We start from the raw sequence: 105,545 nt of genomic DNA, 5'->3' as shown, positions 1-105,545 counted from the left end.
CATGTATTTTAGAACGAGGTGACCTTACTTTTGGGATGATAACTTTTTTTTTTTTTTTTTTTTGCTTGTCCCCCTTACCTTTTGGGAGAGATTTCCGTCCCTGCCTGCCACATTTGTTTTCTTTTCTTTTAATCCCAGGTATATACCATAAACAGAACACAGTGCGCTTAGAAACATCAGTAGTAAGCGACTTATAATGTTATGTATTATTATTATTATTAAAAAGACAATTTCATGTAGTAAAATACAAGGGAAAGGGTGGGAATACGACATCACCTTGCTCATTGCATATTGGAGCGTTGTGGCCCAGTGGATTAGTCTTCTGACTTTTGAAATAGAGGGTCGTGTGTTCGAATCCCAGCCATGGCATAATTTCCTTCAGCAAGAAACTCATCCACATTGTGCTGCACTCAACCCAGGTGAGGTGAATGGGTACCCGGTAGGAAGAAATTCCTTGAATGCTTGAGCGCCTAGGCAGCTCAGCTAAAGCCGGGGTAATAATAATAGCAGGGCCCGCTGGTAGAACAGTTTTCGAAACTGAAGTGGCTACCCTGGGTAAATATACCTATATCATTATTATTATATTCATCATCAGTGAAGACGTGCATAAATGTAAATGTCTCACCGAAATAATGCAAAACTTTAAAAATGTAACCTTGTTCAAATCATATTATTTTCAGCTTGGGGTGCCCCTTTGTGTCGGAAAGAGCGAGACACAGGCTGTTCATTTGTATGATGGTGTCTCATGATTTCTCATGCAAGTCAAAGCTCATCAGGAATTTATAGCGCATGTTTTGAGAATAATTCCTTTTCAAAAGAAAAGAAAAAGGAAGCAAAGGGGGAAGACATTACAAAAATTGTCTTAGGCTCAAAATGTTTGACAAACAAAATTATTTTTTATTGTTGTTTAGTCTGTAAACGGGCCGAGAAATGTACTTGAAAATTCCAGTAAATTCGTTTCGCTGAAGATCGTTAGAGACGTGCATGTAACGGGGCTATTAAAGAAATACGAGAGAAGTATTATGAGGATCGACATGGTATGGAACAATTGACAATGAGAACAAAGGGCATTGGAAGTATAACTACCTTGGGCTTTAATACCTTTTATGCCGTCTTTCATCGCCAGCGCCGAGGTATTTTGATGAAGGTATGGGGGGGGGGGGGGCTATAGCTGAATGTATCATGATTTCTACGCGAAATATATCAGGGTTACTATAAAGTTTCATGATCAACCCTCTTATTTTTATTTCTCCCTTTTCGTCATCTCTTTCCCTACTTTACATAAAAAATAAATAAAACCTATATAAAAAATAAAAAAAGAAAGAAACCCTTAAAGCCACGGGGGAGGGGCAATTTCCCTACCCCCCGGCACGGCTTCTGCATGGAAGTGATCAGTTTCTGAACCACACACACCCTCGCACACATATTAAACAACCGGCGACCTCAAAATGCATATCCTGATGTGGTGCATTATACAGGGTGTTCCAGAAAAAAAAGGAAAATGGGATAAACAAGAAACCCGTTTTCAGAGATAGATTTCACAATTATTAAATTAGTTTTTACTATAATTTTGATGCTCTTGGCAAGAGTGGAATCTCATCTCTCATTTAAAACCAACAGCTTACTCGTTCACGCATGACAGATTACAAACAATAAATAGTGAGGAATATCAGAAACGATTTGCGCAGAAACTTACGTGTCAATCTGAATCCACTCTCATTTCAGGGATGAGTGAGAGAAGCTTAACAAAGAATACAAAAGAAATGCTAATGCACCAATCGTCGAATGAGCACGGCCGTCGTATCACGAACAAATCTTGTGCATTTTTTTGCGCAACGTGGTTTTTACATCAAGATTTCAGACTCGTCTTGCTCATTAATGCGTGAAGTGTTCGTCTCATATTATTAATCAAAATAAAGAAGCATAATTGATTTATATGATTATGTAAATGAAATATCATTATTCCTTTTCCTTTGAATAAAAAAAAAACATGGGAATCCCGGTTTCTTTTTTTTCTGGGACACACTCTCTAGTTCCACGTTATGAAATTGAAAAAAAGTTTATATTTTGAATCATTACAAAATTCAATTTACTTCTTATTCTGAAACATCCTACAGTGCGTCCCATAAAGGAGGAATTATTTTCAATGACCAAAATCAAATATCTTTATTACAAATTTGTAAACCTGTCTTCAATTTAATTCAGATATTTAGCAAAAAGGGCATAGAATAACACAAAAATTCAAATGAGCGATCGCTTTAGAACACAATTTTGTTGCAGTACTGACATATTTTTTTCTACCAAAATAACTCTTCTTGTTCATATATCGAAGAGAAGAAAAATGTTATGATGGTTTAAGTAAGATATTGTATTCTTCCCAAATTAAAAATAAGAAGAAATTCCTACATCCCATTTCTTGGACACACTGTATAGTATATAGAGGAGAATCTTTATTCTCTGACGTGATGTACAGTTGTCGTGATGTGATTATTTCAGATTCGGTCAATTGTAATTGCAAAGCAATGCAAATTATCCTCTACTCAACATCCGGCGGGGGCCCGGGGGGGGGGGGCACTTCACGAGTGGATACCATGCGCCATAGCGCGACCAAAAAACAAAGGATGTTTTTTTTCAAGATAGGGCACGTTACGTACGCAACGTACTAAGGGTGTCAAAAACACTAAAATAATGGAAAAGGCTATATATTTCGCTATAAGAAAGCTACGTGTTTAGGAGCAAATTTGCGAGAGTATAAAAAAATGTTTTATAAAGGATGTATTCAACACTCCGTGTTTAGAGTACGATTTGCGCGAGGTGGGGCCGTACTAAACCCAATGATCATGGGCAGAAATCCCAGGGGGGACGTGTCCCCCCTACAAAAAAATAGTAGGGGGGACACAATATCAAATGTCCCCCTACTATTTGTGGTCTTTTATGATGAAATACATCATGATTTTCCAGCCCTTGTCCCCCCTACCTTTTGGGAGAGATTTCCGCCCCTGCCAATGATGTAGGTAAAACTGACGACCGTGACAGAACAATTAAAATATCCGCGCTGTACTTGTTTAGGGGTTCAATTCAGGGAATACTTGCCAAGAGTATCGTTTTATTTCCAATAGAATAAGGGTAGGGCCAATAATTGTTAAGGGGTGCATTTTCAGAATATGGAAAATAGTCGCGCGTGGTTTCCACTCGTCAATGGAAAAGGCCTCCGGGACTCAACAGCATATATTCTAAAGAAAAGGCAAAGAATTAAAAGTTGGAACATATGATAGGTTTTTGTTTTAAACTGAATTGAGGCATATAATAATGTACCTTGCCTACAACAATGGTTAAGAGAATGGTAGAAAACTACATAAATATACGAGAGTTTTACCAAGCCAGATATTGTTGGATCTGAAAAAAATTGGTCAAATAGAAATGATGACATACATTTGAGGCTAGAAGTTTACATACACCCAGGAAATTGAAAGAAAAGTTGACACTTGCCAAACATAAAATTTACTGTATCTTATCAAATATTTGTGCTATCATGACGAATTTTATATCAAACAAATGAGTTTGTCATGCCCCTTTATCACATTGCTTTTTCATCAGGAGCTGAAAAATATTTAGGTGTCATTTTCCCTCCCCAAATTTTCATGTTTTAGACAAATTAAAAATAAAAGCTTGACAAAAACATTTCAAATTTGTGCTAGTTACTTGTCAACACAAACATTTCAGAATAGACTTTATTGTTCAGTGGTGACATATCGTGATAGAAAATTATTATTTATTATTATTATAATTTATATATTTCCATGAAATGATGTTTGAAAATATAACAATAGAATACATTTGGCATGAATATAACTTTTTTTTCTTCAAAGAAAATTCCACCTGAAATATACTTTCATCCAACGTCATCCCAAAATTCCCAATCATGTGAAAGAGCTTAATACGCTCTTTCATTTGATACCAAATTTGTCATGGTATTTATATTTCTGAAGATATAATAAGTTTTACGATGTTTGGCAAGCGAACAAATTTCATCGAATTCCATGGGTGTATGTAAACTTTTGGCCTCAACTGTATATGGTTCCTCAGAGAGACCAGACAGCTAACAGTTACAATAATAATAATAATAGCCAATTTTTATAAAGCGCTTTTCCCAGAATGGCTCAAAGCGCGTTACAGCATATTATTACCCCGGTCATTGGATTCATTTCAATGACGCACGAAAAGTGTACAATTTCCACTCCCTGGGGAGCATTCATCGCAGCCTCATTATGGCGCTGGCAAAATCAAACATACAATAACTTTCGCATCCTACCGGGTACCCATTTAGCACCTGGGTCGAGAGTGGCAAAGTGTGGATTAACGCCTTGCCAAAGGATGCTAGACAAGTGTGTAGTGGTTTCACCGTGCACCATGTATTCTTTCGTGGGCATATGTTGCTTTATTACAACAATACACTCTTCTTCTTCACCATGGAAACCTTCAGAAGTTACGACAGTTTACAAGCCAAGTAATTATCTGTCAGTAATGATGATCAATAATATAACCACATAAGTGATTATGAATGGCTTGAGGGGCTAAGGGACTAAAGTCTCATAAAATCAGATTGAGGAAACAGGAAAATCTTAGTCTATTTTTGTCCAGTTTTATTACCTCCATTCCATTTTATTATCTCCATAATGTGGCAATGTACACATCTTATGACATTGCAATATCAATAAATTGCTGATACAGGACTATGACAATGCAGCAAATGTCTGAATCAAATATTTGTCACCAATGTTAAATGTTTCATCCAATTAAAGTTGAATATTAAATAAAAGTGAAGAGCAGTATACTGTTCTGAAGATATAAAATATTTTTTTTCTTCACAGAAGGTATGAAGTATTTGCGATGTGCATCATAGATTTTCAGCATCATAAAGTACATCAAATGGAAATAATGCTTCCAGACTATCCCTGCCATGTTTGTAATTAGGTCAAATGACTTGTGATTGAGCTAATTAATTCTGCTGATAAATGACTATAAAAACATCAGATTACAATTAAAACAAATTCATAGGAATTCCAATCTAACTTGAATGGTATAAAATGTATAACAATTCAGATTGTGACTAAGAATTTGGATATGTCCATAATTGAACAGATAAAAAACTAAAAATAGACAAACATAATATATAATGAACCCAACAATGTATTGATAATTTCATATGATGCAATGCAAGAAGCTTTTGACTAATTGCAAGTCTATACTAGGTCTTGAAGTATTGCTGCTCTGTATCTTGTAACAAGGAGCTTATCATATGCCATAGTTAAAATTGATCTATCTATTGCAAATTAGCAAGAAAATATTTGCAATTGATTGCAAATATTTTCTTGCAACAAACCCAAAGACTATGCTTGTATCAAGATTGGCAGAATTTGGGAAAAAAATAATTAAACAATTTCTTTTGGTCTGTGAAGGCTAAATATACATCAGTTTTTCAAGATCCAAGGATTAGTTCCTCTATTGTTTCGAAATATCTTATCATGCAACAATCAAAAGGGCCTTTTGATCAATTTTAAGAAAATCTGCACGCATTTGTTCATGACTGACATACAGCATTTTATACACCTGTAAAGTAATAGTTTTTTTTGTCTGTACAACAATATTCTCATTTTGACTAAAATATATGCATCTTATTCATAAACAAATATACCCACAATGGAGAGAACAGTACACAAAGTGTAAGTATCATTTCAAACATAATTCTTTTGTTTTGATATCACACTCATCAAGTGTCATCATGAAAAAATATTGCACATAGTAAACATATGTTCCTTCGAAATGAGATGAAACAGCAACAAAAAAAAGGCTCAACAAGGATTCAATATACTACATTATTGATTTTTGAATCGTTGACATAGTCGTATGTATTGTTGCTAGATGAGGATGATCTAATTATATCCTAACCATCTGGTACCAAACCATGGTTTATGCAGATCTCATGTATTATCATGCTTCAATACTGTACCCACTGCCAAAAAGCAAGCTTTTGTAATTGGACCTTTCTTAGTGTAAGCGATGAAATAAGCGTAATTATATACATGAGTCTGCTTAGTCCATGGTTTTGTACCATGGTATAGTTGAAACCTCTTAAGGCCCCCATTCCACAGAACGTTGAAAGACCTCTGAAAGACTTAAAATTGGCAAGGTCTTACAGCGGTCTTCAAGATCACTGAAATTTGTCATCTCTGTGGAATGGCTCAGAAAGACCCCTCAAAGAACTCTGAAAGACTGATGGATATTTCTTGTCTTACTGGTCTTAGACTAGTCCTATATAGATCTTTCAATGGTCTTTCAGAGATCTTTTATGCAACAAGTGATCTTTCAGAATTCTTTCCATGGACTTTGCCTGGTCTTTCAATGATCTCTCATGAGTCTTACAGTGATCTCCGCAAAAATCTTGAGAGACTGCCGAAAGATCATTGAAAGACTATGAAGACCTTTGAAAGTTCATCGAAAGACTGCTGAAAGACCGCTGAAAGACCACTGAAAGAAAATTTTCTTGTAAGACCGTTGTAAGACTGTTTTGAACCGTTTCAAAAAGTTTTGGAGCCCATGAAGACCATGAAGACCGCTGAAAGATTGGTCAGGACTCGTGTAAGACCTCAAAGACCATTGTAGGTTCATTGAGAGACCTCTGTAAGATCGACCAAAATTCATGGTCTTTGAAAGGTCTTTCAGCGGTCTTGCTCTCTGTTGAATGGCCCCTTAATGATCTGAATGCTAACTATACATTCATACTCCTTTAATAAAATATGGTTCGGAAACAGGGTTCCCAGCTTTTCAAGAAAACAAAATTCCCTGATTTATCCCTGGTGAAGTTTAAGAATTCCCTGATAATTATTTCAACCCATTCCCAGTTTTGCATGCTTTCTAAGTTGTTACAGTGAATTAGATGTATTTTCAGTATAAAAACAATAATGTAAAACTAATTAGTACCACCATAACCAGTCGTTCAATTGATGTTGTTTTGATATGCAACAAAATATAACAGAGTCTGACTGACTGCCGTGCTTTCAACTTTTGGGATCAACAAAATTCCCTGACTTTACCCTCATTTGAGACATTTTCCCCTGATTTGAGGTATTTTCTATCAAATTTCCTGATTTTTTTCCCTGACTAGAAAAAAGTAAAATAATTTTTCATGATTTCCCTGATGGGCTGGGAACCCTGGGAAATCAATTTTGTTCAATACCATTCACATAATATAGAATAAAAATCTTGAATGTTCAGAACAGACATTTAAAACATTTTTTGTGTTCAAATTTTACACATCCACCTACTAATACTGGTTCTTGGCCGGTAAGACACCATCAGAATACAAAAAAAAAAATCTGATGTGACTCGGGCCAACATTCAAGAAACATTTCAAGGCAATTTTTAAATATGTAATGTTCTTCTGATATAATCTTCCAATTGAAAATCTGAAGTTCAAATACTTCAGCAATGCATGAGGGAAGTGACCAAAGCAATAGAGGGTTTCCCAAAGACTTTTTAGGGGGAAAACATCCCACTAAAATCATCTTCTGCATGAAGAGGGCATTCTAAACTTTGGTGAGATGCAGGATATTCCGATAAGAGTGCAACCAAAGCGTATATGAAGAGGGCATTCCGAACCTTGATGAGATGCATGCTCTACCGGTAGGAGTAAATCTTTGGTTTCATCTTCTGAACGAAAAAGGGCATTCTAAGCCCTAGTGAGATGCAGGCGATACCAGTAGGAGTAAAACCAAGGGGTACATCTTTAGATTCATCTTCAGCATGAAGAGGGCGTTCTAAACCCTGGTGAGATGCACGCTCTACCAGTAGGAGTAAATCTTTGGTTTCATCTTCCTAACGAAGAGGGCGTTCTAAACCCTCTAGTGAGATGCAGGCGATACCAGTAGGAGCAAAACCAAGGGGTACATCTTTAGATTCATCTTCAGCATGAAAAGGGCATTCTAAACCCTGGTGAGATGCACGTTCTACCGGTAAGAGTAAATCTGTGGTTTCATCTTCCTAACGAAGAGGGCGTTCTAAACCCAGGTGAGATGCACGCTACGCTGGTAGGAGTAAGACCAAGGGGTATATCTTTGTCAATCGATTCATACTGCATGAACTCATCCTCGTCTTCAGAATCATCTGCCTGCATGGAGCAGAAGAAATAAAGTGAGAAGAGAGAAAGATAGAAAAAAAAGGGGGGATAAGGAGAGAAAGAGAGTGACAGAGAGAGAGAGAGAGAGGAGGGGGAGTAAAGGAGAGAGTTAGATGGAAAGAAGGTGAGAGAGAGGAGAGAGATAGAGAAGGGAGAGGAAGAAGAAGGGAAAATGATTCAAAAAATATCTCTTGACTAAAAAAAAACTTATCAAATCTTGAAAATACAAAAAAATTACAAAGGTATATAACCATATACATTATTCCTCAATTTAAATAAAATAACTTGTGATGTCTTTAAGAAAAAAAAAGTGGATTGCCTCTGGCAGTCTCACCTGCATTATGCAGGTGAGTGGTGCTGACTTTTAAAATGACTATATAATTATTCACAAAAACTTCATTCATATGATAATAAAATTCTTTTTTCATTGACCCTAAATGATATATGACCTTGATCATGTGACCTAAGACTAGTGCAAGATGACCAGAGATACTTGATTACCCCTCTGTCCACATTTCATGAACTACATCCATAAACTGTCAAAGTTATGATGAAAATTCAACAAATACCCCCAACATGGCCAAAGTTCATTGACCCTAAATGACCTTTGACCTAATCATGTGACCTGAAACTCACCCAGGATGTTCAGTAATACTTGATTACCCTTATTTCCAAGTTTTATGAACTCGTTCCATATACTTTATTATGATGATGTTTCAAAAACTTAACCTTTGGTTAAGATTTCAATGTTGACGCCATCGGAAAAGCGACGCCTATAATCTCACTCTGCTATGCAAGCGAGACAAAATCAATGTTATAAGACAAAATTATGTTGACAATCGCAATTCGTAAAAATAATTATCAAAACATACAAGAGGGACAAAAAAATCTTAATAACATTTATTCCAGATTGAGAATATAACCAAGTGTATGCAATATCACAATCATTTCTCTACGAGGAAAAGAAAGATTAAGTAGATATGTGCAGGTTGCTATCTGTGCCGTACACAAAGTGATAGTTGTGAGGTTCGCAACAGCTCACCAAATACCAGCACAAAAAATTCATGTGAAAATTACAAAACTGTTAAATGAATTCACAAGAAGTTGATGCACTTCATGCTAGAAGAATCGATAGAGTGATGACTGATGTCACCGACACCGTTCACTATCACATAAATACAAATTCATGATTGATGCAAACTTCACTTATAAAGAATAATTCAGAAAAGAAAATACTGATCAATATTGGATATTTTCATCTTGAATGTATCCACAGAATCAACATTAAAGGGATGGTCCAGGCTGGAGATATTTATATCTCAATAAGTAGAGTCAGATTCACAGAGCAAAATGCCGAAAATTTCATCAAAATCGGATGACAAATAATGAAGTGAGTGAATTTTAAAGATTTGCATTATTCTTGTAAAACAATTTTAGGCATGTCTTCATGAATATTCATTAGGTGGGCTGATGATGTAATATCCCCACTTGTTCATTTGTATTTAATTATATGAAATTAGGTTTATTCAAAAAAAATTTACCAAGAACTTAAATAATTGGATTGACAACTGATTAAGTGCATTAGTTTTTAATTGTGCAAATTATTTCATAATGGAGACACATCATTTAAACATGTATAAAAAAATAAAACAATTATGATTTCATGTAATAACATTGGAAAAAGGAAAGTGGGGATATGACATCATCAGCCCACCTAATGAATATTCATGATGATGTGCATATAACTATTTTCACAAAATATTGATATTCTTTAAATTCAAGAACTTCGTTATTTGTTATCCGATTTTGATGAAATTTTCAGCATTTTGCTTCGTGAATTTTACTCTATTTATTTAGATATAAATATTTTCAGCCCGGACCATTTACTTGTATTGTCTGATCAACTGCTTGCAGACAGATGCAACAATCAGGGGGGCGTTTCATGAAAGTACTTGTCGGACGTTTTATCCGACAAGTCCCATTTTATCCGACAGTTACCATAGGAACAGTGCCTCTCAGCCAATCAAAACCATGGAAAGATGTCAGATCTGACAACTTGTCGGATGAAAATATTGATGAAACGCTCCCCGGGGGAGCATTTTATGATACAAATGGTCAGTGATTGTCACTGACTATTGTTATAAGCTACTGAAATCCTTGCACCTGATTGGCTCAGAGCAAATTAGGCAGTGGAAATTACTGACTCTTTGCTTGATTAAACTCTCCCTTTCTGTGATACAAAGTGGTTCGCAAACCAGGAGTCTCATCTGATTTAGGGATCAAATTCAATAAAATGTGCAATATGATCTTTTGGCCCCTAGATGACCTTTGCGCGTATCGTCCTCGAGAACACACATGTGGTATTACCCAAGGGTCATTTGTATCAAGTGTAAACACAACTGATGCAGAAATAAAGAAATGGAAGCAAGTTGAACAAACACTTCAAAAAAGGATGGACATGACCTCATATCATTTGACCTTTCGACCTCTAGATGACCTTTGACCCTATTGTCCTCATGGGTACACATGTGGTATTTCTCAAGGATCATATGTTCCAAGTGTGAACATAATTGTTGGAGAAATAATGAAATAAGGGCGAGTTGAACAAAAAATTAAATATTTTGTAACAGACCAACAGGAAAAGTGATTACTACATGTAGGTCTCTGCTGAACTTTATTCAGGCGAGACAAAAATGAAAGATGTCACCACCAGCTATTTTGCACCACTTTGTTAGAACAAAGGTGATCAGTGAAGTGTGGTCAAAGATACCTAATTGGGGTAACATTTGAATACTACTTAAGGAGTAAGAGTTTTAAATAATGCTTTTATATACGCTTGGATATTATTGTTTCACAAACAATCAAAATAAGTTGAATGTCTGTCCATTATAATTACTAGCAGTATAGTCATGAATATTTGACCTTGATTATTATTGTAACAGAACTAAAACAATAAATTTAAAAGTATAAGAATCAGACATTTGAGTAACATCCCTACATGTAATATGAAGTGAATTGGTAGAATATCCATTGACCTTGTAAAGTAATACCATAGACGCAAAGATGCTGGCAGTTCAATTTATGAAACACAAGTCTCAAAAGGAAATTTTAAGTATTCTACCTTACCCGACAAGCAGATCAGGTTTTAATAAACTGGATCTCAAGTTCTGAGTCTTCACTCTTCTTGATGGCATTATTTGGGTCGAAACCCAGGTGCATGTTACCAGATTGTATTTTGAAAACATGTGCATGTTTTGATGCCAATAATCCATTTCCATTTATTTCAATGTTGGATAAAAGAGCAAATCTATTCTAAAAATCTGATAAAAAGCTGTGAAAATACATGAAATAGTGACAAAACCATTTTTTAATTAATGAATAATTGTATGCTAATTACATGTAACTAATGCATGTAATCAGAATTTGGCTGTAAATCATTACAAAAAGCTCCTTAACTTCTAAATTCTGGTCTGGACACTCTCTTGAGGATTTACATTGTATACATTAAATAGATAGCAGTATCACAATGTTTTCTTAAAGGACAACTCCACCCCCAAAAAAGTTGTTTTGAATAAAAGTAGAGAAATCTAACAAGCATAAACACTGACAAATTTTCATCAAAATCGGATGTAACTTAACTTAATGTAATAATCACAAATACAACAGACAAAAGACCTACCATTGTAAAGCTAAGAATCTCCTCTTTCACCTGAAATTACTAAAGATTATTCTGAATTTCAAAAAGAAAAATCACATGCCTAAAAAGTTTAATATCTGCTCTTTTGTTTGATACCTTAATCACAGAAAATGGTCAAGAAGTAAAAACGTTGTTCCTTCAAAACAATGCTTTTATTTCCATAATTTCATGAAACAACGTGTTTTCACCGGTTTCCTACAGAAGCTATCGCAAGGTTGACAAAAGCCTTAAAGCATGGCTGATCGTCAACAAAACAGAGTGTCGAGTGAGTCTGAACGATAGCCTGTAAAACTTCTTCATTTTACAAAATTATTGAAATTTAAGCCTTATTTCAAATAACCAGAACTTTTTTATTTCTTGACTATTTTCTGTAATTGAGGTATTAAATCAAAGAGCAGATGTTGAACTTTTTATAAATGTGGTTTTCTTTATGAAACCCAGATACAACCCGCCAAGTTACTTTTTGGTATACCTTCTTCAAATTGTTTTTGCTCACTCATGTATGAATGAGGAAAAATCTAAGTAATTTCAGATGAAAGAGGAGATTCTAAGCTTTACATTGGTAGGTCATTTGTCTATTGTATTTGTGATTAAGTTATGATAAATCCTCGCTTAAACTCGGTTTCGTTTTTTCTGGGACGCACTGTATAGTAAAAACGGTATCAAAATTGAAAAAAAATCTGAAAAAAGGTACATTTTTCATACACATAGAAAGGTATCATTTACATAGATTATGAATATTTCATACATTATTCAGGGTGGGGAAAGTATGAAAAACTACTTGTTCATGGTATTCTGCGATCGAAGCAAGATTCTGGGTCCTTTTCGAAAATCCATTGGCAAGCATGGTTTACACCTTGAAATGACAGTGCCCAGACCTCCCTCCCCCTCCCACGAATACACCCATACATTCAATATCACCAAAAGTAATAATTAATAATGAACAGCTGTAAATCTAAATGTTCAATTCAAATTGCAGCTGCTGTATGAGAAGATGTGGCCTCGATGTTATGGATAGGGTATGTTTACAATCTCCTCTTTTGCTTCTTAATAACATTTTTTTTCAAATACTTAAAAAGAGTTAAAATGTAATTCAATATTGATGTGAATTGGTAAAATATCCATTAACCTAGTAAAGCTATACCACAGACATAAAGATGCTGGCAGTTCCATTAGGAAACCCAAGTCTCAAAATGAAACTTTGAAGTGTACTACCTGACCTGACAGAGCAGATCAGGTTTTAACAAAGAGGATCTTCACTCTTCTTGATGGCCTTCCACAAAAACTCATCATGAATCATATAAAAAAGGAATTTATTGAATTATATCATGATGATATCTGGGAGAGCTGCTCGCATATGACGTCATACATTAAAAACGTTAAATATTCATAACTCTCTTATTCTCAGAGGGATCAAACCTTCTCCAATATTTTCCTCTTAAAAAAGAATTTGAATTATACTTACAGTTTGATCAATGCCTGAAAAGTCAGGTTTGCATCCTTCCCAGTGCCTGTACAGTTTTTCAATTTCAACACCAGATCTGATGAAGAAAAATTAAAGAGAAATGAGGCATAAATTTAGTAAAATGGAACATTACTGCATGTGACAAAGAGAAATATCATACAATTGAATACTTGATGATGTTGTGTGGCATATGCTCCTGCAACAATAACTATCATTAGGAAAGTTTTGCATGAAGCCAAGCATAAATTATTCTAACACCGGAGCCTTTTCTACATCTTTATCTTTATTCTCACAGCAAATGCAAGCAAGGCCCCTGAAAATGGCAGAGTGTATAAGGGAGGAGATTCCAATGAAAAAAAAAACTGAACCATTCTGAACCAGAGCGCAGTTATAATTCCAGCATTTCAGTGCAAGAGCAAGAACCACCAACATTTATTATCCAGTGAGAGGACTATTTTCCTTGTGGGTGGACAAATTCTAATCAAATAAAAGCACACACTGCGTGAGAGAACTGAAAAATCAAAGAAATATTTAACTGAACGATGGATCCCGAGTGCAAGGAAGAATAATAATGAATCAATAGAACAGTAAAAATCCCAGGAAAACTGTAGTGCTTAATCACCAAAGTTTACGGAATAGAAAAGAGGCAAGGTGAATGCAAGCTACTGATTAAACTGATGTCGACCAATTCCTCAGGATTACCACAGAGGAGTGATATCACCAAATGGCATAATTTGCGCAAAATGAATATTAAATGCACGAATTGTAGGAACAAATAGATTCATACTTTCAACATACATTGAATCACAGACATAATTCAACTCAATTTATGATTTGCAAGAAATAAACAATAGAGCAAAACCATAAAGCATTTACCTGAACATGCGACCCTACCCTCTGCAAGCTCCATCCCCCACCCCCCTATGTGGGAAATTCCTGAAATGACTCATCTTGGCTTGTACTTCATATGACAAGGTCTAATGCTCTTGAATTATCACGGATTAAGGAATTTATGAAGTGAAGTAAGAATTGAAAAAAAGAGGGCAAGATATACAAAATAAAGGTTTATTATTTTATGGCACTGCCCAATTAAAGAAAATAAAGAATGAAAATGGCGTTCGCACTCGCATTTAGTCTGAAGACTGTATCACTCTCTCTGAATCAAAGAAAAAGAAAGATTTTGAAAAATTTACAGTCATTGATTAAATTTTCAGAAGTCTTGTCAAAAAAGAAAATCCTGAACTTTGATCAGCTACACATGAGGTATATGACATAATATTTGGATAGTGTGTCTAGTCACTTTCATATATTTTCACATCTTGAAGCACTAAATAATGATTTTCAGGGCTTCATTTCGACAACATATCCCAGACAGAGGTAACCATACAGCTCAAAATGTAGGGAAAAAAAGACCTGAGGAGAGCTACACATTGTGGAGGATTGTTGCCCAGTGGATTAGTCTCCGGACTTTGAAACAGGAAATTGTGGGTACATCATGGCATAATTTACTCCAGCAAGAAATTGATCCACAATGTGCTTCACTCAACCCAGGTGAGGTAAATGCCATAGGGTACCTACAGGAAGGACTTCCTCAGATCATATTTTAACCTTGGTCGAGGTAGGTTATGTACACCTCCTCATGCGTGAGATATGTTGCTGATGTGTCTTAAATGTTGAGACAGGTGTGAAGAGGGCTTTAAAGATATTCAACACTAGCATTTTACAGGCTGGCAAATCCTAAAACCCTTCACATGACTGCCACACACGCCATGATTCAGCAACAAGGACCGGAATTACCAAGATATCCGTAAGTTTTGGTCTTAGCTTGGCTAAGAGACTAATTTCCGTGTAAAGAGATAGGAAACCGGCTCTGTGCCTGACCGTACTACCGAACTCCAATGTAATTGGGTCTTCGACGGACTTTGCCGTCAACGATGATGAGTAAATGGTAATGAGGAACTACGTTGTGTTCCTGATGATTTTCTCCACTTTCACCACAACCGTCGACTCGTTGGGAATATTGAAGTAAACAGTTGAATTACAAACTTCAAGTATTTACCTTTTCTTACATTATTGGAAGTAACCGCGTTATTCAAATCAATTATTAGTAAATTGTTCCAAAATCAAAAACAGGCAACAAGCAAGCGACATTTTATTGAGAGCACAGGAATTGGTAGACTAGATTAGCCGGGGTAATAGAGGAGCTCCTTGAGCACCTGACAAGGTGGACATGTGTGATGTAATATACAAATACCCTATATTATTATCATGACTTAAGGAGGAGAGGTCAAGCTTTACTTACTCTGGGAGAACGTATGGATCAAAAGGAAAGAAGGAATCGAGAGGGTTTCCAGGTGCGGCCATGGCCCCGGAACCAAACGTGTTCAGCTTGAAGATAGGCAGCTTGGAGCGGGCATTATGCTCCATCACGGTGTAACAAAAGGCAACTTGGAATTTACTGAAAGAAAATAAAGTATAAAGACAATGTACATTGTAATTATGCAGTGATAACAATGATGATGATGATGATGATAATAAAAGCAACAACAATAATTTGGACTGGCATCGTGCCAAATCAACTCTGTAGATTGCTCAAGGCGATTTTCAAGAAATTTTAGCCCTAACCAGACAGGGCTTTTTAGAGTGTTCTATGACCAGGGAGAGGGGGTTGAATCAACCCCCCCCCTGAGATCTCGGCTGCAGATCACGCGAACGTCTTGAAAGTTGGCATGATAATAGTGTGGGATGTAATCTACATGGCCGTATGGTTAATTTTTCCGAAATCATCATATTTTATTTTACATATTTATGTATTTCTTTGTTTTTCTATCTTTTCTTTGTTTTTTTGCCAAATTTATAGCAGAACCTTTTTAAAGCATAATTATGCTTAAATCAATAAATTTCAGCTGATGAAAGTAAAATATCTTTATCAATAAGGTGAGAAAACTCAATTTACATTTCGCGCAGAGGAATGGTTGCGGAAAATGTAGAGGGGGGGGGGTTGATTCAACCCCCCCCCCCTCCGGCTGGATAAGGGTTAAAGGAAATTAATAGAGAAGATTGAACAGAAATGTTTTAAGGGTCTTATGGGGGAATTTCAGATGGTTAACACTTTTTAATGTTTAATGTCTTCAGAATGTCCCATTACTTAGAGGATGAGTGGACAAATGACCTTTGCCTAAGGTTTTGGAAATTTTAGGGGTTGTGAGAGAACTGGAAAAGGAGGAATGTAAAGATCTTGAAGGGGTGTTTTTTAAATGCCTTTTTACACTGAACACAACTGGGAATTTAAGTGCAACTTTAAGTTACACTTAAATATTTTTGTCAAATACTTTCTGGAACATTCCCTGGAGTAAAAACTTACCGTGCAAGAGTTGCAAAAATGTTGACAACAGAGGGCAGGCAAACCTTGAGAGGGTTCAGACGACAGGTGACAACCCGTTCTAAGTTGAGGCTCATGACATAGTGCAGACCTTTGTTATTCTCTAACAGTTGCTTGTGACGATAAACAAAGATATAGAGAACAGCCTGTAATGCAAAAATCAACATGATGGGATTTAATTACTGGAGTAAGATTGTAATACATTTTGAAAAATTCCATAATGATGATAATAAATAAACATCCAATTTTTACAGAATGATCATGTTAGCCTATGAAATGAGAATCTTGACAAAATCATATTCATTTAGCCACTGGCCTAACTCTGAGCAGAGAATCCATTGTTCAGGGACAATGATTTATTGTTTCATCCCCCCCCCCCCCCCCACTTGAATAGAATGACATCACAAATTTACGCCTATGGGCAATTCCATAGGTTGGTGGACATGAGCTCAATGTGTCTTTGTACATATAGCCCATCTGAACCGTAACGTGAGTAACCACTTTATCTGCACCCCTAGTAAAAACCATGTGTTCTTTATTTTTTTAATTATTTATATACAAATTTGTCTCCCTAATATACTTCTTTGAAATGGATATAATCAACTTTCATAAAAGCCTTGCATGAGGACACTTTTCACTTATGTCCATTTTTCATTTTATGCATGTCCAAATCATGTAACATGAGTAACCGACACATTTCAAAGATTTGCCAGGAGCATAATGAAATTTCCCGACTGCATACTATGTTGTGATAAAGAGATGTTTAGTTCCTATCAATAATAATGGAGTTACAGCTCCAAGTATGAGTCAAGGTGTCTCCAAATGTAACGTGAGTAACCGTGGAATAGCCCCTATGTCATCAGACGAGGATGAGGTCAAGGTCAGGGTCGTATTGGCCGAGGACAAAATATTTTGGCTTTCAATTTATATTTTATGCTAATTACTTATTAGATTTATAGAAATATATATGAGGGTGAAAATATATCAAGTACAGGTAGAACAAGAATTAAGTAGACAGATTCTCAACTGCAAACAGTCAAAATTTATGCCTCTGCCATTTCAAGATCAGAACAATAATATTGCATGCTTTATTCTGATATTGTGAAAACCGTCAAATTAATCAAATTTTGGCTCTCAATTTATATATTATTTCAATTACTTATTACATTTATAGAAATATATATGAGGGTGAAAATATATCAAGTACAGGTACAACACTTTATAATAATAGACAGATTCTCAACTGCAGATATCCAAAACTATGCCTCTGCCATTTCAAGATCTGAACAATAATATTGCATGCTTTATTCTGATATTGTGAAAACCGTCAAATTAATCCAACATTGCTAAATCAAGAGATTGAATTATAACATGAGCAAACCATTCACCAAAAGTAGAGATCATTGACTTTCCAATATGCTTACATACATAAACCAGCTTTGAAGTCAGTTATTCAAACAGTTCTTGAATTACCACAAAATGATATATTTCGAGAAACTATACAGAAAATAACTTATTTGTTTATTACCCAATGTCTGCAAATAATGAGACTATTTCTTCATAAACAAAAGAAATAGAAAGTCACGTCTTTGCTTATTGCTATCTGTGCCGTACACAAAGTAAGAGTTGTGGGGTTATGCAACTGCTCACCAAATACCAGCACATTGGATATACCATACGTTATATGATAATCATTATAATATTTCAAAGAAATCATTTGCGCAAGTCACATAAAAAGATTTAAACAAGAAGGGGGTACAAAACTATGGACTATGCAGAATACATACAGTGTGTCCAACAAAAAAAAGGAAACCAATTTTAAAAGATAGATTTCACAATTATTAAAGGTCAAGTCCACTCCAGCAAAATGTTGATTTGAATAGAGAAAAATCAAAGTAGCATAACACTGAAAATTTCATCAAAATCGGATGTAAAATAAGAAAGTTATGGCATTTTAAAGTTTCTCTTATTTTTCACAAAACAGTGATATTCACAACTCAGTGACATGCAAATGAGTCAGTCGATGATGTCCATCACTCACTATTTCTTTTGTTTTATTGTTTGAATTATACAATATTTCATTTTTTACAGATTTGACCATATAGAGACCAACTTTACTGAATCATATAGTATTAAACAATGCTAATTCCACATGTTCAGGGAGGAATTAATCACTGTATCACTCGACAATGAGAAGATAATTAGAATATTTCATATAATAAAATAAAAAAGAAATAGTGAGTGGATGACGTCATCACTCTCCTCATTTGCATACCAAACAGGATGTGCATATAACTGTTTTGTGAAATTAAGCGAAAATTTAAAATGTAATAACTTTCTTATTTTACATCCGATTTTGATGAAATTTTCAGTGCTGTGCTTGTTGGATTTTTCTCTTTTTATTCAAATCAATTTTTTGTTGGGGTGGACTTGTCCTTTAAGTATGTTTTTACTATGAATTTGACATTTATGGTAAGAGTGCAATCTCTTCTTTAATTTGAAACCAAAATCTTAGCAAATCGTTCACGCATTGCAGATTACAAACAAATAATGAGGGATATCTGAAGCGATTTGAGCAGAAGCTCACATATGAATCTGAATCCACTCCCAGTTTAGAGACCAGTGACAGAAACTTAGAAACAAAGAATTAAAAAAAAAAATGCTAATGAGTCAATGGTCGAATAAGCATGGTCATCATATCATTGAACCAATCAAGTTTTTCTGTGCAACCCAACTTTGAAATTAAATTTAACTTGCCTTGCTCATTAATACTTGAAGTCTTTGTCTTATATCAGGTAAATCGCAGAATAACTGAATTTTATGGAGATGTAATGAAATATCATAATTCATTTGCATTTGAAGAAAAAAAGACATGGGAATTCTGATTCCTTTTTTCCCCAGGACGTCCTGTATAACACACACTGGAAAAGGTCCAATAATAAATACACGCTTTTTGCAAGCAGTGCTAAATCAAGCAGAATTACGCATAAGATCTACATAGTCCATACCCTCCCGGTTTTAATCTCTTTTGTAAGTCCTGGGTCCCGTAACACAAAGGTTAGCGATAGATCGTACACTTGATTTTTACGATTGATTGTACATTGTAGTCAATGGAATCAATCGTAGAAAAATGTTCTACGATCATTGCTAAGCTTTGTGTTACGGGCCCCGGCCATTCGATCAGAAAAATGCGTTACCTGACAGAGTGAGTAGAAAGGACCGTGAACCTTGATTTCTTGGCTGAATCGTGAAGCGCCCTCTTGGTTGTCGATGTAACAGTGTATCCAGCTGACCATGAGGTCAAGACAGGCAGTCACAGTGCTATTAAACAAAAGAGAAGACACCCAGCCATCACGTAAAGATAATATTGAAGAAGATAACAAACTCTGAGGGAGTTGCTGCGAACTTGTTACCCACGATGCTTGTGAAAAATCAATTAACTTGATAATTTCAAAGCTTTGAACGTGGCTCACTCCAAAAGATGATTCGTCTGATGTGGAAGACAATGAACAGTGACCACGAAGCATCCACCGTCTACACACTCCTGTCTTGCTTTAGTTGTTTTTCCCTTTATCAACCTAGAATTGGTGCAGGATTTTTGTTGGAAAAACGGACATCGGTCAGTGAAAAGATAACATCTTAGCAAGATGCGAGTGTATAGGTGGTGGATCCGTCGCAGCCACCGTTTGAGGGCTTCCGCGTCAGACATATCGCTTATGTTTTGTGAAACAGCATCAGACTCGTAAAAGGCAATAGCAGCCGCCTCCGCCTTGATTATGGGCTCTCCTTGTCTGGAAGCCATGTATGAGACAATACAACTAAAGTGATACCATATTTATACATTCTTCAGTCAATGAAGAATATTCACCTCTTTCCTGACTCTGATTTGAACTTACCTCGGTAAATATTGTAGTCCCACATGTAGACTTCCATGGTGTTGCCATGAAAATCTACATATGGGACTACATAAGACTGCAATATTGACCGAGTTTAAATTAAAATCAGAGTCGGAAAAGAGATGAATATTCTTCATTTTTCTGATAGTTTTCAACTAAATCAAAGTAATTTCAAGGAATTATGGAAAAAAAGAAGGCCATTTGATGGATTTATAGATGTGAAATGTGAAATTTTAGCAATTTTTTTTTTTTTCATTTTTTTTTTAGGAGCGTGATTTTTTGCTCTCCTTATTTTTTTTAAGGAGCGCGGTAGGAGCGCCGGCGCGATCGCGCTCCTCAAAAATGAAGGTCTGATTCTTGATATATTCTTCATAAAACACTCCCCCGGCATTCGTTTATCCAACAATGCCTGAATTTTCATACAACATGCTTCATATATTTACACAATTTACACCTATTAACCAAGTTAAAAGTCAGAGTTGTTAAATTAAAGATTTTTACCTTTGGGGAAGGTAGTTAGCCCTTGCGACGAAGGAAGCCACGTATGATGCTGTTGTCTGCCTCACCACCGCTGGGGTGTTGGGGTTAATGAACTTTCTCCACAAAGCATCTATGAAGCTGTCTACTAAACCCTATAAGATAAAATAATAATATCTCACTTAAATAGAGCACTTAATACATCAGAATGGCATCTCTAAATATTTTACAGATACATTATTTCCCCGGTCATTGGATCCTGGTTTGCCCACAGACAATGCGTGCTTTTCTCCACTCCCTGGGGAGCATTCTAAAAAAGACTCAATTGGTAGGCATACATCATAGGACGTATACATACAGTGTGCATTATTTGCTTTATACTTAATGACTTCACAATGGTCACTGGTAAGCATTTTGCTTACATTTGGCTTGCTAAAGTGAAAAACTTAGAAGTGATCTAAATACAAATTTATAAGCATGTTGCTTAGCCAAAAATAACTGCTATGCAATTTACCAAGTCAATCAGTGATCTGGTCATGTCTTTGGATGGTGATGTTATACATGTATGTAGGATGGTCCCAGATATAAAAAAATCATGTCTGATTAATACATGTTGGTACCAACTTAATTACACACACATATACCTGTACACACTCTAGAATGTCCACCTACCTGTCTGAAACTGCAGAAGTAGAAGAAAAGAAACTGCACATGACTGGACGCATGGGTGGGCAGGATCACCCTCTCAAAGACCTGAAGCAGGTAGCGATGCAACACTTTGGTATCTTCAAACAGAAATTCACCTGAACCACAAAAAACAAATTCGCAGTTAGCTCTTGTTCAACTTTCTCGGATGACTCTCCCATTTTCATTAGGATGAGCATTAACACTTTCAAATGAAAATGTTACCTCAGCATTCCTGACATAGCATCCTATGGTATTCAAATTTGGAAACTGTTTGCTTTATTTTCCGCTTTTGGCACACTGACGATATTTGGGCTACTGTCAAATACCAATGAATGCATGCATAAATAAATTCAAGTATAAATGAGTTCGTGTACATGTATATCATAAAATGAATGCAAGTAAAAAAATAAAATCAGTGTACTGACCATTTTTGAAGCATGATGCTTTGAGATAGACCATGAGGACGCCCATCAAAGTATCAATTTTGATTGCTTTCTCAGACAATTTCTGTTTATCCTCCTCGTCATCCTTGCTCGATTCTACTTTCTCATCATCTAGTCCATCCTAATGAAACAGAAGAAAAACGTATGTTGTGAATAATTGGTAGTTAACACAGAAAGTAGTCATCCTACCACCAAAACTACAGCAATTACAGTCATCATCATCATCTGATCATTATCATCATCTTGATCATCATCATCATCATCATCATCATCTTGATCATCATCATCATCATCATCATCATCATCAACATCATCAGCACCATCTCATTCATCAGTAGTGTCATCACTACCATCACCACAACCACCACCATGAATACCATCAAAATCATCATCACTACCACCATCATCATCACCACCACAACCACCATCACCATGCAGAGCTGCCAACATTGGGAAGATAGAATCCAGTAGATTTCGCGGAGGTACATGTACTATGGTTTTGTGAGGGAGCGGCGCGGCGGAACGCTGTCCCATGGATGGGAGTTGGATAGCAAAACACATTAAGAAACAACATTTTATATTTTCAATAATTCATAAAAGAATGCATTGAACATGAAAATACCTTTAATTGTCCAGAGGGGAAGGGGCTTCAGTAACTTTAGTGGTAAACATGGTACATGAGCTTGCCTGGCCCTGTAAAGACTTTATAGACTCTAGTCTATGTGGCCTGTAATTAAAGTCTCTGTCTGAGTGATTCCTGTGAAAATTGTCACACAGTCCCATTCCGCTTGAAAATTCTTTAAACTTCGAAAAACATTTTGTCGTCTTGGTCTTGCATGACTCCATCTCCATGATCTCCATGGTCACTGACGAATCGGGACGGGGCGTGCTTCGCACTGCACAGCTCAGCCAACCAGCGCCAAGCTTAAGCTAGCTCACTCACGAAAGAGAAAATGTTTGAATCCGATCAACCCAAGTGAAACTTTAGTAGGCAAAAAAATATCCACTTTGCTTCTGTTCTTCAGGATTGTCAATACAATTATTCCTGAAAGTAATCCACTTGTTAATCCCATGATTGATCCACAGTTTCAGCTCGAATTAAGCGCACAAAAGCTTACGAAAAATGCCCCGCAATGCTCATGGACTTCCCTTCTCGTAGCCTCCTGGCGCGGCGTAGCCGACCGGAGACCAGGCAGGGCCGCGCCGGGGCGCATCGGGGGGCATGTGCATGGAGTGCCGCTGAAGTGTTTCCATGCAACACATTGCAGAACCCGGAAATAAAATGGCTTGTTAGACTAATTCACCAGTCGTTTTGTAGAATTATCTTCATTAACATTGGAAATCAATGTACGATTATACAAAAACTGGTAAAAGTTACTGGATAAAATGAAAATGTGATTCGGAGGTTCCACGTGGGTGTAAAGGGAGTTGAACATGCTAGACTTGTAAAATAGCCGTTTGTATGAATTTTTACAATTTAACAGCTAAAAATCACGATTATCCGGGAGATTTTAGCATGGGGTCGGGAGAACGGGAGATTCGATCGAAATCCAGTATTCTCCCGCAGGATCCGGGAGACTTGGAAGCTCTGCACCATGACCATGGCAACACTACCACCACCATTCGCCACCAATACCACCATCACTGTCACCATCACCCACACCACAACCACCTTCATTACCATCACCATAACCACCAGCACTACAACCACCATCAAAACACTATCAACACTACCGCAGGGATGCCACTAGGTCTCCCTAAAAAGTCTGAACACGTTTGAGGGTTGATGGGCAACGCCCTGGCAGCGGTTCAAGGGAGCAGAGCCCCTTGAAGCTGTTCTAAAATGATGTCCTTGTGGGTCCCTAACCCCATTCTATGCCAAACTGTTTCAGCCATTGCTCAGTGGGATTCCATTAGTGGTTGTGCCAACATATCACACAAGTTGCCTGAAAGAAATACCTGCCTGTCCAATGTATCCATGGGCATTCTTCTTTCAACATCATTCACATCACAGCTTGAATAAGTTTGGTTACACTATCTGAACCAATCACTATACAGGAATTCATTCACGTAGGAAATAATAAAACTAAAGTTCTCACCATAGGAAACTGAGGGGTGTCCGTTCCTTCCGTATCTTCAGTTTCCCAGACCTCATCTTTTGGTAGACTCACCTACAAAACAAATCATACACAAAAATGTACAAAAATTAAAACCTCATTTTGTTTATTCAAAGAAAAAAGCATATTTGCTCTCATAAGAACATAGAGAATTGTCTGTTTATATATTTAGTCCGGAGCAAACTAAATAATAAATAATTGCTAGAGGGTATTCATTTGTCTCGCAATCTACTATGGTCAACAAGGAAATTCGTGATCACTCTCGCAAAAAGTGTTCACTAGCTTTCTAGGAAATTCGTGATCACTCTCGCAAAAAGTGTTCACTAGCTTACAAGTTCACGAGCTTTCGAGTGCCGAGCAAGAAATTGTGATGCTCCCTACATGAACCTTGTGATATTAAAACCTGCATGATATCAATTCCCACAAGAAATTTGTTTCATAGCTATGCATTCTCTAAAACAATTGTGAATATTTTATTCAAAATCTAGCTTTTTCTTTAAAAATGATGAGGATGATCTACGGTGGCTGTACGCACTTTGTAGGATAAGACGATGTGGAATTAGACCATGTAGGAGGAGGACAAAATGACAGAAGACCAAGTGGATGTCACCAAGTGGCACTTTTGTGTATACCCAGTTGTGTGTCCGGACAGGTTGTGTGTCCGGACGATCGATTTTGAAAAGTCATTTGGAAAAATTTACAAGCGAAGTTTCATCAATTTTTAGTACAAAATGTTAGGAAATATTATAAAGAACAAAATAGACTATTACAACTATTGAATTCATATTTTTAGTGTAATCCAAAGACAAAAAAGAAGGCTTCAAAATTATAGTGTCCGGACACCCGACCCCCCATCCTACTCACATCTAGTTCCAGCAATCTGTGTATGATGATCTCCATGATACCCTGACACAGCTCTGGTAGGTACCGACTGATTTCAAGAAGGTTTCTAATGTACCACTCCTATAAGGGAAGGTACAAGAAAGAACAAGGATTGATAGAGAACAACGTGGAAGGGGCGGGGTAGGGAAGCTTTTTAGTTTAATCATCTGGGCGAACTCATTTAAATCAATAAAAAACAAAAATAAAAGTGAGAAAAATTGCTAAATATAACAATAGGCATTTTAAAGCATATTGTCCTGAACATATTCCTGTACTTGCAACCTTTCGTTTGTTATAATTTTATTATGTACAAAAGAGGTTGAGGGAGAGCTTTCAATCTTAAATGTTTGTTTGCAACATAAAGAAGACCCTCTGGTACATGTAATTTGAGATCATTATATGATGATATACAGTCACAGTGTGAATTCAAATTACAATCTCTGAGTTCATGTATTTTCTCATATTATCTCACCTGAAGACCTATGTACCGGTCGTTTAAGATTTATGAATCCCACGTCATTTCTTTAAAACTCTTACTCTAAAAAGTGTTACTTTAAGAGAGGACATTATCCAGCTAACCCAGTTTAATTTGGAAAGTTTGAATGAAAAAAATCAAAGTGTAAAATGAACAAACACATTTATACAAACAGAATAATGGAGAGTGGTAATAATGAGGTGTTTTCTGTGCATAAGAAATAAACTTCAGATATATGTCGGTCTCAGTAAAACACAACTCCTTTCTCTTTTAATCATCTCACTTACATTTTCAGTAAATAATTAATAATCTTTGACATCAACATGGCACAAAGTAAAATTACCACAGATCTAACTAGTACATAACTGATGAAAATAGACTTACCTGAATGTAGCAAGTTTGCCTAGCATGAGGCATATTGTCACCCAACACAGAAAGAAGATACTTGGGAAGTCTGTTTAAAAAGAGAGAGAAGAAACAGATATAATCAAAATCACACATAATGAGAAATGAGAACTTTCTTTTCAAAGATTTTCAATACCTACAAGTAGGGCGGTGTCAAAACATTTGAACCACAATTCAAATAACCGCTAAAAGCATTAAGGTTTTCCTATTCTGACAAACGTTAGACCATGAGCATAGAAAAAAGTACACTCAACAAAATTTCTGAAAAAAATTGTATATCACATGAAATGGCCATCTTTAGTCAATATCACCTTGAAAGCATTTTGATTAAGTTGGACACTACCAAGACTACCAAATGAGGAATTTTTACTTCTTTGACTCCGAAAGATCAATTTCAGTTGATGTTACACGATCAGTACATTAATTAACATCAAAGTATACATATGTGACATGGCCAAGCAGGGTTAGACCAAGTGGAAGTGGACCAAGTAGGTTATACAGAGTGGGACTACACCAAGTAGAATTAGACCAACTGCAATTAGAACAAGTGGGTTATACAAAGTTTGGGTTAGAACAAGCAGGATTAGACCGAGTGGCATAGTACCAAGAGGGATTGGACCGAGTGGGATTAGACCAAGTGGGATTATACAAAACAGGATTAGACCAACTGGGTTATACAAAGTGAAGTTAAACCAAGTAGAATTAGACTAAATGGAATAGACCTAGTAAATAATGAGGCTTTTAATAGGAGGAAATTATAATTTGAAAACAAATTTTCGGCATTACTCCTATGTGTTTAAGATCGCATGCTCGATCTGTAATGAAAATCATAAGTCAGAAAAAAAAAAAAAAAATTACGGTATGATTTTCATTACAGATCGAGTGGGATAGACTAAGTGGGACTAGTCTAGACCAAGTAGGGTTAGACCAAATGGAATTAGACCAAGTGGGGATAGACCAAGTGGAATTACACGAACTGGAATCTTAGAAAACGTGGTATTGGACCAAGTGACAATTCAATGGCTATTGTACATATGAGTAATGCTCATACTTACAAAGGGACAACCCTCTGGATTTCTTGGAGGGTGGAGTGCACCATCCTGAACTTCTCTTCTTGAACCTTATGATGATCAGGGTCTACCTCTGCACCTTGGACTGAAGGAACACATATAACAGGATTAAGATAAGTTCATAATTACACTTAACAGTTACATTGATGCAAATACTACATTCTGGTCAATAGGGATTTGAGGGAACAGATCAATAGAGAGGGAACAGATATTCACCCGCTTTTATTTTTGGGGTATTTCATTACATGTATGTCGAATATGAAATATCTTAATATTCACGTAATGACTGATTCCATCTGGTATATAAGGGACCGCCATTTTTGCAACCAATTGCTATTCAATTATGAGGCTTCATATTTGTCATACTGTACATTCTATATTTCATACTAAAAATACAAAAGATATATTGAGTGTGTTGTGTATAGATGTATATCTCTTTTGTGAAAATGTGCAAAAGTTTATAATTTTGGAATTTTTTAATTTAACATCCCATTTGATGATTTTTACAGCAATCGACTTTTCTCTTTCAATTTCAATCATTTTTTTTTTTAGACAGACCTGCCCTTCAATTACATGTACAGGCTAAGAAAATTGTTTTCAAAGAGACTATGCAAAGGATTATACTGAACATTTTCTCAGGCAACCAATACCAAAAAGGTTCAATAGCCAGCATATTATAATATATAATTTTTTCCACTGTATCAACAATAAAGAAAATGGGTAACAGTTTTAAAACCCAATATCAATCAATCAATACAGATTAGTGAATGGGCTGCATTTAAAGGTCAAGTCCACCCCAGGAAAATGTTGATTTGAATAAATAGAGAAAAATCTAACAAGCACAACACTGAAAACTTCATCAAAATCGGATGTAAAATAAGAAAGTTATGACATTTTAAAGTTTTGCATATTTTTCTCAAAATAGTTATATGCACAACTCAGTGATATGCAAATGCGAGAGTCTATGATGTCCATCACTCACTATTTCTTTTGTTTTTTATTGTTTGAATTATACAATATTTCAATTTATCAGAATTGACAATAATGTAGAACTTGACTAAACTACATAATGTTAAACAATGTTAATTCCACAAGTTCAGGGAGGAATAACGCTCGATTTCAAATGACATGGGTGAGAAAATCAGAATATTTCATATTTCAGATAATAAAATACAAAAGAAATAGTGAGTGCGTGATGTCATCAGTCCCCTCATTTGCATACTGGCCAGGATGTGCATATATCTGTTGTGTGAAATTAAGCGAAACTTTAAAATGACATAACTTTCTTATTTTACATCCGATTTTGATGAAATTTTCAGTGTTATGATTGTTGGATTTTTTTCTTTTTATTCAAATCAACTTTTTGTCGGGATGGACTTGTCCTTTAAAGTAATAATTTCTGACTGATAACAACACCCTCGCATGAATTTGTGGATGTGGATTGGGGGTGGACTATTTCTATTCACATTCAAGTCGAGGACCAATATAGTGACTATTCAAGTGTTGCTACTAGGAGGACTCTATCTGCAATAAATGTACATCTGTGCTCGAGTCGCATCTGATCTTATCTTGAAATTCATGAACAGGATTCTCAAATAGTGCAGTGTGGTCAATTTCCAACGCACTGCCTGCAAGTGATTTGATCGAAAATCACTTTTCATGTGCTTTATCACTTGGTTTCTACCACAATGTAAATGCAGACTTATTCCCCACTGCAAATCAGTACCCATTGCATACCACTTTTAAATTCATAGACTGTTTTCATTACTAGGTCCAAACTATTCTGGAGCCAGTTTCATAGAACTTGTTACAATAAAAAATTTGCAATAACAGTTAAAAGCTACTGAAATCCTTCAATTTGATTGGCTGATAGTAAACCACATTGTGCAGCATTCAACCCAGGTGAGGTGAATGGGTGAACCTGGTAGGAATTTATTCCTTAAAACGCAGTGCGCGTAAACAGCTCTTCTGCTAAAGCCAGGCTAATTCTGCTGCATTACTGTACAGTGCTTTGGAGACTTCTGATAAAGTAAGTGTTAAGCACTATATAAGCAAGTATTATCATCATTATTATTTAACTTTTTATATTTCGATTGTGCATTTGTAATTACAACAAGTCTTTATGACACAAGACTCTGATCCAGACTCGGTTCTGACTATTTGAGGGTGAATTAATGACAAGAGTGTATAAGATCATCTTACCCGACGGCAGTGCAGGATTCTGGGGACTGAAGTGACGTACGAGGGTCGTCAGAACCCTAGTCAGGTAGATGGGCTGAGCGGACACCAGGTTGATCAACAAGGCTTGGTAATGACCTTTGACACCGGCATCACGCTGCACCCAATCAACACGCTTGATAAAACAAGAGAATGCGTTCAGATTATTAAAGTCAGACGGGCATCGGCTTTCATGGGGAAAGGACCATTATTTGCTGACCCCATACTTTGTGGAAAGGATTTGAAATATCTGTAACAGGGACATCTTTAGCAGTAAGCAAACTCGATGTAGCCGAGAGAAATTCTTTGGCGGCCATGCCTGCTTAGCTTCGGGCAACTGTCGGGCCAGGGAAAAGTCAGACAAAGACTTTACCATGAGGAACTTCCCCATAGCATTACATGAAGACTGGTCATAAATCTCACTCTAATTTGGGTGATTTATATCTGAATGGTGTCAAATTCCCCATGAAAACACATGATCTTCCTTTGAGGGAGTAGGTTTTGCTTTATTCAGAGATCTTACAGACAGTACATCATATTTGCAGAGCTAAGAGTACTTAACCGTGACTTTTTAATAGTTCAAAAAAATCAATTTGATGCAGTGTATTATGGGGATCTTCAGGCATGAAAATTGGTTATGAAAAAAAAAGCTGAAAGGGTTTTGGAAATGTCGTTGACAAGACGGTGGGCGAAGCCCACCGGGCGAGCGGCTTGCCGCTCGCTGCTAACGGGTGGGGTCCAGGGGGCAACGCCCCCTGAAGCTCCTGGGTTTTATCAATTTTACAACTCCAAAAACCTGTTTGAGTTGAATGATTGTAATGAAGTATTTACCGGTATATGGATTTTTTGTCCAAAATTCAATTAAAAAAAAATAAAAATAAAAATAAAAAATCAAGTACCGTAAGCAGGTTGTACGAAGAATTGTCGGGTCCTCTCACCTCCTCCTCTAACCAACTCCATCGCCACATATTAGCAAGTCCACTGTCAATTTCATGAACATCTTTTGAAAGTCTATCCACAACATCTGTGCGGTCACAAGTTAGTCCCCCACAAAATGCCATTTTTCTTGATTCGTTATTACAACAACAAGAAAAAACAAAATTCTTGGATTTCCAGCAAATTAATATTCGCGAATTATAAATGCGTCATGAAAATTCCATGTCACGTCACAAATCTCTGCGAGCACATTCAGCTTCTTTATCGGTCTTCCACCGGTCCGATATGATATGCGCGCCCGGTCGCTGCATGCCCGGCGCGCCGGGTTGCCCCCAGCGATTGCAAGCACACCACCGCTGCACTGCATGCACAGAAACGTAAAACACACCGCGAAATACACGTGTAGAGTTGAGATGTGCTAGATAAGAGATTCCTGCGCAATCGTTGTAAAGGCCGAACGTCATATAACACGTAAGATATGCTAAAACATTTTAGCGCTAAAAATCGGAAATTAAAACGCGGATTTTAGGAGTAAAAAAAATGGAAATTCAGCAAACAAAAAACGCGGAAATCCGCGGAAACGCGGAGAATTTTCATGCCTGGATCTTACATAATTTTTGGAAGGTAACAATTTACTTTTATAATTTCATTTTAGTTGAAGTGTACCTCGTTGAGGTGGTCATCATATTCAGCAAAATTTTAAGGTGTCATTTCTTTTTTGTTTTACATAATAACAATAACTGGTACTCTATGTGCTTTACACATACAGCTCTCCATATTTACACTACAACAAAATTAGATCTGATTTTCAGCATTAATCATCTTGGATGATTTTTTTTTAAATACAAATAAAATTTTTGTTGGGTTGGACTTGACCTTTCATATTCTCAAGGAAAAGTCTAAAATATCAACTTACCAGTATTGCCCTCACTAAAGCCTCATGTTCACTTGCTAGTTTGGACACACATCCTTGTAGCTGGCACAATAAGTGAGTTAACTCATCAACCTGTCACGGAACATTTAAATACAAAATTTAATATAATTTGTCACCATAGTGTGCAAGATTTTGTGCTCTACTGAAAGTTTACCCTGATAACAATTTAGATTTATCAAAAGCAAAAAAAAAAAAAAAAAAAAAACACCCCCCCCCAAAAAAAAACCCAGAGAAATATCAATTCGTGAAAGTTTGTCAAAAATCCATTAAAAATAAGCGAGTTATCATATTTCTGCTGAAGAATCCCCATCCCTCTTTTGAACAATATATCTATGACAAAATCTTACTTCTGGCAGGTATAGTAATATATATTTGGTAAATTCAAATTCTTTAATGGTTCATGATGAACCATATTCTTACAACAAAAGCAGCCATGAAAACAAATGTGTCTTAAGATACAAATACAAATGAAAAACCATTTTCAATTTTCTTAGAAAATAGCATTTTATGGGTTATATATCACATGACATAAAGGTATACAGTAGGCCACTTTTCTATGGAAAAAGAGCATGACATATCTCCAAGTCTTGGGCATGGCCATGACCTCTGATGGCCTTCTAATTTTAAACCTTATTATTCGGAAGCTTTTCAACTCGCATCGTATTAGAGGGAAGCAAGATATAACCATTATAATGGGAGGGTCTACAGGCTGATTTTCATGTATTGTATTTTTTTTTATCAAGATGTTCGCCTGTCAACTGATAGCATTTATTCTTCAATATAAACAAAAAAAAAATACTAATTTAAAGACCAGTTCATTCGGTAGCGGTGTAAAAATATAAGAAAACTTAGCTTCGTGGACTCTTAGCCTCGTGGGATGACACTTATTATACAGAGGTGGGAAACACCAAAAGAAGGGTTGACACCGAGAAATTTGACTTGAATAATAGTATTCTCAAAGAAACTTACGCCTGTATTTGGGTCGGGAAGCTTGTCCAAGACATTTTTGTACGGCACAGTATTCCCCTGAAATAGATAGGCAAAACAGAAGTCAACATTTAACTTCAAACTATGTTCAAGCTAAACTACGTTGGAGCAAACAATGACTCCATGAGAAACTCTTCAAAATAAAGGATAATTGTCACAATATCATCATAGATCAAGAGTTGACTAACTTTGTTTGTGAATTCCATTATCATGAAACCTTTAGAAAGACATTTATTTTTGTGACTGACGTGTTTCTATTAGATGCATCCATGGTTTTTAACGTATCTGAAAATTGTATTTCTAAGGTAAAAAAGGGTAAAATTCATAAATGCAGCGTTGAAATGGCCCAGTCTTTGATATGGTGACAGTAGCATGATCCAAACCCAAGTAATTGTGATGGCTAGTGCAGACCTGCCAACCAGTACGTTTTAGCTGTATTTAGTACGTTTTTGCAACCAAAATACGGCAGTACGTTTTTTCTTTGAAAAATACGTTTTTTGTATAAAAAAAAAATTAATAAAAAAATAAAAAATTATAATTATTTTTTTTTAAACTAAATCGTAATTTATTGAGAAAAATAATCTCTATATGTCTCTATTTCATAAAACGTGCACAAATATGGTTATTAGATCAATGTAATTTCAGGTAACTTTTTTTTTTTTTCAATCATTTTGTTAAAACCAGGCTGAAGATATACACATGTTTTAATGTGTTTTTTTTCATCTGCAAGAGCAGTGCGCATTTTAGCTTGCATGCAGCTTGAGCGCCGCGATGAGTGAGTGCGCCAAGCAATTTATTATGAAATACACTTTTTTGGGGAAAAATACAGTTTTTTTATCACAGAATACAGTTTTTCATTCCCAGAGGTTGGCAGGTCTGCTAGTGGCACTGATTGTCCAACTATAAATTGTGTGATTCTTTGATGAGGAATGCAAGCAAATACATCTACCTCTTGTAATATGCCAATTCTCGGTAGTCTGTTTCGTAGCTTGCCAAATGTTGGACATCATATCTAGTGAAGCGTGAACCTCATCACATCATACTTTTAATTTGATCTATTCATTTATTTGAAATACACTAAAGAAAAATTGACTGGAAAATCTTTTTTTTAATGATTGATATCATTGGTTGCCCAACTTCTTGAAAAAAAAGAAAAAAAAAAACCCAAAGGCATGAAAGTCAATGGTTTTATGAAATATGCTGATGATATTGCATGATGTGAAACACTCAACAAAGGGGGAGTGAACTGTGTGTGGTCTCTCATTGAATGTGTGTTATAAATATAGTCTTAAAATACACGTTTTCAGATACTACAGAGAATAAATTGACCTATAATTGTATTTGTATAGAGAAACTAAAATGTTTTGAGAGGTAAATAAAGTATTTGTTTTGCTACTTGGTAACATAATTATTGCGGTATAAATGTATTGAGTAGTTAATTAACATGTTATCATTCAAGTGGGTCTATATTACTAGACTACACTGGCATTATGGGTCAGGAAACTGGCCAGGTATGAGTAGTTGAGGACTCGAGATGGCGCTATTGCCGTATTGGTTTGTATCTGCTTTAAAAAATATTCATGATTCCTTTTCACTGCACCTTTTCATATTCTGCAAAGACATGCTCCGCTGTCATGGATGTCCAACTGTCCCGCTTGCTTTTCCGAGGAGTTTTCTTTGACGTCATTATCTGAAAATAAAAAGTTCAGAAGTTAAGAACTAAGATCTATTGAAGCAGTGGATGCGCACGGCCAATATGGGAGACTCTCTCCAATAGGGGAGACAATCTCCCACATTGGAGACTTGCTTTGCAAAAGGACAAAAGAAACAACACCAACAAAAGCATGATTTTTTCCACCCAAAATTTTGTCTCACTGAGGTCAGAAGCCCATTTGTTTTGTGTGTGATTGACGACAAAAATCCTTATCAAAACAAAAGTAGACGGTGAATTTTTAAAGTAGACGGTGAAAAGGGGTAATTTTTCATGAGGAATCTGCTTATCACATTTTTATTTGCCGCCAAGTTAATCCTTTTGCAGCAAATGTAAACGAAGGAAATTGGACTCCAAAACTGGAGACTGTCTCTGAAATTGGATACCCAAATTCTTTACAAAAGTCTCTGATATTGGAGATAATCTCCCACATTGGAGACAGTCTCCAATATTGGCCGTGCGCCTCTACTGTGAAGTAGACAGGAATAACCGTTGTTTCTGGGGATTTATTTCACAATTTCTGATATTTTACTATCATCCCCATTCACTGCACCGACGGTAGTGCGTTAGACCCCTGCGGGACTTGGACGGCAATTATGGGGATTGAGAGTGCTAAAAATAGATTCAGAGACCTCTCAATTCCCCCCAGTTCACCGTCTATTTTTCATGACTTGCCGTCTTCCAATAATCTTGTACTATTGTAATAAATGGTTATGAAACCTGATATTACTAAACTAGTAGGTATGTGCGAATACGGGCGCATCGCGAGCGCTGGTTTTGGCTGCACGGTTTTCGCGCGGGTTTCGCTGCAAGTGGCATCGCCTCTGTCTGGGAGGCTCATCGAAAATGGGGTTTCATGCGCATGTGCACATAGTTGATGCAATCTCGTGCCTTGATACAGACAGTTGAAAATGTGCTCTTTCTGTACATATAAGTTTCAATGTGGATACTCGCCTGTGAAGTGTGGATATCGGAGCTTGAAAGTTCATCAAATTTTTGGATGCGCAAAGTAGAACTACGATCCAATTATGTATCTGAATTGTTATAGAATATATTCAAATCAACAAAAAAATTAAAATTAAAAGATTCTATCGTTGAGCTGTCCAGATATAAGAGAAGCGAGCTACCCTTGTCACAGCCGGTCTCTCGGCAGTCGAGCTGCCCGATGCGGTGGGCTCCCGTCCGTCTTTCGGCAGTCGAGCTACCGGTACCCGATGCGGAGGGCTTGGTGACGGGAGCGGTCGATAGTGAGTCGTTCATGCTGGATTGAACTGGATCTAAATTGTTTACTTGATAATATTGTGCCTTTTTCTGAAAATGTCTGTCATTATACCGTAGATTGTTATTCTGATATTGATTTAAATATATACATTTTGTCACAAAAACATTCTTTCCTCCTAAGGTTATAGAGTCAACATGTTTTACTTTGATTGTTCAATCATGTTTTATCATTTGGAAACTGGATTCTTTTGGAAGTGGAATATTAATGTTGACTTATTGAATTAAAATGCAAAATCTATAGTGTTTCTTTTTTTTCTTTTGTAGAAAAAAAAATATTTTGAAACTTTTCAATCATGTTTCATTATTTTGAGACTGAATTTGCTTTTGAAAGGGGAATATCATAAATGTTGACTTTTTAATTAAAATGCAAAAATTGTTAATTTTTCAGTTTCTTTTTTAAATTATTGTATTGTTTATTTTTTCATTTTTGGGGGGTCATATTTCATTATTAGGAGACTGGATTTGCTTTTGAAAGGAGAATATCTTAAATGTTGATTTTTTTTATTAAAATGCACGAACTAGATGTTGTTTATTTTTTTGTTGTAATTTTTTCACTCTTGTAAGAAAATACATGAAAACTCAGAGGAAAGAATATTTCATTTCCAGATGGGTCTAAGTCATGTATTTATGTTTTCTTTATTATTAATTTTACTATTTATTTTTTTATTCACTTTTCTTTTTTTAGGGGCGCAGGTGGGGGTTGTGTTTTGAATTGGAAAATGGGGATGGGATTGGTACAAGTTTTTGTGTCACTTTTGTTTCTCTTGTTTTTAGTGCTTGTTTGGAGCTTTGATGTCTGTTTTGTTGTTGTTTAGAGCTTTGTTATATATTTTTCCTGGTTGTTTTTTGTTTTGTTTTGAAAGAAATAGACCACTCTTTTCCTTTTCTTTTGGCTTCGACTAATAATTTGAATTTATTTATTTTTCTTTAAAAAGAGAGCTCAAACAGGGCCTTAGTAATACAATGTATGTATACAAATATAAGACATTGACAACTGATAGAATATATTAAAACTTAATTTTCGTCCTTCTTGATACTTGAAATAAATTGCATACAATTCTACATACATATTTTACACTCAGCTGCTCATTCCTTCTAAAAAAATGTTATCACATGTCCATTGTCTCTCAAATCAAAAGCTACATATTATACATTACATAACAAATTGTTGAAACAATAGAATACATAAGGAATTGGTGAAACAATCAAAATCATCAGAAAAAAGCACACATATTTTTATTTGGTCATACAAAGTACAAAAGAAAATGTTTTATATGTAAAAAAGGACCCCCGTACATACACATATACAAAATTACAATACTAAGTTGAAAAAGAGCTTGTAATTTATATCAGAAAAACAAAGAAATACATTAGAAATTACAATAACAATACTTTAGACAAATTCATTTAGGAAATTATCTACATGATGCTGTCTTGATGCCAACTAAATTATATGAATTATCTATCATAATCACCTTCATTTGGCAAAAAAAGAGGCGAGTAATTGTGATTTTGTGTTATTTGCATAATTAATTAGAATTAATTAGAAGAAATTATTTTACACATAATAAGAAAAATTACAAGATGAATTGATATACATCAATTGAGCATTCTCTCACCTTTCCATTGATACCTAAATTACTTCATAGGACTCAAAAACAAAGAAGTTAGAACCTGTTGAAGACTTGGGTTCAAAATGGTCACAAAATGGTCACAAAAATGGGTTCTGTACTCCATTGACTTTACATTAAGACAATGACCACAAATTTGGATGAATATGCGCAACTTAAACTGGAATAACTTTCTAATTTCTTGATGAAAATTAAAGTTCTTGGTATCATTTTAAAGGTCTTTTTAAGAATAAGAGCTTTCAAGTGATACCAAATTTATTCATATTTGATGATTTTCATTTTTTTTGTCACATACCTAAAACTAGTGCACTTGAATGATGTCGGCTCTTGACAGGAGAATGAACTATCCTAGATTTCTTGATTCTTCAGCAGAATCCTGACATTGAGGCAGGGCCCAGACCTTCAAGAAGGGGGAACTAAAAACAAAAAAGGCAGCGTTCGTTCACTCGCGCTCGCTTTCAAATATTCATATTGCAAACAAACTGGCCGATCGCGATCGACTACCGATGGCATGGGTAAAGAAAACAGATTTTCACGCAAAATAAATAGGCTCAGCCAAATTCACGCATGTGCACTCAGTATATCGATACCAAGGTTATATTAATTTATTATTTTTAAATGCAAATTATTAATATTAATAAATACAACCATCATCTGACCAGGGACTCGATTTTAAGGCGCGCGAGAGCGATCGCGCGCTACATGCGCGCCTTAATCCATTTTTGGTAGCGCGATTAATAGCGCGCCTCGCGATAGCTGACCTGCGCGAAAATGCCTAAAGTCGCCCTCGAAATCACCCAAAATCATGCTTTCGGGGGCGACATAAAATCTGAATGTCGCCCCCAAAATTATTGCCGAGTGATAACAACTCAACGGCCCACTAGTGCCATATGCTCGAGCTCCGCTTACCATTTAAAAACCATCCAAAATCCACACTCAAAATCACGAATAAGCCTTAAAAGTAGAGAGTAGCGCAGTTTCAAATTCCGAAGTTGCGTTATTTTTTCTGTACCACGTATTTCCATACACATGGTACCAGGTATGGAAAAAAAAATCAACGCAACGGTCGGGAAAGAGTTGCATGTATAGGGGTCCATTATGACTACCACCGTGTGTCATTTCGAATGCACATGTTTCCCCTACAGATATCACAATTCTGTGATAAAATAATTCTAATTACACAGGAAATAAATCCCAGAGTCTAGTAACCTAGCATTGGTGAGTTGTCATTCGGCTTTGCTTTTCAAAACGGCTTATTAACTTCCAAAATAAGTTATCTAATTTATCAATTATAACTAAAAAGTCATTTGTTTTCTTTTTCTAGGGGATGAGGTATTATATCAGACAATAAATCATCAAACAAAGCTCCATCTTTTTTACAAGGACGGCGGCAGGCTCACGCATTGGCGCTTTTACTAGCTAGCCAGTTGGAGCTCTGTCTCTCTGCCAGAGCTCTGGGGGACAATTCGCTCAGTAAAGGCCTCAATGATGGTGATTTTCTGTTTCAGACAGAGTTTACATTTCAGGAATATTATTCAAAACTGCCAATAAAGTTTGATGATTTCTTCATTGTCATGTATATTTAAGTTCTTAATGAATACATTCTCACCAAATTTAGACTCCCCCATAGAGAAATTAAATTTTCATGGAGATCTGCGTTTTCAAAGAACTTCAGGAAAAGTTAGGGTAAGTGGGCCTTTATTACATGTACATGGCTGACTAGGGTATTGTACTGGAATAAATGGAGTAGAAATTAGATATTGAATTCATTTATATCCAAGTCCAACTCACAGTCACACACACACACACACACCCACCCATCCACACACACCCACATCCAAGATTGTAAACATGATAAATAACTTTAAAAATCATACAATATTAAACAAAAAGTAATAATTCCTTAATAAATGAACAGGTATTCCTCAAAATACAAAAAAGTAGCATTTAAAAAGAGCCCCCGAAATTTGACAAAAAAATTAAAATGGAGCCCCCGAAAAAAAAAAAAAATTGTCAGTGACTTAACTTTTAGCCAAAGTCAAAACCTAACTAAAACAGGTTTTACAACACACAATCTAATTACAATACATTGTAAAACAATTATAAATACTTCCTTTGGTTGTTGATTGTAATTTTATAGTACATACATTTCCTCCATCCATTTTGTTAATTGGGCAAAAAGCTCCCCTTGTATGTTGAAGAAGAGCTTTTTGAAGTGCTCCTCTACCGCTCTCCTTAAAAGTTCTAGGAGAGCTTTTTATTGCTCCCCTTATAATTATAAAACCGAGTCCCTGATCTGACCTAGACCAAAAGCTTCGGTCTCTGTTATGTTGGTTGTTCAGCTGAACTCCGTTGGCTTCACTCACCAAATACGAGGAGAAATAAAAAATAAAAAAATGTTTAAAAACTCCTCAAAACCACTCCTAGTACCAATGAGGTCCAACATTACATGTATGGACCTCATAGGCGACATCAGTAGTATTTTTGGTTAGAAATCTCTGAGAACAGGATATTTATACATTATATCACAAGTACAAGCTATATTCCTTTCTCTTATTTAAATTATAATTTTATAGTGTAAATGCATCGTTAGCAACAACAAAAAATGAAAGAAATGAAGGGGAACTTACATTTTCACGGCTTTTTCCTGATTTTCTGGGCAGCTGCTCTTCTCTTCTGACTCGCGATCGAAGCTGATATGAAGATCACGTGATTCGCGTTCTCGTCAGCTGATCGGTTGGTTATTCTTTTCGTCAGACGTTAATAATATATATTTTATAATGCTAGCATTCATCGCTAATTTAGGTGAAAGAGATTGAAGTTAAACAGCGCCAGGTCGGAATCATAATTATTTTGGAAGAGTGTATTTATACACTCGATCTCATACCTGACGTAGACGGCGCTATTCAACAAATGCACAATCTTCAATATAAAAAATAAAACAGAAAGAACGCCTTGAACACAGGTCAAAATGCCTAACGATTTCTCCGCGGCATTAACAACTATCGTAAAGGGCGCTCCATTTATCAATAAAGATGGATGCTAAGCTGTCTATGGCGACAAAATTTGCCGCAAATATTTACGAAGAATTGTGAGAAATGGTCTGAAAATGCAACAAAAGAACCGGTGAGTACCGATTAAACATTATTAAAGTTGTAAATAGATTATAGATACCTTGTAGATTTAGTTTTTAAGGTGATATTAGTGCTTAGTTCTAAGCTAGGGAGGCCCAAACGCGCGTGAGTGGAGTCCCAGTTTATTAGCACGGGGTGTCGCCTAGAGGCTAGAGTGCTCAAAACAGACGGCTGCCAGCTGTCTACATCTGACCATGACAACACAAAAGTGCACAGATGGGACTGTACTGTCGATTGAATTGATCAATTTGATGCCAGGTTCCATCCATACGGTACTCACCTAAACTACATCAACTGCGTTATTGAGACTTTCCAATCGGCTTGAAATCCAAAGAATACTCTCATTCAATGCTGACTGAATCAATGTCGATGGTAAAGTCATAAAACAAGCCCTCATTTAGTTCACTTTCAACACGTGTTGTAACTTCGTCGCGGAATGTTGCGCATGAGTTAAAGACCTATCGAAGTCACGTCCATAGGCTAGGCATAGAGATGTATACTAATAACGCGTATACGTCGGCCGCGCCGGTGTCATAGAAGAATTGGGCCGGGCAGCCGTTCAGGGCCGGAGGAACTAATCGGTGGCTCTTTTATCCGCCGATTAGTTCCGAATATTTTTTTTTTAAACAAGTGCACACCGAGTTACCAATAATGCATATAGCATTTCCATTTATTTGAAGGCAGGATAAAAGAGCATTGTAGATTAAATACCTTGCTCACAGGCATAGGTGCCGCGGCCGGGGATCGAACCCCGGACTTTCCATGTATAGCCACGCGCCTTAGACCACTCGGCCACGGCACCTCCAACATTGTTGTGTGATGCGATCGTCATAGCCGATTTGTTCCGACCAGGCGATTTGTTCCTAGACGCCGCTCATTCAACGTTGACACTTTTCAACCAACTGGCTCCTCCAAATTAACCATATCGACAGAACATTACAGTTGCCGATTTGAGAATCTTATTTTGGGACATAGAGATGTATATATGTTTTGGAAATATATAATTTATGCATTATTTTAGCACACTTCCGATTGATTACAGCTGTGTGGGCCGGGCCACGAAGCCATATTCACACTGAGTGCTCCCTTTGCACGCCTGTTATATTTGGGGTGTGAACTTCGATTTTGTATAGATCTAGGTCTTCATTACTCAAGTAAGAAACCGGGGCAAGAAATAGGACGGGATGGCGACTGGTGTGCTGAGGGTGGGTGGGGGTAAACACTGCTGCGTGCTCACCAAAACCCCCAAAGTAAGTATAGAAAAAAATATATAAATAAAATAACTAAAAGCTTAATAGTCCATCAAGGCTGCACAAAACACAGGGAACTCTTAGTGACACCTCATTGAGACAAACCCGGGTAGTCCAAAAAGGAGGTGCCAAAAAGGAGGAGATAGATGAAAATAAAAGGGAGAGAAAAAAAGCGAGATTCGAAGAACAGATCGCAAAATTAATTGGGAGAAAGTAACAAAGAGAAAAGGGGGGAAAAGGAAAGAGGGGATTAAACCGAAAGGGGAGAAAAGGAAAAAAGAAGGGGGACAAGGGGACAAGGGGGATTTAAAAAGGTTATAAAAGAGCGTGGCCGGGATACCATTTGAAGTGTGACCTGTAAGGAGGTGCCGAATTGATCATAATTATGTTCGACCTTTGTGCGGCAATTTGATGTTTGGCCCGGGGTTTGGCCTCGGGCGCATTCATGTTTGGGGGGGGGGGGGACAAATTGACATTAAATTACTTAGGGGGCATCAAATTGACCTGTGTAAATGAGGGGGGGGGGGGCTTTAATTGGTGCTGACATAAGAAAACACACACACACAGGTGTATTTTATTTATGACGACTCAAAACTGGTCGTAGCTTATACGATCATCAAAGCTTGGTGCAATAAGAGATACTAAGCTACAAGTTATGTATTTTCATTTTTTTTCATTGATCATTGAAGTATAATGGCACCGACGCGTCGACTTGGTGTACGAATTTTTCTATGCTGCGAGCGAGCAAAATGTTGACATATTATGATAAAAATATAATTTGTGATATATAGATTTTGACACAATTTTCAGAGAATAATATATGTCAAAAGGGGTATTGTGTGCAAACAGATAGCCCCCATGCTTAAGGTAGTGCGAGATGTCCTCGCATTAGATAAAAAAATCACGGTCCATGTTAATAATAAAAAAGGAAAATATTGTTTAAAAACTAGCTCCTACTCCAAAAAAGAGAAGTGGAACGGTACCGTGTGTCAACTGTCCAGCGCTGCAATATACGCATGTCGCATGCGCAAAAAAGTGTAGACTAAATTAGTATCGTACGAAGCTGAAATACCTCTTATCTAGACCAACATTTTTAATTTTAAACAGAATTATAGAAATAATCGGTTCTGTGATAATATTAAAATTACATTAAAAATTACACCAATATGTATATTGAAACATTTGATCAAAACATATATTTATAGAATATATTTATTACCTTTTTTGGCTTTAAACAGAATATAGAAATAATTATTTCTAAGATAATATTCAAATTACATTAAAAATTACACAAATATATATTTTGAAACATTTATCAAAGTAAATATCTACCTTAGAAAGATTTGATAAATGTGGAACCAAACGGCGGCTCTCCTATCGTTTCGGCCAAAATTTGAACCAGTCATTTGGATCAGGCGGGCCCGATCGACTAGCCGTTTTGTACTGGCGGTACTAATAAGCTAGCCGTTTTGGACCGCCGGTACCCGGGCCAATTCGCCTATGACACCTGTCGGCTGGCCTGGCGCTATATAGCGCGCGGGGCCGGGGGGGGGGGGGGGTGTCCCCTTATACAACGTGGCCACTGGCTACTGTCAGGCTTTCACCAATTCCCGGCACCAATTTCATATATATATATATATATAACGAGATGAGGCGAGGCCAACTCAACAGATGACGCAGGACACCATTATTTGCTTTAGCTTTCGTCTTTTAATTGAGACTTCGTCATCAGTTCTAGCGTAATTACAGAACGTATCCTATCTCGTTCTTTAGGAAAGAACGAGATAGGATACGGTCATACCATAGAGATTAGTATATATCTCTATGGGTCATACTTAACTATCACAATAGTCTGTAATTACAGACGCTTCTGACGAAGTCTCAATTAAAAGACGAAAGCTAAAGCAAAAAATGGTGTCCTGCGTCATCTGTTGAGTTGGCCTCGCCTTATCTCGGTATGTTTGATATTCACAACTCAACAGCGATTGGTAGGAGTAAACTTATCATCACATTATATATATATATATATATATATGTATATATATATATACATATATATATCTTCTTATATGTTCCCAATACTCTTCCAAATAACATGGTCATATGTAAAGAAAGTTTTATTTTTTGTCTATATACTTACAGAAAACTAATTTCCCTCATAATTGGTATTATTAGTACAATAATCAATTACAATTTTCACTTAATGCTGATTCCCTATTTACCCACACTCCGGGCCCACACTCTCTGTTACTTCATTGATGACATGTATTTTTTGTAGAATTTGAAATAAACTTGAACTTGAACTTTCTATTCTTCTCTCATTGATACCTCAAATGAGAGTGGATTCAGATTCACACGTGAGTTTCTAGTGCGCAACTCGTTTCTGATATGTCTCAATACATGCAATATTTATTGTTCGTTATCTAGCTGCCATGCGTGAACGATTTACTACGCTGTTGGAAATTAGAGATGAGAATACAATCTTACCATGGACATCAAAATTTATATAGTAAAACCTTTTTAATAATGTGAAGTCTATAGGGGCCTATCTCTGAAAACTTCTGGTCGGCTTTCGATCCTAATTCCATGCACCTTCCCCCCCCCCCCCGGGGGGGGGGGGGCACTTATATTGACGAGTGGATACCATGCGCGACCAAAAAAAAACACGTAAAAAGGATGTCTTTTTCAAGATAGGGCACGTTACTTACGTAACGTGATAAGGGTGTCAAAAACACAAAAATATTAATAAAAGGGTATCTATTTCGCGCGGAAATATATACGTGTTTAGGGTCAAATATGCGGGGATGATAAAACAAAATAAAAATGTTTGATAAAGGATGTCCTTTTTGCCCCAACACTACGTGTTTAGAGTCCGATTTGCGCGAGGTGTGGAAGGTGGGGCCGACTAAACCAAAATAATGGTGTGTATATAAAGGTAAAACCGACGACCGACGGACCAGTGACATAACAATAAAATATCGCTGTACTTGTTTAGGGGTTCATTTCAGGGAATACTTGCCAAGAGTATATCGTTTTGTTTCCACTTTCAGAATATGGAAAATACATCGCCGTACTTGTTTAGGGGCTCAATTCTGGGAATAATTGCCAATAGTATTTGTTTCTAATACTTGTTAAGGGTAAGGTTTCACACGCCAATACTTGTTAAGGGGTGCATTTTGAGAATATGGAAAATACGTGTATAGGGTGCTTTTCAAAACCCCGTGGTCGCGCATGGTATCCACTCGTCAATGGAAGTGGCCCCTCCCAAGCCACGTACCGCACAGGGTGTTGATGAACCTACAAATTTACACATTTTCTCATGATTATTTTACATTATACTCAAAATACAGAAAGTCCTTGAAATACATCAATTCTAGCAAGACTGTAATTAAGAAGCTAATTGAGTGAGCATTTTAGAATTTTCATGTTTTGTCCAACCTTACATAATGATGGCACCATCCTGGATGATATACCGTTCCTTTTATTTATTTTCAAAATTGTATGTGTCCCCATGCAATGTATTTTACCATCATAAAAATATATTTCCAAGCTATAATAAAATATATGCCAGACTTTATGATAAATTCGAACTGGAACTGGATGCCCGTTTGATTTGGTCGGTCATTGGATAAAAGTTTTTTTTTTTTTTTTTTGGGGGGGGGGCACACAGCTAGGCCCTGGGAACGATTTTTTTTCAGTGGGGGTGCTGAAATCTCTCCTCAAAAGTGGGGGGAGACACAATTTACCATATTTCTTTTATATACAGTCACACACACACCCTCACACACACATACATATATATATATATATTGTGATGAGGCCAACTAAAAAGATGACGCAGGATACCATTTTAGCTTTAGCTTTCGTCTTTAATAAGACTTCGTCAGACAACCGCGTAGCCAGGATTTCATTTTGGAGGGGGCGGTAAATGCACGCGAAGCGTGTCAACACTATAAAGCGCGCGAAGCGCGCTCCCTAGGGGGTGGGTGCAGGGAGGGGGAGTTTCCCCCTCCCTTGCGAAGCGCGAAGATTTCGGTGTTTCATAAATTAAAATGAAAATGAGCCGTCTCTCTTGTCTCTAGTACCTATTTTAACCCATAATTCAGTTGACTATATTGTGATTTTGAACCTTGTTTTCGAAAGTGACTGTGAACGCACAAAAAGGGATAAAATGGAGGAAAATAAAATATTATTAACCCTGCGTGAAGCGCGGAAGCTAAAGCGTTTTGTCAATTTTTTGGCAAAGAAAAGGGTCCCGAGAAAAGGGTATTCTCTAAGTTATATTGAATACTTCCCTCGGAAAGATCAGATTTGATTACAAACAATTTAGCGACAGTGCATATCTTAACTCGCAAAACAGAGGAGAGGAAGGATGGGAGGAAGATATTCCTCCCCGTGCAGAGCAATGAAACTCTGAAATTTCAAAGGGCGGGCGTTTCGTCAAATGCAGATATCTCTAATACCCCATTGGCTCTAATTCAATTGTTTTTCCTCTAAGATTATTGAACTTCATTACAAAGAAAATAGTGCGCAAAAATGTGAAACTTCTGTGATTTATTGAAATCATATAAAACAGGATGATGTATAATTTCTTTGACTTATCCTGATGCGCTTCATTTTAAATGATAATGAAATTTAAGTGTCATTCAAAATTTCAAACTGAGGGCGCAAAACAGGACAGGAGATGAATGTGCAGGGAAATGACATGAAGTTTAGTAGAATTTGATAAAAAATATTGTACTTTTTTTTTATTTAATACGACATGAATGTATACCTTCCTCTTTTTAAATTAGGAACCTGTTTGCCCCCAAATTATGGTTGTTTAGTAATAAGCTGAAAAGCGGGAGAAGTTGCCTATATGGAGGTGACGCCAGAAATTGATATAAAGATTTTACCCGCCCAGAGACGACCCGACCAGAAGTTGCGCGATCAATAAAAAAAAAAGAAAAGATAACTTCATATACTTCGGCCTATCCTTACTCTAATTTCATGCCCTAATGTATATATTTGAACTTTTTAACTGGCAAGAAACACATATAGCTGAGGTGGAAAAACAGGGATAGAGAAAGGGTGAGGGAAACAAAGGAGAACTGCAATATTGTCATTTAACCGCGCGCAGCGCGGAAGCAAAATTCATACATGTATATATAAATTTAGAGCAAGAGTGAAGGAGTTTCTTTTTTGAGAAAAAAAAAAGAATAAAAAGAAAAACCCACAAAGCTACCTTTCTTCCCTTTCCTTCCTTCGCTTTTCCTTTTCCCCTCTCTTTTTCCCTTCTTTTTTTTCTTTTGGGGACGTTTGGGGGGGGGGGGGCGACCGCCCCCACCGCCCCCCTGGCTACGCGCCTGTCGTCAGAAGCGTCTGTAATTACAGACTATTATGGTCATGATGCCTTCCTTATTTATCTTGTTTTTATAGGTCAAGTCCACCCCAGAAAAAAGTTGATTTGAATAAATAGAGAAAAATCAAACATGAATAACGCTGAAAACTTCATTAAAATTGGATGTAAAATGAAAAAGTTATGACATTTTAAAGTTTCGCTTATTTTTCACAAAACAGTTCTATGCTAACTCAGTGATGTGCAAATGAGAGTGTTGATGATGTCACTCACTCACTATTTCTTTTGTTTTTTATTGTTTTAATAATACAATATTTCAATTTTTACGAATTCGACAATTATAGGACCCCCTTGCTTGAACCACAAAATGTTAAAATAGTGGAATTACATGTGTTCAGGGAGGAATGAAACTTTGTTTCACATGACAATGACTAGAAAATCAAAATATTTCATATTTCATATAATAAAATAAAAAAGAAATAGTGAGTGGATGATGCCATCGGTCCCCTCATTTGCATGCCGACCAGGATGTGCATATAACTGTTTTGAAAAATTAAGCGAAACCTTAAAATGTTATAACTTTCTTATTTTACATCCGATTTTGATGAAATTTTCAGTGTTATTATTGTTTGATTTTTCTCTTTCTATTCAAATCAGCTTTTTGTTGGGGTGGACTTGTCCTTTAAAGGAAGAAGATAGAATACGGTAGGCAATCTGACCATAATAGTCTGTAATTACAGACGCTTCTGACGAAGTCTTATCAAAGACGAAAGCTAAAGCTAAAATGGTGTCCTGCGTCATCTTTTGAGTTGGCCTCATCACAATATGTTTCATACTCACACCCACTAGCGTACCTACGGGGGGGGGGGGGGGCAGGGGGGGGCACTCTGCCCCCCTGACGAGCCACAACCCATACAAAAGACATATACCTGCCCCCCCTGACGAGCTTAAAAGACCTTTTTTTGCCCCCCCTGACGAGCTTGAAGACCTTTATTGCCCCCCTGATGAGCTTGAAGACCTTTTTTTTTTTTTTTTTTTTTGCTTGTCAAATTTTTTGGTGGCCGATTTTGCCCCCCCTGTGGAAAATCCTAGGTACGCCACTGCTCACACCTCAAGAGCGTTTGGTACAAGTAAACTTGTCATCACATTATATATATATATAATATATGACAGTCACTTTTTAGCCTCATCGATCCTTATAAAAGAACACAGATATATAATTAGATAATGCGAGTGCGAAGCGCAAGCTAACATTTTTGGAAATTTCATGTACAGTATTTTGTCCTGAAAATTGAAAATTTTAAGCAATGTTTGTGGTCCTGAAGAAGATGCGTATAGGCCTATTATGTAACATGAATACTTACTGCGAGCGCGATCCGATCAGCGCGAGCAGATACGTGTAACGGTTCTGACCTGATAGAACTGTTTGCAGTTACCCATGAAGACGATCCATATTTTAACAATCAAATAATGCGAGCGCGAAGAGCGAGCTGAAAATTTTTGACATTCCGGCCTAAAAACTGGACATTCTAGGCACTTTTTGTAATCATGAACATGATAAGTATATGGCTATATAATTGATGCAAGGGCGAAGCGTGAACGGAAACAAAATTGATATTTCAGACCTAAAAAACGGAATTAATTTTACAATTGATGCGAGCACAAACAAAATTGAGATTTTAGACCTATAAACGGGAAATTTTAAGCACTTTTCTAATCATGAATATGATATAGGTTTATAACTTTACAATTGATGCGAGCGAGAAGCGCGAGCGGAAACAAAAGTGAGATTTCAGACTTAAAACGGACATTCTATTCATGTTTTTTAAATCAAGAAAATGATGAGTAATTGTGAATATTTTTTTACATTAATAATGTGAGTGCGAAGCGCTAACAGAATTTTTTGATATTCTAATATGAAATATATTATTTAAGCACGTTTAAAGGGGTACTCCAGACTGAATGTAATATGGTTAGAACAGATAAAGAAAAATCAGACGAACAAAATAATGAAGATTTGATCAAAATCGGACAAGGAATATCAAAGTTATTGCATTTTAAAGATTTGCATTATTCCGGAGAAACAGTTTTAGGCATTTCTTCATGAATATTCAATGAGCAAACTGATGTATTTTATTATATAAAATTATGTATAGAACCACAATTGAATTGACAACTGATTTAGTGCATTAGATATTCTTTGCTGCAACTTATTTCATTACAAGGGAGACATATCATTTACACTTGTATGAAAGAAGTAGGCCCTATAACAATTTTGATTCCTTTTAATAACATAAGAAAAAAGGATAGTGGGGATGTGACATCTTCAACCCACCTATTAAATATTCATGACGACGTGCATATCATTGCTTTCACAAAATATTTCTAGACTTTAACATTAAATAACTTAACTATTTGTAATCAGATTTTAATAATATTTATTTAGATATAAATATTTTCAGCCCGGACTACCATTAAATAATAATAAAAAACAAGTTGCGTATCCGAAAAAATATGCGTGCTCATGTTTAGATTTAGATCTAGAATCTGGGCATTCTAAATACATTTTTTAAATGAAAATCCGAGTTTCCGGCGGGTTTTTCTTTTTTCCATGAGTTAAAAGAAAATGTTTAGGCCTATTATCCCACAATATCTCAACTTTACTCCGGGGGGGGGGGGGGGGGGGTACTCACAAACATTGGTGGAATAGGCGGATCCAGGCACATTTTCCTGATGAAATTTGACAAGCAAAAAAAAAAAGTCTTCACTTTCAAAATTGGGGGGGGGGGGGGTACCCTTTTGGTATAAACGGTATAATTACATTACAATTTATGGCTGTAAAAAAAGGGGGGGGGGGCGGCACGGGCCGGCTGTGCCCCCCCCCCCCCCCCGGACCCGGCCTCCTCTGATTAGCGGTACGGTGACTTTAACTTACTCCTTAAAATTAAGAGTATTACTGAAGGAAGCTTTAATACTGCACATGCCAACAAAAGTGCAAGTGGATGCCAATATTTTTTTTAATCTTGTTTTTTTTTTCGCTCATCACTGCACTAAAGTTAGCACTGCCGGGTATACCGTACCGTACCGGTATATCGGTGATCGATCCTACGGTACGGCTACGCGTAGTTTATGCCGACGTGTCTAGGAATCTCGGAGGTGATTGATATTTAGACTTACTTACATCATTCAAGGCTTGCAACATATATTTGGAAATGGTGAGTTATGAAGTCCGACAACAATGAAAATTCGGCGATATATGGACCCATATAGTAATAAAATTAGCATGTTACAGGATAATTCGTTATTTATTGTTAACTGTTGTTGTGTGGGTAGATTTGTGTGGTCCCATATGGAGATATTGGTGAGGTACCGTTTCAGTTCCTCCGCTGTTCGGAGATCGGCAGGTATCACTGCAAAAGTTGAGTCAATGAGTCTGGTAAATGTCAAGTCCAGGGGGGTTGAAAGACAGGCAGGTTACTGAGAGTTGACAGGTTTAAGGGACAAGAAAAGGATATGCAGCTTAAAGATGAAGTGCAGGGTAGCTTTTAGCCTTTAGGATCAAGGCATTTAAGGACGTTCCACAGTTAAAGTGAAATCCATGTCATTTTCACCAAACTTTGCAAATAGATACTTTAGAACCTTAATATTCGAAATATGCAAAAATTAACATAGGTCCATGTGCTTGATTTTTTGCTATAGAGCTTCAAAGTTCACCCAAATTGATGTTCTTAAGAATTGCGCATTCAAAAGAATTTGGCATTTTTAGACCGCCCAAGATTACTACAATGAGTTTAAACCTCCATTACTCATTCAAAATACATGAAAAAGTCATCAAATTTCGCAAGAGAGTTAATAATTGTATCGTTAGAATGGATAATCTATTAATAGTGCTATTTGTTTGCAATTTTAAGTTTAATAGCACTGTCAGTTCTTAAAAATGGCGTAAAAGATAACAAAATCCCAATCTAAAAAATTTAAAATTTTAGTAACAAACTACAAGCGTACAATAAATGCTGCACTTTATTCAAAATCCATGTCATTTTCACCAAAATTTGTAGAGTTGTAGAGGAAGGTATACCTAAGAGGTACAAACATTAAAAAATAGGGGTTCATGTGCTTGTTTTTAAACTATCAGCATTTTTATTAGAGCAAATGTGCTTTTTAAAACACCAAAAATGGGCCGAATGCTTAGTATCTATGTGAAGAAAAAATCAAAACCACCCTACCATTTATTCAAACTCGGGCTAATATTCGTGATTCTTGGCAGCACTGCAGAGTAAAGTGTTTTGAAATTGTAGAGAATATTTTTTTGAATGGTCCATGGAATAATTCATTTTTTTAGCTTCATGAAATAACGCATCGGATCTGCAGTTAAAGTGCAGAAGATGAGAAAAATCAGCTCATACCCGCAGCTAATTAATCACCTGTTCATCCATTGTGACGTCAGCGCGCAGAGTGTAAACTATGCGCAGATCATAATGCGCACAAATATAACCGTGGAACGTCCTTAACGGGTGAAGGAGGGAAGCATCAGACATCACTCTAGGCGACACCCCAATACTTACCCGTGCTAATAAACTGGGACTCCACTCACGCGCATTTGGGCCGCCCTAGCTTAGAACTAAGCAATATTATCTAGAAATTGTTACATTGTAGTCATTAAATATGTTCTATTAAATAAATTGATAATGTTTAATCGGTACTCACCGGTTCTTTTGTTGCATTTTCAGACCATTTCTCACAATTCTTCGTAAATATTTGCGGCAAATTTTGTCGCCATAGACAGCTTAGCATCCATCTTTATTGATAAATGGAGCGCCCTTTACGATAGTTGTTAATGCCGCGGAGAAATCGTTAGGCATTTTGGCCTGTGTTCAAGGCGTTCTTTCTGTTTTATTTTTTATATTGAAGATTGTGCATTTGTTGAATAGCGCCGTCTACGTCAGGTATGAGATCGAGTGTATAAATACACTCTTCCAAAATAATTATGATTCCGACCTGGCGCTGTTTAACTTCAATCTCTTTCACCTAAATTAGCGATGAATGCTAGCATTATAAAATATATATTATTAACGTCTGACGAAAAGAATAACCAACCGATCAGCTGACGAGAACGCGAATCACGTGATCTTCATATCAGCTTCGATCGCGAGTCAGAAGAGAAGAGCAGCTGCCCAGAAAATCAGGAAAAAGCCGTGAAAATGTAAGTTCCCCTTCATTTCTTTCATTTTTTGTTGTTGCTAACGATGCATTTACACTATAAGATTATAATTTAAATAAGAGAAAGGAATATAGCTTGTACTTGTGATATAATATATAAATATCCTGTTCTCAGAGATTTCTAACCAAAAATACTACTGATGTCGCCTATGAGGTCCATACATGTAATGTTGGACCTCATTGGTACTAGGAGTGATCAGACATAGGGTAGTACTAGGATGGCTGCTGTGAGTTGGCAGGGGTTGCTGGTATTGAAGGAGGTTGCTGAAGAGGGGAAATCCTTTAGGAGATTCCTTATCTTGTCCAAGAGGGTGTTGCGTCGGTGGAGGGTACGTGGGCATTTGGTAAGGATATGCTCTGTAGTGTCCTCTTCAAAGTTCAAGTTTACACAGGGCACAAGTTGGGTATGTTTTCTTCCCAATTTGCAGAGCCTGGACTGAGTAAGATATGTTGATGTAAGGAGTTGTGCTCTCACGGTCAAGGCTTGTCGGATAATGGAAGAGGGGGGGTCCTTGGGGTAAAGCTCCAAAGGATCAGTGAAGGGCCTCAGTGTCCAGCAAACAAGAGAAGGCTTGGAAATGGCTCCCTGTACCATCTGAGCTTGGACATGATCGTTGATCACCCAAGGGTTCATTACATGCCGCCGCGCACAGAAAAATCAAGCCATTGAAGTCGTGTGTTGTGGACCCAAGAAGTGAGATCCCAGCACGCGCGACCCACTAGTTAGAAATCCACTGCCAAACGCGGTTCGTGGTGCGAGGTTAGTATACTAATACTAACCTCGCAATACGTGTGAGTGATCGTTGATGGCCTTATTGATGGTGGGCTTCCACGCTCGATATGGGATGGGGTTGACAAGCAGGTCTTCAAGTGGTGGTAGCCCATATTTCTGAAGAATACACCTAAGGGACTTGACTGTTCGGGTGTTGGCATGCAGTGCTAGAAGGAAGGTTCCATACTCAAACCTGATCTGATCTAGGTTAAGAAGTTGCCCTAAGAGCAGAAGCTTTTCATAATCTATTCTAGCACTGATGGGAAGAAGACCGGTTAGCAGGAAGACACATTCGTTAGCCGCAGTATTGGGAATCCCAAGGACTCTCTTGAAAAGATGGTTCTGAGCCTTGTCCAGCTTATACTCCATGGCTTTGGTGAAGTGAAGGATTGCTGTACCGTACAGCATTCTTGGGATGCAGTACACGTTCCAAGGATGAGAAGACAGCGTTGGAACCAATCCCAGAGTATGAGCACCCGTGCCATGGAGGGCATAAAATGTCTTAAGGCCTCTCGAGATGATCTGGTCGGTGGTACCGTATTTCACGTTTTTATACGCCCAAAACAGGCAAAATGCCAAAAGCCAAGCAAGGCGTTAATGCAGTTTCCTACCGGCCGACTTCAAACAAATTTCCCAACCATAAATTGTTCACAAATGTCATAGCAAGTCACATTTCGAGGTCCGATTTTCTGAATATCGCGATTGGGATCGGCTGTACGCCTGTCTAGACAGCTGGCAGCCGTCTGTTTCGAGGAGTTTTTTAACATTTTTTTATTTTTTAAATTTCTCCTCGTACACAGACGGCTCGCTATCGTGCAGCCACCATTAGGGGACTTAAAATGCAAAATCCCCCCGTCGGGGCTCTTCAAATTTTGTCTTTAACCCTTTCCACGCATACTTCGCACCAATGCACACTCGGTGCCGTGCGAACTTCGCATTTCACACTCAACAAACAATGCATTGTTTCCCTCCCTGAAAATAATTCAGTACAGATGTGTTCATGGTCCAGCGCACAAAGAGTTAATGAATCAAACTTTTGAAAATTAACGTGACCGAAATGCAAATTAATATTCCCTCTTGGGCTTGGCATCAATTGCCAAAAAACGGGGAAAATCAAGTTAAAAGGAACAAAAACAGTGACTTACCTCGGCTGTCGCGCAACTTCACTGCCCTGTTTTAGCCGAACTTAATACACATAAACATATGGCCACTGGCATTGAGTCCCCTGTACAGATCGCGCTAGAACTTCGGTCTCTGTATTTGGTGAGTGAAGCCAACGGAGTTCAGCTGAACAACCAACATAACAGAGACCGAAACTTTTGGTCTACGCCTGTCCTGCCTGTAGATCTATTAGTATTTTGGCTTCGATCTCGACATCATTCATTGTTCGAATCACGACCTCAGTCGAGTCGGATATAGATCGCTTCGCTCGACTTCAGTATAATTTTGATATGGACAAATCATGCGAACATGCGGCAAACAAACTGCTGCAGGTGAATCTATTCAGTGAAAAGAGATCTATATCGAGGCTGAAGAGGAGGGAAAGATGTCCCTAAATTCATTCCTCTGTTAAAAAAAATGAAACTTTTCTCGATTATTAATCATCTTCGTGTTTTGAAAAAATGATTATCAAACACTGACTTTTTAATCTTAGCAAAATGCTGGATCAAAAGATTTTTAGGCATTGCAAGAAATATTGCTGATGGTTATGGCTTATGCACTGCTATCTCACTCACGTATTGCGAGGTTATTAGTATACTAACCTCGCACCATGAACCGCATTTGGCAGTGGATTTCTAACTAGTGGGTCGCGCGTGCTGCGATCCCACTTCTGGTGTCCACAACACACAACTTCTATGGCTTGATTTTTCTGTGCGCGGCTGCATTTACCGGCCAGGACAAATGAAACCATGCCATGTTTCAACTGTCTGGCTTGAATTATTTATTTATAGCCTTTATAGGGCCATTGTCGTTGACATTGCACAACTGATTTGCTAAAGAAAAGAAATGTGACTCCATGATCATGGACAAAATGATTGCAGAAATCAATTTGTTAGAATTTGAAGAAAAAAATATTTATCCCATTGCTGTATTATGTACATGTATTGTCATGATGTCCTATATAACCATGCTTTGGGATCTCATTTCATTTTATAGGCAAGTCTAGATGACACAGAAGATGTTGCTCTGGATTTTGGCATGGAAGATGAATGGAAGAAACACAAGGCCTTGAGGTTTGTATTGTGTATTCTGAATGTTAATAGCCCAAGTGAAATAAAAGAAATTTATGACTCGGTGGGTTAGATTTCTTAAGTTTGATGAGTAGTTGTGGTATGACATTAAAGGCAATTTATTGTATGATTTCATGGGGAGTTCAACTCCATTTGCATAAAAATTACCCAGAGTAAAACAAGATTTGTGATGAGTAGACATTATTCAATGCCACTGAAAATTCCCTTATGGAACAGCCATTATCTCACTACCCCTGGCCTTACAGTTGTCCGAGTCAGAGCAGGCTTGCCCTGAAGAATTTCTCATTTCTCGATGGTAAACCGAGTTTGTTTTTGCTTTTCCCCAAAAGTTGTCTCTAATACAGGTATTTCCAGTGCTTTTCACAAAGTCTGGGCTCGGCCAAATAATACAATCCACTTCCCTTGAAAGCCGATGCCAGCATAATTGCTTTACTGTACGATGATGATGATATGAATATCATTGAAATGTAATACTGAAGAACGTACATGCATCCCTTTCCCTAATTTCATTCAGGTATCCGATGGCGGCTATAGCTCACCTGTTCTTCAGAGTGAGCGCCCTCTTGGCCTACCTCTTCTGCAATCTCTTCAGCAGCAGTTTCATCCTTGACTTTGTGGTGACCGTGTTCCTCCTCGCCGTGGATTTCTGGGTGGTGAAGAATGTTACGGGGCGTCTGCTGGTGGGGCTGAGATGGTGGAATCACGTGGACGAAGACGGGACAAGCCACTGGGTGTTTGAGGCAAGAAAGGTGAGAGGCAATTTTCAAATTTGTCCACATTGCCTCCTGTTTCAAATACCTAATAGAATTCAGGGTTCCCAGCCCATCAGGGGAATTGGGGAAAAATTATTTTACTTTTTTTCCAGTCATGAAAAAATATCAGGGAATTTGATTAAAAATACCTCAGATCAGGGAAAAGTGCCTCAAGTGAGGGAAAAATCAAGGAATTTTGATCAGCCCAAAAGTTGAAAGCACGGTAGTCAGTCAGACTCTGTGATATATTTTGTTGCATATCAAAACAACATCCATTTAATGACCGGTTATTGTGGTTCTAATTAGTTTTATGTTATTGTTTTTATACTGAAAATACATGGAACTCACTGCAACAACTTAGAAAACATGCGAAACTGGGAATGGGTTTAAATAATTATCAGGGAATTTTCAAACTTCATTAATGAAAAATCAGGGGATTTTGTTTTCTTTAAAAGGTGGGAACCCTATGGATTCTTCTTCCACATCTAAATTCAATTTCTTTGACTCTTCATTTTTTGTCTCGCCTGCATAGCAGAGCGAGACTATAGGCGCCGCTTTTCCGACGGCGGCGGCGGCGTCAACATCAAATCTTAACCTAAGGTTAAGTTTTTGAAATGACATCATAACTTAGAAAGTATATGGACCTAGTTCATGAAACTTGGACATAAGGTTAATCAAGTATTACTGAACGTCCTGCCTGAGTTTCAGGTCACATGACCAAGGTCAAAGGTCATTTAGGGTCAATGAACTTGGACCATGTTGGGAAAATTATTTTCAAAATCTTAACCGAAGGTTAAGTTTTTGAAATGACATCATAACTTAAAAAGTATATGGACCTAGTTCATGAAACTTGGGCATAAGGTTAATCAAGTATTACTGAACATCCTGCCTGAGTTTCAGGTCACATGATCAAGGTCAAAGGTCATTTAGGGTCAATGAACTTTGGTCAAGTTGGGGGTATTTGTTGAATTACTATCATAACTTTGAAAATGTATGGATCTAGTCCATGAAACTTGGACATAAGGTTAATCAAGTATTAGTGAACATCCTGCCTGAGTTTCAGGTCACATGACCAAGGTCAAAGGTCATTTAGGGTCAATAAACTTTGGCCAAGTTGGGGGTATTTGTTGAATTACCATCATAACTTTGAAAATTTATGGATTTAGTTCATGAAACTTGGACATTAGGTTAATCAAGTACCACTGAATATCCTGTGCGAGTTTCAGGTCTTAGGGTCAATGAACTTTGGCCAAGTTGGGGGTATTTGTTGAATTACAATCATAACTTTGAAAATTTATGGACCTAGTTCATAAAACTTGGACATAAGAGTAATCAAGTATCACTGAACATCCTGTACGAGTTTCAGGTCACATGACCATGGTCAAAGGTCATTAAAGGTCAATGAACTTTGGCCGTGTTGGGGGTATTTGTTGAATTACCATCCTAACTCTGAAAGTTTATGGATCTAGTTCATAAAACTTGGGATATAAGAGTAATCAAGCATCACTGAACATCCCCTGTGAGTTTCAGGTCACAAAACCAAGTCAAAGGTCAGTTAAGGTCAATAAACTTAGGCCATGTTGGGGTAATTGTTGAAGTGCCATCATAACTTTGAAAGTTTATGGATAGAGTGAATAAAATGTGGACATGGGTGTAGTTGACAGTCTTAAGTCTCCGTTCAAATGTCATTTATGGTCAATGAACGTGGTATTATGTCATTATATGAATGATGTTTTTGTGAATGATTATTTTATAGTAGTTTTCAAAGTTAGCACTGCTGCTATATTAAATTGCGTAATGCAGGCGAGACTGCCAGAGGCGTTCCTCTTGTTTAACATCAACCTTAAATCTTGGATGTCATTGTGTCTCTTTCTCTCTGTCACTCATTCTGTTCCCTTTGCCAATCCTTCACCTTTGAAAAGAATCTTTGATCATCAGCGAAAAATTACAGTCGTAATTCTGTGCAATTTGCATGATAAATTCTGCCATTTATTCTGAATACATGTACTGTTGCTGCTAGTTTGTGTGTAATAAATGCTTTTGCTTATTTCTAATTTGAAGATGTATTTGGTTGTTTATTTTAAGGATTTCGCTATGTTTGTATTTAAGAAGGCTAATTAGTTTTCAATAATATTAATAATATCTCTAATCTGTAGTATCATGTCTTTAATTCATGTAAAATTAGCATTTCTGTTTGTATTCTGAACTCAACACAATCAATATCTTATTTATCTAGGGTTCAAGAAAAAATGAAGAATCGGGTTTGGAATCAAGGATATTCTGGTTTGGTCTGGTGGTGTGTCCTATCTTCTGGGTGGTGTTCGTCTTTACAAATATTTTTGGTCTCAAAATAAATTGGCTGGTAAGTGCAGCGTTCATAACCTTCATGTTAGTTTACGTGACACCAAGGACCTTCTTACCGGGCATCACTTCATGGGCCACAGCAAGGCTTAAAAAGTGGTATTGCCCTAAAAATATCACAATTCAAGGCCAGCTATATGAGCCATGTACATTCAATTCATAGGATTTTGTTGATTTTCTTATTACATAACATGCACTGTGAGTTGATGTTTTAATAAGGTGAGAAATCGTAACTGGATCATACTACTTGTAGATCACTTTGCTGGGAAACATTGTATTATTACCAGTCAATGCAATAAAACATTTTTATATGAATAACTTAATATCTTAATATTGATATCATTACCTGTGTGATGCAGGGAAAAAAACACTTGGAGGCTCGGGCAATTTCAATCCAAAAATGCTCACAAGAGCCGTGGACAATAAAAAAAAGGAGCCCTGGAAAATCCCAATTCATTGCAATGTTAAAGCTCATCCAATGTTGCAAATTTATGCAGTATGTTGTGATAAGTAGCCCCTCCCCCCCAAAAAAAAAAAATTGTCTGCTATGAAGTGAATATACAACTATTGCTTGAGTCCAGCTATCAATGTTAATAAAGTAGGTTAAGGTAGGCCCTAATTGATTGATTGATTGAATGGTTTATTTCAAATATTCACTGAAAATAGCAGTCGGAATGCTTAATTACATTCAGTATACAAATGGTATATAAAGACACATAAAAACATACAACTTCAAATAAAATACAACTTCAAATAAAATAGGCAAATATCAAAATGAAATTGATCTACAAAATAATTATACATATATGAAATTTCAGAACAGACATAAAAAATTAAATTGTTCTACATACATGTATTTGAAATTTCAGAACAGACACGTATATGAAATTGTTCTACAAAATAATACAGACATGAAATCTGACAGTTGGTAGACTTCTAACTTGTCCATTTAACATTCCTCTATCAACCATTAATAAACACAGGCGCATTAATTAATCTCACATATTTGCAATATGGCAATTATTTGAAGTAAAGCAGTCATTTGCACCTGTTATTTATTTATTTTTCTTGTGTATTTATACTGATAAGATCATAACAACGATTGGCGTTATTCTCAATGGAGCAAATTTATATGGCTATATCCGCTGCAAAATAGGCTCTAGGAAAGAGTTATCATCAATGGCTACTCAATTTCTTGGTCAGCAGATGCTTAAATCGGTAAGCCTAGGGTCCAGATTTTTTATTTTTTATTTTTAAAATTTTTTAAGAGAGAAAAAATGTTTAAATATCATGTATTAATCAGTAAACTTTGCTCTACCTTATTTGATCTAAAAGCTTATTCAAGGAATACAAATGCAATCAAATATTTATTATATTACATACTCTAAGGCACAAATCCATTACCCTGTGGGGAAACACTATAATATGAAGAGTTACAACTAAAGATAAGAATCAATAATTCAGTCATCCGGTGAATTTTGATAGTTAGTTGTATTAAAGTTAACAAGCTACTAATGCTTCAGTCGCATTTCCCCTACGGCCGCCATACGGCGAGTCGAAAACAGCTGTTTTATTTCATTTTATTCACACCACCCATATGTAGCTGGTAAAAAAATGGTTTAAACAGCTGTTTTCGACTCGCTGTACGGCGGTCGTTGGGGAAATATGACTGTAGCGTTACAAAGGAGACATCTGTTGTATTTGCTCAAGGAACTCCAAATTTTATGGTGCGAGGTTATTGCTCTTGAATGACATTTTATATTTTGCTGTAATTGAAATGTTCAACCTAGTAATCTATTAGTCATTCCAAGTATGTACATGTAGATATGAGAATACACCTTATAGATATAATAAACTGGTGACTTATTTTTAAGACATTTAAAAATGATTCCCAAATGAATGCTACTTGATTCATTAAAGGGGAATGAATGTATGAAACCTTTGGAACATGTGGAGTTGCGTGGAAACAGAAAAATAAAAAAAGATACGAACAAAGAAAATTTGAGAAAAATCGGACAAATAGTCGGAAAGTTATGAGCATTTGAATATTGTGATCACTTATGCTATGGAGATTCTCTCATTGGCAATGCAACAAAGATGTGTGATGTCACATGTGAACAGCTTTCCCGTTGGTGGACTATAAAATACCCACAAAATGTCTCCATTTGCTCTTTCTTATGGTGATACAAACTCAATATCCATAATGTATTACTTTGAAAATTTGTATTACATGCCCTCCTATAGAAAGAATACATGATCTACTGATAGATGTGATAAAAGAGGCAGTTTAAGTGAAATATATCCAAAAGTACTGGGAGAGTTGTTCACAAGTGACATCACACATCTTTGACGCATTGCCAATGGGAGGATCTCCATAGCATTATTTGTGCGATCTTTTTCGAACTTTTGTTATCTGTTTCTTTGAGTTTTTTCTGTTTTCACACAAGCAATCTTGTTCCAAAGGTTTTATTTTCCTTTAAGTAATTGTTTCTCCCTCCCTCCTCCCCCTCCGATACAGGCTATGTCAACAGCATCTCGGCCGCAGACAACACAATAGGTACTAAATTATTTTCCAGAGGGAGGATGCATGAAAGAGAGAAGTATTTATCTTAAGTCTTCAATTCTTGATTCCATATTTCTAAGGTTTATTTATTTGAAAACAGATGTTTGTGATTTTGTATGAAATTGTCTTTTTGTATTGTGTCATCAAATGAATAAATCTTGATTCATGTATATATGTAATTGTTATGAAAGATTTATTTCATTTCTATTTAAAAAAAAGCAGGTGCTGGGATATTTAGTTATCTTTTATCAGACAAAAATATTGAATTATGTCCAATTTCTACATCAAATAGAAAGAAATATTTCAAAAAAAAATGTATGCAGTACATCATTTTCTTATTTAAACCAGGACAAGATAAATATCAATAAGATTTAATTAAGAGAAATTTGTTGAATATTTTTTAACACCTTGCTCTTAAGAAACAATATAGATTTAAGAACTTTTTTACATTTGGATTACAGGGAATAAGTGTATGTTTTCTGAAAAAGTATCTTGTGACAAAGTGCATGGTAAATGCGTTTCATTCGATGAGCTTAAATAACTGTTGTAGGGACAGTGATTTTCTGTTTACAAAATGGTCTAGATCTATTCTGTTTCGGTATACCTGTAATTCTGTTTCAAACTTGATCTAAGATCTAAATTCTGTTGTCATAGAAAGTGTACACAACGAAATGTATTCCTTTTGGCTAGGGTAACTTCAATGAATTTCCATAAAGGCGGGGGCGGAGTGACGTCACATCTGCTTAACGATGACAGCACTGACCTTAGTGCGATGAAAACAAAGTATAAGCAACACGATGAAGTAATTTCAGAAACAGCACTGAAAATTTCAGAAAGATTTGTAAATGTCCAGATAACGAAATGGGTAAACTCGATTATCATGACGTTCAGCACAAAGTATGAATGCGATGTTTGTGTATTATGCATTGTAGGAATGCCAAAACGCTGCGCTGCTGTACGGGTCGCTAGTGCATTTTCATCGGCTGGTCAGTTGCTAGGACTCGAGATTTAAAGAGCCCGGATTAAATCCGGGCATTTGAATTCCGGACGTTCCCCCCCGGCCTATAAGTAGTAAAGAACCAAAGTAGATTTTTCTGTTTTGATTTACAGGCAAAGAGAAAATCACTGTCCCTATTGTTCTTGTTTGTCAAACTGAATTTAGTTTGAGAAGTTGAGTAAAGTAAGCTTTATTAAATGTGAAATGAATAATTTGTATTGTTTAAATATTTGTCAATTGTTTTCAGGTGTGGCTGTGGAGAATATTTGAAATATGTGCAATCATTTGTTTTATTTCATGTTTGCTTTATCACTGGCATATGGTGCCATAATCTGCCCAATCTTATACAAATATTCTAAAGGCAGAAATGTGGTTATCATTTTCTGTATGTATAATTTGATAATAATAATAATAAAAAACATTAATTTGTATAGCGCAGCTTTTATATGGATATATTCAGCTGCACTTGTTCAAAATTCTTTTTACTTAATAGGTCTACACAGCAAATTTTCTTAACTAAAGAGATATGTTTTTAATTTTGATTTGATTTCCCCTGAAATGATATATACTTTGATAAGTACACATGCAAAACTTCATTTTGACTGAAACTCAATAAGTATTTGGCATCTTATTCGGCCTGAATTCGGATGATAAACATTCACTATGTAGTGTACATGTAGGATGTTTATTCATGTGTGCACACTTAATATAGTCCGATTGTATCGGGCTTTGATAGTTTTAGTTTGCTTTACAAAACCAGGAAGAAGGGGGGGGGGGTTGTATTCCCTCTTCTTAGCTTAAACCTCTTGTGTGAATTTGGGCCTTTGTGATTAAAGGTCAAGTCCACCCCAGAAAAATGTTGATTTGAATAAATAGAGAAAAATCAAACTAGCATAACGCTGAAAATTTCATCAAAATTGGATGTAAAATGAGAGTTTCGCTTATCTTTCACAAAACAGTGATATGCACAGCTTGTTGACATGCAAATGAGACAGTCGATGATGTCCCTCACTCACTATTCCTTTTGTTTTTTATTATTTGAATTATACAATATTTCATTTTTTACAGATTTGGCAATAAGGATCAACTTGACTGAACCATATAGTATCATACAATACCGATTCCACATGTTCAGGGAGGAATTAATAGTTGTTTCACTTGACAATGCGGAGAAAATTAGAATATTTCATAATTCATATAATAAAATACAAAAGAAATAGTGAGTGGATGACGTCATCAGTCTCCTCATTTGCATATTGAACAGGATGTGCGTATGACTGTTTTGTGAAATCAAGAGAAACTTTAAAATGTCATAACTTTCTTATTTTACATTCGATTTTGATGAAATTTTCAGTGTTATGCTTGTTGGATTTTTCTCTTTTTATTCAAGTCAACTGTTTGTTGGGGTGGACTTGTCCTTTAAATGTGACGTAATTTTATATTTAAGGCTAGAATTTCCAAATGTTTCCATCATAAAGAAAAAAAACACAGAATAAAAAACTTTTGAATAACTTTTGTTTTTAACAGTAAAAGTATTTATTCTATTCTCAGATGAATTTACTATTATTTTGTGTGTTTGCTTACTTTTCAAGATGACTTGCTCGGCCATTTAATGTTATTTAGTGTGAAATGTTTTTATGTCCAAAACAGAGTATTTCATTTAAAGTATCAAAAGAGTAATACAAATTTTGTTAAGTTTACGCTATGGTCATTAATGCCTTTACGAACAGTCAAACGCTTTGCAAATTATTTCATACACCATTTATTGCTATGTATGAAAATCGTTTGTATGGTGTTCCTAAGTTATTTGTGACCGTAGTAAAGGGTGCGCAATGCAAACAAACATATGAAAAGAGAGACAAAAGGAAATATGAATATATGAAAAATTTGATCATTCATTTGATATTGGTGTTTTAGAATAAACTCAAATGATCTTGAGTTCACATAATTTGGTATGAATTATCATTTAGAGAAAATTTGGTGCAATTAAAAGAACTTGCACAGAATATCAAACTTCTCTAGCAAAGCTTTTCAATATTACTGCATGTATTGAATTCAATCCCAATGGCTCTATTTGTAACACACGTGTGTAATTTCTGTTAGTTACGAGCTTCATATTGCATTTTTTGAAAAATGTTTGAGGGGCAGTGATACACCCTCCCCCTTTCATGTCGAGATATTACATGTATCTGTAATTAGAGAGTTTTAGCAATCACTATGCAGACGCTTTCTATAACACAGAATCTTTTTTTCAAAAGCCCTTCAATGACAAAACGGCCTTTGTCGAAAATCGATGAATCAAAACCGTAGTGTCGTCCTGGACTCTGGACAAACGATATATTTCCAATTTTTTGTCCAGTCCAAATCTTCGGACAATCTGCTGTCCTGGTCCACCAACTATCAACAAAAACCTCTTAGCTGTCAATTGTGATTTGACTTCCATGTGCATTTTCAAAGGAATTGGTGCGTTTTAGAAAGCGTTTGCGTAGTGATTGTGAAGATACGCTATTGTAATGTGCAGTATCAATCAATCAACCATTCCTGTTTTACCATTGATTTTGGTATACTGTATGCTATATATTTGAAGAGATTAAAACATTTAACTTATGAAACCATCTACTTGAATGTCGGCTTGAATGTTGTGCAGTTTTTTGTCTCCTCGACTGTGAAGCAGAATATGGGTTCTTAGCGAAAATTCAGAGCACATCTTGTCTGACATATGAAACCACCTCGACCGTGACTTAAAGAGTAGGAATCCCACATTAACTTTTCATTTTCGGCAATGTGAGAATATAATCAACCTTATTGTACATTTAACTCCCATTGATACTTCAGTTCATGAACCGCTCAAGCCATTATATTTTGATAGCAGTACAAATTTTCATGTGAACAAGAAAAAGGACCTAAATCAAAATAGGGACGTTCTCACATATAGGGTGGACGGATGGTTCCATGACCTTTGCTTCCGCGACAATTTCTCCACTGTATATTCCACACACTAATCGAATAACCAACTTCAACCCTGGATTTAACACTATACCCTTCCCTAAACCTAACATAAAACCCTATGGCAAACCCACAACCCTACATCTTATACGAAATTAAGCCCTGTCGCAGGAGCAAATGTCGTGTCATTGGACGGATGTGTATACGGAATTGCCGATTGGTCTACACCTTTGTCTTCTTTGTTTGGTCTCGTCCCACATGGTCTAATCCTAGTTCATATAGAACCAGTTCCTTTAACCAAGCATTTGATCTAATTGCTGTTTAGTCAATACCATTTAGTAAATTTACCACTTTGTCTATTAAAGCACTGTCTAGTCTGTCTGGTTTGATGGTCTCTTTATGAATCAAATTTTGATTTGATAAAGTAGGTTGATGAAGTGGAAATTAGACCACCTGAGCATTTTAAATGAGAAGGAGACTAAGCGGGTGTTAGACCAAGTGTAGTGTAGCTCAAAATGGCTATTTGATCAAATTGATAAAAGACCAAGTGGGTTTAGACCAGATGTGGTATTAGACTATATGAGATATAGACCAACTGCCTTGTAGACCAAATGAATATAAACCTCTTCTCCATGGAAGGTCCAAGGGAAAGTGGGATAGCCTATGTACAATCTTGGGTTTTTGAGACAACACAATCAAGTGACTTTTGAGAAGTTGTCTTAATTGGTCAAACATAAAATTGTCATTCTTGTTTCCTTGATAATCTGTTCACAAAGAGTGATTTGATTCAGGACTATTAATGGGTAGTGTTAAATATATCAGTGTTGTGCGCGGGGAAGGCTGAGGGTCCACTAGGCCGAGTGTCGCGTATGTACTTCTACATCAAAATATTTTCGGCTTAGCCTGATGTTCAATGTAAACTGAAAACTACACTCTAGAAAATACAGTTTTTATAACCACACAGAAGTCAACTGCACCTTTGGGGCATGTTTTGAAATCAAAAGCAAATTTTATAAAATTAGGCTTTAATGGCAGGAAATAATTTTCATGTGGATAAACATTAAACATAATCCTTGGCCTTGTGGGAAGACCCCTTGAGCACATGGCCAAGCCCAGACCATTCAACAACTATAAAGACAACATAGACGAGTCACAATAATGAATAAAGAGCAACAGGTCATTTGTACAAAATATTTCTTATTTAATATTTACCATGAGAAAAACATGTTCATTTTGTTACTGCAGTTTCACAAATTGATCTGTACCACAGTAAGATATCACGATCCATATCAAAGCATTCCAATTACTGCAAACAATTTTGGCTCAGTCAATTATATGGAAGATAAGAATAATTTTCACAGCATAGACTTTCTAAACCTAGGGCTGATTTCAAAGAGTCAAGTGTGACCAATATTCATGCTTAACCTATTAAATAGACTGGGTTATTTTGACTCTCAACAAGACTTTGATGGAAGGGGGGGGGGGGGTTGAGTCAGGCCCTACCCCTCCATCGGTTTAATTTGGGGCAATGGTTCCATGACATTTGCTCTAGCGACAATTGCTCTGCTCTAAATTCCACACACTAATCAAATGACCAACTTCAACCCTGGGCACTTTAATACTACTATGTATACCCTACCCTAAACCTAACCAGCAACCCTACCCCTACATCTTAGACGAAATTAAGCCCAGAGCAATTTGTCACAGGAGCAAATGTCACCGGGACAATTCCATAAAATAATCAATGTTTTTGTACGTCAGATCCCAGTTTTTCCCCACTCTTACTTCACTTCGTGAACAGCCCAAGCCATAATTTGAGAGCATTACAACTTTTCATCCAAATCAACAAAGACAGATCACTTCCGGAAGGTCTAACATATAGGGGGTGGGATGTATGAACTTAATGGAATTGCCCTTACAATATACAAAGGCTGTGCTTGAGTCTTGGCAATGGAAGATTGCTCACTCAGCAACATGATAACTACATGTATGAAGTATGAAATCTAAGCAATGAAGTTATCTAATAGAATAATCAAAGGGTTTTTATTTAAGAAAGGAAATGCCCATAAATTGACAGGAGTCGCTAACCAGACTATTATTAGTACAAAATGAATTCATAATTCTAAAAGGGCCTATAACCTCTGGAGAGCATTTCATCTACATTTTAATGAGATCTGACTACTTAACTTGATTTTGATTGGTTGAGCACCGTTACTATGGTTACATGTCAGATCATGAAACAGCACTTGTCGGATAAAATGTCTGACAAGTTCTTTCATGAAAATGCTCCCTAGTCATGAATAATTATACTAAAAGAGGAAGAAATCAACAAAATCATAGACACATTCCATGAAACAAATAATGATTTCCAATGTTTGTTATCTAGTTAACCCTAATAAGGCAGGGGGGGGGGGGGGTAGCCCCCCAACATTTTTGGCGATAAATCCGTCGCGTAACTTTTGAGACCAAAATTGCGACCCCCGGGTATGCGGTTCCGAATTTACGCATCATTTTGTATGTGCATGCAGACCCGAAATTGCTAAAAAGCGTGAATTTGTGTGCAAATCCAATGCAAAGTTTTTTTAGCCAAAATTCATAAATGTATCATTATTTTTCCTTTTACTAATTGAAATCAATTAATTTCATCTTAGTTATGATCAAAATAAACTCCCAAACAATTTCCATTGAAAAAAACAATAAAAAACAAGTCGAAAATCAAAGAAATACATATGAAATTTAAAAAACAATAAAATACATAAGAAAATAAATTTGATGTTAAATTTTTTAAAAGTACATTTGACCAGATTCCTATAAAGAGACTGTGAACCAAAATTAGCATTTTAGGGGCATTATTTAGTTAATTAGAGCAAACTTTTGATTTTACACATAAGTTAGCGTAAATAATTAGCAATGAGATTTTTTGCAAAATTTGATCTTGTAGTTTTATAGATTATGCCATGGATAATGCGCGTGCCAATTTCCGTCGCAATCGCGCAAACGACGGCCGAGGTCATAAGGGGGGCTGAATCAGTCCCCCCCCCCCCCAGTCTTAGGCGTTAAAATAGCCCAGTCTATTTAGGGTTAAATCCTTGCATCTGATTGGTCCAGAGCAATTTAGTTGGTCAAAATAACCATTTGTGTCAAGAAACACCAGGGCCTCATCTTACCAAGAGTTACGATTGATCCAATCAATCGCAACTGTATGGAAATCCATCCATACCATAATTTTCTCTACCGGAAATTTGCGCAATTTCCTTAATACACAAAGAGAATCACACCGAGTCTTCAAGAGAACGTTGAAAGTATGAATACACATCGTATCTCGAAAATATTTTGAACTAATCTGCATGTTGGATGCTGACGTTGCTGGCCGTCCATAGTTGTGATTGATTGGATCAATCGCAACTCTTTGTAAGATGGGGCCCATTATATCACAGGGATGCCAGTCAGTTTTACTCACTGGGCCTGAAATGAAATGAAGCCAAAACATGCCAACGCTCCATGTGTGCGGGATACTATAAAGCCTGAATATAATTAAAGCCTGTAAAGTTGTAAGGGCCTCAAGTCAGGCAAAAGCCCGAAAACTGGCATCTCTGATATCAACAAATGTATCCAGAAAGGGAAACACAACAGGAGGTTCCTTTGATTATCATTAGTCATGATTATATTCACATATTCATGATATAATTTATTACTTCACTAAATTTAGACTCCACAGTCGTCCACTGTATTCAATCCAACATGGCAGACAAACTGTCCAGTTTTTTCATAAAATTTGAGTCTTCCTTCCGTCATGTGCAATCCATTGTCTCTTCCTTATTACAGTATGACTTTACCCCTAAAAGAAAGATGGCATATAGATGGGAAAAAGTGATTATGTGTTTCTTAAACGTTTATCAAATGGATAATGCTTAGATCTTTATCATGGGATTTTTTTATCATTGTGCATTGACTTGTGGCCAAGGAAATGTTGACATGAATCATGATGGGGGGGGGGGGGGTAACTGCCCCCTTAAATTTTTGAAGTGATGAAAAAAGATGAGGAAAATAAGAAAAGGAGAAATAAAGAAAATCAACAAATCAATAAAGGGAATGGAAAAGAAATGGTTTGGTTGTGTATTTCCACGGAAGGCCACATTGCATGTCAACATGATGAAATACAGAGAATGTCAATAACGGCACTTGCCATAGCGACATGTGACTTTTCTAAGTTGACTTGGCAAGATGAAATATTGTATGTTGTTAATATAATAATGCTCTCAACTTGACATGACAAAGATAAAATATTTCTCCATCTCATGGAGTCAATGGCTCTTAAAATCTCCAATATTACAAGAAGTAATTCTTTGATAATACTAAAATACTGTATATGTAAAGCTTCCGTAATTTAATACTTACTTTCAATAATCTCTAGATAAGCTTGAGTGGCTGGTGAATCAGGTACCTCATCAAAGAATGAATTCCCCTCATCACAGCATTTTCCTGTCGAAAGCAAAATACGTAACATTAGGAGGCCATTTTATATGGTTCTTCAAAAGTTATGCACGTCGTGACCTTCTCATGTGCCCGATTAGATAATGTATCCCAAATTCCCTTTTTTAACATAATTAAAGTTCATTTTTCCCTAACCTTAATTAGATTTTGTAGAAAAAACTGTTGAATCTCCAACTTCCTGTTTTTATGATTCATCTAACATTGCCAAATAATGTCACCTGGATTTTACTAAGTTATCCTTATCGTTCATTTTAAAATGTAAAGCATTGTCTAAATCTAAAATACAGAATATTTGTCTGTAAATGTATTGCAACACAGATGACATTATAGCAGATGGAATTTTTCTACAACTGTTCACTAATCTATACAAGATGTCAATTTTTTCCCCCTTTTTTTTCTTCATTATCCTCATTCAGAGGTACTTTATTCTTCATATTCCTTTCTCATTTTAACAATTTCTTTCGAGGCACAGTGCATGTAGAGTTACAAAACAAGTTACATATAAACATGCAGTAGACATCAACTATTTAATCTAAATGTAGTAGATGAAATTTCTCTATCGGGTAGCTCTTTGAACATTTGAATTAAACGAAAATTGGATTTAAATCGCCATATTACATAAAAAAGTTTCTCTTTCTTAAAACTCATACCCAATTGAATATATATTAAAAGCTCTTCCTTGCATCTTATACATGACATAGGATTCGTGTATTGCACAAGATGTCCATTCTAACACATAATGACTTCCTGAATATTGCAAAGTTGTCTTGTTAATTCATTTTTCAACGTTAAAAGCATTGCCCATGGTACAGAACATCCATCTCTAACAACGTAGATAACAAGGTAGACCAATGACATTTTCTCTTTTCTACAACGCTTCAGAGATTACCTGTACAATACTACAGACTGATAATGATAATAATAATGCAGTTCTTATTTAGCGCATGTCAGACCTGAAAGGACTCTCAATGCACTTTACAGAAATAAAATCATACAACATAAGGAATTACTTAGAATAACACTTAAACAACATCAACATCAATCCGTTACATATGGCATGAGTATTGGGAAAGGTCTATTTGAATGCTTCATTAAAGAGAAATGTTTTAAGTTGGGATTTGAAGAGTCCAGGATTATTTTGTGATCGGAGAGTACTGGGGAGGGAATTCCAAAGGGTTGGGGCACTGTAGGAGAAGGACCTTTCAACATGCGTCTTAGTTCTTAGTCTGGGTACTTGAAGGAGTTGTTGAGGTGATGATCTAAGTGCACTAAACACACATTGATAAAGAGGGGTGAGGAACATGTTTACCTATTCTAGGATCAAGAGGGAGCTTCCCAAGGAGTGGAATCTTGAGATCTTCACACATCTTGGACGCTCCACCAGTTGTAGGAGGAAATATCTGGGATTCATTCTGAAAAAAAATTAATAATAATTAATGATAATAATATATAGCGCTTTATCAATCTACGACTGCTCAATGCGCTTCACAATTATTATTACCCCGTCACTGGACGTCACAATACGATTAAACTCTTTGGTTCCGTAAAAAATAAAGGTGAAATACACGCATAGCTTGCTGGCTACATGTGCAATAATGCCCGCCCCTAACAGTCCAATGATATACCTGGGGGTGTTTCACCAACAGTTAAGTGTGACCTAGAGTCATGCCTTAAAGGAGATGCTCCGGGCTGAAAATATATCTAAATAAATATAGTAAATTTCACAGAATAACTTGCTGAAAATTTTATCAACATCGGATAACAAATAGGCAAGTTATTGAATTTTAAAGTTTAGCAATGTATTGTGAAAACAGTTTGATATATGCAAATCATCATGAGTATTCATTAGATGGACTGACGATGTCACATCGCCACCTTCTTTTTCTTTAATATGTTATGACATGAAATCATAATTGTTTAATTTTTTTTCATACATGTGTGAATGATATGTCTCCCTCGTAATGAAATAAGTTGCAGCAATGAATATCTAATGCACTTTTGTTATTCCAATTGAAGGGGAAAATATGAATAAACCCAAGTTCATATGATAAAATACAAAAGAACAAGTAGGGATATGACATCATCAGGTTGCTCATTGAATATTCATGAAGACATGCCTCGAACTGTTTCACCGGAATAATGCAAATCTTCAAAATGCCATAATTTTGTTATTCCTTGTCCGATTTCGATCAAACTTTCAGAGTCTTGTTTGTCTGATATTTCTTGATCTGTTCAAATCATATTATTTTCAGCCTGGAGTACCCCTTTAAACGCTGACACACACACAATAAGCAACGTGCAGTTTTATTGATTAATGCGCAGTAGCGCACTTCCTCTTAGTATAATTTGACGAGTGCAGTGAAGCCTTCAATACCGCATGCAAATACAAATTTAAGAGCTACTCTAATACCTCAGTCACATTTGCTCTACAGAGGCCGTACAGCAAGTTAAAACAGCTATTTTAACATTTTTTTTTGTACCAGCTACATATAGGTAGTTTGAATAAAAATGAACGGTTGTTTTCAACTCGTCGTGCGGCCGCCACAGTGTAAATGCGACTGAGGTATCAGTCACACTTAAATCTTTGCGTACCACCCACCCCCTGTCACCTTCTTTTGTTTCTTACCTTGCATTTGGGGCAGACAAAGCCGCTCATATTCTCCACAACCCCTATGATAGGAAGCTGTACTTTACGACAGAAGCTGATCTCTTTCCTCACATCCATTAACGAGACTTCCTGAATCAGACAACAGTCACAGAGATTAACAAAATGTGATCACAATACCCTGACAGGATTTGAGAGTACTTAATCCTAACAGGAATGGCCGGGGGGGGGGGGGGGGAGGGTGCCTAAAATGCCCCCAGCATTTTTTTGGCAACAAATCTATAATGTGAATGCTTCACACTGTGTCCTTCCGTTACTTTTTTCTTTAATGTCTTGTGCGACTTTTGAGAACAAGTTTGTGACGCCCAGGTACCGGGTTCTGGAAGTACGCAACACTATGTTAATGCATGTCAGACCCCAAATTGCTAAATTGCATGTACAAAGCCAATGTAATTTCTGTTTCTAGCTGACTTCATATCTGCCAGTACTTACTGATTTGAAACAAATTTCATTTTGTTTATGATCGGGAAAGAGTTGCCAATGACTCCCATTGAAAAAAAGTCATAAAACATAGAAATACATAAAAAAAGACACTTTCATATTATTTCTTCATATTTGTTTGATGAGAGTCCCACAATAGTCTTTAAAGAAAATAAAGAAATAGCACTTGAAGGGCTTTATCTATAGATCTATATAGCCAAATTCATATTTTAGCATAATCAATCAATTCAAAACATAAATAAATAATTTATGTACAATCAAACGTACAATTTTGTATATTACATCACGAGTGACATGTTAATTTCCAAAGAAACTCTTCATCTCATCATTTAATTAATTCAACAGCTTAAAATTCTGACAGTATGAAGAAGAATTATTCCTTCAGATAAACTCATTTTCTCATTTTTATTTTAAAAGAACATATTCCTGTTATGACTATTCACAGAGAAGCTTTTGGGGGGATGGTGGGATCACCAATGAGATGAGATAAGTTTACCTGAGGAGTGGTGATTATAACAGCTCCATCCACCCCAGCTCCTTTCAAGTACTGGACGATAGATAGATGCTCATCGGAGGTACCAGGGGGCGTGTCTACCACCAAGTAATCAACATCTCCCCAGTCGACGTCTCGTAAGAATTGCTTGATTAAACCTGGCAAAGTATAGTGATGAGAATGGTCATAATCGACGACTTCATAAATCATACCTGCCAACTTCTGAAAATGTAAAATCTTACTTAAACAAAGAAAACAAAAATTTAGTTTAGGGCAATGACATACTAAAAACATACTGCACATACTTTACGAAACCTTATTTTTGCTTTTATTTTGCTATTTTGATTGAAAGTAGTCTTACCAAATCTAATAAAATCTTACTGGTTGGCGGATATGCGATAGCAATCGTGGCATGAGTCACAACAGTAGAAAGCGAGCATTAGCACATAACAACATAGAATAACATTGAAATATTGAACAGTACACGGCTCTGTCGTACAGCTACATAACCAACAAACATTTCATCACAAATTAAAAAAAAAAATGTGAATCTGATGATTACCATTTTTCTTGGGTCCTCTCCAAATGACAGCATCATTGGGACTATTGAGCAAGAATCCAACAGACATAACACCTAGATTGTCATCTACATACTGGATTAACAAGAAAACAGAAACAGAGAAGCAGTTAATAATTCATTCTGATCATTGCATGTACAGACTGTCTTAATATTATACCTGGGGCCTGTTGCAGAAAGAATTGCGTTTAAACGCAAGTCAATATATCAAGCGCAAGTCCCGAATAAGGGTGCTTCATTGGCTGAAAATCAACTCTTTCTGCAACAGGCCCCAGATAGAGACAGATTTGTATACAGACTGGATTTTTATCATGTTATCAAAGTTACAATGGGAGCTAACTGGACAACACCACGGCCCCGTCTTATAGAGTTACGATTGATCCGATCAACCTCAAGTATATGGAAATCCATCATTGATATAATTTTTTTCTTTCGGAATTTTGCACAATGAGAACAAGAGAAGCATACTGAATTTTCCAGAAAACAGTGAATGTATGAATATACATGTATCCTATCTAGAAAATATTTTGAACAAACATGTATTTTAGATGTTGACGTTGCTAGCTTTCAATAGTTGTGATTGATTGGATCAATCGTAACTCTTTGTAAGATGGGGCTAATGTTTCATCACTGTGTGATCTCTTGTTGACTTCGTGATAGCTAGTTAATAATACAGAGTGCTATAAAAATGCAGAGAACATATATATATATATATATATAAATGTAAACAGGCATCCACTCTTTAACATGACTACTGTGTCTTGTACCAAATACTTAGGCGAAAAAATGACAAGACGATTTGACGTTGCTGTAGACCACAATTTAATACGAGTTTTCGGCCTTAGGCCTTCTTCATGGGTTCTATTTTAACAAAAACGATTACCCCACATTAGATACATATATATTTATTTGTATATATTTGTCATGTTTGTACATCATATGTGTATGTTTGTGTATATGTACATATGTATGTATATATATATGTATAAGTGTATTTATGTACATAGATTTATATGCGTATGTGCATGTATGTATTTGTATATGTATGTATATGTATGAGCATATATTGTATACGTACGACGTCATTGTTACATATGTTATTATCAGTTATTATATATGTTCATGTATATGCCCATATTTCCACCTGTTCCTCCCTCTATACTATTGATATGTTTCGTTCGTTTTTGTTAAAATAGAACCCATGAAGAAGGCCTAAGGCCGAAAGCTCGGATTAAATTGTGGTCTACAGCAACGTCAAATCGTCTTGTCATTTTTTCGCCTATATATATATATATATATATATATAAACCTATGATAGAGAAACTAAAATGTTTTGAGAGGAAAGGCACTCATTTTGCTACTTGATGACCTAATTACTGTGGTATGAAAGTATTGAGTGATGAATTAGTGTGTTATCATTAAAGTTAGTCTATATTAAAAGACTACTTTGTTCAGAATGATGCCGCTGGGTTTTAAAGGTACTTGGCCAGATTTAAGTACTGTAGTTGAGGAACGAGGTACTATTAAGGCTTTTGGTTTGTATCTGCTTTGAAGGATAGCATGTCATAATGTCTCTAGGAAAGAAATTTGTAAGGAAAAGAAATACAGAATTCTTCTCTGTCAAACGCACTTTGCATGGTCAACTTGATTTACTCCTCTGGGGCATTGATGAGCTGTATCCATCCAAATCCTGATCCAATTGAATTTCTGCATTCTGTACATACATGACCCCGCACAGACGCAGAGATCTAATCTCGACAATTGCAGCTCAAGAATCATGAAGAAGCGATTTGATTATATGTCGTGGAGGCGCGATAGCTCAGTCGGTAGAGCGGGGGTTTCGGATTCCGGTGACCCGGGTTCGATTCCCAAGTGGTGCGCTAGTGCCCTTTGGTAAGGCATTTATCCTCATTACCAGGTCCCTCGGAGAGGACCTTAAGCTGTCGGTCCCCTGGTTGCTTGCTCACAGGCATTCATGCTTTCTTAGCAGTCAGGTAAAAAACCTCGATATAACATAACATGTCACAAGAAGTAACCCTTGAAATTTTGCACAACCAACAAGGTCTGAATATCCCAGCCTACTATCCCTCAAGGCAGCATCATGCACAGACAATGGCATACTGTTTAATTCAAGCAATTGAAAGAGTTCAGGCAGCAAGAGAAGAATCTCACTCTGGAAAATCATATGGAAACACTGATGCCAGACACATGGTCAATGTTGCATTGAATACAAGATAGGATCCAGGGATGTAGACGAGGCCGAGGGAGAAACCTCTTTCCCCATAGACTTAATACACATGACTCGGTCTGAGGCCAAGGCCAAGGCCGGCACAATGTGGCCTTGAGGATGGCCTCAACTATATCTGTGAAAGGAAATGGTCTACAGCCAAGTCAAATATCATATCTGCTGTTCAAAAGAAACACCAAGATCAGTGGACCGATAAGGTTGAGGGATTATTGCTTCAAGCGAAACGTTTAGAGTTTATGAGGCTCGAGGAGGAGATCTCACAGGGAAAAGTGTAATCTATGACCCACCATCTAAAGTTTCTCAGTTTTTCAGGAAAAGGCCATATCTATTGACCATCTCCCTACTCTAAGAAATTTTCAAACACGGGGCAAAAATTTATCAATGATTGTAAAATTGTGCGGCAAGCCGGCAACAAACAGACCCTCCTGAATGTACAATTATGTTTGAAGCAGGTCAGGCATAGACAGAATAATGTTTTGAATACAAGACCAGTGTCTTCAGTCGTCACTCATCAAAGATTATACGATCTGTATTTTATACCCAAAAGGTCACTAACTCTATTGGTGATAGAAAATAAATATTTAAGATTTTTTTTTTTCTAAAATAGGGATAAAATTGAGTATTTCATGACTCTGCCTATTGACTATCTCTGGGAAAGGACCTGGAAAAATTCTACATTCTCTATTTCATCATGAATACTCAAAAGGAGGAGACTGAAAGTATTGAACTTGCCATCTCTTGCCTACAGACGTCACAGAGCGGACATGATTCAGGTGTAAAAAATAATGCATGACCATGATGACCTTGATACCTCACACGCTTTCGACCATCTACCAGGCAGTAAAACTCATGGTCATAAATATAAAATTGAAAAGAAGCAAGTCTCCTCTAGGCTTAGACACAGCTCCTTCTCACAGAGATGCATCAACGAATGGACCTCCCTTTAAATGTAGTCGAAAGCCCATCTGTAAACAGCTTCAAATCCAATTTGTTGAAAGATTGGAACTCCAGAGAAGAGAAATTTGACCCTAATAAAAGTTTTGCCCGTCCATGCTCAAATGCTGTACAGCGCCGTTAAATGTGTATGGAATTCTTCATGAGAAGTCGTGGAGAGGCAAAGTTATAAACTTTAATGCCTACATCCAAGGTATTAAAAGATCATATGGAAAATGTTCACAGAATTTGGGAAGAACATGGAATATACAGAATTTCATGGAAAACACACATTCCTTAGGCTAAAAACAACTCAAACTATGAAAAATTAATGGGAATCATGAATATAAAAGCAAAATACGACAGAATCCTGTATTCATGGAAAATATGCCTATAAATTTTTTTGTAGTGTTCACAAGCAGGTATTCGTCAACCTCTTTACAGAGCAGTGTTTGTGTGATAGTAAATTGTTTTTTTTTTGGTCACATGTTCATTATTTACAGCTGCTTTTTCATGATCTGTATATGTTACCTAAGAATATGTAATAATATATATAGAACACTCAAGAACACAGTATTGTCGTTTACAAAAAGGAAAATTAGAGACTGGAATCAAATCTTGAAGTTATGAATACATTCGAGCTACATTATAAGACTTACCACAGGGGACCATCCTGAACCACTCTGATGCACCTGTTCGTTATTCAATCCCATAATCCTCGGTATAGACGGTCCGCAGATATCAATATCTAAAACAGCAACCTGTAACCAAAAAAAAAGGATGGAATCTCAAGTGCGAATCAAATATTTTTCCCCAACAACAGCTTTAATATGTTGAAATATCAATGTAATTCAATTTATATTCAATAAATTTTATTTCAATTCATTCATTTATTCTAGGCACGAGTCAAGGATTTTAAAACACCAGAATTCATCCAATGTGATTGGAATCCGGTAAAATTTTCCCATCCCGGTGTTTTGATGAAACATGTGACAGAAGCATATGATAACTGATCTGAGAGTAAAAATATTTGGTATTCTTTCATTTTGAGCTCTCTCACAATATTGATGCATGTACATGAAAGCATGAATGACATGTCATATTTTCTAATTCAATTCTTGGTCTACAACCAGATAGTCTTATATCAAATCATATTGGCTAAACCCACTTGGCCTACAATAAACTTGGTCTAATTAAAGTTTGGTCCAAATATCATCTGGTCTAACTCATTTATTCCAGAGCTCACATTTTCTTATCATTTCCAATTCGTCTACAAGTTTATAATTTTGGACTTCATCAAATTTGTAATTTGGTTCATAACAGTTCATCTGACTACAAGACAAAGTGGCATAAGACCAAATAGATATTATTCCATATGGCTATAGCTGAACAAAAAAAATAGTGAATGGGCTAAATGTTAATCAGATCGAATGGTCTATAGACAATATGGTTGCAGACAAATTAGGATGAGGCATAAAAGGATGACACCAGGGAAGTGGGAGTTAGAAATAGACAAATTGTAGTTGATCAATCAGCAATTCACCACCTTTGGTCGCACCCAATTCGATTATCCACTTTCTGTTTTGAATGGCTCAGTACCTGTGTGTTTTCATCTCGAGCCATCCCCCTCGCGAGGTGAGAGGTGAACGTACTCTTGCCAACGCCACCTTTCCCAGACAGGATCAGCAGCTTGTGTTTCACTGAAGACATTCTCTCCTTGATCTCTGCAACAGCTGGAAAGAGTGAGAGATAGGATAGAAACAGAGGAGATAGAGAAGGGGTAAAGGAGAATAAAAAGGAGAGAAGAAGAAGGAAGAGGAAGAGGAGAAAGAAGAAGAAGAGGAAGAGGAGAAAGAAGAAGAGGAAGAGGAAGAAGAAGAAGAAGAGGAAGAAGAAGAAGAAGAAGAAGAGGAAGAAGAAGAAGAAGAGGAAGGAGAAGAAGAAGAAAACAAAGAAGAACAAGTAGTAGTAGAGGGAGAGGAAGAAGAATTTTAATTTTTATTGTCCATAATTAATGCAACTAAATACATAACGGAGATTCAGGTGTTCGCACAAAACAATTTGGAAAGTTTCATACACACAAACAAAGACTACATGTACATGGTTTTCAAATTTCAAAGGATTACATACATAAACATTAATCAATAACCAAACATAAATGATGACATTAAGAAATGGTGACACTGTTTTAAGTGCAGCTCTTAAATGTACAAATTGATTTAAGAATAGAATTTATAAGGAGGATAAAAACCCCATAAAATTATAAGAGTAGAAGAAAAAAAACATCAATGCAATCCTCAGGCTTCAATTCAATTCAATTCAATTCAAATTTTACTCCCTTCATATACAATAAAAAACAATTAAAATATTTACATCACGTATACAATACAATATAGTCAATAAATCAATACAAGAATGAGGATCAGCTGGGAAGTCCAATGGGCTCTGAATCATTCCAAATTCGCTGCACATCTGGAAATATTCTACTTTGCGACCACCGATACTTAGATCCGGCACAAAGACATTAGCCTCCAGCTTTCTTGTGGCAAGCAAATAACATTTTGATACTGCCAGTGTCACTCACCTGGGTCTAGTGTGGGTTTAGCACTGCTGCATATGTTCTGATTTGGGCATCCTTGACATGCCGATGCCTTCCCAGCATCCTCACTCCCCGTTCCTGGACAATCTGCAATTACAATTTATATTTCAAAATATTAATATAGAATCTAGAGCCAGACCACTCACACAAGTGCGAGGTTAGTATTAGTATACTAACCTCGAATACAGAACCGCGTTTGGCGGTTGTTTTGAAAACTAGCGCCTTAGTACTAGTGGGTCGCGCGTGCTGAAGTGGCGTCCACGACACACGAATTCTATGGCTTGATTTTTCTGTGCGTGGCCGGCGGCATGTAATGAACCCTTGAGCACTCATTCAATGAACAATGTTATGATGTAACATTGTTCTCTGTTAGTACTCCATGTCTGGCAAAATAAGGTTGGCAATGTTTGGCTTATTTTCTCTTTTTCTTTGGAACAAATGCTTGATTGTTTGACACTGTCAGATTCCATTACAGCTAATCATCATAACTTGGTTCTTCTTTTAATTATATTTTCTAAATTAAAAATTGAGATTGAAAAATGAAAATTTTCTTGCCATATTACTTTCCACCAATAGAGGGCGTTCACAAAATATGCCCAAAATTCAAGTTTTTGAGCGCTCTGGTGAATACAAAAATGATTCCCAAGTTACTAATGAAAAATAAATTGCAACTGTTTGGAACTTAGTATTTTTGGTCACAAAAGTGTTACTTTAATGATTTTTAAAGTGTGTGTTGTGTACTGCATTGGCATAGTAGTCCTACCTGTAGATTCCCCACAGGCAGGATTGTTGCAGTGAGCAAGTGCCCTCGAGTGGATCTAGACTAGAGGTCTAGCCAGAGGTCAGACTCAAGAGTCTAACGACTTTGCGGTTAAATTTCTTAAAAAAATAATATATGATAAAATTAAAAAGAAAAAAAAAAAGATTTTTTGTTTAATTTGTGTTGTAGAGTATGTTGCTAGATCCATCTAGTTTTTAGTCAATCATTTTTTGTATTCAAAATCTAAAACTTTTTCTTAAAGATCCAGACCGGACCCGAAAATGAAATTGATAAATTATATACCAATCGAAAGCTTATAAGCTACTAAATACAGCAAGGTATGCTTTATGCATTTTCACCGCTTCCCAGCTGAGTATTTTGCTTAAGAATATTCCAATTATCGGGCTTCGAACCCCGCTTAGAAAATAGGCTTTATTGTGCTTTTCACCTGCCTCGAGACCGTGACGTCAAGTTGTGTAAGAAGCGTCGTGATTCCATAGGTTTGTACACAGAAAAAGTGGGTGATTTTTTTGCTTTCCAGATAACGCATTTCATTCTCTTCACTTCTATCACAGAGGGATATCACATATATTTTTACCCACAAGCTTGAATTTATGAAATCTACAGTTTTGAACTAGTTTTTGCCATATTTTATTTCCTGCTTATTTGGCGCAGATTTCAATTCTATCTGCATTTAGATTATGTATAACAACTTTTCCTGACATAGCAATTTAGGCCCAATAAGAGCCAAACAAAGAAATCACAAAAAAGGTAGTGAATAGTTGCAGGTTTACAAAAATTTGAACAGTGAATAATTTTGAGTGCCATTTTCATCTGAAAACGAAAAAAAAAAAATGGATTCATAACATGGAAATGGAATAAAATACCCAATGCTTTTGTACACAAACCTATGGAATCACAACCCTCCTGACACAACGTGACGTCATCATTTCCAGGCGACGTGGGGGTGCTCAATCGAAGCGTACTTTGGAGGAGCAGTTTCTTTGATTTTTATTTTATAATTTTAACTATTGGAAGGAGATATATGTAATATTTTTGGTATCTTTGTATTGTATGAATCATTACCTTTATTTTGATATATGATTGTTTTTACACCGGTCAGGGTCTTTAAATTCGCGCAATCCCATGCAAGTGTTGAATGCGCTGTGCCTGCGATTTTCCTGTGCATGGCGGCATGTAATGCACCCATAGGTGGCCCTGGGGTGTGGAATTTACATGCATGCATGTATACATGTAGTCACGTATAGTATTACCGGACACTTTACTGCGTACAAAAACAATTTTGTATCGCAAGACTTCCGCAGTTCAATTTCACAGAGCAATACATAGAACAAGATTTCAAAAACAAGGCGAAAATACCCAACTTTTACCGCCATCTTGTTTTCTATTGTTCTTCGCCAACGTTACAGACGCGTGCGTCGGGTAACGTTGGCGAAGAACAATAGAAAACAAGATGGCGGCGTAAACATCGGGCAAGTCTCTTCCGTCTATTCATGATATTTTTTTTGATGAATTCTTCTTCAAAAATAACAACGAGAGCGTAGAAATGTCGGAAATGAAGTTTTATCCCATGTACATCATGATATAGCCATTATAGGTCTAGATCTTTTAGAAGGAAAGTAGAAATCTCGGGGGTGAAAGTTTCAGGTTTTGGCTTCCTTTGTGTGGGTCTATGAGATAGAAGCCCTGGCTTCGTATGAGAGTAACCTTACGTTAGTAAATGATTTTTACTCTCTAGAAGCCGCCTGGCTACGCCTGGCTAAGTAAGTGCGACGCGATGCAAAGAAAACGGTTGGTAAATATGAATAATTTCATCATATTGTCCATAATATTAGTAATAGCAAGTGCGAATTTTTCTTGATTGTATTTCCTCTAGTTGTCATTTTTAAGGCACTGAAATAAAGGTGTCCGGCCATAGGATAGGCCTCACTCCTAGTACCAATGAGGTCCAAACATTACATGTATCATTTCTAACCAAAAATACTACTGATGTCGCCTATGTCTGAGGTCCATACATGTAATGTTTGGACCTCATTCAGTCATTGGTACTAGGAGTGAGGCCTATCCCACTCATGGGATCAATGCATCTCGCGTGCGAAGGATTCATATGCACATGGTGCACGCGAATTTTTCACACCCTTTTTACTAAAATAACTAAGCCATTCCTTTTAAAATAATGTTTCTAATTGTGCTATGACACTTACCGAACCATATGGATCGTTTCTTGTCTTCTCTTTGGTGTGTTTTTAAGAAAAAAAATGCATTTTCTCGTGATCTTCACGTAGATACCGCAGGATAATTGTGGTTGTAAACTTTTGCTTAAAGAGGGCGCGCGATATTATTCACAAGATGTTTGTTTACGAATCGACGGTTCTGCAGCTTGTACTGCTAGCTGCATTTTAGACGCTCAGCATTATTTTCCTCTTTCTGTTTTTTTTTTTTGCTGTCAAGCGGTATTTTCTATTGTAGCGCCATCAGCGATGATGAAATGTAAAGAGTCGCCTTGAAATGAAGAAAAATTATGTCACATTAATTCGTTAGTTTGTTTCCTATTTTTTTTCACTTTTTTCTTCTTCCTCATCTATGATCAAAGGTGAATACCTTTTTTTGATATCTGTTCTAAAAGCTGGACATTTTAAATATTTTGTTCAAGTAAATAAATCAACAGGATAGTAATCAAAATGCGATAGAGCTGCCCGAGCTGAAAATTCTGATACAAGGACTTGAAAATAAAACATTCTGAGCACTTTTTATAACCATGATGGGGAGACCTATATATATATATATATATATATATATATATATATATATATATATATATATATATATATATATATATGTGTGTGTGTGTGAAGTTATACATGTACTACAGCTTTGGCAACTCTTTTATTTAAATATTGTGTGAAAGATATATATATATATATATATATATATATATATAACAGTCCCCAAAACGTATTTTTTTCGTGTTAGCTTAAAATGCTTGATTTATTTACGCCTATATATATATATATATATATATATATATATATATATATATATATATATATATATATTATATATATATATATATATATATATGAAATAAGCTAACACGAAAAAAATACGTTTTGGGGACTGTTAAATAAGAATTCATGAGTGGGATAGGTAACTATCTATTCTATTCTTGTTCGTTTTCTATTATTATTTGTGTGTTGTGTTTATTTTTCTTGAAGCACCAAAAGGTGGACATGTCCGCTAAGATATATTAACGAAGTCACCATTATTATCACAAGCTAACGGATCAATTAAAATGCGAGCGTGAAACGTGAGCTTCTTTTTTTCTTAATTCAGTCTTAACGATACTTTTTCATCATATTTTAAAGGTGAATCTCATGATTCAAAATGATAAATGCTTGTCGCACGGGCAGAAATAGCGGGACCAATAGTTATTTTCAATATTCCGAACTGCATTCTGGACGTTAAGCGAATTTGTATAACAATTAAAAGGGTAGGTCTATTTACCTTACAAATTATGCGAGCGCTGAACTTTTGGACATTTAAACCTCAACAAATGGACATTTTTAAAATATGAACAACATCATAAATGTCACTTACAAAAATGATGCCAGCGCGAAGCTCGCGCTTAGAGTTTTTGATATTGATGACAGGACTGTATCTAAATGAAAAATAATGCGAGGGCATTTGCGCTTAAGATTTAAATTTGGGATTTGAAAAGTCCGACAGATTACCTATACTTTTAAAAGAGGAATGACCTCCAGAATTCAAGCGCGAAGCGCCAGTAGATTTATGTTGAAGTTTAGACCTAGAACAGGGACGTTGAACCTTTATAATCATGAAAAAGATGGTATTTTTATAAATAAACTATGGGAGTCTAATTTTGTTTTAGTGTTAATATTCAGATCTTCAAACTTGACATTTTCCTATCCCCTTCATTATCCCCTCTCCTTCTCCCTTTCCCCATTTTCGTTCTCCCTTCTTTTCTTCTCTCCCTTTCCCTTCCCTTTTTCGCTTTTCCTTTCCCTTCTTTTCTTTCCTTTCTCCCTCCCCTACTCTTTTCTCGCTCTTTCCATTTTTCTTTCCCTCTCCCTTCCCCTCTTCCTTTCCTTTGTTTTCTTTCTATTTTATGGTCTCCTTTTCCCTCTCTCTCCTCTACCTTTCCCCCTCCCTTTTCCTTTCCCTTTCCCTCTCCTTTTTTGTGCAAACATTAACACGAACATCTTGCTTCCTACACACACACACAAACGCCCGCAATCTAACACACGTAATGCGAAACAATCGGGACATTATCATTTTGTTCATACATATATATGTATATTTTCTCAATGAACATTTTCATCTATTTAAAGCTTTGAAAATTATCAAACAATGATTCCAAAGGCGAAATCTCAATGATCATTAGAAAGGTACTTTACCCATTTTCATTTTATGTCATTGTGATTATTCCATACTAAGGCAACATATTTTGGATATAAAAATACGTGAAGGATATGTTCCTCTTCTGTTTTATACTTTAACAGAAAACATTTTGTTCAACCAAATTATGATTTGTATTTCCAAGTTCCATGTAATATTTTCATTGGAAAATCTCTTAAAGGTCAAGTGCACCCCAGAAAAAATTGTTTGAATAAATAGAGAACTATGTTGATTTTTGGTACAATTTCCTATTATGCGCCGACGACTTGAATCGAGAATGTTCGATAGGAAAATTTCGCATTTCGATTGTTGTTTGCGTAATTTCCACCGCAGTACGAAGGATGACTAAGGACGGACCGAGCGAAGTATCCTGGTTGAGATTTGGAGGTAAGCGATAAAAACACTTTAATAAATAATTTATAATTGCTTTTTCATAAAAACTTGATCATACGATCAAGATTAACATAGCGGACAAATATTGAAAGGTTTGGCGTAGTTTAGTCCCTCACATTCGTGTGATGAATGAAAACGTCAAAATGCACTATGAAATCACATGTGTTGTGCGAGGTTAGTATACTAACCTCGCATGTTGTGTGAGTGGGCCTATCCTATGGCCGGACACCTTTATTTCAGTGCCTTAAAAATGACAACTAGAGGAAATACAATCAAGAAAAATTCGCACTTGCTATTACTAATATTATGTTTGGACCTCATTGGTAGGAGTGTGTTAAACTGCCTCGCCTAAAATACGATCGGTCTATTCTGACAAACACAAAAATGAACGAATGGGGATGGGCAAAAACAGAAAATCATTGCTCGGAATTTCAAGTAGGCCTATATACTTACGTTCTGGTGCATTTTCTGGAACTTCAGACATCTTGTCTTAAAGATGCGCTGGGCATCGAGGGAAAAATGGTAAATGCGTTTTTATTAGTTGCTAAAAAGGTTAATAAAAAAGGGTATCGTAGATCATTTCTGATACGACTACGTCCAATGGCCAATGTCGAGTTTCGACCGAATTGAACGGTAGTTAGACAAAAGTGGGCGCGCTTGAATTGGACATTGTCTATCTTTTGTCGCTCACTTTTCATTCAGTATTTTATATTGTTTGTTGTGGTCAGCCCGCCCCCCCCCTCAAAAAACAAAAAAAAATAACAATAATAATAATAATGATGATAATAATAATAATGATAATAAGGATGATGATAATAATATAAAATAATGTTGATGATGATGATGATATGATGATGATGATCATGATGATGATGATAATAATAATGATAATAATAATAACAATAATAATAAAATAATAGTAATTGGGAGAAAATGAAAGGGAAGGAAAAGGGGTTGAACATCATTTTCTGATTATCATGATTTTTATTTTGAAATGGGAATTTCAGCTCGATTGCGAACTTTTTGTTCAATATAAATTTTGACCCATATACGACCTTAGCTGTGCCCCATAATTTGGGCTCACTGACCGACCCCACACCCTTCTCAAAACCAAAAGTTTAAATCGGAGATGTTCATTTATCAGTTATTTTATTGAAGCTTATTAGAGCCTCATTATATGCAAAATTATAATAGACCTTTTGAAAACTCAAGTGAGTAAAAAACAATAGAGAGATGATTTAAAAAAGTGATCCTCATTTCGCTCGCTTGCTTAATAAAAGCATCATAAACAACGAGATTTATATTAGCTTATTATGGTAACGCTTAATTCAGCCGTCATCATCTTTATTTATTTACTTATTCTCACTCGCTTCTATTCTATTATGGGGATGGGGCGGTCATTTAGAATCATCATTACGCTGTCAAAATAAAATCACATTCGACAGAGATATGCCCAGCATAAGCATTGCCAATTGTTTGATAGAATTAATTAATGCCTCGTCCTTTGCTCTTGGCATCAAGTTTATTTTAGCTGGTTCGCAATCGTGGAAAAATTAAATAATTTCGAGCCGTTTCTATAATATTTTGAATAATTATCATTCTGTATATGTATTCGATGGGACATTGCAGGCATTTGAAACCGCTCAAGATGACAGGCATGGCAAGGCTCTTATAAGGAGTTGATTACCCTAACAATCAGTTGGCTGAAATATAAACAGAAAAATAATTAAAAGAACATGATGAATGTTTGATAAAATTTGTCAAAGAAAAATGAATTGTCACTGACTTTTGATTTTGTGTGGTCACAGACGAACACCTCCTGTATAATCGTATATGATATAAATTCCCCAAAATGCAATATTTTCTATTAAAAAAAGCAATTATATTGCGTGGTGGCTATCATTAGAGAGGAGAACCTCGCAAATGCTTAATTCAAGGACTCCCTTAAATCTAACCTAACATTGTGCAAAATAAGTCCTGCCTCATGGGAAGCACATGCGAAACCAAGACCGGAATGCATGGAGACAGCACACCAAGAAGGCAGCAACTTCAATTCAATTCTTTTATTTCATTTCCATTCAAAACATAATACAAAGTAATACAAAGTAATATAAAGTAATACAAATCAAGTACAATTTTACAGAAGGGCATTCTTACTTCGTAAAAAAAACAGAAAAAACAGTATAATATAGAGCATAAATGGAAATGAGGGGGATCCACTAAAAAGCAAAGCTTGTAAAGTGTGGATCCCCCTTGGAAATGAAGAAAGTATAGTAGACTTATTCTTATATGCGTACATATATGTATTACAGGAAAGAAAAAGAGAACAAAAGAAATCATACGGATGCAAATATGATTACTGAACAAATGCAAAGCTTTTCACACAAAGAGGTCTTCGTAGTAAAGGATGTGTTGCGCAAGACAGAAGAAAGGAAAGAAGAAAAAAAACCGAAAGAGAGAGAGGATGACAAGACATAGAAGACAAGACAAAACAAAGGACAGGACAGTACAAGACAAGATAACTACTTTATAAAAACAACTTCTTTTGAAGTAAGACTGCTGATCAAGACAGGAAAGCTATAAGGCGTCGGAATAGAAAAGTGAGTACGCGCACAAATCATGATGCTCCATGCATGTGACCAGGGTCCCATCTTAAAAAGAATTACGATTGATCCAATCAATCGCAACTATGGAAAGCCAAGCAAACTCAACATATAATGCATGATGTATATTCATGGCATCGATTTTTTGACAATCTGGTGTGTTCGCTTTCGTTTACAAAGGACATTTTGCAAATTTCCTGTAGACAAAATTATGACACTAATGGATTTCCATAGAGTTACGATTGGTTGTATCAATCGTAACTCGTTATAAGACGGGGCCCAGACCAGGTATTAATATGCTTGTCCCTGATGTGGGAGAGAGTGCCTTTCTACTGTTCTAGGATTGGACTCTTTAGCTAGCAAAGTTTAGCCATGATATCATTTTGATTTTGATAATTTCATACCCCCTTAATTAATGGAAAAAATATTTGTATTCGTCACGTTCCATATTAAAAATGGAATTTAGTGAATTCATCATGAGTGGTAGATGGGGAGGCTGCTCGCATAATGACATCACAAATAAATCTTGAATAATTCATATATTCTTCGATGGATTTTGATCAAACATTCATTAATATTTTCTCTATTTTTCTGCTTATATCGACACCAAACTCATTGTCAGGGTGACCTTCCCGTTTTCAGAACTGGGGCCCGTTGCAGAAAGAGTTACAATCAATCGCAACTCCAAAAATCATGCGCAACTTGATTATCAACCAATCAACAGCGCGCATTTTTGACTAGCCTATTCTGAAACCGCGTATATCCAGATGGGTGTTTCATAAAGCTGTTCGTAAGTTAAGAGCGACTTTAAGAATGACTGGTGATCCTTTCTTGTGGTAAATGATATATTCAGTGGCGATGATTAAGCGCGTAAGAAATGTTCACCAGTCGTTCTTAAAGTCGCTCTTAACTTACGAACAGCTTTATGAAACGGCCCCCAGTTCTCTTCCAATTCGATGATACATGCGGCATTTAGGCGCACCTCAGTCTATTCTAAATCGTAATGCTCGTCTTGCTTTTCATATTAAAAAAACCCTCTCATCTTAAAAAAAATCTTACTCTTGCTATAGACTAGAGTGAAGTGATTATTGAGAACTATAATTTATAACCGTTGATCTTAAATGCAGGGTTTCCTTACATTCCAAACTGAAATCCTGAAAATATGTCTACTGTATCTCAGTTATATTCATATTGATCAGCTCTCACGCGGCACGATTACGTTACTATATTAATGATTCGTATCTTCCATTAAAACATATTTAAAAGACGCAACTGTTCCGTGTTTCACACTTACTCTCGCTTAGATTATTTTGCATAAATAATGAAGAATAATAGAAAATACATATTGCACACACTCCCGCATAAATTCTAATTACGTGCCTTGCCTGCATGCAATAAAAGTCAATCAAGTTATGATTATTTATTCTCTCACAACTTTGATAACATCAAAATAAAATTAAGAAACAATTCTTAAGATTAACTAAAACGGCAACTTGCAAAGGATTAAAATCATTAAAAAGGGAAAAAGGTTTAGTTGTAATTTTAATCAAGAAAGGTTCCTAGTAGGATTCCTACCAAAAATAGGAATTGAACAACAAGAAATCATTCAAGTGATATTCGATTTAGAAGAAACTTCTGTAATCGAATCGTTTGTCGGGACAATACAAGTATAAACGCCGACTCACAAAAATCGATGTGTACGAATGTTTGTCAAGACTTTATCTCTTCATGTTATTCATTTTAAATGGGAACTGCAAGGGGGTTAATAAGAAAAGGGCGGCTTGAATTATATATTGGTTCATGGGAGAAACTGGTACCATCTTATAAGAATCATGTTAGTGACGTAAAGCTACTTTCCCTTGGGAAACAACCGGTAAACCAGCTTAGGAGTTGGAAAAAAGAACTATCGAGGACAAATGATGTACATTTTAAGCGAATTCTGCACTTTTTCAAGGGGGGGGGGGTGTTGGAAGGGATCGAATGAGGGGACCAATGCCTCAATGCCTATATTACATTTTCAATAAGAAAAAGTTATCATTTCTCTTTGTTTTAAGTAAGTGCTAACAGGGAGCTGGTGGGGGTGGGGGGGGGGGGGTTGTCGCATCTCTCTTGAGTGAAATAGTTAAGTTAAAATATACTTTTGCATTTTATGATGGCGCTGGAAGCAACATTGCATATTTCAGAAGTAAAAAAAATACTTTGCAAGTTTTACAGATACAAACCTGAATCTCCAGAGTGTAACAAAACATATTAAAAAAAATCTTTCTTGCCGATATGAATGGTTGGGTGTGCCTATTTTGTGTCAGAATAAGTTTTGAAAGAAAGCGATGGCGTACAGATGAGGGAGGGGGCTTGCGGGTCATGGACCCCCGCCCGGGAAAAAAAATGACCAAGAAAAAAAGGAGAAACAGAAGAAAAGGAAAGAGAAAATATGTGAAATATGTAACCATTTTCTGAATATCATATCAAAATCAATCAAAAATTTAGATTTTGATATTAAAAAGATCAAAATTTTTGCTCTCTAAAACTTTTGCCCCAAACGCAATGTCTTGCCTCCTAATTTTTGGCACATTTCGCTGCTGAAAAAAGTACATAGATTTTATGTTGCGGGAGTAATATTCATATTAAACGCCTCCAATAACCAACCAAACAAACAAACAAACACTGATACAATCATGAGATAAATAAATCAATAAAACCCCAGAGAAACAGTAGTGAGATTTCATGATTTACCAAACATCAATACAATACCAATTCGTATTCTTTATAACCTCTCACTTATTGTCTTTTTTTCGTTTCTAAATTCCAATAGGACCTCCAATAATAATTAAAAAAACAAGGGTGCCCCCGTTTTAGTCTCAGAGCCCCCTGTTCCACATTTCGCCTCCTTTGAATTTATGTTCACCGGTTCTCCTCATCACCATCTCATCCTCTTCCACAATCAACCATGTATATAGAGAGCTAGCTTATCCATTGTCATAGCCCATCTTCCCTCTCGGCTATCCTTTATTTGATTACACCATTTGTCGTGAATGTCATCTCTCTATCAACGGCCTTCTCGAGGCAAGGCGACCCCATGCACCAACTGCCGGGAGCTGGGTCTTGTATGTTGATATCATTACTGCCAACATCCCAGCATTTTATTGGCTTTTTTTTATTCAATGGATACCCACATCTTGTTTTGTTCAGAGAGAAAAGAAACGGGGGCAATCATAGACTTAGCCAAAGATAATACGCGTGTGACGTCAATGCAATATCAGTCGCAATAACTTTTCTTTTAGTTGAATTCTGATGAAAAAGTAGACCGAAAAGATCGACCAGGGTGAAGAAAGCAATATGAATGGTCAGTGTGGAATTACAATGAAACCCCTGGTAGCTTAATCGAATATTCTGTTTTTATATCAAATAACACTATAAAATTCCAACCGGGATTTCGATAACGTTTCATTTTGGCTTTGACTTGAATTCTGGTAAATTGTATCGTAGAAAAGAAGCTGAACCCTCAAAACTACTGATGTATACGATCGAAAGTTCTAGCCAAATCTGAATATCTTTTTTTCTTAAGATTGTTTGCTTTTGTACACCTTTCTTAAATGTAATTTAAAAAAAACAGGGTTAAAGACCTTAAATTATGAAGTATATCACGAATTTATGAATATGCTGACCAGTGGCGTATTGAGCCAAAAATGAAGGGCCAAACATAGCGAATTGTGTTAAAATGTCTGAAATGTCTTATTAGAGCTAGAAAAAAAGTTGACATAATTCATATGAAGGTCTCATTTTGTGATAGATTATGACGATATGTAAAATCATTTCTTGGTCATGGATTTTTTTTTTTTTTTTTTTTTTTTTTTTTTTTGGGGGGGGGGGGGAGACATGGCCCAATAAGTCCCCCCCCCCCTCTATACCCCATTGATACTGTGTGAAAATAACATGTGCAAGAATAGAATGGTGAGGTACGAAGCAGTCATATCCCATATTTTAATTATCCAATATTAATTACTCTTTATAATACGTCCCTTTATTATTGATTTGATACTCCCCTTTCTTTCACATTTTAAGGATCGAAAGGACTAAAGGGAAACAATCTCTTTCCGCCACATATTTCGGGGCATGCATGCTTTAAGCTGATCATGGCCCCCGGGGGCTCGAAAATCTCACGACCGCCCGAAAATATCCTAAGCTTTCCTTTTCATTGAAAGAAGTGTGGCTTGTTGAACAGAGGTGGATAAACATCTATTCATGTCTCCTCTCTGACAACATGCTATGTTTTGTCAAGAAGCTCCAAGACCTCCCCCTTCCTCTCGGCAGCAGAGCCGGGACATGATTATACTTGGCTAACAAAATGAAGCACGGACAGATAAATCATGTATATATATCCCACCTCTCCCTCAATCACTGGCGGATCCAGGGAGGGGGGGGGGGGGGCAAACCCAGCCCGCCCCCCCCCCTTGAGAGGCACAATTAAAATTTGTGATGTAAAAAGGGCGTTAAAACAGAAGTGTGCCCCCCTTTTGAAAGTGAAGACCTTTTGTTTTTTGCATGTCAATTTTTTCCTCGGGTAAATGTGCCCCGGCCCCCCTTGGAAAACCTGGATCCGCCCCTGCCCTCAATCATAGCCATACGCAGATTATTTTTGGAGGGGGGGGGGGCGAGACGCGTAGAAGTTTTTGAAGAAATTCAAAAGCGAGAGAGCAAAGCGACAGAGCTTCTCATGGGGCCGATTTTACATTAGAGTCAAATTGAAGGATTTTGCGCGCACTAAGTGAATTATGTGAAAATTTTCAGTAAAAAATATAAGTTTCAGAATTTCTTAGGGGAGATAGATGGATAGATAGATAGGTAGATAAATAGATAGATAGGTAGGTAGATAGTAGATAGATAGATATATAAATAGATAGATAGATAGTAGATAGATAGATAGAGGGGGGAGATGAGAAGGGGGGGGGTGTACCCCCGGAGGCTTCATCCTCCTTTATTCTGCCGCGCAAGTGACTGGTCAACCCAAGTTGTATAGTTGGTTGGGTTATTGTGAGGAATGCTCACGCAGTGTTATGTTGACACATTTTACTTTAGGGATTCGGTTCGCGAAAGAAGAAAAGGGGGTATTATTATTCACTTTTCACACTGGTTTGAGGGGGGCTTTTACTACACTTTGCTCACAATCCAACCATCGCATGGAAGTCAATTAGTGTTCTGTGAATGAGACAGCGGGTGAATAAATCAACGGCGCTAATCTACTGGATTACCTGTCTTTTAATTTCCTCCCATTTCAATCATGATTGAAATTTGCCTCGCGGAAGAATGGATGAAATATTAAGATATAAGTAAGTCTTATCAAGAGCGGTATAATTGGAAGTTTGGAACATTCGTCTTTCCCTTCGTTTGGTCTCGCAAAGTGGAACTCAAACTCCCTTACCATATGGTATATTGGTGAGTAAATATGAAATGATTCCAATGATTGTGACACTTATATTATGTATAAACAATTAGCATGACCTTTTAAACTATCATTTTGTCATTTGATATATCAATGTACCATTCATTTACAGAGAAACATCTTGATCTTTGTAAAAATAGGATTTAAGCCACATTTTATTTTCACGAGGCTGAACACTTCATATTGCATGCTTGAAATGGAAAGAGGTTCCATCATATTTGTACCGTAAATTGACACAAATCACACAACGGATTTTTAACATTACATTTCAATCAAAATAATTAAGCATTTTAACAAGCTACATCCTCATGAATTCTGAATTAACTGGCTTATCGGTATACAAGTGGGTAAAGAGTCACGGCTTCTTTCCTTATTCAAGGCTTGCAATATTTATACAATAAGCACTGAAAAGTAATAAGATTTAACCTGCAATAAGTTACAAATTCGTTATTCTGGTCAAATTAAAGTCATTGGAACAATAAAGCGTTATCGCTGATGTGGTTTACGGTACACCATGTGAAGTGTTATAGAAACAGTGGATAGAAGAAGAGAAGAAATGGATAGGCGAGAAAGTGGAGATTTGAGAGTAGAGTATTCTTTCTTGAAAGTAGTCCTGAAAAGGACTGTAAACCAGGAAAGATTGATGAGTTGAGAACAGCTTGAGTAATAGAGCTAATGAGGAGATGCTGGCTTGAGTCGGCGAGTAGAGATGATGAGTAGTAGAGAGACTCTACTCGCCGACGCAAGCCAGCATCTCCTCATTAGCTCTACTACTCAAGCTGTTCTCAACTCATCAATCTTTCCTGGTTTACAGGCCTTTTCAGGACTACTTTCAAGAAAGAATACTCTACTCTCAAATCTCCACTTTCTCGCCTATCCATTTCTTCTCTTCTTCTATCCACTGTTTCTATAACACTTCACATGGTGTACCGTAAACCACATCAGCGATTGTACATACCAGGGGCGGATCCAGCTTTTTATAAAGGGGGGGGTTGGGTGGTATGCGAGGGAGCGTAGCGACCGAGTCCAAGCGAGCGGAGCGAGCCAGGGGGGAGGGTGTGGGAGGGGGGTGTCCCCCCTCCCACAGTAGGGAAAATTTTTGAAAATCTGTGTGTGAAAATGGCGTTTTCTTGCATCTAAAAAAGATAAGATTAAAAAAAATGGTCCCCGGATTTTTTTTTTTTTTTTTTTTTTGGGGGGGGGGGGGTTGCAACCCCCCCAACCCCCCCTCTAGATCCGCTTCTGCATACCACCATGTAAATCTTCAAACAACATCTGAATAAAGCGTTACTTTTTAAACAATATTCATAAATGCCTTGGAATATTAAGAAAATCACCTAACTCTTAGTTGAAGTACATTATTTTCGGCTTTCCCTGGAATGCTCCTCATGAAGAAGAGAAAGTGCATATACATTGTTCGTGTTGGCAAGTCCAGAGTCCAATCTGTTCAAAAAAGAATAACGCATTATATAAAAGTGAAATATAAGACATTCAGATTATTGACTTTGGCGCTTTTTCGTCGTGGGAATGGGATTGAAATATTAGCTAAAAAGTTTTGATAAAGCGCTTTTCCCATAATGGCTCAAAGCGCTTTACAGCATATTATTACCCCGGCCATTGGATTAATTTCGATTCCGCACGAAAAGTGCATAATTTCCACTCCCTCGGGAGCATTCCTTGCATTCATCGCAGCCTCATAATGGCGCTGGCAAATTCAAACATACAATAACTTTCGCATCCTACCGGGTATACCCATTTAGCACCTGGGTCGAGAGTGGCAAAGTGTGGATTAACGCCTTGCCAAAGGACGCTAGGCCGCGGTTGGATACAAACACACGACCCTCTGTTTACAAGGCGAGAGTCAGAACCACTACACCACGGCTTTTCCATAGAAATAGAATGCTAAAAAGTTAAAGGGATACTCCGGGCTGAACATATTTATATCTAAATAAATGGAGTGAAATTCACAAAGCAAAATGCTAAATATTTCATCAAAATCGGATAACAAATAAAGTTATTGAAATTTAAATTTAAGCAACATTTTGTGAAAACAGTTATATGCACGTCATCGTGAATATTCATTAGGTGGGCTGATGATGTCACATTCCTACTTTCCTTTTTCTTATGTTATATTACATAGAATCATATTTGTTTCACTTTTTCATGTGTAAATGATGTGTCTCCACTATGATGAAATAAATTGCAGCAATAAATAACTAATTCACTTAATCGGTTGTCAATCCAATTGTTTTAACACTGTCTTGATAGAAAGATTTGAATAACCTAATTTCATATAATAAAATACAAAATAACAAGTGGGGATATGACATCATCATTGAATATTCATGAAGACTGTTTCACCGGAATAATGCAAGTCTTAAGAATTCAATAACTTTGTTATTTGCTATCTGATTTTGCTGAATTTTCAGCATTTTGCTCTGTGAATTTTTCTCTATTTATTGAAATGTGAATATCTTCAGCCTGGAGTAACCCTTTAATCATACATAGCATTATTATCATATCGCATCTTGACCCACATACATACAAGGGAACTGGGTGGTCACAATTTGTTTAATCATTTTGTATAATCAATCCCCATCGGTCTGATCATGGACCTATAAGAAATGGACGATTAACGCGATCATTCTTTTGATGCAATCATAGTCGCCGTCTCCTGATTATGTGCATATTAATGATAACATACAGGTGCTTTGACAATAGCGACTACCAAGGCGAATCTGATCTTCACAAAGGAATGTTTTGCTCTTTTTGCCGTTTGTTGGCTGATGTCTTGTAGCAGATTATACCTTTCAATTAAGATGTTTCAGATTTGGAACAGCAAATTGAGAAGCAGACGATTTTTGTGATATCAAATTTATTATTATCGATTTGCACGCTTCTGCACACTCATAATGACTTTTCTAACAACGAGAGGGGAACGACCCCTACAAGAAACCCATCATGTTTCTCTGGACTATTATGAGGAAATCTTTAAAATGTGATTATAAATTACAATCAATCAATTTCATTTCAGCCTCTATCTTGAAATATTCATACATTTTTCCAAATAAAAACCATGGAACTAAGATAACCATTTGTAAACCAGAACTGCACATTAATTTCCGAGAATTCAGGTAATTTATTATCTCCTGCGCATACAATTTGTCTAATGTTAAATGTCTAATCACCGAAAGCTTCTGTAACTCATGGTTTAATTGACGGCGACCATGATGGTATCACAGGAGATAAATATGAAGAGAATGTTATTCACATGACAATGACAGTCAGATGTTAGTGATTTCATTAACTAACCGATGAATGTCCAGCTTTCATAGGTCCATGGTCTGATCAAATAGGTAATTTTGGACGAGAGCTTTCATTGAAATGCTTTAAGACCCAGGTGCAATCTTTTTTAACACCAACGTCAATTACCACTTTGAATACCCGGTTAGAAACTTTGTTTGTGTTGAAATAGTCACAAGAAGAGAGTTGTTCTGATAGCATGGACTGATCATTGCCCCATCAACCAAGCGTTATGTTCATGATTCCAATGACTTCAAAAAGTGCTTCATGATTGTGTTTCGTTGTAATTCTAACAAAATCAGCATATGGTGAGATTATGAGATATGTATGCTCTTCATGAATTCCTGAAAGAAACAGTGCTTAAAATATCCCTGTTTGGGGTCAATATACCAAAAATTTCAGCTCGCGCATAGCGCTCGCATTGTTTTTTTTTTTATGAGACAGGTACCACGATTACAAAAATTTGCTCATAATATCCCTTATTTTGGGTCTGAATATCTAAAAATTTTCAGCTCGTGCTTCGATCGCGCTCGCATTATGAGATTAGGTCAGCATACCTGGCTATTGAACGCATAAGACAGTGACTCAATTTTTTTGCTGGTGCCCTCCCCCCCCCCCCCAATGCTGTGACCCACGGTACGCCACTGGTGAGCTATGTGTAAAGTTTTAGGTCTTTCAATTTTTCAATTCAATTCAATTCAATTTCAATTCAATGTCTTTATTTCCATATCAGTAAAAAAATCAAATTCATATTTACAACACATAACATTATAAATGCATTTCTGGTCATTAAATATTTACATACATAAAGAGAGCAGAAAAAATGCATTTCATAATTCATGTACAATAATATAGGAGATGAGGAAAAAGGGGGGAACTAAAAAGCAAAGCTTGCGGGTTAAATGTTCCCCCCAGTAACAAAAATTTAGTAGATTGTGTACACAAAGAAGATGATAAAAAAGCGTTTAAACGGAACAGAGTAATAAAGCAAAAACAAAAACAAACACATCCACACCACACAGTCAATCACACAGGCATGGAGGGGGGGGGGAGGTATTTGTGCCTAGTCAATTGTGCCTGGAACAAGTCACTCTAAAATGTGTAATTTGACCAAATTGTTGCTATGTCTGTCAGCCTTCTAAAATTCCAGTGCAGCAGACATGTCAAGCAGTCCACCCCCAAAGCGTGTTGAGAAGACCCATGTTGGTAAACTATACTTTAAAGGGAAATGAAACCTTTGGAACAAGTTGGCTTGTGTTGAAACAGAAAAATCATAGAATAAGAAGTTTAGAACAAAGAAAGTGTGAGAAAAATCGGGGAAAATAATGAGAAAGTTATGAGCATTTGAATATTGCGATCACTGATGCTATGGAGATCCCCCCCCCCTATTGGCAATGCGACAAGGATGTGTGATGTCACATTAACTTTCCCTTTGATCGACTATAAAATACCCCAAAAATGTCTCTTTTTGCTCTTTCTTATGGTGATACAAACTCTTCATCCATGATGTATTCTTTAAAAATCTGTGTTACATGCTCTCCTATAGAAAGAACACATGATCTACTGATAGATGTGATAAAAGAGGCAGTTTAAGTGCAAAATATACTAAAGTAATCTTGGGGAGTTGTTCACAAGTGACATCACACATCTTTGTCGCATTGCCAATAGGAGGATCTCCATAGCATGCTCATAACTGTCCCATTATTTGTCTGATTTTTCTAAAACTTTCGTTGATCTGTTTCTTTGATTTTTCTGTTTTCACACAAGCTATCTTGTTCCAAAGGTTTCGTTCTCCTTTAACATGTTTAATGTGGGTTAAATATTTCAAATGAGCAACCTGGGCATGTTTATAACCAAGCGTATATGGGCTATACCTTCAGCCCAGAGGCCTATTCGGCACGTCATTGTCGAAAATCAATGTTAAGAAAGCTTTAAACTATATTTGGAAACACCACTCCTAAGCTCCCGTGCAACATAAACATTAAACTGATAATACAAACAAAATACGAAACACTACCTAAGAAGGTCGGTTACCCATAATTACTGAATGACTTGCTATAAATGTCATTTTACAATGGCGTTTAGAGAAAGCCTTAATTCGAGATCTCCATGGATAATTTCGTTATAACCCCTAAAACTGTTAATCACCTTTGTTCGACGTACATCATGAAAGATGGATTGAGTTTGAAAAGATTCGGATTTTTTTTCCTCCATGGATGTTTTAAGGTATCAGATACATCAACAAGCTGATTTATATAAACATAATCTAAAGGATGTCACTTTGATGAGATTTTTTATTTATTTAAATGGAAGACATGTAACGTTGATTCTATTTAACATACCTGAAGAAGAGGAATAACTGTTTGGGTGGGTTCTATATATATCATAGGACAAAGCTAGAAGCAACTTCATCTATAAGAATGATAAGCACGGGCGTACAGAGGGAGGGGGGGGGGGCTTGGGGCCTTGGACTTCCAAAATTTTCAAGACCCCCCCAAATAAAAAACCGTGAAAAGGAAAGATATCGAATTACTTTAAAAAATGAATTTAATTAAGTTTAACTAAAATCTATCGAAATTCGATTTTTATTTTAAAACAGTAATTTTTTTTTTGCTATCGCGCAACTTTTCAAAATTTTCTTCCGATGAACCATATCTGCCCCCTCACGATAGTAAGATAAGATACAAGTTTGTCTTATTAAACTGGTTGATCTGAATCAAGGCAATTGTGATTTGTGAAAATGAGAAAGATTCAAATATCAATCGTGAATCACGTTAATAGAGCAATATTGCAGTTAATTGCAAAATGAAACTACCTGCATGTCTTGAAACGTTCCCATAAAAAAGGAGAGAATACAAATAGGTAAGATTTTGTACCACTCTCTTTATTTATTAACTTTTCGACATCGCTTGTATAATTTGTGATATTTTCCAAAAGTATATTCAATATCATATATAATGAGAAAAGGCAAAATGAAATAATAAAGAAAATGTACGGGAAGCGAACTTCTTTGAGTCAACCTTTTATGGTGATTGATAAGCAGTCTGAGCTAACCCATAACACGAGTAAACATTATGATTTTTTAAAGATTCTTTTCTTTCATTTTTGGTCCGATTTGTATTTCCTGATAATGTTTTTATCAGTTTTAACCACTAAAAAGTACATTGATTAAAAATTGCAATAAATGTACAATTTCCTGTTTTACGAGACATTTGTAACACTCTAGTTTACTTGCGAGACAGATCCTCGTATCAAAACGTGTAAAGAATAGTGAAAAATCAATGAATGCCGAATGATGATTTTGACTTTTGTGCTAAAAATGCACACCTTTATTAGGGTTTCCTGTCTCATTCCATGCAGAGTTGCATTTGCATTAACGAATGGGTGTTCAAGCTCAAATGATATCTGCAGCAGTGGTGTACCTGGGATTTTTCACAGGGGGGGGGGGGGCAAAACCGTCCGCCAAAAAATTTGACAAGCAAAAAAAAGAAAGAAAAAAAAAAAGGGGTCTTCAAGCTCGTCAGAGGGGCAATAAAGGTCTTCAAGCTCGTCAGGGGGGGGGGGCAGACTGCCCCCTCTGCCCCCCGTAGGTACGCTAGTGATCTGCACCCATGGTTAATTTTCATTTATTTAGTATTCAATTCCGTATTATATAATTCCTTTAATTTTTGTATAGAAATAAAATTTACAGAGAAATTCATTCAAATCAACGACCCAATTTAAGTAGCCATTTGATTTCACTGCAACTGAATGTTTATTCAATTTCGCCCTAAATATAATTTTCAAGTTTATCTACAGGCACAAACATTTGCCCTTGGCAATGTTCAAATTCAGATAACATGTTTCTGTGTTTTATTCTTATGCACGTCATAAATATTCCCCCCGAAAAAATCGTTATATTTGTTCCAATCCCTTAATTTAGATTAATTTCATCCCACAACTGTATTAAAATAACACTTAAAGCATGCGGTAATAAATCATTATTCTTTTAGTATGAGGGCCAATTAAATGTTTTTTCTTCATCTTCCTTTTTTGATTGGGTCTTTTTTTAAATGGGGGGGGGGGGGGCAGTGCTTTGATACATAGTAATGAGTCTATTCACTACAATCGTTTATAATTAGGTCTATGGTTATGAAAGTAGAGAAGAAAAAAAAACCGAGTTGTTGCTTCGATGGCTGTTTGTCAGAGGAATAAGAAATTTCAATAAATGGATACGATCCAATTTCAAAGTAAATTTGCCTAATTATTTCAAAACATCAAAACAGACGAGGGGTAAAAACAGCATGAGCGCGCGCTCGACAAGAGTTATCACTGCCCATGCATATTATGCTGTAAATGTTTGTTTATTCATTAGTTTGAATTCCTTAACATTCGAAAAGTGGGTGCAGGACTGGTGCGATTTTGAAAACATTTCTTTTTTTTTTTTTTCTTTTTGGAATTCATCGCCCCCTTTGCATGTTTATAAAGGAATCCATGAAATTGCAAGCCAATAAAATTGAGTTGAATGAACTATATAGCTTTTTAAATGTTGATCTCATATAATGCTTGGACAAAGTAATGTAATGTTCCAATCGTTAAATGAGATGGAATTTTGACGAGATTGGACGTGGAAACATTTATCAAAAAACAACCCAAACACCAAAGTAATTGTCTACTCAATTCACTTAACAAAATTAAGTTGAAATAGCTTAATCCAATAATAAAGTAAGTGGTTGTGAAGAGAACAAATAAATTTTAAGTAAATGACTGTAAGTTACGATTACTAGTAAGGCACATTTTAAAGTGTATCTGACAAATGATGATGGGTTCACCTGTAAATCCGGAGAAAATGGAGCGCAGGTAAAAACAAACAAACAAACAAATAAACAAACATGCAAAAACAAGCAAAACAAAACTCCTTGTCACTGTAAATTCATAATTATAAAAAACATCAGTTGGTATGAATTATTTAGGATGGGGACGGGAAAGTAAAAGGAAGTATCCTAGCAAGACAATGAAAATGTTGATTGTATGGCTTCAAAGAGATTAGAAATGGAATCCCGCGCGGGACGACAACATATTTTCTGGTCGAGTGTAAAATTTGGATATTGAGAATATGCAAACAGACGGAAATAATGAATTTTACAGCTTCATGGGCTGATGGGTAAATTTGCAGAATGTTCCATTTGAGATGAACATTATTTTGTCACATGTTGTCAACATTTAACCTATTATGTTGTCAGCATCCGGCAAAATAAATTTAATCTTCAGAAAGTAGAAAGTAAAATGAAATGGCGACCATCAGTGGCGTAATGAAGCAAAAATTTAGGGGCGGCACGACATGGCGTATCGCATAAAATTTATGAAAAATCACGAGCGAGGAAACAAAAATCCAAGTTTGTGATAGATTTTGACTCGCCTGCCAAGCAGAGCGATGCTATAGGCGCCGCTTTTCTGACAGCGTCGTCAACATGAAATTTTAACCAAGGTTAGGTTTTGTAAATGTTATCATTAATTAAAAAGTATATGAACCAAGTTTATGAAACTTGGACATAAGAGTAATAAAGTATCACTAAATATCCTACCTAAGTTTCAGGTCACATGACTAAGGTCAAAGGTCATTTGGGGAAAATTGGGGTCAATGAACTGAGACATGTTCAGGAAATCAACATCGAAATCTTAACCAAGGTTAAGTTTTTCAAATTTCGTCTTAACTTTGAAAATTTATAGATCTAGTTCATTAAACTTAGACATAAGAGTAATTGTGTATCACTGCAATGTCCTGCCTGAGTATCGGGTCACATGAATTAGGTCAAAGGTCGTTCAGGGTCAACGAACTTTGGTCATGTTGGGGGTAATTGTGGAATTGCCATCATAATTTTAAAGTTTATGGATCTAGTCCATGAAACTTGGACATAATAGCAATCAAGTATCACTTATTGTTTTGCACGACTATTAGGTCACATGATCATGGTCATTTAGGGTAAATGAATGTAGTGTGTTATTATCATATGAATGGTATTTTTGTGAATAATTATTCAAAAGTCGTTTTCAAAGTCAGCACTGCTGCTATTTTGAATCGCGTAATGCAGGCGAGACTGCCAGATGCGTTTCACTTGTCAGAAAATCATATCATATTTTACCCCTATCCCTTTCCTTTTCTTTCGATTTCTCTTTCATTTTCTTGGTCGTGACTTTTTTTTTTTGGGGGGGGGGGGGGCAAGAGCCCCAACCTCCCCCCCCCCCCTCCCTGTACGCCAGTGACGACCCTAATTAAGAAAAAAAGGTTATATTTCGCACCATTCAATTGCCATATGGCACACTGGAAGTTCTTTTGGGTGCAACTTTCTTTTTTTCTCCTATTTTCTCCCCTACTTTTTTGGGGTACAACCGACAAGTTCGACAAGTCTCATTGGTATTTATTGTCTAGTGTCTAATGGGCTATCTGACTCGTGGGGTGTCCCCAGTAGCGCTGCCCCTGTACGACATCACTATCTCGCCTACTTAAAGGAGAAGCTCATCCTGACGAAAAGTTTGTAGTAATGAAAACAGAAAGAAAAGTATAAAATATCGGTGAAGTTTTGAGGAAAATCCATCCAAGATTAAGAAAGTTATTAGAATTTTTAATTTGTGAAGTTATTTATATACCAGCTGCCCCATAAGTTATGTAATATAACATGCATAACTTTTAATTTTATAAGGTTCATGATGTCTTCATATTATGGTTTTTTTTCAGGAGTGGATGTGAAACGATTTGTCCGTTGATATACTTCAGGTACAATATAAACCATTGTCATTGTTTGAAAATGACATTTCATTGTTTTTTTACCATACGATAAATGGGAACCTTCATTAATATTTTTGAAATGATTTTTTCCCCGCGGGTTTTTCTTTCTTTTAATTTTACATTGAACTTTTCAGCAGGGTCAACTTCCGCTCTAACTTAATCATAGAAATGGAACGAGATGAACTGAAAACACCCCCCCCCCCAAAAAAAAAAAGAATCGACAGGATCGGATCAAGGATCTCATTTAAAGATAAAACTCAAGACCTCTTTTTTACGAAATAAAGCACGTACTGAGTGCATATTTAATCCATTCCCCTAATTCTCTCTTTACCAAAACCTAAAATTCTCGGCTTGTTCGCTATCGATGAGTCCTCCCGGCAATGTGACGGGCTATAGTCCTTCACCTTTATTTTTGTGTACCCCTTAGAAATGCACCCCTTTTCACGTTTCTGTCGGTATTACAATGTGTTTGTACCTTTGAATAGGCTTATTTGAAACATCTCGTTTATTGGGTCCTCCTTAGTAATACTCGCCAAAGAGCCGTATTTCGGGAAAACGGGGTATTAGATTATCAAGTAACAGTCACACACACGATACCGACTCCAAATCGATCGATCATTATGTCATTGGTAATAACGCAATCGTTTTGATCGGTGCGGATCTGTTTGATAGGTGTGACCGTACCTTGCTTTCAGGAAGAACCGGGCGATGAAGACGAGTTCTTCCCAAACACACCACTAATTAAAAAATGATGAAAACCTACAGAGCCTTTGATTATGAGCGCGGGGAAATAGGCATTTTAGGGGTGCGTTGTTTGTTGTGGTGTATAGCTGTGCGGGTAAAAGGATAACTATGTAATAACAAATTAATTCTTAATGTGTAACAACAGTATTGTCGAAAGAGCAGACAAATTAAAGAACAGCATGATTGGTAGCAGCGTGTTTCGGAACATGAATGCGCGAGGGGGGGGGGGGGGGGAATGGCGGGGTTCACGGAGCCTGAATATAAGAATTTAATTTTGTTATGCCATAGACTTAAGGACATGATTCGTTCGTAACTTTACCCGATGTTGTATAGTACAGATTGGAATATAAACATGCTTTGACTCTATATAATTATGAGACCCTCTGTTTGAATGAAATTTAGATGAGGACATTAATGAGTGTGTATTTCCATTGTATTTATTTCTATTCATTCATTTGTTCATTCATTCATTTATTCAGGCATTTACTTGTTACTAAATTGATGAATTCATTATTTTATTCAGTTTGTAGCTGTTTTTTTTAATATTCATTTACCTATCTATCTATAAATTGAATTTCATTGAATGAAAGGGTAAATCGTTTCGCATTCAAGTTGAAAATATTGTCTCAAAATGCATATATTCTTGAATTCAGCTATGAATTTTTTGAAGGTTTTTTTTTAAATTTACAAGCGGATATGAATATTTGAGGGTTATTGTCTCCTGTGATAAAATCAGAGCGGAGTTTACAATTGCGTAATCGGTATACTGAATTCGTCAATACTTGGATTACTGGAATTTCTTTCATGGGCCTGTATTTGTTGTGAAAGGTTGGCCATGCAGTAAATTTACAGTAATTTATCAATTTGTCACAAACGCGAATGCAAAAGAAATCCACGTTTTATTGTCGTAAGTACAAAATTACCTTGTATGTTTGGTTAATTCTTAATCAAATAAATCTACTTAAGTTTTGAAAGTACTCGATTTGCTTTGGGGATTTTATAGGTCAAAAGAAGAGTCATATAATTAAAGGAAAATTGTACATACTAAGTAAAACCATGGTAAGAACGGTATGACGAGACTCGTGCCCAAACGCAGATGACCCCTATGTGCGTTTCATTCAGGGGGAAAAAATTGAACAAAACGAGACAAAGGGAGGCAAAAAGTAGCTCACTCACATCAATAAGTAGAAGAGACACAAATAAAGAAAAGGAAAAAGCAGCAATTCGAAAACAAACATTGCGGTGTGAAGTGGTACTTGAAACTTCTTTACAGCATCAGCCCTCTTCTTTCCTCCTACTTTAAACACAATCCAATTTATTTTTGTCGCTGATAAGATTGAAGACGATCCAAAAGGAGGGTTATGAGAGTGCAAAAGTTGCTAAAAAGAATAAGCTTCGTCTTAGCAAATCACTTGATTATGTAAAGTCATAGCAGGTCTAAATATATGATCTTTTCGGGAAAAAGAAGGGTTGTGTTGGTGAATGACTTGATCGCATAGAAATAGTCGGAGCAAAATTGCATGTTTTTTTTTAATTCCAACTGTCGAGTCACTTCTTAAAACAACCAAGTACTCAAATAAAATAAGAGAAGTTCAGTTGATACCTTTCAGCGATTCCATACTGGGAACACCATTTACCATGTTTTCAGATGCAATTTTGCACCTGTCTGGACTGAGGGGTGCAGAATTGCCTCTCCCATGGTGTATAGTGTGACATTGATATCGATACAGTTTTTAAGGTGCAAAGTTGAATCCCCGGGGTTGAATCTTGGAATGCACCCCTACCATGCCTATAGAGGCTAGAGTGTAAGTAAATGCAAGATTTCGAATTACATTCTTTGTCAGAATTATATAGTGTTCATTCTTGGACAATAATAGTTATTATACATCTTACACATGATGCGTTGAGCATGGGCGGTCAACCCGGTGAGGGGGCTCAGTTCCCACAGAACGCCCATTTTATCCGTAAAACGTAACTGCAAACATGCTGTATCCAATTTTATTGCTGATAAACTACACATCAGAAAGAGAGAGAGGGTGGAGGGGGGAAGGAAGGGGGTGATGGGGATAAGGGAGATAGAGGGTAAGAGAGGGAGGGAGAGAGGGAGTGAGGGGAGAGAGAGATAAGATTGATTAAAGATTAATTTAAAAGAAAACATAGGAGAGAGGATTGTCAGGCAGAATTGGATGGGAGGG

General features: G+C 36.4%; 3 protein-coding genes across 4 annotated transcripts; 1 reads left to right on the top strand and 2 right to left on the bottom strand.

The window, feature by feature from the left end:
* Positions 1 to 4,618: 4,618 nt before the first annotated feature.
* On the bottom strand, positions 4,619 to 40,536 carry LOC129268988 (RNA polymerase I-specific transcription initiation factor RRN3-like). The gene is made up of 17 exons (XM_064105161.1): positions 40,284 to 40,536; positions 33,847 to 33,936; positions 32,229 to 32,285; positions 31,242 to 31,331; positions 29,375 to 29,525; positions 27,158 to 27,257; positions 26,082 to 26,151; positions 25,205 to 25,303; positions 24,323 to 24,394; positions 22,206 to 22,344; positions 21,766 to 21,896; positions 21,118 to 21,248; positions 19,918 to 20,041; positions 16,703 to 16,866; positions 15,641 to 15,796; positions 13,339 to 13,414; positions 4,619 to 8,167 (listed from the first exon to the last, which is right to left on the bottom strand). The coding sequence occupies exons 2-17, from the start codon at positions 33,931 to 33,933 to the stop codon at positions 8,033 to 8,035; spliced, it is 1,782 nt and encodes a 593-aa protein (XP_063961231.1). The 5' UTR covers positions 33,934 to 33,936; positions 40,284 to 40,536; the 3' UTR covers positions 4,619 to 8,032.
* Positions 40,537 to 49,680: 9,144 nt separating this feature from the next.
* On the top strand, positions 49,681 to 64,133 carry LOC129268985 (Golgi apparatus membrane protein TVP23 homolog B-like). The gene is made up of 6 exons (XM_064105160.1): positions 49,681 to 49,806; positions 54,741 to 54,817; positions 55,350 to 55,584; positions 57,824 to 57,949; positions 59,038 to 59,166; positions 60,467 to 64,133. The coding sequence occupies exons 1-6, from the start codon at positions 49,804 to 49,806 to the stop codon at positions 60,503 to 60,505; spliced, it is 609 nt and encodes a 202-aa protein (XP_063961230.1). The 5' UTR covers positions 49,681 to 49,803; the 3' UTR covers positions 60,506 to 64,133.
* Positions 64,134 to 65,631: 1,498 nt separating this feature from the next.
* On the bottom strand, positions 65,632 to 85,123 carry LOC129268983 (cytosolic Fe-S cluster assembly factor nubp1-B-like). Of its 2 annotated transcripts, XR_010294745.1 has the most exons (11): positions 84,948 to 85,123; positions 78,890 to 78,991; positions 77,905 to 78,038; positions 76,965 to 77,066; positions 73,110 to 73,200; positions 72,551 to 72,705; positions 71,575 to 71,685; positions 70,258 to 70,360; positions 68,853 to 68,936; positions 67,920 to 68,292; positions 65,632 to 67,611 (listed from the first exon to the last, which is right to left on the bottom strand). XR_010294745.1 is itself a non-coding variant. In XM_064105159.1 (10 exons), the coding sequence occupies exons 1-10, from the start codon at positions 84,976 to 84,978 to the stop codon at positions 68,246 to 68,248; spliced, it is 960 nt and encodes a 319-aa protein (XP_063961229.1). In that variant the 5' UTR covers positions 84,979 to 85,123; the 3' UTR covers positions 65,632 to 68,245. The 2 variants fall into 2 exon arrangements, 1 of the variants encoding a protein (XP_063961229.1); XM_064105159.1 differs by having other exon boundaries at positions 65,632 to 68,292.
* Between the last annotated feature and the right edge of the window lie 20,422 nt (positions 85,124 to 105,545).

Source organism: Lytechinus pictus, chromosome 10 (assembly GCF_037042905.1).
Source record: "Lytechinus pictus isolate F3 Inbred chromosome 10, Lp3.0, whole genome shotgun sequence".
NCBI lineage: Eukaryota > Metazoa > Echinodermata > Echinoidea > Temnopleuroida > Toxopneustidae > Lytechinus > Lytechinus pictus.
This window is presented reverse-complemented; position numbering and strand designations above follow the sequence as displayed.

Excerpts from the sequence above, each read along its gene's own strand:
- LOC129268983 (XM_064105159.1), bottom strand. The coding sequence starts at position 84,978 with ATGTCTGAAGTTCCAGAAAATGCACCAGAAC. Across the intron at positions 78,039-78,889 it reads TAAACCCACACTAGACCCAG|CTGTTGCAGAGATCAAGGAG; the intron begins GTGAGTGACACT and ends CACTCTTTCCAG. Across the intron at positions 70,361-71,574 it reads TTGTCTGCCCCAAATGCAAG|AATGAATCCCAGATATTTCC; the intron begins GTAAGAAACAAA and ends ATTTTTTTTCAG.
- LOC129268988 (XM_064105161.1), bottom strand. The coding sequence starts at position 33,933 with ATGACGTCAAAGAAAACTCCTCGGAAAAGCAAGCGGGACAGTTGGACA. Across the intron at positions 21,897-22,205 it reads AGCATCATGCTTCAAAAATG|GTGAATTTCTGTTTGAAGAT; the intron begins GTCAGTACACTG and ends TTTGTGGTTCAG. Across the intron at positions 21,249-21,765 it reads ACTTCTGCAGTTTCAGACAG|GGTTTAGTAGACAGCTTCAT; the intron begins GTAGGTGGACAT and ends TTTATCTTATAG.
- LOC129268985 (XM_064105160.1), top strand. Across the intron at positions 55,585-57,823 it reads GGGTGTTTGAGGCAAGAAAG|GGTTCAAGAAAAAATGAAGA; the intron begins GTGAGAGGCAAT and ends TTATTTATCTAG. Across the intron at positions 57,950-59,037 it reads GTCTCAAAATAAATTGGCTG|ATCATAACAACGATTGGCGT; the intron begins GTAAGTGCAGCG and ends TATACTGATAAG.